The following is a 144,179-nucleotide window of genomic DNA, read 5'->3' on the forward strand; positions in this document are numbered from 1 at the left end:
TGGTTGTACCCCAAGAAGCCATCCAGGAAACTGTAGGCTTCCTTACCTGCTACTCTCTCAAGCATGTGCTCGGTGTATGGCAAGGGGTAGTTGTCTCTCTTTGTAGCAGCGTTCACCTTCTTGTAATTGACGCACACTCGAATCTTGCTATTCTTCTTCATCACAATGACTATGGGTGACACCTAGTCTATGTTCTCAATTTCGTAAATGAATCTAGCTCTCATCAGCTTGTCGATTTCCTCCTTGACAGCATGAGCGTGCTTTGGATTCATGGGGTATGGTCGCTGCTTGACCGGCGTTGCATCCGACGTCATGGGTATGTTGTGAGTCACAACACTCAAATCTACCCCTCGTAGCTCATCTAAGGACCAAGCAAATATGTCTATGTACTCCCGCAAAAGAGCGACAAGACTGAACTCTTCTTCAGTAGTCAAGTCCTCGGCAATGAACACCGACCGGGGTACTTCCCCTTCCAGGGCTGGGTTTACCTCCTTGACCTTGGCTAGCCCTTCGATTGGTTCGCTTGTTTGCCCTTGGCTCTTGGCACCTAGCAGAACCACTACCATATCCCCTTTTTTGAATTTAGTGAAGCATTTAGGGAGGTCTTGCGGCTTTCTCTGTTCCACTGATCGTGCATCCTTGGGACGCTTTGCCTCATCCTGCCATAACCATCTGCGCCTCAGGTGGACGGGTAAGTCCCCCTTGGTGCGTCTGGTCATGGGTGGCCTAGGGATTTCTGGGTCGCTATCAGAAGTAACTTCCGATTCAGAGTCAAACCCTCAATTTTCACTAGAAGAGGTAGTCTCCCCTGGTGGCCGCAATTCAGATGGCGATTCGGTTCTAAGAATTGATGTCATTCCTGGTTGGGCTAGGCCGGCTTGCTCAAGGTCTACGGCTCCTATGCATTCCAACCAAGCACGATCACATTTCATACACATGACTCCTTGGTCCATTCTAAGGGCCTATTTTTTCTGCAGCTTGGCATCTACCCGTATCTGCTCAATTTCTCGTCCTTCAGTGTCATACTCTATGGTATCCACTTCACCCTCGCTTTCATCACTGAAGGATTGGCAGTCTTCGTATTCATCACAGGAATCTCTATCACTCGACTGCTCATCATCTCCGAAGGCTTGCTCTACCTCATCTCGTTGGTCGGGGACCAAGGCCCAGTTTACATGAGGTTCAGCTCGTGCACCCTGGTCCACTTCCACTCGGACTCCTCCAAGAGGTCCTGGAGTGGCTTGAAGTTGGCAGCTGAGTTGCCCGCTAGCCTGTCCGTTAAGAGCTCCAGTATTCCCTGGAGTTCCCTTTTGTTGGAAGGCACTTAGAGGGTAACAGGCTCAGGCCCTCCATGGGGGCTTGCTGCCATCATGTAGAGTGGCGTAGGAAGTGTTTCGTTTGTCTTGCCGACCGTTTTGATGGCTTGCTTGTATGCCTCCTAGTCAGAGAACGGTAGGTCAATTGTAGCGAGGACGTGCATCCAATCCCGCTCATCTTCTGGGTATGGGATATACTTGATCAAGGACTCATAGGGCTTCGTGACCTGAGTGTTCCCTTTGAGCATAACAGAGATGGCATCCAGGTTGACTGGTGAGGTCTTCCAAGTGTCCATTTCTATTCGTATGGCGTTAGTTCTATTGCCAAGGAAGATCAAGCCGTTACCCCAATCTTTGATGACTCTAGCATTGCGCATCCAGGGTCGGCCTAATAGGGCATCGTAGTCCACTCCCTTCATGACTATAAAATCAACGGACAACTGGACTCCTGCGATCTTCACTGGCCAATTTTTCAGGACCCCAAATGGTTTCACTCTCATACCGTGTGCTAGTGTGACGTTAAACCTAGTAGCTTCAACAAGTGGGTTTCCCCAAGTCTACATCACCGTGTGGCTAAGCACACTAACCCCGACTCCCATGTCTACGATTCCCTTCCTTGTTGCGTCACCCAGGGCTAGGATCGGCAGGACTGCGTGCATCTCAAAGCCTTCCCAAAAGGCGTTGACGTGCAAAGATTTAGGTACAGAGTGCAGCGTGAGATTGGGCAGTTGTGTTTCTGCATCCTGGTCTTGAGGGTCTACCATGACCTGCTCTTGTGAGCCCTCGACCCACTGCCTAAGGTGTTGCCATAGGGCAGGGTGCTGCTTAAGCAAATCTCCCAGGCCAAATGTTATAGGGGTGGTCACTAGTGTGATCAGGAGATTGCTAAACACTAGTCCCTCCTTTAACCTAGACGGTCTGGGCCAATGGCCGCCGCTGATCTGCGGCTCTGTTGTGTCTAGGTTTGGTCTCAGTGGCACTGCTTGTGGCGTAGTAGCCTCGGCCGTTGACTTAGGTTGAGGCTGTGACATTGGCGTGCTTATGCTGGAGAGATCATCGATCTCGTTCTCCGTGATGGGTTCAGCATCTTTGAGGTGCTATTGAGCCTCCCTCACCCATTCCTTCACCTTTTCTATGGCCTCCAATTGTCGCTTGGGGTGCGGGTATTCCCCTATCTTAGTGCTTCCCTTTTTCGCTGTCTTAGGGGCTGAAGTCTCTGCCTCCACGTCTGAGACTTTCTTCCCAGCAGTTAAAGTCGTAGCACTCTCGGTCTTCAATGCGACCTTAGCGTCTGACCTCTTCTTTTTCCGCCTACGGCTTTTCTTCCCTATTGAGGCTACGTCCAGGTTGCTAGGTCCTGGCAGAGAGATGCCGGCCTGCTTGGTTTGGGCTCGGGTCATAACTCGTAAGGGAATAGGTGTGGCCTCCCCATCGGGGTTTTCGACACCAAACAGCCCTAATGGGACGGATTGCAAATTAGTTGCGCTAGAGGACGGCTTCCGCTTTGGGCAATCAATGAAAAGATGGGTGATTCTGCACTCTGCGCACCTTTGATCAACCTTGTCCCTGTTTTGCTGCTCTCTTTCAGGGCAACGTGATGAGACATGACCGGGGTGTCCGCAAGTCCAACAAGTGACTGGATCCTGTGGCTGCCCTCTTAGGCCTCTACCCCGTCCTCTTCCCAACGCCATCACTGGCACGGGTCGATAATCCATGAGGACCACGTTACCCTCATCGTCATGCGAGATGTAAGGGTATATGTATGTTTCTTCATCATTTGGCTCCTCCACGTAATGAACTGGAGCGTCGCTTGGTGGGTGGGTCACATAAGGACCAGGTGGTCTAGGAATGCCGATGGGATTTATGTCCATTCTAGGGACGGCGGGTTTCATATCATTAGGCGTGGGTAGAGCCAATGGGGCTCCCCTTCCGAAGAATGGCTGTGGCCTGTTAGCTAGATAAGGCTGGCCGTAGGGTTGCGAGTATGGAAACCTTCTTGGTAGTCTACATTATGCGGCATCATGGCGAACCTCCCGCAGTTGGCGCAAGGTCTTGACCTAGGGTCTTGACACTCGACCGGCAAGTGGTTTCCTCCACAGTACACGCACTGGATGTGCGGGCACGTTGGTCGTCTCAGCATGTCCTGTATTTTGGCTAATTCCATCTTGACCTCTGCCAGGTCTTGGTCTATCTTGGTGGCTTTCCCCTTATCTTGGGGTGATGGGTTCAACCGCTCACTAGAGGCTAGCATTCTCTCTAAAAGTGTGTGTTTATTTACCGCTTTTCTATATGGAAAAAATTGACATGAAACACCCTTTTAAACCGATGTACAATTGCAAAACCTAAATGGTAGGGGAAAAGGGATTTGTGAAAAGTTAAGTATCAATCAAATTCCGATTTCCATGCATATCATGACATATAGGACTCACTTCATTTAGGTTTGAAGAAATATTAGCACATATTAGTAGTCCGATGTTGTTTCTAAGAAGTGAAGCACTTTGTTAGAAAGGAAATCATTGAAAGAATGTTTTGTTAGAAAGAATGTTTTGTACACGATACGTTGGTTGATTTGTGGCTAATTTGTTTGAGCACTATGTGGCATTACACCTTACATTTGTTTTTTCATACATGGTATCAAGAAAGAGGAAGTCTCTTGGATGCATTACAATTGGTTGCTAAAATTATTGACCAATAATGAGAGTATGATGATCCCTGAGTATGTGTCCACTCTAATTGGAAGGCACACCTAGGTAAGCTTCGAGTAGTCTTTAAAAGATGTAGACTCTATCGTCTCTCATTGAACCCCTTGAAGTTCCAGTTTTGGGTAAAGCACAGATGCATCTTGGGGCACATGGTGTCAAAGAATGGCATGGCCCCACTGACTTCTCGAAAGTTAGGGTTATTTTCGATCTTCCACCACCAAACTAATTACAAGGAAGTTCAATGCTTCCTCGGCCATACAGGGTACTATTGACGATTTGTGTTAAACTATGCATTAATCGCTAGGCCTCTATACAGATTGTTGGTGATATTTGAATGGATCGAGGAATGCCAACAAGCATACAAAGAGTTGAAGAAGGATCTAACCACAACACCAATCCTTCAAGCCCCACACTAGACCATAACTTTCCACATTCACATGGGAGGAGTTAGCCATGGTGTTTTTTGTAAAGAAATTTTGGCATTACCTTTTGGCCACACCTTTTGTCTTCTTTGTTGACCAAGCCTTGCTTTATCTTGTTAACAAACCTTGTGCTATGAGACGCATAGTGCGATGGCTACTTCTGCTTTTAAAGTTTGACTTCTTTGTGATAGTATGCAAAGGGAAGCATCACTACATGGCCAACCACATGTCTTGCATATCCATAGGAGAAGCCCCTAGAAAAAGCATCATAAAAAATGACTTGCCTGATGCACATTTATTTAACCTATCCAGCAAAAGGAACTTGTTTGGACCTAACTTGGGCAGATGACATAGTCCAAGTGCTTGAACACAGACTACCTGAAAGATCCATCAAGAAGGCCCGACTTAGGCAACTCATCCTTAAAATACAACCCTACCAGGTTGATAGTAAGACAACTCTATATGTTAGGGCATGACGGCTTGCTGTGTAGATGCATATGTGAACATGAGATGCATGACACACTTGCAGAAGCACACGATGGAGTTGTAGGAGGGCACTTTAGCAGACACACAATGGCCCACAAGGGCTGCAAACTCAACTAAGGTGGCCTACTCTTTTTCGAGATGCAACACGATTTATAAAGCACTATGACAAGTGCCAATGGACCAAGGTACCCATTCGAAAGGAAAAAATGGAGCTAAGTCCAACCATTACAAGACAACCATTCAAGAAATGGGGAATTGACTTCATTGGACCAATTAGTCTTGCGACACAGTACTCGCAAGTCAAGTTCATCATCGTTGCTATAGACTATCTCACCAAGTGGATAGAAGCATGAGCCAGAAGGAAAAATTATGCGATAACCATTGCTAAGTTCCTTTGGGAGCATGTGATCCCACGTGTTGGTTGCCCCATTGAATTAGTTAGTGATCAAGCCAAACACTTCATTAATGAAGTGATCGCTCACCTCATGTCAACCTTTCTAATCATCCATAAAAATTCCTCACCCTACTACCGTCAAGAAAATGGCCAGGCTGAGTCTACTAATAAGATCTTAGTTAACGTCCTAAAACGACAAAGTGGTCTCTGCCTTCTTCAATGTTGTCTTCATCTTCTTTGACTATAGCAAGATATGCTCATTGAGACCTTTTCTTAGCATATTAAAATTTCTCAATATGCCCATTGGCCTCTTGTGCAGGGCCCGAAAGGCAAGGGATTTACGGCTAGAGCCCCCCTGGCACCCAAGCGTCCTCCTACTCCAAGTAGTGCCCAACGAAGAGACCTCACACGACGGGTTCGGTCCACATTCTCGGCGCGGCTGACAACCCCCTTGGTTAGGGTCAGGCAGACAGTAGATTAGTAGTATATGGGCATTCACCTAACCCAACCGTTCCATGCATGTGGGTAGGATCCTTTATGTTTGAGGGTCTCGACTTGGTGACCAAGTTCGATACTGGGCAGAATTTCTAACATGCTAAACCCTAGCTAGTACTTGAGGTGTTTATCGTATCGACTAAATTATGCCTATACGAATCCCTTGAGGGTTAGGTGATTTAGCTAAATTGGGCTACTTGTCTTGCGACAAGGAACGATTCTTTCCCAGATATGCTAAACTTATTCTAAAGGTGTAAATAGTTGCAAGACATCACAATACATGTAAACATGCGATTCATTACTTCTACGCACCAAAAGGTTTGCAATAACCCTATCTTTTCTTGCTAAAGTCCTTACGCATGTCTAAGCCATTGAATTTCATGCTTTGATATGATATGTGATCTTTTCTAATTGCAACTTCGATGAATGAAACTTACGCATGACGAATATGTAACATGCAACCCTTTTCTAGATACAACATCGTTAATGAAGTTCATGCAAGACGATTATGTACCATGCAACCTTAATCCATTCCACAAGTGTCCTTGCATGCAACATGCAAGTCTATGGTCCCATTTCCATGCTATGCAACAGACGTTAACAATTCTTTCCATGCGAGTCATAACAAGGAAGTTATTGACTAAAAGCAAGATACGCATTTTCTTTCACAGCCAAACAAGGATGCACTTAACAACTTCATCTTTTAACCCTAGGCAATATGCGTTTACGCTTGTCACTTTGAAATGCACGAAAAGGCAACATGCTACTAAGCTCGCAATATGGATAGGTAATTTACATTCATAACATTGGAAACGCAAATAACCCAATTGCATGTCATGCATTAATTCTAGTAAATCGTTCGGGTAGGCAATTTTTCCCAAATGCATTTTAACTAGGCCAGGTGAAAAATATGCATAAGTGCTTCCTTTCCATGAAAGTTATCGTGGTTAACGCATTTCTTTTATGTGGAATTAAAACTCGTGGAACCTGGGCTTAGGGGCTCGTGGGAATGTCCATGTGTATGTTTGGGGAAGAACCTCTCGCGGGTGCGCCTTGCATCTTCTTGGGAGCCATCGTAGACGTAGTGTATTTGGACTCCGGATTTGCCTTCGCCCTTACGTGATCTGCAAATTCCCTCTAAGCTTGGTAAACAGCCTCAAGATCTACCCTCTCCCCCATGTGCAGGAAGATCTTTGACCAAACCGCGGTTTAAAAAAAACCCGAGGAGGCTTGTAGGAATGGGGCTTATGGGAGCCCACCCTTAGAAGCTTCTAATGTTGAGATTCAACAATCACACTCACTAACAGCCTCTTTGTATGGAGCTTCAGGGCCAAGGACATGCAGGCTTACCTATCCCATATGCACAGTGGTACCTACTACAGTTTCCTACTTTCCTATAAAGCATTGTACTTGCTTCCTTTTCTTAATGCAATGATAGTACTCTTTTCTTTTCAGTGAAGTGTCAGTGTCATTTTCCACATACACAAGATTGTGTTTATGAGTCCAAGTCTCAATCTTGGAACCTAATTCACTTGTGTAACAAACAGTGTCTTTGTCTTCTCCATCATGAGTCCACACTTCTACTTCCATCCACCATAACTCACTGCCATGTCCTAGATCCCGCATCTTTCACATCTAAGAGGCTTTTGTCCTATCCAGAAAATGTGGAAGGGGAAGGCCAATGATTGGAGAGGAGAAGACGTCGAAGACAGGGGGAGGGACTTTGATGATGATGGTGGGGATGGGCGGCGGCTTGCGGATTGGTGCAATAGGGCGGTCCTCACGGCGGCGTTGATGGCGGACAGCATGGCATTGGCCGCAAGCAGCCTTTTCTCCCTCTCTCCCTTTGATCATCCCCAGCGTGGCAGCCTCCTCCCTTCCCCTCCCTTTGTCCACAAGGGGGGTTCATATAGCCTTGGGGGGGGGGGGGGGGGGAAGAGGTAGCCACCACGTGGCCTATGCATGCCTCTCCCTCGTCATGCTCCCCACCACCTCACTTACTCTTCTCATACTCCCTCTCCTCTAGCCATGCATCAGCTGGGGGAAGGGATAATTAGAAAAAAAATTTGCCTAAATTTCATCATTATCCAATTGCCCCTTCAAAAAGGGTGTTCTCCCACGGCTTTGCGGTCTCAAACCCCGGCCTCAATTGCACAATGTGGATAGGCTCATTGTTGCGCGTGAGAGGGTAAGGATTTAGCCACCAATATTTATGATGTGGGAGATAATCTTGCATAGTTTTTTGCGCGGGCGTGCGGTGATTAAAGCTCCTTAATATTTCCAACGGAAATATTACACTCTCCTGGCCGTTTCATCTCAAGGTTTCTTCTAGGCAAATACTCTTTGACTCAGGATACTCCTGCCCATCACATCAAACTCTGACATTGGTGGTTCTATTGTTGAGCATTGCGTGGAATCTCAGTCGCAGGCCAGTTTGCGCCATCTGCAATTCGTATCATGGATTCTACTTGCACGCGCAATGATGCTGCCCATGACCATAGGGAAATCGAGGCCACACAATCAAGCTATCTCCAGCTCAGAGGGTTTGTAACATTATTGAGTCTATGTGCTGTAATTAGCAAAAAACAGACAATTGTTGAAACCCCAACTGAGAAGCCATAGCTTCTTCAACATCAAACTTCTATTTCCCTTCATTTTCTCAAATTTTCAGTCAATTGGAGTTGTTTGCCACTTGGGTTAGAGTTATTACTCAGTTTCCAGTTACATTTGAAGCATCAAACCAACAAGAAGGAGACATTTTTTTGAAGATTCAAGTTCAATCCAAGAAAATACAAGAACGTTGTCCATTGACACTCATCTAGTGCTTTTAGCACTTATGTCATTCAACACAATCAACTTTGCCTATAATCAAATCTGTTTTTTTTGCAACTCTAGCATCAAATCAAGGAGGGGAAGACTTGAACTTGCAAGATCTTGAAGATTCCAAGTTTAAGGGCATAATAGTCACCAAATTACCTAGTATCTCTTGATACTAATCACCTAGTGCTTCTTGGCACTTATGCTCAGCTGAAATTTGTGGAGCTGATTTGTTGCTGATCTTGCAATCTCAAAATGGGCAAGGACTCACCGACATTTCGATTCAATGGTGTTGGATTCCATACATGGCAAACTAGGATCAAACTGATCCTAATGAAGAAAGGCTTGTGGTCAATCACAAGTGGTCAAGAGAAGAAAACAAGGGAAGTTGCACTTTCAATCATATGGGATAAAAATGATGATAAGGATCAAGCTATTATAAAGGTCGAATGTGATGATAGCTACATTCATCATGTTGATGATTGTGAAACCTCTTATGCAACATGGGATCAATTAGAAACCCTATTTGGAGCTCATTCCAAATCCTCAAAAAATGGTTTACTAATTGAAATTTTTAGGCTTGACATGCAAAGTAATACCTCACTTGAAACTCATTTGAATTATATGGAAAGATTGTTGACACAACTTGCAAGAATCAACTTGAAGATGGATGAAGACATTTGCATTGGAGCGCTTCTCACAAAAGTCTTCCACTTGAGTTTGATAATGTTTCTACCACATTAATCAACATGCCAAAGCCGAAACTTGTGGACATCAAAGCCTCCCTCCTCGAAGAGGAAAATAAGATCAAGAACAAGGGAGAAACAAGCATCCTAAGAGGAGACCAACAACTCCTCTATGTGAAAGGGAAGAAGAGCGTAGTCTATGATTTTTGTAAGAAAACTAGGCATATTGAGAAATTTTGCTATGCTAAGAAAAGGTCTCAATGAGCATATCTTGCTACAGTCAAAGAAGATGAAGACAACATTGAAGAAGAAGGAGAAGAAGAACCCCAATAACAAAAGGATAGGACTCACAAGTCTCTCTTTTGTAGCTCATTTTTTGATAAACTTTTTTAAAGTTTAACATGTGGACTTGCCTAATGTTCCCACCATAAGCTCCTATACTCCTCATGTAACCTCTGCACACTATAGCCTCTACACACTTAGTGAGGCCTTGTAACAGCCTCTAGCTTTGTATGGTTGTCATTTTTTCTTTCATGTCTACACTTAGCAAGGTTCTACTCATGACATCCTTTGTATACTTAGTGTCTTTTCTCATTGTGATTGAGGAGGGGTGTTGAGAAATGTGCAATCACATCCACCATAGCCTCTTTGTATGGAACAAACAAGGCAAAGAAACATACTGCAAATAAAGCCTTAGACTAGGTCATGTATCCATGGTTTATTAAAAACACGGTTGGTGATTACCATGGTCCTTTTCCACTTTTCTCCACCTACCAATACCACCTATTGTAAGCCTATAAAAGGCACTCATCCCCACACTCATTTAGTTAGTCATTCTCATCAGTTGTACTTGCATTATGCTTGGATAATATCACTATGATTGTCTATCTACTCTTCAATGATCCTCCATAGCATGCATTCTCAATATTTTAACACTATGTGACCTCGATCTTAAGGATAACCTAATGCAAGCAAAACCCCTTTTCCAAGGTATCTAGTCCAAACCTAGGATAAAAAGGTATTGGGGGGGTCTTCCAAGTAAGGGATCTTGTACTTTCATCAAGAGAACCCAAGTCCAACAAGCGGGTGCAATAAATAGGTACAAGGTTAATGTAACTAGAATTTTTTTTCCAACCCATTTAAGTAATGATGCCCAAAGATGCTACCATTGTAACAAACCATGACACTTCAAAAGGTAGTGCTCGAAGAATCAACCTCTTTGGCAAGGATAGTTCCATGGATAAAATAGAATTACATTAGGAAAAGGGAAAGGAAAAGCAACCACAATTACACAGAAGATAGAAGAGGAAGAGAAAGAGCCCACAATGGAAGCCAAAATGGAAAGAGGAATGCGTCCATGTCACCCTCAAGAAGAAATGACCAAGTCACTAGTTCTTAGTGATTCAAATATCTACAAGCAATAAATGCAAAGACTTCAAGATTTTGACTGATTGTGGAAAGACTCATTTCTTTATTTCTCCAAAGTATGCAAAGAAACTAGGCTTACATGTAGCACTGGCAACCAAGCTCTTAGTGGAACTAGTTAAGAAATAACCTCAAAATAACTTCTATTCTCACAATAAAATAGAAAGATGGATTTTAATCTAGCTGATGAATCCACTACCACAAGGTTAACTAAGGCACCTCTATGAGTGCATATTGGAAATGGACTAGTTAATTCCCAATTATGTCCACATCCTAAGGAAAACCCAAGTTTCATTGTGAAATTAGAAGAGAATTTGTGTAACAATGAGAGATGAAGCTAGAAAACCTAGAATATAACTAGCGAAAGCTTCACGCATTGCATAAGGATTGAGAAAACCATTACTTTTGTACTTGATTAAGCTCATCAACAAGGTTGATTGACAAGACAAAAGATAAAAAAGGAATCCTTTTGGATCAAGGACTTTGTGGACATCTTTACAAGAACTGACCAACTTCCAAGGAAGGAGTCGATCATGAAATCAAACTTGTGCCAAAAGCAAGTCCCATAACAAAAAACTTTTCTAAGATTGATCTTAAGGTTAGGGTACTATCAAATGAGGATTAAGAAAGAAAATATATGTCCCAAAGATTTCCTTGAATATAAGATATAATCACTATGAGTTTATTTTAATATCCTTTGGATTGACTCTTGCTCCTTTCAACAAACTAGCACATGATATCTCCAAGCCTTATTTTGACAAGTTTTTCCTTGTTTTTTGTGATGAGATTCTAGCATACTCCAAAGAAGAAGAAGAAGAAGAACATGAATGAAAATTATGGATCATGCTAGAAACACTAAGGACACATGCATGCTAAAAAGAGCAAGTGCACATTTTTCAAGAAGTAGATAGAGTACCTTGGATTCATAGTTTGTGAGAATGAAATTATAGTATATTCAATCAAGATCAAATATGTACAAGAATGGACACCTCAAAGTCTATCAATAAAGTGTGCAACTTTCTAAAATGGACTAGATGGTATATAGTCTTTATAAGGATTACACCTTGCTTGCTGCATCCCTCACTAACTTTCTCATGAAACAAACTTATATAATGTGGTCCTCAATTGAGCAATCTAGCTTTGAAAGTGTCAAGAAAAATCTAGTGAGAGCTCATATTCTAAAGCTTCCCAATCCGAGTCAAGAATTTAAGGTCATGACATATGCAACCTCTATTACACTAGACTATGTGCGTGTATAGGAGGCACATCTAGTGGCCTACTCCTCAAGGAAGCTCAAGACACATGAGAGAAATTATGTCCACACCCAATAACCCCATCATCCAATTGGCAAGAGAAGAAGCTACAAACGATATGGAAAAATATCAACAATTAAGAACAAATGTTCAAGTAAAGGAACAAAATCCCAAATTACGGCTTAAATACCAATATTTATTAAATAATAAAGATATTATGTATTTTAAAAGAAGGCTATGTATCCTAGTCAATCAAGAGTTAAAGAGAAAGATACTCTAGGAGGCATATGATTTCTCACTTTCAAGTTATCTTGCCTATGCCAAGAATCTCAATGCAGTTAAGAAGAGCTAGCATTGGGAGAAGCTAAGGGGTGATGTACTTAAGTAAGTCATTGAATACCGCAGTTTTACCAAATCCCAGGAAATCTTTAACCACTTCATGCTCCTCAAATGAAATTAGGATTCATTAGCATGGATTTTGTGTTAGAGTTTTTCTCAATCATCGAGGATAAAAGTCTATCATATTGATTGTGAATACGCTAACCAAGTTTTCCCATCTTCTTCTCGTTAAAAGAAACTATAAGTCTTCAAAAATTTCTAGATTGTTTGTCAAGGAGATCTTTGAGCTTCATGGGTTACCAAAAAGGATTGTTACTAATTAAGATTCCCTATTTGCTTTTGGATTTTGAAAGAGCTTATTCTAACCACTCACAAATTGATGGTCCAATGGAATGAGTCAATCAAGTCATAGAAGACACACTAACATCATATTGCTATAGAGAGCCTAGGCAGTGGATAAAATATCTACCCTTAGTAGAATTTACCTACAATGTCTCTTTCATCAAAACATCTAGAAAACTCCATTTTAGGCTTTATACAAGTAAGATTGTCTTACTCTGCTCAACTTCTCTGACCTAATCTAACGAAGGAAGCTTCCAAGAAGATGTTAGAAGTCATAGATGAAGCTAAACCGATAAGAAATAATATTCAAGCTACTAAGGATCGTAAATGCATATGCCAATCTTGGAAGGCAAGAATGAATCTTCTGGGAAGGAGACATGGTGTCTCTCTTTGTCCACTCCAAGAAGAGTTCACTATCCTTGGGTGAATTAAAGAAGCTAAGCCCAAGACATTGTTGACCTTACAAGAACATCAAGTTCCTGGGGACTAGTACATACAACCTATTGCTTCCCAAACACTTGAAAGTCCACAATGTCTTCCATGTCAGCTTGCTAGAGACTTATCTTTCCAATCTTGAACGTGTTCTTGATGGCTAAAAATTTGTAATGCAAGGTTGAGGAGTCCTTGAGCTTCAGCCTAAGAAAGTACTTATTGTAAAAGGGAGGATCATTAGGAATAGAATCCTTTGAGAATACATCATCGAACAGATAGACTATCTGGAAGAGGATGCCACATAGATTGATGAACAAAATTTATGTAAACAACACCCCAAGTTTTTCTTGAGATGAGGACCATCTTGACTCCTCTAAGGGTAATGTCTGGAGGCTCGATATTAAAAGAGCTTGTGAATAAGGGCCTCTACAAATGTTGAAATAACAAAAGGTTTATAAGGTTATAAGATTAAATAGTCTTCATAAGGTTGAAATAACAAAAGATTGATAATGTTATAAAATTAAATAGTCTTCATAGTCATTTTTTCCCTCATCATTTTTCCAAACATCTTCTTCAACTTGTTATAATCATGAAAGCAAATTCTATGTTGGAGAGAACAATGAGGTAGAGGAAAGAGACGGCTAGATCAAGCAAGAAGAAATCCCTCTCCATCATCATCAAGCTACCATGTATCTCAAGCATCAGAGTAAGACATCATCATAATCAAGAAAGAGAAGAAGTTGAAGGTGATGACTATGGCATCAAGTTGTGAAATGACTAATCATTCTACCATTTTGGATTGTTTTCCAACCATGAACATGAGTGAAAGAGGAGTTGGCATTGAATCATAAGAAAAAGGCAAGTTAGATAGGCTCATATCATTTGAGAGGCTATGTAAGCCCATTATAAGCTTAATGGGGGGAGCCTTACTAGAGATGCTAGTATCTTTTCTTTTTTCTCACTATGCTTGAAAGGGGGGGGGGGGGAGAGAGAGAGAGAGAAGGGCATGATCAGAGAATATCTAGAGGGCAAAGAGACAATGGGAGCACACAAAATTGAAGACCTACATAGATATATTCCTTTCTTGTCCCATCGGTTTTACTAATTCCCTTCCCTTTCTATCCATTAGTACTTTTTTTTCCTACCAGACTATGTTCCTTGCCCAATCCAATACTAACCATGTTTATTGTCTATCGTTTGTTGTCTATTGGATCATATCTCATATATTTCCCACTCCCATCATATTGCCAAACTTGTTAAAGAAATCCCTTCTTGAAAAGCCTAAAGATCCCATATTTTTTGATTAAGCCATCTCCACCAAAAGTTCCATATTCTTAGCCTAGTTTAAAGTTTCTTAAGCTCTACCCTCTCCAAACTTCTCATTTCCATCTATCATGAATTACTAATCACTCTTTTCCTAAAACCAAGAAATCCCCTTTATTCTTCACCCAAGGTTCATCTCAAGGATCATGATCGGGTTCTAAGCTAAGGAGCACTATAAGTATCAAGGAAGAAGTGCACGAGGGATAGTTCATGTTTGTGGAAGTGTTGGAATTGGATGGAGATCATACAAGCAAACCAGGTTCTACCCACATTGACTCAAACCTAGGTATTGCTCATAGTATAGGTGTACAATCTAATTGATTGGATTTTTAAATATATAAATGAAGGAACAATTATAGTTTCCTATAAGGAAACTCATTGTTTTAAGGTTACAAATCAAAAATAAAAAGAGCTAGTATAATAGATGGCACATTCCAAACCGATTTGCAATTATCCCATAATTTAGAAGGTTAATACTAACTAGATTAAGATGATCATGATTCTTCTACTTGGAAAAATACTTTCATTTAGAAAATTGGGTGAAAAGAATATTATCTTCTTCACTAGTAGAATATTATGTCCTTAACTAGTAGGATATTATCTTCTCCATGAGATCTAAGATAGACTTTCTTAAAGTGAATATCAAGTGTACACACTTGGAAGACCCTCTTCCAAATTCCATTAGAAGGGAAGGACTTCCCAAGTCTCTAGCATCAATCATTGAGTTGATCTAAGTTGGAAATTAGAGACTAAGGTTGACAAAGACCTAAGACCTCAACAAGGTTAGAACTTACAAAAAAATAAAGTTCTAAGGGACGGTGTAGACCAAACTAAGAATGACATAATGATTCCAAAAGGATTTGTTCCCTTCCAAGAAGAATAGGATAAGGCCTAGTTCAAGTCTATGATAACCTGAATACTTGGGTAGATCCCCCATACTAGAGAGCAAAGGCACTTAGATAGATTCTATGCACATATTTGTATTTGCAAATGAATACTTGATGCATTGCATGTAAATGTTTGATTGTGTGTGTATTCTAATTCATAGTATGGCAACATAGGTTGATTTTGAGCAACATACTTGATCTTCCCAATGTTAGTTTTCCATTGTGCTCTTTTATTAAGGAGCCAAAATTTGTCTACTTTGAATGCTAGGACAGACTCCGAATGTGAGGGGTCCCTTCATAGAGACTTGTAGTTAGCTAGGAGGCACCAAGTATCCAAGGGTGTTCTAGCCATAATTCCTAAGGTATACTAGATGTATTCTAGGACTAGTCTAATCCAACTACAAGCTTGGGATAAGTCACACAGAAGCCCTTGCCTCCAATGATAGCCGAGGGTAGGTTAGCGATTTGCCTATGGATGAAGTCCAATTTACAAACTCGGAATTGATGGAATAAAGCAAAAATTGTACACCATTTTTCTTGGAATAAGAATCCATGTTTTCTCAAAGTTTGTGTTAACTTATATTTATGTTTCTTCTAATATTACGTCAAAGAATGTGGTCTAATCGGTTAAATAAGGAACATTTTATAATGTGTCTAACTTAGTTATGGTAGGATTAATTAGATAACTAAAATAATGTCTTCGACGAAAGCACGTTGGTGAAATCTGGATGGGTTTATCCTATGATAAGATGGTCTCCATTTGTCGAGAGGTTTCCCAACGAAATGTTAGATTAGGAAAAATTTAAGAAGAGCTAGATATTTGACTATCTTAGAGCATTACCCAAGAGATTACTTAGTGTTGTTCCATGGGATTGGAGTGAGACTCTACACTATGAGAAGAGGGGTTAACACATCTACCTCCTTCTCATTTCTCACTCTCTTTGAACCAAGTGTGTCAGTAGTTTACTTTAGGTTGTGATGTCTTGCTACATAAGTGGTTACCTAAAATCGGTACTAGAACCTTTGTTAGGAGACCTTAGAAGTTAATTGGGACCCTTTTTCCAGGTCGACCTTCTAGGGTGAGGTGAAGCTTCCCCATTGAGAGTAGACTCAAGTGATTCTATATCAAAAAGTTTGGATATTCCTTGGGAATTTTCAATGGAGCTGCCTAGATGCATCCCTTGATGGACTATTGTGCTATTGAGGGTTCACTAGTTAGGCACATCACGTTGTTACTTAAGATACTCATCATGTTTACAGGGTAGAGGAGTCAGTAAAATGACATGTAACTTTGCATGAATTGATTGATGCATAGATACGTGCATCAAAAAGAAAAGGCCATCAAAAGGTTATGAGAAGGAGCCTAGATACGTGCCAATGTTAGGAGGCTGTGATACAGTGCCACATCAAGTAAAGCACGAAGGCAATGATTCATTCGTGTTATACCATTGCTCCCAGATTTTACACATCATTATCCCTCATCATTACCCACAAAATGTCACGTGATTGGCATCTGTTTTTTATAAATTGGTGCTTGCATCCTATATAAGTTTCATCCACCTTCACTAAGATAGTGAACCTACTCTATCGTCTTCATTAAGGGGGTCCTTGTGGTCTATTACCTTGTTCTTATTTTTTGAAAGGACGGCAATGTAAGTAACGTCCACAAATTTTTGAGCGTGTCCAGCGGAAAGAACGGCGGGGGACGTCCAGAAATGACGGGATCTGGAGGCTGTGGATAAATTTGAGCATGTCGGACGTAAAGAACAGGCGACGCCCACAAATGAGACGGGATCGGATCGGGCGGCAAACGAGGGCAAAAGCCAAGGAAAGGACGGCACCCTCGTGTTTCTTTCCTCGGAAGCATCGCCCCCGCCGAGAGAGCAAAGCTGAGCTTAAGAGACCAGGAGCGCGCAGTGGTGAGTGAGTCAGTCGCCAGAGAGAGAGAGAGAGAGAGAGCTCTAACCTCTTCTTCTTCTTCTTCTCTCTCTCGCTCTCGCTCTCGCTCTCTCCTCAGCACCATCAACTATGCCTCCTTGCCATGCAGCCTGTCTGTTGCCCTTGATGATGTCGCTGTTGTGGCTCTTGGCCACCCAGCTCCCCACCTCCCATGCCCTCATCCATCACCACGTCACAAGGCTCCACCTCGCCGAAAAGAGCCGGGACAGCTCGCTATTGCTAACAAACCAACCTCTATGGTTCAACCAAATTGTGGACCACTTCAATCCCCAGGTCCTCTCCCTTCTTTCCCTTCTCTAATTTAACTTAGAAGATTCTAAGTTTTACACATCTTCCCCATGCAAGGCTTGTTCAATGGAGAGGAGCACCAGCATCATGATCTTCCTTCTTTTGCACCATAGACTAGGTGCAAAACTATGGGCTTCTCTAGTCGCAAAGGTATATGGATATACCTAGTAGGTTTAGAAGTAGAGGTACCATATACCTATGTTTGGAAGTAGAGGTACCATATACCTTGCTCGTTATCCCACATGCCCCAAGCACATCAAGCTACCTAGACAGCATAAGCTCATGATGTTGGGCTAGGAAAACAAAGGCAAATGAGGTTATTTTAGACAAGGGAACATGTCAACACTTCTTTTGTGTTTGGGCTTTGAAAAAACCCTAAGAAAGATTACATTGCAAGTCAGTTGTGTATTGTGCTTACACAATAGAGGCTTTTTGTCGAAAACTTGGGTTGGGAAAATAAGGCAAAGGAGATCCTTTTTCCATGAGGGATTATGCCAACAGTTATTTGCATTTGTACATTGAATAACCCTCGACAAATATTATGTTGCAAGTCAATTGTACAAATGTGTTTAAAAACTAAAGGCTTTAATATGCAAAAAGTGCTTCTTTTTTCGATGTATAGTATATTAACAATAAAACTATGTGCTCTCTCCTTTTTGTATAGACTACAATAATTAAAAAATATGTGCTCTATTTTAGAAAACATGCTTAGAATGCATACATGGGTTAAGCACCTAGAACGTAAAGCATAAACTATGGCCCAATTGGGTATTTGAACTCCTCACTTAACTTGATACATTCAAGTCTCACAAAAGTGAGAGATGTGATCATGCCTAGAACACGAACCATCAACTGTCAGCTAATGGCTTGAGTGGATGAGGGAGTGGATACCATGAGCAATCCACCATGCACCATTCCATTCCATAGATTGTATCTATTTAAAAAAATTCATAATGCCATTTGTTGGCATGCATAAGCATGAATATATTTTCTTAGGAATACTTGAAGATAAACAAAAGGTTAAAGCTTCTGATTTATAATGAGCAAGCTGCTTAAAGCCTAGGAGGTATTACTTCCTCTTCTTGTGATTGAAAGAGACCTCTTTCATTATGATAGGGCTTCCTTCTTTACCCTTCCTAGAACCCATGTGAACTCTTTGCAAACTTCTTACTTTCAAAGGGACACTACCAAACCTAGGGGTTTCATGGTATCTAAGCATGCTCATTTACTTGTGAGTCTATACTTTAGGTGATTCAACTCCCATTGAAAATACTTTTGCTTTCTTAAGTTTTCTACGAAGACCCTAAGGCTTTGAAAGAAAAACAAAGGTTTCTAGGAACCTAGTCCCATGAAAATACCAAAAGGCATAGAGAAGAGTATTTGAGGGTGTCCACCTTGTAGCTTTACATGGATTGATTAAGTAATTACCTTGTAGGAAATTACTAAGCAAGTTAGATAGCTAACATGCAAGATGTAGCTAACTCTATCCCTCTCTCATTAAATTTCAAAAGACAATAAAATGAACCAAAGATTGAAAAGGCAAAGAGCACATTACAAAATTGAGCACAATTTTTCCCCATGCATAGAGAGGACCACTCCTCTATGGATGTATTTGGGTGTATTTCTATCTTTAAAAAATAACCATCCTAAACAAATAACACCATCAAACTCGGCATGTAGTGGCTCTTGTTTTTCTAGCAAAGAATAACTCTCATTTTTTAGGAGATGTATCTAATAGTTAAAATGTAAATGATCTAATGAATGTTTTCATGGCACCTTAATTAATTGATTTTTTTGCCTCATGGTTACATAAAAGAATAATAGCCAACTATGCTAGGGTTAGCACAAAATAAATACATGGGGATGCCTTGATAAATGTATGCTCCAAAGTAATGGATGCATCACATACAAATTAACATGCAGGGCAATTACACTCTAATCTCTTTTCTGATGTCATGAGATTATTAGTTGCACTCAAACAACTAAAACATCAAGATATTTAGGTGAATGAAAATGAATGAGCAATGGAATTGAAAGAGTAATGCTAACAATAACATGTAGAAAAGGCTATAATTTACTCTCTTACACTAGAGCAAGTAATTCTAAATGCAACATACTCTCGAGTCATGGATTAAAATACTTGCCTACTAATAAAATGAAAAATTAAAATAATTTGCAACACTCAATGCTGACCAAAAATTGCTCACACAATTTACTTGAAAAGTTAAAATGAAGAAGAACAAACCAAACTGATCAGAGTCCCTAAGAAGAGCCCAATATTGAGACATCTTTAAAAAAACCATCCAGTGATTAATTCTTCATAATAAAAAACATTGAGGATTGCTTGAGGCAAAGCAGGGGATTGAAACCTCATACCCCCTTTGTGAATAGTTAAACCATGCATTGATTGACCTTGTTGGTCAAACAACACTAGTTGCTATGCCACGCCTAGATTAACTCTATTTGGTTTTCTTTGGGCCATGCATTTCTTTCCCTACATAAATGTTCAAACAAAAGCTATGCTCTTGATCCTTGAAATACCTACAAAAAATATATGATTCCTCCTTTTATTATCATATGCAAATGCTACAATTGTCTTGCTAGAAACTCTTTACTAACAAAGGACAATCACATAGGTACTAAACAATGTGGTTCATAGATGCTGCTAATTCTTTTGTAAGAAAATAGAAGATAGTAGAGCACATGAATCTATAAGCAAGTGATGAACAAAGAATATGGAGAATTAAAAATTTTGATTGTTGTTGCAAATGATTACGGTAGATAACTTATGCTTCCTAGCTATGCGCTTCTATTAGGAAGCTTTGATAGCGCATATTGAAATAGGAGAGGACAAAGGATGTCTATGCAAAAAGTCATGGCTAAAGCTTATAAAGCAAGCCACAAATTGATATACTAAATAGAGCATTGCATGCATGCTTTTTTGGCATGCGACCAACATTGATTCCATTGAACATTTTTTTGTAGATCAATGAATCCACCCCCCTCCGCATCTCACCTCAAGTAGTTTGGTGGGAAAAGTTGTGCCATGACAAGGCCTCCAAACAAGAAGTTAGCATAGTAATGACTCTACACATGCACATAGCTAGGCTAACAATGTGCCAATTCCCTCTATGGTTTGTCTTTAGATATTTGGCCATTGTTGGACATCATTTGATGTTGAAATTGGGACCTATTAGGTCATCATCTAAGGTTACTAGCCACACTATAACAAGACCATGAGAAATGCATGTAGCTAGGTAACAAGCAATGTCCATTTTTATTATTTTATTTGGTTGAACAACCCCCCCCCTTACCTCGAGGGTTGACATTGGGACACTTCTAATGGGAGGTACTACAAATAAGTTAAGAGAGATGGTCATGATCTAAGTCAAAGAACTCATCCAAGTTTGTGGCTTAGTAAGATGCTTGGAAGAGGGGATCATCATGCTATCTCATGTAGAATTGGTCATATGTTAGATTGTGCTAGTCATTGTACATGCCAAGTGGGGCCTCTTCCATAGTGGGTAACTAAGCATGGGTAATAGGTGTTACTTGAGCTCATAAACATTAGAATGTCTATTTATGGACTAGATTTATGGAACTTTGGAAACTCAAAGAAAATCTATTTTGTCAAATTGAAGAGGTTCCTTTAAGTCATTGCCTTCATTCTTTTATCAAACCTCGATGCACAAGCACTTGTCCTAGTTAGCACATTCATTATCCATGCAACAATCCTTCTTCAATCCATCACATAAGTCTTTCTCAAAGAGAAAGAATCATACCTCCAACCTCACAATTCCCTTTAAGGGCTTGACATACTTCCTTTAATATGCCATGATTTTGTATAACACTCTTAGGCTATTAGGCATCAAATTTCACCTCAAATTTCCTCTATCAAGATTCTTGAATTTACAAATCCAAACAAGAGACATTTTACAGCCATCTTATCATACAAAATGCTACATTATGTGGTATATTTTGGCAAAAAAAAGTACACTTTTGATTATGCAAACCATTGATTCAAGAGAAATACATGGCTTAAACTTCTACCATTTTCAAAATGCTCCTTGCAAGGATTAATGTCTAAATTCTTAATTTGACACTAGCCATACTCTAGCGCCTATGGTGCCTACTCTAGGTTTACTTTGATCTCAATTCCTACCTTATTAAAATAGTCTATCATCATCTAATTTTCTTTTCTTTTCCACAAACACGAACACATTGAGGGTTTGAACTATGCTTTGTTCTTGCCTAAGATCACTATTAAATACATGGAGAGATCTTGTAGTCTCAAACACTTATAGAATTTATTGAAGTGCAACAATAAGACTATTTGTGTTGATGCATGCACATTATTCAATGTAGGTAAATTTTTTATCAAAGTTTTCTTTAAAGACCTCCTTACATCTCACAATATTTTGTGCTTCAAATATGTGTATGATCTTGTGTGCATAATTAATCAAATTGATGTTTTTTTTTGGAGATATCAGGCCATTAGCAAAGTGTTCCCACAACGCTATTATGAGTTCACTGACTATTTCAAGGACCCAAAAGGACCAATTTTTTTGGAAATTTGTGGTGAAGCCGAATGCAGTGGAATTTGGAATGATTACTATGCGGTATGAAACTCTATTTGGTTGCCACTTCCCTAATAAACAATGTGTGAATTAATGACATGTTACACAAATTTTTAATAACTACATAAATGGCCATGCTTACACATTCACTTGGAATCAACATTGGAGTTCACACTAAATCAACATGTGAAAGTTTGCAATACCCCTTAATTCATTATGCTAACGGCAACTTGTATACTAGAATGGTTTAATGTATAGTCTTCTTGCATGGGTGGCACACTCATGCATGCTTATTCTAGAGTCCACAATGTAGGCATGCATGATGGGGTGTTTGGGGTCTTATGTTACACTTTAGAGATCTTTTTAATGGGACAGTAATATGCTATCTAACCACATATTTAGGAATTCGGGAATTTTCATAAAGTTTGAGAATTCCTAATGTGATTAATATTTGGACACATGGTCAAATATTATCCCCTCACTTGAATGTGACATTTTCCATAGATACTATATAAACAATCCCCCCAAGTCCCACCCTCAAATATGGGGTTACGAGTTAGCCATTTGGTCAAATCTTTTCTCCTTATTTGAAAGTGAAACCTGGGAGATTCCCAGATTCTGTAATATGGTATTATTATAGGTAGCATGGTCTTGCATGGATATGTACTTTAAGGATCATTAATGTGAAATATATCATTGATAGAAAATGGTCACTATTTCAAGAAAAAAATTTAAGCAAGTGATATAACTAGACAAGGGATCATTCATTTAAAATATGTCATTAGTAAACAATGATCATGTTTTTAAGAAAAAAATTAAAGGAAGTGATATAATTGGACAAGGGATTTCATTGATAATCACACGTTTGTCTCCAGGTTCTAGCAAAAGATGTGGGAGCAGCAATTGTTACATTAGAACATCGATATTATGGAGAAAGTATACCAACTAACGATTTTGCAACAGAAAGCCTCAAATATCTTACCTCAAGACAAGCATTGTTTGACCTAGCAACTTTTCGTAAATATTATCAGGTACACTATGTTTTGGTCTCTTAGTATACTCTAATATAATATTATAACTCTTACAATTTACCCTTGGAAAATTTTCAATTACGAAAATTTTCCAACTAATCATGAGGATAATATATATTTGCCACACTAGAAACATATGTAACTAACTAGAATACGATAGAGAATATAGTCTAAATTTCACATTCACTACAATACACAATTATTGGTTCAATTTTCTTATATTTGGGAGTTCTAATAGATTATGAATCAACTTTCTCAAGCTTATACATACCAATTACTTTTTTGAACAATAGATTTTGTGCACTAATTATCAAATAGACACATAACACATAGTAAAAATGTCATATTAAAATTAATGACAATGAAATAGGTATTATTAAGGTTTATATATAGCATGCTAAGTCAACTTACATTTTTTTTGTAGGCATATGTTTCAAAAATACACATGCTAAGTTATCACACAAAGCCTTTAATTCTGGTCTAACATAATGCATTATTAATAAGAGAGCATTTCAACACATTTGAAACCAAGATTGTGCATGGAGAAAGAGGGGTAATTATTGTCAAAAGGAGAGAGGAGAGAAAAATGATGAGATTATGAGACCAAACAAACATACATACACACATATATCATGCATACATGCACAGACAATGTTTCACTAGCAGTGAAAAGGACAAACCTCACTCACAACCCCAAAAACACGAAAGAAAGGAGTGCTGAAAAATTGAATGACTTTGTCAAAGTTTGGAACTCACAATATTTTCCAAACTCGAGCAAAGTGAAAGACTTATCTTGTATCTACAGAACACATAAGATGTTGAGTAAGAAAACAACCAATAAACTTCTTTATCTCAATTTTCAAAGTTTGAGAAACCACAAGCAATCTACTCCTCAATCCTTGAAGCTCTTCCACAATAAAAGCTTTCAGTATCCAAATTATATTAAGTATGACTCTCCTCTCTTCTTACATAGGAGGCAAGTTTTCATACATCCGATGGGTCCCTACTTCTCAACGTTGAGGGTTTATATAGTTTCCTCCTTCCCTCAAACACAAGAAAATCTTAATGCTTTTGTGTTTCTAATGAAAAGCATTATTTCTTTTCTCTCTTTTTATTTTTTTTTTCTCTTTTTAAAATCTTAATAATGTAATTACATGATTAGATTATTTAGTTGTTGGTTGGTGGTCTACATATTGCAAGGAGAATGAGATATAGGAGATGGAGTCTTTCCAACACAAGTTGCACCCTATCACCAGCTCTATAGTCTTGAACTTTGCTAGTATACTTTCATATCAACATGAGCATTTCTTGTTTCTTACAACCAATTGATGCCATCATAGATTGTGTCTATTACAACTTGCTTGAAACATGTAAACAAGCAAAGATATCCAATGCTCCGTGCCACAGTTATTGCAAACTCGTCCGCATTATCATTCATAAGGTACTAGTCCAAAACTGACCAACATGTCTACTTGTGACCTTTTTCACCCCAATCACGTGCCCCTATATTAGTCTTATATTATGCTCCATGTCTCCAAAGCATGGCCACTAATTAGGCTAGCAGGCTTCCTTAAATGTGATCAACAATCTCCCTAATAATCAACACTCTAGCCTCTTCACAAGTCACATAGCCAACCCTAAAAAATAGCACCTTCCCCATACTTGCATTATCCCCTTTGAGATGGAGTGATCTCCACTGAATTGGCCTCCTAATCAACGTTGTGGCATGATATACAACCATCTTGCTATCATGTGGGCCAACTCCAGATACGCAACACTAACTCTTCTTCCTTCTCCAACACCGCAACCACCTCAGTTATCTCACTGCAATAAACATAGGGAGCCACAATGTTAGATGACTGCCACCTCCAGGATAGCCTATTGCTATAAATGAATATGGTATCCTTCTCTTCTATAGATAAGTTGGGCCTCCATAGCCACCTCGCTAAGCTAGTTCCTCATTTGGAGATTTCATAGTTATCTCATGAATAAAACACCTATGTAGAGAGGCTGTCAAAGTCTCTATGCTTTTAGTAATGGCAACTAGAAGAATGATTCTAGACTTATGTCCTTGAAAAATAACAATTCCTTCATCAATCAATGTGTTCAAATTAGCATATATAGAGTCAAGAAGATAAGTGCCCACTCTTGACATTATTCCACCATCACCAAAGATATCATCATTAAACAGAGAAAGCACTAATAGATGATTTCATAAACTTGACACGAGTGCTTGGAAAAGTTGATGCATGCAATATTTCTTGAGTTTTGTCTATCCATTTCTTCTTTGTTATACTTAGCACAAATGTAGTTTGATCTTATGTCATTGTACTTGCAATAATATGATACCCCATATCCTAGTGGTGATGTATACCCTCGCTTGAATATGAAAAATCAAGCTCCCCCATGATATTTTAGGTGAAGGTAAAAACCAAAAAGATACTTTGTCTCCTCCCAATAAAATTGTCAAGGTAGGACCTTGAAGTTGACCTAAGTCTGCTTGAAGAAGAGACATTTGAGAGTGTATTCACTTGTCATACACTAGATGAACCCTTTGTGCTTTGCCTTTGTTTGTAACTTCCAAAACATAAAATAGGAAGAGCTCGTTGTACCCTCAATTTTCAAAAATGTTGGAGATATCCTTAGCTTTGGCTATCCATGGAGCATCATTATAAATGTGACCCTTTGCAAGAGTCAAGATCCCATTGGCATCTAGAACCAGATTAACCAAAATAATAATTCCAAGTCTCTTTTTTCTGATAGGAAAATATTTTTCATATATACATGCCGTGATACCATGCAAAATGTCCTAGTGTGATTCAACTTATTGTTATATCTTAAAATCAAATCTCCTTTTTTAATGCTTTTATTTCTTATTTTTTAATGAAACATTTGAAGTTTTTTTCTTGACTTCTTTCATAATAATCACATGTCTCTTGCCTGTTTCATTATGCTTCTTGCAATTGCAACAATCTCTCTTTGAAATAATATTTATCCTCACTCTCACTCAATTTTTCAAGCATCCTTAGCTCATTACTTCTATAAGCAATAAATCTTCTCTTCCATAAACCATCTTATACGGAGAAAACCCAATACTCACGTTCTTAGATAAATGGTAAATCCATAGTGCACTCGCAAGCTCAATATCCCATGTTTGAGGACAACGGTCATTAGTCATCTTTGATGAAATTCAAAATAGCTCACCATTTCTCTCATTCATAATCATTGCATTGAGGATAATAAGGCAAAGCGAATCATTTTGTTATCTTCATTTTCTCACAAAGATAATCTATCAATTCTCCTTTGAACCAAGTCCCTTATCTAATAAAGTTTCTAAAGGTGTTCCAAACTTGCAACATATATCCTCATATATAAAACTTCCCACACTAGTGGCTCTTATATTCTTAAAAGCTTTGGCTTTTGCCCAACGGGAGAGATAATCAACTACAGTCAAAATATAAATATTTTCACTTGATGTATGAGATAAAGAACCAATTGCATGTATTCTCCATTTTTCAAAAATGTCATAAGCCAGAATTGTCTTTCTTGTTTTTGGTTTTAGAATTATTTTGCTCATTCTTTGACATTCATGACATGATCTGCACCGATGATTTACATCTTTAAGAAAACTTGGCCACATATATCCTTCAATAAAAGTTTTTTGAAGTGTAATTTTGTAGGCATAATTTCCTCCACAGGCTCCCTCATGGTTACATTCAAGAATATGATATATGTCATTCACTAATTTATACCTTCTAGCTCTTCTCAAGAACCCATAATTTTTTTCTTTAATAGGAATACTGGATGTTACTTTTCCAGTCAAAAGAAATTCTTCTTTCAACTCAAGTGTTTCCCTTCCTCTATACAAAGGAAAATCTACTCTAATAGCAAACACTTGATAGATTGTAACTTGGGAGCATTATGAGCTTCCTGATTTTCTTCTTTGGCCATGTGTTCCAAACTCTAGGCTTCAAAATGATTTAAATCTCTCAAGATTTTATTACACGTTCTCTTAAGTTTGGGATTCTTGATTTGTGATACTTTGAGAATTTGCTTTACTAACAATAGAGCATCACCTCTAATCCTCAATCTTCAAATTCCCATTCTTGACAGAGTGAATAGTTGCATGCAAAGTTGCCTATTTAGCTTCATGTTATTGGTTGCCTCAATTTTAATAGTTTCCTTTCTAATCAAATTTCCTTATGGATCATAAACCACAATTCCACTTGATGATGCTTGATGTGCTTTTCGATACAATCCATCAAAATACATAAAAATTTAATTTTCCATTTCTAGTTTAGCTTCTTCTTCGTCCCCAAATTTTCCTCTTAATAAGAATGAGCTCCCCCTATAGGTCAAAAGTGTAATGAAAGAAGCTCTGAGAGGACAAAGAAGAAGAGCTGAGGAGAGAGAAAGAGAGCAAGAAGAAGAATGAAGAAGGCTAGAAGAAGAGAGAGAAAGAGAAAAGATGAGAGAAGGAAGGAGGAAGCCATGGAAGTTGGAGATGAAGGTGAAGAGTACGATCTTGATACTAACTGGTTCCCCTAATCTGGGGCTCTTACACCTTATATACAGTGATCAGTGTGACTGGGTGTCTAAACCCTAGTCGGTGTGTATCTCGCTCGCTTGTTACAATCCATCCCCACTCGGAAGGTTTTTGCCCACAAAAACAAAGAGAAATAGAGGGGACTGATGGGTGGGCTAAGGGAGGGTTGTAGAGTACTACTCTGAGCCCTTTGACAATGAAAATTGGGTGGGTAGAGACTAGGGATAGCATGCAGTCCAGGACCAGTCTACTGAAGTAAACAGGTCATAACTTTTGATAGCTGCTCCAAATAGGGTATACCACATGTCGAAATGGAGCTTATGACGAGTAATTTCAGCATATGTAGAATGCACATGCCTAAGATTTGAGTAAGTACAAAACTATTCTAAAACAGTGTGCAGTCTGCAAGCAAAGGGTAGTCAATTGGGGCATGACCGGCTAGTCCTCCAATTGTTGGGCCTCACGGAGGTAGGGAAACTCATTGATGATGGTTGCTAGGTGCTAAGAGGCTTCTTCCAAGGGTAGGCCTTTCCATTTAATGAGGTATTCTTTAATGGATTGGGACCGTAAGTGCTTATCTTGCTGCCCAATGATTGCTTCAGGGATATACTGAGTGATGCCTTCTTCATCTATACGGGAAAAAGTTCTTCCACATAGTCCACTGAGGAGCCTACAAAGGGTTTCAGCTGGCTGACATGAAACACATTGTGGATTTTGGTGGTAGGGGGGGGTTCTAAGGGGTAGGCTAAGTCACCAACTCTCTTCAGGATTTAGTATGGGCCATAGAAGCGGTGGGCCAGCTTGTTACTACTGCCCTCTTTGAGAGTCGAGTAGCGGGACTTAGGTACTTTCAAAAGGACCAATTCCCCTTCTTGGAATTCCAAATGCCTTTGTTTCTCATCAACATAGAGTTTCATGTGTGTTTGGGCCTTTTGAAGGTTCAGTTTTCATTGCTGAAGTAAAGCTTGCACGTGATCCAACTCAGTCTGACTTTGAGGATTGATCTTATCATTAAATAAGATTGTGGGTAGGGGAACCTTATACCCATATAAAGCCTCAAAAGGGGAAACCCCAATGCTAAAGTGTGTGGAGTTATTATATGCAAACTCAGCCAAGTGAAGCCACGCATCCCAACTGTGCTCTACATCATGGCAAAAGTGCCTCAAATATGTCTCAAGCCATTTGTTCACTCTTTTAGTCTGGCCACTATTTTGAGGGTGGTATGCAGTGGATGGAGCAAGCTTGGTCCCCATGGAGGTGAAAATTGTCTGCCAGAAGTTTTTACTCATAAACTTTGCATCCTGATCATGTACTATGACCTGTGGCAAGCCATGCAACTTGAAGACATTTTCCATAAACCGAGTGGCCACCTAAGAGGAAGTGTATTGGATCTTAGTGGGGATAAAGTGGGCAGCTTTGGTGAGGCAATCAATGGCCACATAGATACTGTTCCACCCTTTCTTAGTCGCAAGAAGTCCAGTGATAAAGTCCATTGTGATGTGAGTCCATTTCCCTTCAGGGATAGGAAGAGGCTACAAGAGGCCAGCGGGCCTGAGTGTACTATCCTTGTTCTATTGGCATGGAACACATTTGGTCACAAAGTCCTTGACATCCCTCCATAAGCCTTTCCAGTGCTCTTGGCAATCCTATCATATGTTTTGAAAACACCCAAGTGACCGGTAGTGGGGCAAGAATGCATCTCTTCCATGATCTTCTATATGAAGGGGGAAGTGTGGGGGATGACAATCTCACCATGGGACCAAATAAGGCCATGCTTGAGCATATATGGAGAGTTTTTAGCCATGACCCCATGCTGTAATTTCTAAAATGTGTGGCTGAAGTAATCATCTAACAAGTAAGTCTCTTGAAGCTCTTCAACCCAATCATTGTGAAATTCTGAGATAGAGGACACTCTGCATGCCCACATTCGAGAGAGTGAATCAGTCACAATATTATCCTTACTCCGAGTGTGTAAAATATCAAACTCATAGTTCTGTAAGGTTGCCACCCATCGCCTTTGCTTAGGAGTCAAAGTAGACTGAGTCAAGAAGTACTGGAGGACTTGGTGGTTGCTTTTTACTTGGAAGCGGCTCCCATACAAATAGTGGTGCCATTTCTTGATGGCATGGAGAATGGTCAACATCTCGTGGTCATATACATTCATTTGTATCTCTTTCTCATCAAGCTTGCAGCTCTCAAATGCAATCACACTATGCTCTTGCAACAATACTGCACCAATATCCTGGCCATTGGCATCACAATGAATGGTAAATAGCTTAGAGAAGTCAGGGAAAACAAGGATGGGGGACTGAAGTAAGTGCATCCTTTAACTGTTTGAAGCTATGATCCGCAGTGACATCCCAAAAGAATGACTCCTTTTTCAAGCAATCAGTTAAAGGTGCTGCAATGGTGGCATAGTGCTTAATGAAGCATCTATAGAATGAAGAGAGACCAAGGAAGCGACGCAAAGAAGTGGTGGTGGAGGGAGTGGGCTAGTCTCTAACATATTGCACCTTCTTTGGGCCGCCCTATATACCATTTTTGCTCACAATGTGTCCCAAGTACTGTATAGATGTCTGCATGAATATACATTTGCTTTCCTTTGCAAAGAGTCAATGCTCTCTCAAAATGTCAAACACCCTCCGAACGTGTGTCAAGTGCTCCATGGATGACTTGCTGTAAATGAGGATGTCATCAAAGAAAACAAGCACAAACTTGAATAGAAAGGGCTGTAGGATTTTATTCATGAGGCTTTGAAAGGTGGCGGGGGAATTAGTCAAACCAAAAGGCATCACTAGAAAATGATAGAGTCCATGATCAGTCCTAAAGGCTGTTTTGACCTCATCTCCTACCCGCATACAAATTTGATGGTAGCCAGAGTACAAGTCAATCTTACTGAAAAAGCATGCCCCTTTCAACTCATGTTGCAAATCATCAATCCGTGGGATGGGGTAGTGGTTCTTCACTGTAATTTTGTTCAAGTCTCTGTAGTCAATGCACATGCAAAAGGAGCCATCTTTCTTTTTGACTAAGAGGATAGGGGATGCATAAGGGGAAGAACTCAGTTCAATGAAACCCATCTCTAACAACTCCTTGATTTGCTTTGCAACCTCTTCACGCTCACACTCTATAGGGGGGTTTATTTTCTGGCTTGGAATGGGGCACTAGGTCAAATGGGTGGTCCACTTGTCTCTTGGAGGGAAGGGATGTAGGCATCTGAAATAGGTCACTGTATTCCTCAACTAAGGCTTGCAAGGTTGAATCATTAGATACTGAAGACGGATGATCAGAATTGTCCTTATTTAATTGCAAAACACAAAGATTTGTGAGTATTTTTTAAACTCCCGTTTCAGTTGCTTTGCTATAATGAGGTAAAAATCAGCATGATCTTGAATCCCTCTAGGTGGATAGGCAGTCCATGCATCATAAACTCCATGTAAAGCTGAGAGAAGTCCATAGCAATCTTTCCCAAAATTTTCAGCCAATCATAGCCCAAGACAACGTCAATGGGGCCCATATCTAGGGCAATTAGATAAACCAGGGCCACATAATTTTCAGCCAAGCATAAGGGAATTGCAGGACATACATGTGTGCTAATTTCTTCTTCTCCATTTGCTACTTGGACCTTCAAGGGGTGGTGTAATTCCATAGGGGTGCATTTCAACCGATCAATAACCGATTTATTGACAAAACTGTGAGTGCTTCCACTATCCACGAGGATAAAAACATGCTTTCCATTGATACTGCCTTGAATACGAAGGGTGCTAGGGCTACGAGAACCCATCCAAGCAGCCAAGGAGATCAAGAAAAGGGAAGTGGGAGGTGGGTGGGATGCTAAATCAAGTATCTGTGATGGAGCACCACCTGGGTCAAAGGGAAACCCATTCTTGAGGTCATAGAATTGCTCATGATCAACATCTTCCATAGGCTCAGCCTGGTCAATGGGTAGGTCATCCTCCTTAGTGTGCCAATCTTCCATGACATACATGCTATGAACTTTAACCTTAGCTGTCTTGTACGGGCATTTGGAGGCATGATCAACCGTGTACTTATCTCCACACTTAAAGCATAGGCTCTTTTCCTTCCGTTCCTTTACAACATCTAGGGAGATGAACCGTTGGCTATTACTGGATCTATGGGAAGGTGATGTAGTGGACTGTTTATTTTTAGCATACCTATTATTAGCATTAGAGCCTGATGCTGTCCCAAAAGTGCCTCTTTTTCTTTCAGCGTGGAAGGCAGGGTAAGTGGGTACTTTGGGACTGTTATTAGGCATAGAAGTACCTCGAAAACCACCCCCATATGGGGCTGATTGTGAAGGAGTGCAAGACTGTCCAAAACCTTTCTAAAAATGTTCATTCTTACGATACTTTCTTGCATATCTCTTAGCTAGTTCAATTGCATCAAATAGTGTGGTAGGTTTTTGGGCCATGACATCTACTGATAGGCTTGGTTCCAATCCATAGATATACTTGTGCAATTTAGTATCATTGCTAATGCTCTCCACATACATAGTCAAGTTCATGGATTGATTTTTGTATTCACATACAGTGAGGTTACGTTGGTCAAGAGTATATCATCGTATTGCCAACCGCTCTTTTTCCACAGGGGACACAAAAAATTGGACCATATACATTTTAAAATCTTTCGAGTCAATGAAATGTTGATTCTCGCGATTGATATAGCGCCACTATGTGTGGCCAAATCCTTCCAAGTGGAGAGAAGCAAAAAGTATTATTTGATCGTCAGTGCGGGGGTAGATATTGAAGTAGGACTCCAACTTGGACGTCCATTCTTCCAAGTCAGATGGTGAGGGGGATTGCCCATCGTACTTTGTTAGGATGACCTTGTCATGCAGATCAGTGGGGCCATGCTGCCCATGAAATCCTTGCTGTCCATACATCCCGTGGTGGCCATACATGCCTTGCTATCCATACATCCCTTGTGGTGCATTAAGCCCATGTTGTCCATTATAACCAAGCTGTCCATGATTTCCAGGCTGGCCATTTGTACCATATTTTCCTTGATGGGGCTGATTCATATGGGGTGCATGGGGGCTCCTAGGGAGAGTGGGGGAAATCTAACCAAGGGTGGGAGAAGGCCTCAAATGGATGTTGGATGCATGGTGGATGAGGGAATTCAATAGGGGCTCATCATGCGCATGAGAGGGTTCAACGATCTCATAGGTAGAAGGGGAAATTCCCTTAGCACCAAGTATACCTTATGGACCATGCAACGGTTCCTGATGTGGAGGACGCCTAGACTCATGCATGGAGTCATTGGTCTTCTCTTGGGATGAAGCGGTCACTAATTGAGCAACGAGAGTAGTGAACTGCTCCAAGGTCTGGTGAGTCTTTGAGTTTGAGAGAGCCATGTGCTCGATTGCTTCATCAAAATTGGACATCATTTGGCGGTGGTTGGTGACCATATCATTATGTCATTCTATATGTCGAAGCTCATGCTGATAGAGGGTGTGATTGAGAAGGGTGTACGGGTCCATTTCAGGAATTTCCTCTTGTATGTCACCATGGTAATCATGTGCCGAGCTTGGTTCCTCATTCATGGAGGTTTAGGAGTCTCTAATCTCCCTCTGGAGGTCCTCTTGGCCCTTGCTTTTGCCTTGGATGCAGTCCGCAAGACCTGCTGTCAGTAGAATGGGTATAACTCTTTGCAGGAAACTCTGATTGATGAGTTTTTTGGCTCAAGTAGGAGGGGATAAGTTACTCTTTGAGATGAGCTATTAAGCTTTGTGAAAAAAATTGATCAAAATTTTCTGTAATGGGTTTACTGTGCCTGTCCTAGAGCGGTTTGCACCCTGTCCATAGTGACCCTAATGCACCAAAATGGGCATAACTTGGAAACCGTAGCTTTGATTAGGGAGGTTTTTGATTCAAACCGGAGGGGACAAAGACCTCTTTGAGGTGAGATATAGGGTTCACTCCTAGATTCAAAATAGAAAATTTTGCAATAGGATCTTTTTGACTGTCCTGTAGGACTGTAACCAGAAACATTGCCTGTCCCTTATTGCCAACGTCTTACATGGATAGAGCATGGTTCAAGGGGTTTGATCAGCCACATCAATAGAATACTGAGCATACTGATCATAATCCCAAGCCTTATTGCATACCCATCGACTCTTCCATTCATCTATAAGAACATTCACTGCCATACATCTCTATTGATTGCATGCACTTCAAGTGTCATACATGGGTGCCATTAGCATTGTGGGGTGTCCAAGAGGGATCATTGGTTAGGGGGGGAAGTGGAGCTCATGGAAAGTACCTGAACTTGCATACAAGTACCGGGCTCCGGATCACCGGGAGGTGGGCAAAGTTCCCCCCGGGCTCGAGTTGTGCACCCCTTTAGGGTCTTAAGTGGTAAGGGAGGGTCACCTCTCTTTTGTCTTACCACCTCGCCTGGCATCAACCTTTTTCCTCAGCCAGAGTATACATGGTAGACATTTTTATTAAGCAATCAACATGAGATGCATTTGAAAGGAGACATTGGGGCTTTTCATGAGATGCAAGGAATGACAAAGGTGGGGGGGGTGGGGGTTACCTTGGCAGTCCAGTGACTCATTGACTGCTACTTTACCCAATTTACAATGGCTATTATTCATTTTGGGCTCATCTAAGATCACATGACAAAATGAGGGTTAATGTTAGCCATTACAATAAATTTCAGGAAGGGTATGATGCATGCGCATGGAGAGGATTGAATTATTAAACCTATGCAATATTGAATCTCTCCAACAAGGAATTAAACTCATCAAGTGGCTAAATTGAGAGATTAAGATCAAATTGGCATACCTCTTTAATGCTTGGGAAGACCGTTGAAGCATACATCAGCATGGTGCTTGAGTGCTCCATCGATCAAGTTTGGTTGGTTGGGGCATCCATGAAAGAATAATTCAGCATTTGAATGCTCCTACTGATGAAGGAGGTTCCCTTGCATGTCTCGAGCTTGAGCTTCAAAGATGGGAAGCTTCAAGTGAAGCTTTCATGGCTGCCCATGAAATCTTTGCATGCTGAGCTCCATGTCTTCAATCCGGTTAAGGAAAAGCAAAAGGGGTTGAAGGGTTGCATGAAGGCTGAGCTTCTAGATGTTGTGGGCTGAACTGGGGCTGGGGTGGAGCTTCAATGGGTGTTCATGGCAGGGTACACAAGCAAACTAAGCCTTGCTGGAGGAGGGGGTTTCAAATCTTGGACAAGAAGGCCCAAGCTTGGTCAAGAGGGTAGGGAGGGAGCTGTCAATGCCCTATGGAAGGCCAAGATGGAGGAGATTTGAGCTGGGGGAGGGCAGGTAGAGCAGGGAACAGTAGTGCAAAATGTGCCGCAATTTGCGCGTTCTTCCTTGGGCTCTCTTCCTGGCTGTGCCCCTCCACAAGGGTGCTGTCCTTGGTCAAGGGCAAGTGGGCAAGGCTCCTGGAACTTCAGATGGGCACTCCCATGGATTCTTCAGCGGAAAAGAAGAGTTCTTCTTTGCTATGTGGATATGGTAGCTTGCCTGGGAGGAGAGAGAAAGGGGCTGGAGCAAAAGGTAACTGAGGTTTTGCCCTCTTCCAACTCCTGGGACTCTAAAGTTGGCCTGGAACCCTTAAAATTTGCATGAAAAGAAGTGACGGCCTGCTATTTTAATCTTTTTACCTCCATATATGTCCGAGTTTCTAGCAATAGCTCCTGCTTGCCCCAAAAAGCTGAAGTTAGCTGCAGTCCTTCTTGCTGTACCTGTACCTGTAAGCTGAGTAACTAGGGTTTTTGGGATTTGAAAATGAAGAAAGGGGAAAGGAGAAAAGGACCAAAGACTAAAGCTCTGATACCACTTGTAATGAAAGAAGTTGAGAGGAGAGAGAAGAAGAGCTGAGGAGAGAGAAAGAGAGCAAGAAAAAGAAGGAAGAAGACTAGAAGAAGAGAGAGAAAGAGAGAAAAGAGGTGAGAAGGAAGGAGGAAGCCATGGAAGCTGGAGATGAAGGTGAAGAGTATGATCTTGATAATAACTGGTTGCCCTAATCTGGGGCTCTTACACCTTATATACCCCGGTTAGTGTGACTGGGTGTCTAAACCCTAGTCGATGTGTATCCCGCTTGTTACAAAAAGGTCTGCCATTGTTGCTCAAGTTGAATCCTCAACTTGGAATTTATATTGAAATTCTTCAAGCTCAACAATCCATTTTATAACTCTCCTCCAAAGATTTGAGTTATTTACTAGGTATGGCAACAATGCATAGCTAGTCAAAATTGTAAAGGGTCTAAGCAAGAGATACCTCCTAAACTTTTTGCAAGAAAAGATCACATTGATCATTGCTAGTTCAATTTTGATATAAGTTCTTTCTACTTGCAACTTTACTCAACTTGCAAAATAGATGGGCCTCATATATTGAGAATTCCTTCATTGTTACATAAGAATTGCTACAATAACATCTTCTCCTAGTGAAGGATTCACAAAGAATTCCCTTTCCCAATCAGGTGCTTGGATAGATTAATCATGACCTACTATTTCCTTGACATGTTGAGACACTTCCTCAACTTCTATTGTCCATTATAAAGGATCCTGCTTAGCTACCATTTGCATTGGGTAGAGCAACTGAGAAGCCAAAGGTATGAATCTTGACATATATCTTACCTTATAAATGAAAGTCATAAGCTCCTTAGTATTTGTAGGTGACATTAAAGTGACCAAATGTTTAACCTTTTCAAGATCTGGCTCTGCTTTATTTTTAGAAGCCACATGACCAAGAAGTTTCACTTTTGGTTGAGTTATTTTACATTTTTTGGATTTAATTAGCATCCACAACTATCTATTCTTTCGAATATCCTCCTTCCCTCAAACACAACAAAAACTTAATGCTTTTGTATTTCTAATGAAAATAATTATTTCTTTTCTCTCTTTTTCCTTTCTCTTTAAAAAAAACAACCTTAATAATGTAATTTAATGATTAGATTAATTAGGTGTGGCAGTGCTAGCTATGTAGGATACTGTGAGAAGAAGGATGAGATGCATGAGATGGGATTTTTCTAGCACAAGTTGCAATTGCACCCTGTCACTCACTGGCTCTATAGTCTTCAACTTTTCTAGTATACTTCTGTATTAACATCAGCATTTCTTGTGGCTTACAGCCAACTGATGCCATCATAGGTTGTGTTAATTACACCCTAGTTGAAACATGTAAATAGACAAAGATATCCAAATTTGCTCCTTGCCATAGTTATTGCAAAGTTGTTTGTACTATTATTCACAAGGTAGTAGTCTAAAACTGACCAAACATTTCTACTTACTTGCGACCTTTTTCATCCTAATCATGTGCCCCTATAGTCTTATATCATGCTCCATGTCTCGAAAGCATGACCACTAATTAGGCTAGCTAGCTTCCTTAAATGTGATAAACAACCTCCCTAATAATCAACACTCCAGCCCCTTCACAAGTTACATAGCCAAACCCCAAAAAACAGCACCTTCCCCATACTTGCGTCATCCTCTTTGAGATGGCATCATCTCCACTCGATTGGCTTTCTAATCAGCAGTGTGGCATGCTACACCGCCATCCTGCTATCACGTGGGCTAACCCTAGATACACAGCACTAACTCTCTGTCCTTCTCCAGCATGGCATCCACCTCAGTTATCTCGCTCCAACAAACATATGTTAGATGACTACCACCTCAAGGATAGCGCTACTGCTTTAAATGCATATGGCATCCATCTCTTGTATAGATAGGTTGAGCCTACACAGCCACCTTTCTGAGCAGCTAACTGCTCATCTGGAGGCTGCATGGTTATCTCATGAGTAAATCATCTACGTAGAGAGGCCGTCAAAGTCTGCTGATGATCTGTGCTTTCAGCAATGGCAACCACAAGAACAAGTCCAGACTTATGCCCTTGAAAAGGAACAGTTCCTTCATCAATCCATGTGTTCAAATTAGCATATACAGAGTCACGAAGAGAAGTACCCACTCTCGACATCGTTCCACCATCACCAAAGATGTCATCGTGAAACACAGAAGCCACCACTGATAGAGGATTTCTTAACCTTAACACGAGTGCTTAGGAAAGCTGATGTACGCAATGTTTCTTGAGTTCCGCCTATCAGTTTCTTCTTTGTTATACTTAGCACAAGTGCAGTCTGATCTTATGCAGCTGCAATCGCAATAATATGATACCCCATATCCTAGCGGTGATGTATACCCTCGCTTGAATGTAGAATATCAAGCTCCCCCAATGCTACTTTAGGGTGAAGCTGGTAAAAACCAAAAAGACAACACACTTCATCTCCTCGCAATAGAAATGTCCAAGGCACGACCTTTGACATGACCTAAATTTGATTTTGAAGAAGAGATGTTTGAGAGTGTAGTCGCTTGTCATACACTAGATGAACCCTTTGTGCTTTGCATTTGCTTGTAACTTTAAGAATATCAAGTAGTAAGAGCTGGCTATCCCCTCAATTTGCAAAAATATTGGAGATATCCTCATCTTTGGCTATCCATGGAGCATTATTATATATGTGGCCCTTTTGCAAGAGTCACGATCCATTAGCATCGAGCATCGGCTTAACAAGAATAATAAGTTCCAAGTCTCGTTCTTCTGATAGGAAACTATTTTTCATATATACTTGCCTTGATACCATGCAATGTGTCCTAGCAAAAAAAAATGCATTTGAACATGAACTCCAAGCTTAATCACGCATGATTTGAAAAGAAGTGCAAATCCAAAATCCATGCCATGCAATCACACAATCAATGCAATACGTGAAAAGAAATGAATGCAGTGAAGGAATAATTGCTAGCGTACCTACAAATGCTTGTGCATCATGCAAGATACAAACACGGTTTCTTGGTTAAATTATGATTCTTAACCTCACCTCTCAACACTCAGCAAAAAGAATAATTGTTGTACTCCACTCATCCTCCCATGTCTCATAGTAACTTCAAAAAATAGTAGTCCTCATGATGTTGACTAAGTAAACAACCCATCTCACAACTTAAGGGGTCCTTTTCATGACCCCCAATCTCACCCAACCACCTTTCCCACTCGTCCCAAGGTTTCTAATTTAGTGATAAACATTGTAACTCTCGTGCATGCAAAGAGCAGTGCGTGCACAATGAAGGTGCTCTTTCAAATGCATGTGCATCTAAAATTTACTGCATATAGCTGTAGCTGGTATCATGCCATGCTAGTGGTCAACAATAATGCAAAGATCAGTGCACCAACCCAACACATGGCATGGAGGTAATTGAAAAACTTTAGGAAATGACACCCAAGTGCAGTGCACTCGACAAGTGTAATATGAAATGCTCATGAACCCATAATCCCTATGGTGTGCAAAGATATTGACAAGAAAAAAATAGTTGATTTAGGATGTTAAGCAAATACAATCAAATTCCAACTCAAATCTGTCCAGGAAAGTACCAATCTCGACCAAGACTATCAAGCTTTCAAGCACTATAAATCCAAAATAGATAAATGGTCATGCAAACAATTAAACACAAAAATTCCAACCTACTTGATGTTTTACTAGGGCTTTATAGATTACATGAAAATGTGTGACAATGGTTGGATTCTTTGTGACTCAACCACCCACGAACCTTATTACTACATGAAACATGCATTAGTACATGAAGTCCTCTAACTATTATTAACACTGGTCCTTTGAACTTGGATGCAAAGAACCAGGAAAGTAGGGACACAAAGCACTGTGAGAATCGAGATGCAACACACCTAGTAGTTGTAAAGAGACAATTACAAATGACCCTTTATGCACACTTCCTTTGTCTTACATCTCTACATTAGATCGTGCTCACCACTATCTATACACACACAAACATCATAATTATCTAAGGCTTAATAAAGCATTTAAAGAGAGAGAAGGACAAGAATACAAAAGAAACGACCGTGATGGCAGATGTGCATGTGTCCTCCATGGAGCCTCTTCACCCTTTGCTATTGTTGATGCAAAAAGCGCAAGCCGCATCACTTGTGTGATCCAATAGTTGGCAGCCTTCTCCCAACCATGATCCCATTATATTTTATTATTAAAATAACTAAGGTTTATGTGAAAGCCTTTAAGCTTTAGAATTTTCATTTTAAACATATCTTTATTCTTACCATAGCAAATATATTTATCTAGCTATGCATGTTTTGGATTAGCTATTCTTTCTTGAATTAGGCAAAAAAAAAAAACTCATTTCATGTAAACATAGCCTCCTACCCCTATAAAATCGTGACCATAAGCTCCCATGCAAGAAAAGAGTCCATCCTTGGTCCCAACAACAATGAGACTAGAAGTGTTGAGTTTTCATTGATTGTGGGCTTTGGATAGACTCTTATTCTTTGAAGATTTTCTCTCATGCTTGAGCTCAAGAAAAATCATACACAAGAATGAGATATTCTAGTCATTTTACATATTATGTACATAGGATTTCTAGGGTGGGTATGTTTATCCAATTTTAAGTCCAAATATCTCTCTTTTACATGCATGTAGCTCTTACATTAATGGCATGAACTTTTCTCATGATGGCTAGACCTACATATACATGACTCCAAGGGATATTATAGTTTTCATGGGGGTAAGATTGGCTCTCACATTTACAATAACTATTCCCCATACATTGCAAGTGTTTTAGAATTGAAGTGATATAGTGAACAAGTCTCACGAATAGAAAATGAATAAAGATAAAAATTTGTGGGACACTGAGGCCTTAAATGTCTCTAGAAATTTTTGTATTATTAATTTATACTCCACCTTAATCTCTTCTTGATATTTCTAGCTTTAGCTCTTACTATTTTAGCAATTACTACTTATGAGAGATACAATGTATAATCATTCCAACAACTCCTCATAGCCTTGGAAGCTTTATTCACACTTTTGACACTAGTAAAAATATTATTTTTAGTAACATATTTAATGGATTCCATTTTTAGAAATTCTTGAATGTGATCAACATTATGAAGCTCTCAAAATTGAGAAGATTCCACCCTACAATCCCATTAAACTCCATGCATGCCTCTTAACACTAGTCTTGTAATTTGCGACAAAAGTGGCTACGTGCCACTTAAGTGGTTCATGCCCTATTTGAGTATCTTCAAAATAATATTTCCATATAATACCAAAATTGGATCGGACTCTATCCATGTTCTTGGATAGTAGAATAGAGGGCTTGGAACAAGCTTCAAGTGGAAATCAATTTTTTACAAACATTGTATATTTAAACTTGCATGAAAATCGGTTAAAATAGCACTTGACAATGCTATTTGGAGCTCTTGAAAAAGTTGATGGTTTTTATTTAGTTGTAATTCTCTTAATGAGAATGCATTTCATACATATATCAAAGTATTTTTTATGAAATTCATAGCCTAATTTAAATTTTTTTTGAGATGGTTTTGAATTAGCAGCACTAAACATGTTTTATTTTTTGTAGACATGGTCTCAAAGGCGGATATGAAAATATACACTTTCTAGCTTTTTTTGACTCTTTCTATCTTTTTTCCAACTATTATATTGTGTTGATCACATATTACTAGAACCCTTTCTTCTTAATCTTTCTCATTTGAAGAAACTAAATGCTTTGTAGAGGGTCCAAATTGCCAGAAAAGTAGCTTTTCTACTAAAGAATATTGTTAACCCTACGATTACTAAACTTGGATGCTAGAGAAAGCACCTTTCTCACACTATATGCAATTTATGGACATCATATTTGAATAGTGTATGTAGATTTGGAAAAGATAGACACATAAACATGGCATGCAAAGAGAACCATCTTATTCAACAAGAAGCTAGTTGACCATGCTAAAAATAAAATAAAATTCTATTTGTAGACAACTAAGCAAGAGAGAATCTAGCTCTTTTAGCGTAGGGGCCCACTGAATATGATAACATTTTTTTTCTAACAAACTTCTAATAGTGTGGAATATATCAAGCCTATTATAGTTTTGATCATCTTGAGAGCTCATCATTAGAGGGGACCTTTCCCATGAATTATAGAATATAAAATTGGAGTCTATATAAAAGATTTTTTATCAAAATTTTCATGTGCTTTGTGTATTCCATCATTAGAAGATTTGAAATCTCAACTAAACTATTTCCTCTTACATCATAATTCACTTCTCATAATGCTTGAGAATATCATGAACAACGATGCTAGTAAGAAAATAAAGATTAAAGGGATCAATGAGATTTTTCTAAATATACTTTTGATTATGCTAAGCAATTATTTGCTAGTTTCCTTTTAAGAAGCAATGATGATATATGTGGAAGCCAAAAGCTCTAGCACTTATGCTATTGCTCATGAAAAATAAGGCTTTTGATGTCAAAGAAAACAATAAATTAATCACAATTAAACTTGAAATATTAGAAGAAAATTTTTAGTTTGAGTGAATACTGTGAGAAACACCTATAAAGTAGAAGCATAAGGATCTTATCATGTTTTCAAGTAAGAATTGTTGTTCCCTAAACACTAACATGTGCAAACATTATTTGACTCTAATAAATCATGTAATCTCCATAATTTAGATTTAATATTTCCAAGAGTGAAATATGGAGATTAAATCATATACTACGAGATGAATAAGGAAATAAAATAAAAAATAAATAATGAGATAAGGTAATAAATGAGATCTAATTATCTAGATGGAGTTGTTATTTCATCATGATAGAAAGTGGACCATCATTTTTGTGAAAGCAAGTAACTAATCACTTACATGAAGACAATATCATTTTTGCTTATATATCAAATCAATTTTTTTGTTAAACAAAAATCACACTACTAATAGGTAATCATTCTTTTTGTATGTCCATTATTAATTAAGGATACATAGAATTCTATAGTTTGTAAAAGGAATCCTACAAACTTTCCAAATTATGTTAAGTAGATTTGTCTATATCTCATCTCTCTCCAAAAAAAATTCATTTCATGCATTTGCATGTTAGATATATGTCTATTCTTCCTTTTTATATGACAGTGACATTAAGCTTAGCTAGTTGTCAAAAATTTACATTCACATTTCATCATACATTGTAGATACTTTTGGTACAAGAACTCAATGTTATTATCTTCTATCTCCATTATAAGTTCAAAACATAGGTGTAACTCTACCACTTCATGTGCAGGATCTCATTATTCAAAGGTACAATCTCACAAGTCAATATGACAACCCTTGGATAGTCCTAGGAGGATCATACTCTGGTGCACTAAGTGCTTGGTTTAGAGTTATGTTTCCACATCTTGTTCGAGGAAGCATTGCGAGCTCTGGAGTTGTCAATGCTATTGAAAATTATGAGGCATATGATATACAAGTAGGCAATTTGAGCCATTGATTCTATTGTTATTAGTAACTTTATGCTTAAATTTCATAGTGTTAATGGGCATTGTTCAAACATATGCATGCATGTAAAATTAAGTTTGTGTGTGTGGATTCCTTAAGTCCCTTCATGAGTTTTTTCCATATTGCACTAAGCCAAAACCTACCATATACTATAAGGCTTGATATATTTTCAACACTATATGCCTTAAAATCTTTCAAGCCTTGATCTAAACAATGTTCTTGCTAGTTGGATGACAAAACTGCAATGTGATATTCAATATGGCTATTTTTGGTGACCAAGGCAATCTCTCTCTCTCTCTCTCTCTCTCTCTCTCTCTCTCTCTCTCTCTCTCTCTCTCTCTCTCTCTCTCTCTCTCTCTCTCTCTCTCTCTCTCTCTCTCTCTCTCTCTCTCTCTCTCTCTCTCTCTCTCCTCCACACGCACACGCACGCGCACACGCACATGCATACACACGTCTGCGTGTGCATGCATGTGTGTGCATGTGTTGTTTATGTGTGTATGTAGTTAGGAAGAAGGAAAAGAAGATTTGATAAGAAGGGACCTCCCAAGTTTGCATATCTAAAAATGAGCTCTTTGTCATTTTTACACATTATATACATTTTCTTTCTATTATATGAGCATCCTCAACCTTTTAGTCCTTACCTCCCACATTTGCAATGCCCCATTTGTAGGATAGGCCTTTGCAGATACAAATTTTTCAAATGCAAGCATGAGATTTTCTTTTTACCATACATGGTATTTTAATATACTCAAGCTTGTTGGACATTCTAGTATTGCCTAAAAGTTTATACAATTTGTAAAAGGTTAGTTTGACACTGTATTTCATGCTAAACATACTTTCCATGTTGCAAGTGTAACAAAATTACCTCTAAAATGTTGTGGACTAGTGGTAGGACTAAAATATGAATAAAAATAGAATTTAAAGATATATCCAACCTTAAATGTTCCCAAAATTTAATCTTTTATATTTCATCTCTTGCCTTGGTCTCTTCTTGCTATTTCAAATTGATGGCCTTGACTTATGATTTTAGCAATAATTATTTCTAGCAGCTATACTATATTTTATAGTCATTGATGCTTTTTGTAACTTTTGGTGACTTTGGAAACATTTTAAACCTTTCTAAATTCAAAAACTATTTTTTTTCATAATTATTATTTCTAGCTGCTACTTTTCCCTAGTTAGTGAAATGCATTAATGTTTGCCCCCTCCTAGATGAGTGCTAGTCTCTTCTGGCACTCTTTGTGGATGGCAACACATAGAAGTGCCACTATAGACTACAAATGATGGGAAAAAGATGTAAGCCTATGGACCACCACCCACATACCTAGTAACTTGTTGAAAAGATTTACAATATCTGGAAGATCCAAGGAAATCAAGGATTTCATAATTAGATCATCCATTAGAATCCCAATGTACATGCCCATTTTAATAAGCTAGAGAATTCTCTCAAAAAATAAACTGAACATACCATTTTCTCAAGGGTAAAAAATATATATGACAGAATCCTTATCTATCATATCATTTCTAATTGATCCAATTGAGAAAGCTACAACTCAAGGTAAGGGCTTAAATTCTCATCCATAACACAGAACATAGTTTGAACCATGTAGATTGTGGTTGCAACCTAGACCCCTATAAGGTTTCTTACATGATATCCAAATGATTGGCCTAATAATGTGTACTTAAAAATAATACTGTAGTAGTCATTTATGTTTTCTACATATATATTCATGAATTGGTGTATATAGCTCAAAAGAGACAAGACCCCATGTGCATGTTTACAAACATCTTTGTGCATTAGACTCTATGGGCATGCCCATTTGAAGGGGTCCCTATGATGGCATGCATGCAAGAAATTTCACACACTTACCCAAGATGCATGCTTATATATGCACAAATAAAGATTTTTTTAGTACTTTTTCTTGACTTGGTACATAAATTAATGGTTTTTAAATATTGTCATTTCTTATTCCCATGGATACAATAGTAGGCTTACTCTTTATCAACTACTTCTATGGCAAAGCCTACTATATAATACACCAAAAGAACCATGGTCTTGCTACATGCATGATAATATATGCATTTTTGATAGGTTGAGCTCTATATTTTTCATTAGACAAGGGGAAATTGACACAAATTTCTTAAATTTTTCTAGCTTGGAGAATCAATGGGACCTATATGTGGCAGCACATACATGAATATAACAAAGACTTTACAAGAAGGACTCACCAAGAATGCAACCTACATCAAATCACTTTTCAATGCCACTGAGGTTAGTTTGTTTTTTCTTTTAGATTAATGATAATTTGGGAACTTATCAATCCAATACATTTCTCTTTATCTCATTGCAATACATCTCTCTCTCTCCCTCCCTCCCTCCCTCTCTCTCTCTCTCTCTCTCTCTCTCTCTCTCTCTCTCTCTCTCTCTCTCTCTCTCTCTCTCTCTCTCTCTCTCTCTCTCTCTCTCTCTCTCTCTCTCGCCTATGTGTCTCACAAATGAATGAAAAAGTGTATTGCCTTAACATAACTGTACATATGCCACAAATATGTGAGCCAAATTAGAGTGTCCACCCATAATTTGAATTTTCCATGTTTAATAGAAGTAGTTTCTAATGGTTAAAGATCAAAAGTAGGAGTTGATGGTTTTGCAACATAAATATTGGACCTCTATTTCATTCAGATAATCATTCCGATTCTTTTGTTCAATTTGATTGTTATTATTATTATTGGATATTTTGTGCTAGAATAATAAACTAGACTAAAGAATCCACGTTGGATATGGTTCATTCTCTTATTGAGTTGCATTGAAAATTTAGGATATTTTGGTAAATAATTTGGAATTTATTTACCGTTTCATTGCACAAAATTTGAAATGACATGAAAGATAGTTTACAAGGATGTCTTTGTGTCTTTTAGATTAATGATAATTTGGGAACTTATCAATCCAATACATTTCTCTTTATCTCATTGCAATACATCTCTCTCTCTCCCTCCCTCCCTCCCTCCCTCCCTCCCTCCCTCCCTCCCTCCCTCCCTCCCTCCCTCCCTCCCTCCCTCCCTCCCTCTCTCTCTCTCTCTCTCTCTCTCTCTCTCTCTCTCTCTCTCTCTCTCTCTCTCTCTCTCTCTCTCTCTCTCTCTCTCTCGCCTATGTGTCTCACAAATGAATGAAAAAGTGTATTGCCTTAACATAACTGTACATATGCCACAAATATGTGAGCCAAATTAGAGTGTCCACCCATAATTTGAATTTTCCATGTTTAATAGAAGTAGTTTCTAATGGTTAAAGATCAAAAGTAGGAGTTGATGGTTTTGCAACATAAATATTGGACCTCTATTTCATTCAGATAATCATTCCAATTCTTTTGTTCAATTTGATTGTTATTATTATTATTGGATATTTTGTGCTAGAATAATAAACTAGACTAAAGAATCCACGTTGGATATGGTTCATTCTCTTATTGAGTTGCATTGAAAATTTAGGATATTTTGGTAAATAATTTGGAATTTATTTACCGTTTCATTGCACAAAATTTGAAATGACATGAAAGATAGTTTACAAGGATGTCTTTGTGTTGGTAAAAAAGTTTATAATATTTAAAATTTAAGATCAAATGCAAGAAAAAAGGGAGATTTAATGTTGCATTATTTAAATCTAATAATCTACTTTTTGGCAGCTCAATGATGGTGAATTTGCTAGCTTTCTTGGCACTTTTCCAGCAAGTAAGGTAAGAAAATAGTTCTATGGTGGTTTTTACTATTTAAGAATGAACAAAACAAAAAATCATGTTCTACATACTCCACTCTTCCATAGAGATAATTTCAAATGCATAGTCATAATGTGATTAGCTCTAAATCTTCACCTTGGTTTAGGTTTTAAAACACAACCTTGTTTAGATATTTTGATTAGATATGATAGTCTAGACCACAAAGAACATGCTACAAGTTGTTTCAAAAAAGGGGAATTAATTGGTATAAAACTCAATTAATTCAACTAAAAAAGAGTTAAAATGATCAAGGCTTTCATGTGATTATGCATTTGACATTATTGTAAAGAGTGGAAAGACAAGATATTAGTTTTTTTTTCTTGAGGAAAAATAAGAAAGATATCAGTATATTGGCTTGGTATAAAATGTGTAAGAGACTTATTTTTCTTCATCATGGAGTAATAAACCAAGTCTCTTTCATCTTTTTCTCCTTGCATAGCTTCAATGGTTGCCTTCTTATCTCTCTCTTTTTCTTGTCTTTCTTTCATCTTCTAGTCTTTTACTCTCTCGTTTCTCTCTCTTCTACAATCTTATTTCTCCTCTTTTTTCTCTCTCAATTATCTTATTGATAAGTGGTATTAGAGCTTTAATCTTTGATCCATTTTTATCCATTCTCACATCCACTTTTCACATATTTTGTTTCAAATAATCTATTTTATTACAAGAGATACAAAATAGAAATACAAGCTTTGGGAATGACCAGTAGTCACTCTACAAATAGTAGACACCATATCTAGAGGTATTCACTCAAGATTTAGATACGTTTTATAGGATACAAGATCAAAATGGTAGGTTTTCCACCACGAGGTTTAGTCCTTTTGAAGGACACCTTGGAGAAAATGAAGGTTAAAATGTTTGGTTGCAGTTAGAACTTTCTCTACTTTTCAAACCAATACTTTTTTCTCTTCCTTTTGAAGCTTTCTTTCAAGTTTTCATGGTGGAATCATCTTAGATCTCTTCTCTTCCCTCATGGAGACATCATCTATTACCTTAACCTTGTGCCAAGGACTCCTTATGTGATCTACAACAATTTCATAACACTTGTTAAAGTGTTTGGAGTGGAGAAGCAAACAATTACATCAATGCATTTTGCAGTACCTTTGTGCTAATCTACACAGGCCTAATAGGGAATCTGAATAAGCAATCACTTATCTCCAGTCTTCTTCAAAATCAAGCACCAACTCCAAGCTATTTTCCATAAGTTTTGAACTCTATTTGGATTTATCCTATCATCTTTCTCCTTACAAATCCTAAAAGACAGCATGGTAGCCATAGCCTACGTCTTCAAACTCTCAAATCCTCAACCAAGGCTTCTTCGACAACTTCCTTGCTCTCTTTACTTCAAGATACTTGCATCAACCTTGAAGGTTATCAAGATTTAAAGCATTCTTGCAACTGGAATAGCTCTTCGAGTTAAGCTTTGGGACAATCATTGATTCCAGGCGTTTCCTTGATACTCATGTATCATTTCTTATGGAGGAGTATTGGAAGAGTGCTTTGGAGCTATTATTGAAGCTACAAAATCAAGAGATAAAAGCATTGGCTACATTTGGTACCTTCAAGCTTCCAAGTACTCATTGAAGAGATACTTCTTCAAATTTCCCTTTTAAATATCTATAATCCATTTTCTTAAGCCACATTATCTTTCATATTTGGAATGCTTCATTTTGAAAATCATGGAGTCCAATGTCAAACATAGTAGCACTTTTCCATATTCATGATTCCATGATATTCTAATTTGTGTGGTTTGCTTAATCCTAGATCTTTTGTACTTAGCCTATTGATTAATCCCAAGAATTTATAAAAGGGTAAGTTAGCAATTTATCAAGTCATTGATTACTAAGGTAATATCTCTTCCTAATCTATTGAATCCATCCATTTTCATGCACATCATCAAAGGCTAAAATGTTCTTTTAGATCAGTGCATTTTGTCTTTTACATAAGAATGCTACTACCATATTAAAATACCGATCAAGAAAAAAGATGGATGTTGGATAAGGTAGCAAAAAAAAAGGGAGCTCGCCCTCCCTTGCTACTTATAGATCCAAAGAAGTACACAACCAAACTTGAGGTGGAACTTTGCACACCTCTCTATGATCTAAAGCTTTAGAGCTCCCTATTCACCATTTTATTCCTCACATAGGTATCTACATGTGGAGGATTGAAGAAGAAGGCTTTGTTGAAGAAATATAGCATTTTCAAGCTCCTAAAGGGATTCAAAGGTCATTATAGGCACTAAACAAGAAGTCACAAGTGCTATAATGTATTTTCATGTCATATATAGGTACTTTAGGATATTTTTGAGCTCCTATAGATGGAATATAGGTCCCATATGTTATTACTGAGTAACTAGATGTCCAATAGGGATTCCTATAAGGTTTAGAGACTTTAAATAGGGTATGGATGGTGTTTTTACTCTAAAATAGGGTTCCCAGAGGCTTTAGGATTGTTCTAGATAGTCATAGAGATTTGTTTTTAGGTGTTTTTTCCTTTATTCCAATAGAGAAATTCAAATAGCTCATCTCAAAGAGGGAATTACACTCTTTGATTTAGATAAAAATTTGTAATGTTAGACATTGATCTTAGAATTTATAGGCATTTTAATGAGTAAAAGTCAATTGAACAACATCTAAACATGGTAGGCAACATGGATAAAAGTAAGGTAAATGAGGATCTACAACAACAAATCAAGGACTCAATAGCTGAGAATACTCAAGGGGATCATCAAGAAGATTCACAAGAGCATGGAGCCTATAGGAATCTCAATGAAAACCTTTGCAACTATGAAACTCGTCATGAAATTTGACATCATGAGTTGGTGAAAGTGCCCAAGTAACAGTATTCTATTGTCAAGGATGGATCTAGCAATAAGTTGACATACATGTTTTATAGACCATATAGGATCATTAATCATGTGATTGGGCTTATCACCTGGAATTCCCTTTCTCCACAGATATTCACAATCATGTCTGTGTGAGTTAGCTCAATCATTTTATTAGGGCTCAAGTAGAATATGTGGAAGAGATAACACCCATATACAAAGAGGGCATGATTTAGTACATTCCTAAAGAAGTTATAGGATATCATGAAAAGAAGCTTTAATAGATCTTGATAAATTTTGGGGTACATTATTAGATGGTGGAATCTAACCCTTGAAGAAGCTTCTTGAAGAACAACATAAATTTTTAAGAGTTTCCTTATCATCAATATGCTATTTTGGCTGAAGATTACCTAAATTTGGCCCCTATTTTGGTGTAAATAATCCTAGACAACATTCTATTTTAGAATAGTTTTTACCTTTCATTGATCGTCGCACCAAAGTGAAACTCGTATGGATTGAAAGCACATGGAATTACTTCGTTTTGATGTATAGAACACTTGATTTAAGAAGCCTACTAAAAGCTATTCCACATTTAGTACAATAGGGTCTATAATAGATAAAAAGCTACCTATTATTTGTAGGAGTACTTTCAAGAAGATTTGGTGGCCAATATATAAGAGGATTACTCTTAAAGATTTGATTCCAATCAAATTCTTTCAGATTTTTGAAGATTCTTTATATCCTTGTAATACTGAAATAGAGTAGTACTATGCCATCTCCACAATTTGACCCATTGTAATAGTCCCTTGTTTGCTTTTTAGGGCAAAAACCTTTGGATAAAAATGTAAAGAGTGGAAAGACAAGATACTAGTATGTTGTTTTTCCAAACAAAATAAGGAAAATACTAGCTACATTGGCTTGGTATAAGAGGCCTAAGAGACTTACTCTTTCAGCATGGATTAATAAACTTAGTCTCTTTCATCTTCAATTGATCCTCGCATAGCTTCCATGGCTATCTTATTTTTCTCTCTCTTCTTCATGTCTTTCTCTCTCATCTTCTAGTCTTTCTCTCTCTTATTTCTCTCTCTTCTATAGTCTTCTCTCTCCTCTTTCTTATCTCTTAACTCTCTTCTCCACATATTGATGAATTGAGACTATCATGCTCATGTCTACATGAACCTAAATTAGGCAACAATGGTGAAAATAAAATATTTTGCATATTAATAGATACATGTGAAATAATAATTTTCCAAAGTTTTAGCATGGGGATGGCTAGATTTAGAGTAGTAACATCAAGATTTCTCTTTAGGGTAACCATGTTGAAATCATATGCCTAATCATGCTATATTCTAAGTAACATACTAATGTACCCTATTTGTCCACATACAAAGATTGAAATCCTTGCTCTAACTAGATGCTAAACTTGGATGCAAGCTCTACAAGGTATTCTGCACATTGATTGTATAGTCAAGCAACCCATTAGAAGGTCTATGATGCCAATAATTAATTGTTGTCTCACAAAAACAATTAGTGTTTTCAATGACGATGACCCACAACTCTATCATGTTGTTTTAAGGTCTTCTAGTGGTTAATTGGATATATATCAAAGTTGATAAGTCATCACAAAAAGTGAATTTTAGTTTAGAGGAACCTATAATTCAAATATTTCAGGTGTATAGAAATCAAGGTCTCTTCACACATACTAGCTAAAATTATTATATGTTCACAATATGTAAATTTCAAATAATTTTCGAGCAAGATAATTTTGTTGTAGTCTTTTAAGGTTAGCCTCATCATACTAGCATTGTTTAAAATTTTCTCCTTTTGAGAAGTACCCATACTAATTGAAAAAAATAAAGAAGCAATGTGTGTGCTCAAAGGATCATAGTATCTACTCAACATAAAATGTTTAATGGATGTTTGTAGATTCAATACGGTAATCCAAAAGATGCTTGCGAACCTCTTATTGAAGCAATTAACTCTGGAGATGACATTATGGTAATTATTTTTCAAATTTTTTATTATACTAAAATTTATCATGTATTGGGTTTGATTTCTTACATTTAATCTTTTTAGGAAGCCTATATTGGAATGATTAACTCTTGGTCGACTGGTGATACCACTGGTTTCAGTCTAAATATATTACAATCAACAGACATTACAAATAGTGGTAAGTGATTGATTTTCATGGGTTTGGACAAGTGATAAATATTCTATAAAGTTCTACAAAGCTTGTACTCAAATCCTTTATCCTATTTTGCACTAGTCAAATGTTTTTTTTGTGCTCCAACTTATGCATCTTAGTAGTGCAAAATTGAAAGTATAAGACATATTTAACAAAAGGATATCTCGATATCTTATCTTGAGTCAAATCCCCAAAGCATTGCCATCGCTGTCAAATTGCCATCTTTGCTTGATTTCCATATGAAAGAATCTTATATACTAGCAAGTTTCATGCATATCTTAAATATGTTGATCTATTTATAGTAAATATTGGAAATTTAATATAAAACTTTTCCCTTCACACATTAAAATAGAGAGTATAAAGGTTCACATCTTTGAAAGAGTTAGTTGTGATTTGCAACTTGAATAGTTCCATTAGATTGAACATCTAAAATTGATTGCATTATTGTTATGAAAGTTGTCTTAGCCTTCATAGCCAATTGATCAAATGCTATTATGATATTATGTAGCTCGTCTTTGGGTTTACCAAACATGCACAGAGTTTGGATTTTTTGCGACAGCTGCTTCGAGAAACAATGTCTTCTTAAGACAACTAAACCTAAAGTAAGTTATTTAGAGTAAAAGTAGAATATAGCTACATTGATATCATATACTAAAATGACATGCTCATTCTAGTCTTTGAGTCTTCCACTTGTTTCAATTGATGTTAATTTAGGTCTTCTGAATATTTGTATAAAGAAATGAATCCAACATAAAACTTGAGAGTCTATATTATGTTAAGGTATCTAAAACATGGATGACAATTTTTTCATCCCCATTAGAAAATTGAGCCATGAAAATTTGTGTTTTAGGATAATTTTAAAAAGTCCTTCATTCATTGGCCTTTTATGCCATCATCATATAAGTGATTTGAAGCACCAATAATTTACAACTTAATAATTTGAGCTCAAACCCTCAAGCTTTGATCAAGCATCATGCATATTGCACTTGAGGGGATTCACTCTGTATAAAAGAGACATGACACATACAAGCAAAGAGTGCTAGAAAAACAGCTATTTATGACTCATGTAAGAGAAGTGTGTTCACATTTTTTATTTACAAAATTTAATGATAAAAACAAGAATACAAAAGTAGTAAGAGTTTGACAATGAGGGCCTATAACTACCATATACACTTATGTACCTTTAGAAAATATCCCCTTACTTGAACCTTCTTGATACTATAAATTGCAAATGGTCAAACCCCTTAGGTCACATGTGTTGAGCATGTGTGCATGCATTCACACATAGAGGAATGCACATGCTTGTTTGTGTGCACACATGTACACACACACACACACACACACACACACACACACTCTCTCTCTCTCTCTCTCTCTCTCTCTCTCTCTCTCTCTCTCTCTCTCTCTCTCTCTCTCTCTCTCTCTCTCTCTCTCTCTCTCTCTCTGTGTCTTTTCATATTTCAACTATGATTACTTTGTTGCTTTAAGTTGCTATATCTTGAAATATATTGACCCCTACTCACTCTACTAGGTTTCTTAGATCTTTGAATTGGTTGAATGCATTTTTAAAAACTTCCTACTAACACACACACATACACATGCACAAGTATATATATATATATATATATATATATATATATATATATATATATATATATATATATATATATATATAGGGGGAGAGAGAGAGAGAGAGAGAGAGAGAGAGAGAGAGAGAGAGAGAGAGAGAGAGAGAGAGAGAGGCTAATTGTACGTATATACTATGGAAATACTCAAGGTTTTATCTTGACATATGTGAGGAGTACTTTGGAGATAGCTCAACTAAGCCACAAATAGATGTGACAAACACCTTATATGGTGCAACAAAGATTGCAGGTATGAACATTAATTTGTCAATGTGAAACTAGGAAATATGACTAGAGATTATAGGTATGAACATCAATTTGTCAATATGAAATTAATCAATATGGCTTGTTGATCTATAAGAAATGACAAAATGAGGGGCTAAAAAATAGCATTCTTTTTTGTAATTATGAATTTTTATAATCTTTAATAATAGTTGGCATGCCCTTCTATGGTCACTCAAGTTGTGGGATTTCCTCTAAAGAGCTTGTGAGAGCATGTAAGAGAATACGTAATAGAACCATAAGCCAAACCATTTTATGTATATTGAATACAATCAAGAAATGATAGTTAGATTATCCTTGATGAGCCCCCAAATGTTACTTTGATGGGAAAAAATACTCTTGAAAGTATTGAGCTAGAATTTGGGGTATATCACCAAACGAAACATCCATAGGCAAATGCACATACTATTTATACATGCATCTATTTATTGTACTCATTTATGTAAACATCAAGTGATTGGCCTTAAAATTTCAACATTCTAAGCCCCTTCAAACTATCAGGGCGTTTGAGTATGTTGAATGTAGTCTCATTCCTTCTGTATGTAAACTTAACTTATAACACATAGCAAGAAACATTATTAGCTTCTATTGGGTAGGGAAGGTAAGGAATATGCTATGATGATATCCCTATATTATTCATAAACTCTCATATGGCCCAAGCAATCTAGATTCCTTAAGGGAATCAATTTCTCTTTCATTAATATTCCAAGTATTAGGTAGATATATTCTCATATTGGTAAAAATTATTACAAGTTGGAACCTTGAGTATCACGAACAAGTTGTCATCAAGAAAAGCTTATACATTAGGTTGCCCTAGTCCTTTGAATTTCTTTTGAAGCTTGAACATTTAATAAAAAAGTGAATCAAACGTTAGCCAAAGGGAAATTGGCTAAAATTGGCATCCTTCCCTTAAACTTCTAATCAAATGGGTGCCTTCCACAAGGCTTTAGTTGGGGGTGGGGGCACTAAATCTTTTTCCAGCACAAAGAAATCCTTTAATGTTTGATGACTTATCTTGCAAATACCAATTTGGTCAAAGTGAAAAGTGGATAAAATCTCTTTCTCAAAGACAAGAGATTGAATGAAGTTTCATAATTAAGTGCTTGATCCCATGAAAGGATGGTAAGACATTGAGAATAATTTGTAAGTTTTCATTTCCTTGTATGCATACATGTTTGACTAAATGTCGATTAATCTTGAGTATAGGTACAGGATGCTTTGCTAGCATTTAAATGATCCTTTATGTGAATCATATTAAATTTAGTCTACTCATCTTGAGAAATGAGGCCCTCCTCTTAATGTCTTGACATCTTCCCTCTTATCTATGTATTATTCCACAATTCTAGGTGTCCTTTTCATTTTCAACAATAATCTTCTTAAGGATTCCAATGAATCTTTGTGCTATACGCTTGCCCATGTGTTGAAAAAAAAACCGTTAGTATGGAAGTAAATTATAGACAATTAAAATGACGTGCATTGTTTAGAGAGAGCCATGTTTATTTAAAAACATGTCAACTCCTTTAGGATGTTCTTGATTTACTTGAAGACATTTGATGATGATGTCTTAGTCCTTAAAGGATTCAACAGAGGTTCTTGTGATGTAGAGCATGTCCACTACCAACAAGTATAGAGTTGAAAAATGTGGAGTAAATCTTCCATAAGATTTTGTCTTGGAAGTGTATTGTAGTATCTAAATACTCTTTCGATGAAATTATTATTTAAGAGATATAAACCATCCCCATTGTGTTAGAAGTATAGCATGAGAACCCTATGCCAAGAAAGGGTGCATGAGGGAAGGTGACCTATGAATAGACTAGAGGATAGGGAAACCCTAGCCCTAGATCACTTAGAGGCTATATAAACATTGTCAAAGGTCACTTCACTTTGATGAGAGAGTGTACAGATTGCACTTTCACGAGAAACTTAATAAGCAAGATCTTCTTCTTGTACTTTGTGACATCTCTTTTTCCTCTTGTGCACACTCTTCCATGTTGCAACTCTCATATTTCAACATAGTATCAAATCCATCTCTAATCCATTAAGCTTCCCCTAACTTCCTCTCAGCTAAAGTGCATATCAAAGTTCCATTTTTCATGTTATCCTCTCAACCTCCATAGCTAGTTTTAGACCTGCAAACATTGAAGGAGTTAGTATGGCAAAAGAAGGGCATTTAAGCTCATGGTCTCTTCTAAAGACTTCTTCCCCACCTCAAGTGTAGCATCCGATCACCTCAAACCTTGACATTGGTTACGTAGCAGGAGCTGGGCATTGTGAGATTCATAGATCTAGCACAATCTCGGACAGGATGATACTTCACAGCTCCTCATGCCCTAGTAGATAGGGTGCAATAGTGGTAGCTAACATAGGGATTTACTAGTCCCCAAAGAGGCCTAACTCTACTTAAGAGGGTTTTCCAAAATTCCTTCTCTGTTGCTCACACTAAGTGACCTAACTATCAGTCTTCATGGTTTTTAGAGCTTGAAAGCTTCAAGCTCACTTCTTTCAACCTTAATCATCCTAGTTGATACTAAGATTTATTCTAATAACTGAGTAACCATGTCTAGAGTGCATTGTAGATCTAGAAGCTCCATCTCAAAATTGGACACATTTGGTGGACATCATTAAGTCCATCAAAAGACCAACATTTCACACCTCAAGTGCGGCATAAACTATGAGATGAGTGTTTTTAAGCACTAATGCTAGTAGTCATTGCTTGTGATGTTAACCAAAAATCTGAATACTAAGTCTGAGACGTGAACTCTATTTAGCATTTTAGCACAAACTGCTTATCTCACTAAGCAACTCTAAGAGGCTATGTGTAAAACTGTAAACACATAGACCATGCCATTGTGTCTCTCCAAATGTTATCTTGTTGATTTTTTAATCAGATTTTAAATCACTTTCAACCTATTACTTATTTGATTTAAGCATCATCTCATTTTCTTCCACTTTTATTGCTTGTTTTGTAAAGGATTAGACACTACCATTGCCTCATGCAATCAATAAAACCTTCTTATCATGGCCTATGTTGATGTAAAACCTCAAATCTTCAAGTTTGATGGGAGAGATTTCCATCCATGGCAGATATTGGTGAAATATAAAATGATGGTAAGGGATTATTGGTCCTTCATCAAAGGGACCAAGGCCATTGACCAAGCCAACCCTATAGATATAGAAGTTGATGGAGGAGCCCAAGCCATAATAATGTTGCACCTGCATGAATCCTTTACTCTTAAAGGCTATAAGGAAATTCTTCCCAACTCTTGTAACTACTCTAACAAATGAAATGTGAGAAGGATCAAGCAAGAGAGCATGGAGGTGAGAGCTATGGCGGATGGAGCAAGAGCAAGAAAGAGAGAGACTCCAAATGTGGAAACTCCAACAGTCACAGTGTGTGACTGGCCTTCTCTTTATTCAAATTTCACTGAAAGAATAAAGAATGAAGTGACAATGATGGGTGTCTGCCACCTGCAGTGTGCAGGTGTGGGTACTGTTAGTGTAGCAATACATGGGCGACTAGGCAGATGTACCTTTACCCCCAAAAACCTCCCACTTAAAGGTGGATCTGCCTCAGTGAGGAGTGAGAAGAAAAAAAGAAAAAAAAGACAATACAACATGTACATAGATACAAGAGGATGAGGAAAGTCGTCATCTTATCCACGCCCATCAACTTCCTACGGAAGACAAAGCGCTCTGTAGAGAGGCTTTTCATGAGCAAGTTTGCAAGATTTTGGTCTTTTGAGATCTTGACAAGGTCAACAGTCTTGTCCTCAATGACCCCACAAATGAAGTGATACCTCACCTCAATGTTTTTTGTCTTCGCATGGAAGACTGGATTCTTGGCCTAACTAGATAGAACTCATAGATTCTGAATGCAGTGTAGGGATAGCATTTACCAAGGTAAAAAACAACCAAACAACCCAACCAAATGGCCTCCTTGCAAGCCTCATTGTGGCTGCAACATACTCAGCCTCTGTAGTAGAAAGGGTAGTGCATTTCTACACCCTGGATATTCATGAAACAACACCTCCAGCAAAAGTGAACACATAGCCAGAGGTGGGCTTCCTAGTATCTGCATGTCCTGCATAGGCAGAGTCAGTGTATCCCACGACTCCTGTATCTTGGCTGCCATAACTTATGCACATATTAGAAGTGCCCTTTAGGTACCTCATGATACCCTTCACAGCATCCCAATGCCTCTTTCCAGGTGTAGCCATATAACATGCCACAACATCAATTGCAAAATCAATATCTAGACAGGTGGCGATCATGGCATACATAAGACTGCCCACTCCAGATGCATAGGGAATCTTGGCCATCTTGGCCCTTTGCTCATCTATTTGTGGAAAATCTACATATGATACCTTCACATGAGAAGGCAATGGATAGCCAATAGACTTTAGGTCTTGCATACGAAAGTGCTCAATGACTTTATGAATGTACTCTCTCTGTGATAGATAGAGTAGTCCTTGATGTCTTTCACACATAATGCGCATACCAAGAATATGAGAGGCATGTTCCAGATCTTTCATCTCAAAGCTCTTCTTGAGCTGAGCCTTAAGAGCATCTAGCTCATCATGAGCTTTCTCTGCCAAAAGCATGATATCCACATAGAGTACCAAAATCAATAAAGATCCATCACGGTGTCGTGTTGCTACGCGCACACCGTGTAAAAAAATCTAGAATGTGGCTTCCTTTTAGATTTAGAGAGCCAATGCCACTTTAGGCATTAGTATTAGTGTCCATGGTTCAAAATATTTGATTTTTTTGGACAAGTTTTTAGTCAATTTTTGATATTCTAGATATTATCTCTTGTAAAAATCCATAAAACTATAGACAACTTCTAGATTAGGAGGACATGTAAAAGAAAGCATGTATCTTTCAGCCAATTTGAGAGGATTTTATGTAAAAAGAGAGATTAGCAAAATCACACGATGCGCAATCATTGTTTTCAGGCAGTGAACAACACTCTGAAAGTGGGAGAATAAAGGCAAGCAGCCAGGCTACAAATTGCAGTCTGACATAGAATCTGCAAAATCGATCTCAAATGAGTCCCAGAAGAACAAATTCTAGGAAGAGGCGAAATTCTTGGAACTGCTAAACGTGAATTCCATGATATAATTATTAATGTAATCAAAAGGAAAAGACAATATGTTGCTGATGAAGTTGAAAAAACAGTGCATGCTTTTTTGCAAGTTCTTCGAGTTTTTGTGTAGGATGAAGAGAAGCTGATTGCACAAGGAATTCAGCTTGAAGTAGTTAAAGAATTGATTGCAAAAATTGAAGCTGAAGATAAAGAAAGAATGGATGCAAAAATTAAAGAAGTGAAAGCTGAAAATGTAATGGTCGACTGGTCCAAACTAGTTGGGCAGCCCATCTCTAAAAAAGAAGGCCGCCTATAACACATGCATGAGGAAGAAGAGGCTCGGTTCATTCCAAGCAGTCACTACTCCCGTACACATTGGGCAAGAGCAACAATGGAGACAGTCGTCAAAATTGGAGAAAAAGAAACACCATGTATTGCACTCTTAGACCATGGCTCGGAGATAAATGTCATGGCAAGGAGTCTCTATGAAAGTGGTGGATGGCCCATAGATATTGATCCAGGTTGGCAAATGAAAGCTGCAAAAAACTCTTCTGGAGAGTTATATGCTGCATGTCCTAATGTGCAGGTAACTATTGGAGACATAAATGACAATTTTCACTTTTTTATTCAAGGCTCTTGTAGTTACCCTATCATTCTTGGGCAACCTTTCATTTCTGAAGCCCGCTTGGAAACAAAAGCTCTTGATGATGGTTCTTCCTGTGCTCGAATCCAAAGCAAGGATAATGAACGAGCTCTGTCCAATTTCTTACTGTGTGTGTTAACATCACCGAAACAGAGATCGTCTATGTGATTATCCTGTGCCTCCTAATGCCCAAGAATTAAAGGGTTTTCGTGCGTCATGTAAAAAGATTGAACCTCCTTATGCTACAAAAACTATGCCTCTAGCAAATTTTTATGTATGTATAGCCAATAGTATGGGCTGTTATAAGTCTCTTCCGACCATGGCTAAGGCTAGAAGAAAATATTTATGTCATGTAAAAAGAGAGCTGAAAACTTATGACATGATGGCTGAAAATGAAGATATTTTGGGCATTTTTTTTGGACTGATTACTATTGGCTGAAATATATGCAGCTGCTCATGTAGAAAATCTGGCTGAAAATCAGTCCATAGAAGTATGTACATTGGATTTTTATCAAATAATTCAAGAATTTGTTGAACATGAAGACAATGGTTTACTCAACAAGGTTGAAGCACAAGTGGAGACAAAATACAAGACAGTGGATAAGAAAGTCAAACCTGTGGCAGTCCCATTGCCTCCTGAAAGTGAAGGCTCATTGATAGGGCAGCAAATCAGCCAAGTCTTCATGATCCTTCCAACATTGGTCACAAGTTCACATCTGAAAGTATAAAAGAGCTCAAAATAGGTGAAAATTCTTTCCTTTCGCCTGCTGAAAAACACTCTCTTATGCAAATGCTAATGAAACACGAAAAAGCTTTTGCATTTCAACTAAGTGGAATAGGCTATGTGGATCCAAATATTGTGGCTCCTATGGTCATTTTTACGGTCCCACATGTGCCTTGGAACCTCAAGCCCATTTCTGTTCCAGGGGCACATCTGCCCAAATTATTGGAACTTCTAAATGAGAAGATCAAAATGAAGATTTTAGAACCTTCTTCAGCACCTTACTCAAACCGATAGTTTACTGTGCCTAAGAAAAATGGATCTTTATGATTCATTCAAGATCTACAGCCTGTCAATCGTGTCACAATCCGAAATGTTGGTTCGGGTCCAATTGTTGATGAGTTTGCTGAAGCTTTTGCAGGTAGAGCAATTTATTCTATGGGCAACCTATATTCAGGATATGACCAATTTCAGCTTTCATTAGAAATTCGAGACATTACCACAATGAAGACACCTCTTGGATTGGTCCGCATGTGCACTCTACCACAAGGTGCAACAAACTCCGTAGCCCATATGATGAATCCCATGCACAAAGTCTTAAGGGACTTTATTCCACAACTTACTCTTCCATTTCTTGATGATGTACCTATCAATGGATGTGAAGTCAATGAAAAGAATGAGGAGCTTGACGAAGATGGTTGCAGGACATTTGTAGTTAACCATATTCATGATTGTGACAGGATTTTGACAAGGCTAGAAGAGGTACATCTTACCCTTTCTGGAGCTAAGTCGATTTTTGGAATAGAAGAAGTCCTAGTGGTCGGTCATCTATGTGGCCCCTATGGATGCAAACCTTCTCCAATCAAGATAGATGCCATCAGCAGAATGCAAGAAAAATGCACAAATGTTTCAGAGGTGAGAAGATTTCTTGGCACATGTGTATTCTATCTCATATGGATACCACATGTTGCTCATGTAGCTGAAAATCTTTATCAATTATTAAGAAAAGACAAAAGATTCTCTTGGAATAAAGAGCATACTCTCACTATGCACAAATTAAAGAAGTTGTTAATTTCAGCACCCACACTCAAAAGGGCTGACTATTCAAATGGTCAACCCATCATCCTTACTGTGGATACAAGTCCCATTGGGATAGGATGGGCTATTGGCCAAGAGGATCTTGAAGGTAACAGATATGCAATTCATTTTGGAGAAAAGGTTCTCAATGAACGTCAAAGAAGGTATGCACAAGTAAAAAGGGAATTGTGGGGAGTTGTAACAGCATTAAAGTGTGATCGTGAATACTTTATAGGTACTTCCGTAGTGGTAGAAATTGATTGTCTTCCACTCTTGGGCATGATTACCAACTTCTCTACACCCAACATTGCTATGTTAAGATGGATTGCATATATTAAGTCTCTCAACCCCGGATTAAAGCATATTGCAAGAAAGGCGAATCCACTTGTTGACATGCTATCATGTGCAAGATATGACAATGAAGAAGAGTTGATGGAAGAAGATGAAGCTAAAGAATCTATACTTGCTGAATTTCATTCCATGGCTGCTGAAAATACCTTTTTAGTTACTACATATACTAGTCAAAAGCTGAAAAAAACAGGATGGCCAACTAGAAGCCAACATGCTCATTGCATTGCTCAAGTTCTAGTTCATTTCCTTGAAGAAGATTATGAAGAAGATTGGCTAAAGATCGGCCAATATTTGAGCACAATGAAGAAGAAGGAGACTTGGATTGATGAGGAGTCCAAGCATATCAAGAGGAAAGCTTATGGCTTTTTTTCTTAAAGAAGGACATCTATGGAAGCACGCAAAGAAGAAGAAAGGAGCACCTGTTGTCCGAGTTTTAGGTAACAAAAGATTGCAATAACAGGTAATGAAGGAATTTCATGAAAGCTTATGGACTCACCATAGAGGCATATGGCAAACCTTTAGTAAAGTCAAAGAAAAATATTGGTGGAAAAACATGTATCGGGACATAGCACATTTTGTTGAAACCTGTTATGTGTGTCAAATGTATTTTATGGTCAAGCATCGAGATGGGTTACAACCAACTTATCCTTTGTCTATATATTATAGATGGGTTATTGATCTTGTAACCATGCCTACAGGAATATGGAATATGCGGTATTTAGCACTTGCAAGAGAGGATCTAACCAATCAAGTTGAAGGCAAAGCCTTAACAACCAAATCCACTCAAGCTGTTTGTCGTTTTTTACTTGAAGAAGTGTTTTGTAGATATGGTTGTGTGGATAAAGTAACTACAGATAGAGGAGAGTTGGATGCCGATGAGGCATGCAACTTCTTTGCTAAATTGGGTATTAATTGGCTTTAACATCATCCTACAACCCTGAAGGCAATGGAAAGAGTAAGAGAGGTCATCAACCTATTCTCAAAGCTCTAGCAAAGTCTTGTAGAGGAAAGATCAAAGAATGGCCTAAAATGCTACCTTTTGCATTATGGGCTGACCAGACTACTCACAGTTCAGTGAGACTGACTATATGCCAGCTGAACTTATGCATGGACATCAACCAATTATACCAATTGAAGAATCTATTCTCACATGGAGTCTTTTACCTTCGGAGGAAGGCATCAGTAGAGAAGAGTTGCTGACTTTGTGCATGTGGCAGCTAGAAAGAAGGCCTGAACATATTCAAGCAGCTATTGAGAAGCTAAAGACAACAAGACTAAAGAAAAAAACAAGATTTGATAAGCAACATCGACTTTGGCCAAGAGCAATTCAAGAAAATGACTGGTGCTTGTCTATGACAGCAGCCTAGACAATCAATACAGTGCTTCTAGGAAGATGGTAAAGTGTTGGTTTGGCCCATATGTGGTAAATGTCATTCATGACAATGCCACATATTCATTTGCTGAATTGGATGGAACAAGCATGAAGATACCCATAGCTGGAAAAAGAATCAAACTCTTCAAACGAAGAGAAATTTCAACATATGAGCTAGAAGACTTGAATATAATTCAAGAGCATGAAGACATAGAGGAAGAAGAAGAGGCAAAAGATGAAGACATTGACATAGCAGAAGATACTTTTTTTGACACTGCAAATCCGTAAGACTTTGGCACATGCCAGAGGATGTGCAGGTTAGGAGGGGGTGGATGTCGTACCGCTACGTGCACACCGTGTAAAAAAATCTAGAGTGTGGCTTCCTTTTAGATTTAGAGAGCCAATGCCACTTTAGGCATTAGTATTAGTGTCCATGGTTCAAAATATTGGATTTTTTTGGACAAGTTTTTAGTTAATTTTTGATCTTCTAGATGTTATCTCTTGTAAAAATCCATAAAACTATAGATAATTTCTAGATTAGGAGGACATGTAAAAGAAAGCATGTAGCTTTCAAACAATTTGAGAGGATTTTATGTAAAAAAAAAAGAGATTAGCGAAATCGCGCGACGCGTGATCGCTGTTTTCAAGCAGTGAACAACACTTCGAAAGTGGGAGATGAAGAAGGAGTGATCTGGCAGGATTCTGGCCAGGTGTCTTGGTATTTAACCCCTCTTTTGGAGCCATTGGAAGCATCAGATTGGCGATTTGAGTAGCATAGAGGAAGGTATTATTTTGTACATGTTTTTGTCTATTAGAGTTATATTTTCTCATAATGCTGAAATAAGACAGGCTTCATCTCTGTTAGTATTCTTCTATATTTTCTAATTCTTTTTGGGAGTATTCTTCTACATCTTCAATCTCTTCCAACCCCTTCTCTTCCATCTACTCCTCTCCTTGAATCTATCTACACCCTGCTGTCTCTTATCTTCAAGAACTTGGCTTGAAACCTTCAACCTTTCTCTTATCTCTACCATCTCCAAAGTCTAAGCGCTTGAACCCCCATACATTATTCTCTTGCCAAACCCCTGTGGTGACCTTCAACCCTACGTGCTACGAAAACATGCTTTCTTCGTGTACAAGCACAGATCCATAGCACTACGGTTGTAGCCCTGTGACTGCATAAATGCATCAAAATTATGATATCATTCCCTAGTTGCCTGCTTCAATCCATAAAGACTTTTCCTCAATATGCACACTAGGTGTTCCCTACCAGGATATGCAAAGCCCTTAGGTTACTTTACATAAATCTCATCATGCAAGTCTCCATGTGTGGGAGCTTTCGCTCAACCGCCAAGACCCACGGACCGCTTATTGTTTCAAGCGTTCCAAGCGAGCTCTCATGGCTATCTCTCACCTAGCCGACGCGCCGTCGATCCTACAAATGCAATGAACTTACCTTGATGCTCGATCGAGTACCCTCCTCTCTCACACTCCGGTAGCTCCACGATTCTCGATGCTAGCTCAAGCATCCTCAAGCCTCCTCCATCTCCAAGCTCCATCCTCCATAGCCGCGCGCGCAAGAGAAGAGAAGAGAAGAGAAGAGAAGTAGGGGAGAGGAGATGGTGAAGAGCTTCACCCTCTTGATCCCTCACTCTCACACACACTCACTCCCTCACACTCTCACACTCCCTCTCTCAAGAGCATACACAAGCAAGAAGGAGAGAAGAAGAGAGGAAGAATAAGACTAGTTTTGCCACACCAAAGAATGAGCTCTTCATTCACTTTTCAACTTTATATACAAAACCCTACTTCCCTTTTGGGCGGTCATCCCCTTTTTCCCTTTTTTACATGGCCGGTCATAGCCTAGGCCCTGTTTTCCATTGTCCTTTTATCTTCCTTGTTTCCTTTTCACTACCCTTCTATATTTACAAATTGCACGGGTGAGAGCCCGGCACTCTTTTACAAGATTTTAGGGTGCGCTTTTTATGCGCCTTTCTCTTTTCGTGTTTGCCTTGGCCTTTTAAGGTCGTCCTTGCGCTTTTGGCCTTTTCTCCTCTTTTTTTTTCCTTCCATCGGACTACCTTTTTTTCGCCTTTGCCCTACGTCTTTTCCACTTTCTTTCGCTCTCTTCATGTTGGGGTTAACACCATGTAAGAATGCCATCTTGAAATCCATATGATACAAGTCCAAGTCAAGCTGTGCAACCAAAGCCAAAACCAAGTGGAGGGTGGTCATCTTAACCGCAAGAGAGAAGACCTCATCAAAGTTAACACCATGTTCCTACTTAAAACCCTTTGCTACCAATCTGGCCTTGTATGCTGGCTTGGGCTGTCCAAGGGTACTTTTCAACTTGTACACACTCTTGCATGGCAAAGCCTTCTTGCCACTAGGCAAGGAAACCAAATCCCAAGTATGATTCTTATGTAATGAGTAAAATAGCCCTCTCCCAGGAGTGGTTGTCATCCCTGTGTATAGCCTCATCATAGGTGAGAGGCTCTTCTACATCTATAACCAAGACATAGTTCATAGAGGGCTCAAAGCGGTTGAGAGGGCGTCTATCTCTAGTAGAATGCCTCACTGCATGTTGTGCTGCCTATCCAACATCATGTCTAGCATCCCGGCCATGAGTATCAACTGCTGATGTAGGCCATCTAGCTAGCTATATGGAAGCAGGCAGCTCCTCCCGAAAGATAACCTTGCATATCTCCACTACCTTCTCAGGCTACCTATGCATTTTGTTCTCATGGAACTCAACATCATGGCTGCGGATGACTTTTCACGTGTGCGGGTCCTAGAGATGATATCCCATCTCACATGCATCTCCATAGCTAAGGAATATGCATTTCACACTTTTAGGATCCAACTTATTGTGCTTGTCCTTGGGCACATGGCAAAATTCCTCACATCCAAAGATACACAGATGAGTATAAGAGGGAGGCTTTCCTATCCATACCTCCTTTGCAACCTGGAAATCAATGCCATTGCAAGGTGATCTATTAATTATATGCATTGCAGTCATAAGTGCCTTAGCCTAGAAATGTTGTGGTAAGCATGCATAGCTAAGCATATTGCATACCCTCTCTTGGATAGTCCTATTCATGCACTCAGCCATACCATTCTCGGGAGGGGTGTAAGGGGTGTTCAACTGATCCTTAATACCCCACTCATCACAAAAATGCTCAAAAGCATGTGCGCTGAAATACTACCAAGACATCAAACTTGTGCTTTAAGGGATAAGCCCAAACCTTACATAAAAAGTCATCAAAAGGTGGGATATACTATAAAGCATGAAGCATTTTCATTCCTTTAAGAGAGATATGCCCCAAACGAGCATGCCAAAGAGATACATATGGGATAGAACCCACTACCAAAACATGATCAAGTGTAGAACTAAATACAACCAAGGGGTATAGGCTATCAAACTTGGCACCTCTTACAAGTACAAGCCTACCAAGAGTAATTTTTCATGCAGAGTCCCCAAAAGACACATGATATCCTACATCATCAAGCTATCCAGCTGACATAAGACTGTGGGTCAATGAAGGTACATGGAATATATCATGCATAAGAAAAGTGCTCCCAAAGGGAAATTGCAGCATAACATCACCTATGCCCACAATATCAAGAGATGTGTCATCACCAAGATGTATAGAACCAGAAATAGTGTGGTATGTATGAAAATAGTCTCTATAGGGTGTCACATGAAAGGACACACCCGAATCCAAAAGCCAATACTGGGCATACATAGAGTGAGTGTTAGTCATGTGTGAGGCATCACATGAAGAAGCGGCAAGAATATAATCTCCATCAAAGTCTTCGGGCTGCATAACATTAATTTCCTCAATCTTAACACTAGACTTTGTAGGTATAATATTGGGATCAAAGGACTTCTCCTGCACTTTCTCTTTCCCCTTTTCCTTGTGCCTTTCATTGTGCAGTTCATGACATTGTGGCTTAATGTGGCCCTTTTTCCCACAATGATGGCATTTAACATTTGCAATCCTGCCAATGGGATTTGCTGTGTGATTTCCCATGAGACTTGGAGTGGGATCTCTAGGAATCCTGTCCACAGCCACTGGCACTGCCATTCTTTCCATTTCCATCATTCCTGCCTCTAAGTGTCAATGCATGAGAGACACGTGAGGCATCCAAATTCTTTCTTTTTATCTCTTCCTAAAGAAGAGCACTCTCAACATCAAATAGCTTAAGTGTAGTAGTAGAGGCACACAAAGCAAAACGAAAGATATCCCAAGAGCCATTAAGAGTGCTAAGTAAGAACAAGGGAGTCACATCCTCCTTAAAATCAATGCCCTACAAAACCAAATGTTTCACGATAGCATGGAACTGGCTCAAATGAGCAGACATAGTCACATTCTCCTTCATACGCAGATCCATAAGCTGTTTTAACTAGTACATCTAGGAAGCATGACTTTTCTTGTCATAAAAGTTCTTAGTTTTCTCCCAAAGATCCCATGCACAATGTGATTCCTCAACTAGATTGTAGTGTACTTGTTCTATGAGAGACAATATGATGAAGGACTTACACAATTCATCAAGCTCAAGCCATTGATCATTACACATGTTGCGAGTTGCTGCCCACTCAATCTCAGTGGTTTAACTTGCGATTTCTACACCAACACTTGCCACATTTAGATTTTTCAATAGCTATAGATCGTACCATACAACTTAGTGATGTTGAATATAGCATTATCAGTGGAAAAACTAGCCATAATGCAAGCTGGAAATAGTGTAAAGAGTCCCCGAGGGGTCCACCTATAAGAAATCATCTATGTAACGTGTATTGAAAGGATATTAAGAAATACCCTTTCTTTACATTCTATAAGGCCTTAAAATGATCCCTTTTACTTTACTAAACTTATATTTTTTTAACTTTTAATTAAAATTTTCTTTTGTAAATATAATCCTGTAAATTTTATTAAATATAATACCCTTTCTTTTGAACTTGCGTGGTATCTTACATTTCTATAAGGTGGACTCCCCAGGAGCTAGTCAAAACAACTTGTTGTATACTACTGTAAACAGCCCAGAACCACAAGCAAACCAAGATAAAATAGAAAAGGACAAGTGTTCAATGTTGCTGCCCACCAAGTACTATCAATAGAACATTAAAATGACATGATTCAGCCTAATAAATACATAAGAGTCTGGATAAAATAGCTTGATGCCTATAATAAATGACAAGAGTGAGTAAATGAGAGGAAACATTGAGCTAATAGAGGGATCCAATGACAACAGTGACTGCCAAGTCCAATCTTGCACCAAGCGGGCATAATAGAGGCACTATGACAACTAATGAACATGAGCCAAACACCCAAATGTGTCAAGAGAGTCCGTCAGTACAACCAAGACATCCCTTGAGTAATAAGCAAGATGTACACACCACTAGCAAGACCTGATAAAGGTCAGTGTATGCTCAATGAAGATGGATCCAATTAGCTCATAAGCATCCAAGAGCAGACATGGAAGCGCCTACCAAGCAAATATCATAGTTAAGGATGCGTAAGAGATCTCAGTCTCAAATCTCAAGTAATAGCTCAAATGCATAACCCGCAAGCTCTGGGTAAATCTAAGACCATAAGCATAAAGCTTCCACTAGCACCAAAATTCAATGGCAAATGAGCAATCAAGCTCAGAGATAGCATGTAAATGCATAAGACGTCTCATAGCCAAGACCGTACATCATGAGAGCACCAAGAGCATGTAAGCAGTCAAGCATCTGATACCATCCAAGTACATCATGTATGAATCCAAGTCAATCTCTCACAAGCCAAGAGACATCCAAATGAGGTTCCAAATTATCCAAGTACAAGCCCAACTGAAGCTCCAAGTGGCAAAGAATCTCAAACAATGTAGGTAGCATGCATCACTGACATATGCTTCAAAGCATGTACCAACGGATCATGCATAGACCATATGTATAACCTCTATCACAAAGCATGCCAGTGTAGACCAAAGTTAAGTAAGTGCCAACCAATACAGAACTCAAACGAGGCTCAAAATACATTCCGAAACCATCCAAGACATTTTACAACCTCTATTTGCATCCAAATAGTCATAACAAGCATCCGGGAAGCAGCAAGACCACTAGGCATAACATAACCCGAGTTAAATAGATTCATCCCTGCTCTATTACAGCAATAAGTTCACTGTTAAATTGAGCATTAACAATGAAAAAGTCAGCACAAATCAATGGCATATCATATGCATAACTTCCCATAACATCCGGGCATGATTTGGGTACCAAATGGCATCAATAGCTAGTATCAAGCAAGCCTAAATATCAAATGCTAATGTAGCACTATTTGGGGCTGCCTGTGGATTGTTATGACAGTATTGGATTGAATTATATCAGACCCAAATGGCAATGCCAAGCTCAAGCCTTCAATGCCATGGTTGAAGCATACTCATATATCTCAAATGAGACCTTTCAGTAGTGCCAATGGCCTGAAGAGGTGTTGGAGATGAAGACCACATTTTTGACAGGCTCAGGAAATGGCACAACCTATTGAAATAAGTTTTTTGATGTTGCTAAGGGATCTAGGCACTACTTGATGGTTAGGGAGCTTCTATGGCTCCCAAAGAAGCTTTCCAAGAGGCCTCAATAGGCATAGAAGAGAGAGAGCTCAATTCCAAACCTTCATGGGCTGAGAAAGGAAGAGGTGGCACAATGAATGTGCCATAACCATGGATGGAATACATGGGTATAGTCCAGCTATAGAATCACTGGCATATCCTCATGTTAGTCACCTAAAACACCAATGAATAATATCCTAACACATCACCAAGGTACTAGTGGATGCCCACTCATGTAGAGCTAGACAACTTAATAATCCCCCTTGAGCTCAACATGAGCTCATGAACTCCAAGCATAAACTTGAAGCATTGAATATTCTTAGCTCCCAAGGCCTTGGTAAAAATATTAGTAGCTTGATCCTCTATGTTTCCATAAAGCAAGGCAATATCACCTGCTAGAACATGCTCCCAAATGAAATGGTAATGGACCTCTATGTGTTTGGTCCATGCATGATACAATGGATTCCTAGCTAATTGAATGCTACTAAGGTTATCACAATAGATGATAACCTTCTTATCCACCTGCATCCCCAAATCACCAAGTAGCTTGTGTAATTAAGCTACCTCACATGCTACAATTGCAACACCTCTATACTCTATCTTTGTACTAGACAAGGCAATTGTCGACTATTTCTTGCTACTCCAAGTAACAACACTACTATAAAGGACAACATAAAACCACTAGTAGATCTCCTATTTGAAGTATTACTAGCCCAATCTATATCTGTGTAACCATGCAAGTCCAATGGTACACCTGTACCATACAATAAGGTGAGTTCAATGTGGACTTGACATTGTTCAATATGCGTCACATTGCATCCAAATGTGGCTTCCATGGAAGCTGCATAAACTAACTTTTCAAAAAAATTGTGTAGTTTAGGTCTAGCCTAGTGATCATCAAATAGATAGGCTATCCACAGCCTTCCAATACATAGTGACATCCTCAATCAATTCATCCTCATATGCACTAAGCTTAGCGTTAACATCCAAAGGTATAGAAATAGGCTTGCACATCCATACCATACTTTTTCAACATATCCAATGCATATTGTCTTTGTGACAACCGTATACCCTCTAGAGTCTAGATGATCTCTATGCCAAGAAAATAGTACAGCTGTCCTAAATATCTCAAATTCAACATTGAGAAGACTCTTCACATTGTCAATCTCTATCTTAGTATCACCCACAATAATCAAATCATCCACGTGTATAGTAACGACCACAATACATGTATCACTCTCACATACCTAGAGTGAGTGATCATAGCATGTACTCTATGAAATCCAATGTTAACAAGGTATTATGCAATCCTATCATGCCATGTCCTAGGTGCTTACTTCAGCACATAAATACAAGCCCTTAGAAGCTTGCATACACAATCTAGATGATTCTAATTTGCATAACCAAGTGGCTACTCCACATAAACTTCATCTTGTAACTCCCCTTATAAGAAGGCATTCTTAACATCCATCTGATGCATAATCCAACCTTTTGATGCAACCACTACTATGATAGCCCTTATAGTGGCCATTTTAGGCATTGAAGTAGCATTCTTCTCATAAACAATACCATGAGTCTATGCATACCCTTTAGCAACTAGTCATGTCTTATTTTTCTCAATAGATTTATCTAATTTATGCTTAACATAGTAAATCCATTTACAGCCAATGGCTTTCTTGCCTTCAGCTAGGGGCATCAACTCCCATGTGTCATTTGACCTATTTTTTGCACACCCACTCTTATGCTCATCAACCCCAACCACATTCTACACACATTACTATACCACTACTCATTTCATAAAAAATAACATCTGTGCTAACTTTCAGCTCACATGTAATAGGATTATAACATCTATATCCATTTTTCTCAGGAGAATATCCAAAAAATACACATTTTTCTACTTTGGGATCCAATTTGCTGCACAACACATCAGGATATGTATATAAGCAATACATCCAAATATTTTGAGATGGGACAGATTTGGCTTTCTTCCTATAAACTTCTCTTCAAGTGTCATACCATGTATAGTAGCAGTGGGTTTCCTATTCATAATGCATAGAATAGTAGAAACTACTTTAGTCCAATAATAATGAGGCAATTTTTTTTCTAACATCAATGCAAGAGCCACCTCTGCAATATGTTTATTTTTTCTGCTCAGTAACTCCATTTTGTTGTAGAGGGTATCTATATGTATACAACCTCTATATACCATTTTCAGCAAAAATTCAAAAATTTCTTTGGAGAGAGATTCTTCTCCTCCATCCAATCTTAGGCATTTAATAATATGCAACCTTGTATCCTTCTCAACCAAAACCTTAAATATTTTAAAGTGAGTGAACACCTCACTTTTCTCATGCATAAAGTAAACCCATACTTTGTAAGTATGATCATCAATGAAGGAAGAATAATACCTATAACCACTCAAAGTTGTAATCTTTGTAGGACCCCACACATCAGAATGTATCAATTCAAGTATGGTCAAATGAAGGAGACATAATACCTATAATCACTCAAAGTTGTTGTCTTTGTAGGACCCCACACATTAGAATGTATCAATTCAAGTGGCTTCTTGCATACATGATTTTCATGCAGAAATGCATACCTTGCTTACTTTCTGAATTGATATGCTTCACATACTTTATGCATTCCATCAATCCTAAACTTAAGCAAGCCATCTACAATCTATTTTGATTGCATGCCTTTCAGCCATTGCACATTCACATAGCCAATTCTCTTATGCCAAATTTCAATATCAACCACAACATCTGAACATTGTGCAATCATGGCAACACCTATTCCACGCAGACTTACATCAATAGTAAATAAACTACAAGCACATTTCCCTTTTGTAATCAACCTACAATCAATTTTTAGATCTTCTATATAACAATTATCAAATGTGAACCAAACTTGCAACCCTTGTTCAATCATTTGACCAACAAAAATCAAAATTTTTATAATATTTGAAAAATGCAGCACATCAGCCAAGTACTTAGTTTTGCCATCTTGTATACTCAATGGAACATTTCCAACATGAGCAATGGGGTAAATCGTATCATCTTCTGACCCCACATAGACTGTAGACTCTAGATTATGCATCTCTCTAAATCACTCTCCATGAGAAGTGATGTGGTTATAAGCACATGAGTCTACATACCATTTATCATTCTTTAACAAACCATCAACAGTCATAGTATTTATAAAGTGCTGCATAACAAACAACTGTTCACTTCTGTCATCATTATTTATGCTAATCAATGTATAATGATCTTGTTGATTTTTTTTCATTTCTAATTTCAGCCTTCTTTTTGAAGTAATTTTTAGAAATGTGAAATTTCTAATTACAATGACAACACTCTGTGCCATCACTAGAATTTTGCTGCGTATTAGATTTGCAACTTGCCCTCTCTTTGACTCCCCCTTTTTTGGGACTGTTCTCCTCTATTTTGTAGTGCATCATAGCCTTAACCACAACCACCACCTTGGTCTTTGCCATGACCTATACCTTTGCCACTAGAATAAAACACCTATTTAGACTTGTTTTTATTTAAGACGAAGAGGAATCCAAGCCAACGTTCTTCTTGTCAAGTATCAACATAGTAATCAAGTTTGCAAAATCAATGATATTATTCTTTGTATTCATAGATAACTTGAAGCTCTTGTATTCATCTCCAAGTCCATCTAAACATGCATGCAGTGTGAGGGCATGTACATGCATTATGGTAATTTCCATATTAGTCTTTTATCATGTTGTAGACTTAGTTCTTTTGTGTGGAAGAAGGAAGTAACTACTCTCTTGTTGCCTCAAAAGAAAGTATCAATGGTGTTGTTGTAACCACCAAGAGGTTGCGATTTGTACATATGATTTGAAATCAATTTTGAAGTAATACATGTTGGAATTACCCATAATAATGTTAATTAAGTTAGATTGACCTAAATTACCCTCTGTTGACCACAAATGGCGAATGAGAAACAAGATAGGTGGAAGTGCCCCATGTTGGATATAAGTTAAAAAGGATCATAATTTTCAAATTGCATTATGTTATTCTAGGCATTGCCATTTTTAATGTACTTTGATTTTTTTTAAGTGCACTCTACTTTTGTAATAATCCAAGATCCAAGATTGCTCTTGTACAAATTGTAAAGTATCATTAGAATAGTTGGGAAGACCCTTAGCCATGACTCATCACTCTTAACATGATTGATCTAACTATCATAAGATGTAGGCATGTATTAGAAAGAGAGCAATAAAGATCCTAAACATAAAAGGGAACCTAATATATGGGTGGAATCTTGAAACCCAAGGCCATGTTTAAAGGCTTGTTCTTATTCTTGTCTATTTCTTCCCTTTGCTCCATTTTTCTTGTGCATTCTCATCACCTTAGTATTCATGAGGGAGATAAGATTTTTTAAATCTAGAAGTGTTTCATATAAACAAGTATAAGTGGCAAAAATCTACCAATTCTCATCATTCAACCCATTCAAAACTATAGGAAACAAATCATCATGTCCGTTAGATGCACCGGTAGAGCCCAATATGTTTCTAATATGCTTTATTGTTAGCATATAGTCATTTACTAATGATGTTTTCAAATTTAAGTTATTCAAATTATTCTTGAGTGAAATTTTTTTCACCTTTATATTGTTAATTCGCATTTTCTATAATGTGTTTCACACTTTCTTTGTAGTACTTAGGTTATGTATGTGTCAAATGATCCCATTTGACATATCTGAATAATATGACTTTTTTGCCTTTCTCATGTCAGTCATTTTCCATGCCTTTTCATGTGTTGGATGTTTGGGAATCATTGACCTTTCTCCTGTCCACTCACATATCCTCACAAGCCTTTACTTGTCAAAATATCCTCACCTTGAACTTCCACAACTAGCTGCTTTTATCTAGCTTGTCTATGTTGACATTATGGCCATTTTCAGCCATTTGTATGACACGTGTTTTATTTTTTCATGTGAGCTCCTATAGATGCAAAAAAGAATCCAAAAACTCTTGAAATCGTTAATCTATGTAGATGTACAATGCATACTATGATTACATAGTCTACAACACTAAATAATGCACAACTTGCATGATTTATAGAGCTAATTGATACTTATAACTCTATAGAACTTGAAAAAATACATTGAAAAGTCTTTTTAGGGACAAAAGTGAGGATGAAATGGCCTCAAACATCCAAAATAATAGCTTACTCAACTCCAGGGTGCTACAAGACATCATCCATATCCTATGTGATAAAAGGGTATTGAAAAATACCCTTTTCTTACATGTTATAAGGCAATAAAATGACCCCTTTTACTTGCAAATTTAAAAAAAAAATTGTAATCAAAAACCCCCTTTTGTAAAGGTAATCATATCATGTAAATTTTACTAAATAAAATAACCCTTTCGTGTTCATTGCATGTGTTAGATTTACAATTGGTGCACCCCTTGAGCAACCCAATTTCATCTAAGTTTGAGACAATGGACCAAACTTACACATGCAACCCTACTCAAGCAAGAAATCACAAGAGAAATGAAACAACATATCTTACTTGTACTTCCTTATCTAGAATTTGTGAGGCTTTCTCTTTCTTGCCAGGATTTTATACCATGACAAAAGATAAGGGATATATGCTCCTTTGGGTTATGGTTTTCCCTATCACTATACACACATGCACAATAAGCTCTTCTCACTCTATCTCAAATACATACATAGAGATAGATTTGCTACTTTTTTTATTGATATATAAGTGATAGGGTGTAATATAAGTGTGGATATAATTTATCAATTCAACATTAAGAGATGGTGGGCTAGATACATAGCTGCAGCAACTATAGTAGACATATTTGCCTACAACATCCATAATGCAGATTGCAAGTGCATCCCGTGAAACACAAGATGCATGTTAGTGGAGTAGAAAAAACATCCTAGATGGTCATATATTGAGCTTGCAAAAGAGTTCATGCCTCTTCAGTGCAAAGAATTTCACCAATGTCATATGTGAGAGATGTTATACTCACACATAAAGCATCAGGCACTTCTATGGAGTTACAATCAAATTCAATGCATATTAGGAAGAAATTTCATTTTGTGTTCAGGAAAAGTACATATTACTATCACTCACTTATATAATATTTCTTGAAAAGTTGTGGTTGCTACCTACCCTTCCTACCTAATCAATTTAACGTGGTCCTTCATAAAAAGTAAGACTATAGAGAACTTTTTCACACTTGGAGCATGTAAAATCTATTTGAAGATAATAATTAATTTCTAAAATTTTCAACATCATAAAGTTTGTTGTGAACAAGGAGGAAGACTCATTGGGTCAAATTGAGATCATTTTCTTAGTGAACATGAATGTGATTTTTCATAGTTTTTTTCCTTTAAATCATTTTGAGTTTAAAAAATTAATAAGCACAATAAATTTTGAGAATGCATTCCTTTTATTTTAAAACTTCAAGAGATTATGGTTACACTAATCTATACAATAACAAAATGTAGAAATATAATTCTCAAAGTCAAGTAAAGAGGAAAAGTTTCATAAGTCTATGTTGTTTAGATGGCCTAAATGGCACAAGCAAGCAAAGTCACCCTCTATATGTTGTTCTTATGAGTATAGTCACAATGTCCAAAACATTCTATCTCCTTGGTTCTTTATAGTTTTTTCATATTTATGTTAATCATGATTTGGAGTTTGTATTACAATGTCACCTCCATTAAAAGTTCAAGCCTTGTATCACCATAATGTCCCTAATATGTTCAATGGTAGAAAAAGAATGCATAAAATTGTGGTGAAATTTTGTACTTATGTGCTCTGATGCTATAGGATCAAGAATTCTTTTCCTAAATGGATCCCAAGATCCCTATCGACATGCTTCCAAGGGAACTTCCACACCAAGTGGTAAGGAAAAAGAATAAGAATAAGTATATTGGTGATGCATACAATAGGTTGTGTTGTATTCTCATATATGATTCATGAAAACTTCAACAGAGGAAAGCATTCTGATCACATGTGACAATTGTGCCCATTGTGTGGATATTGATGGGTGTCCACCATACCATGTTGGAGGTACTCTCTTTACCTCTCAGTCCTCTCTGTTTCTATGTGTATGTGTGTCTATCTATGTGTTGGGGTTGGGGGGGGGATCACTTTAGTATGTAAGAATATGCATATTGATGTGTGCATATGAGAACAATTATAGCATGAATTTATGGATAATTCCCTCATTCGATGTGTGTATCCAACACATTAGTGAATTTTCTATGCTATACTATGTATGAAATAACAAAATCATATCCACCTATATAAATGCATATATACACATATATGCATGCATGCACATGCACGCGCGCGCGCACGCACGCACGCACGCACGCACGCACGCACGCACGCACACACACACACACACACACACACACACACACACACACACGCACACTGGGGAATTCACTATATGTATACCCTCTATATCACGTGCGTTCAAGGCCTGTTTATAACTATCCTTATCTATGAATTTTTCCTTAATAAAACATAACCCTTTTCTAATCAATTTGTAAGTAATCTATTTTGATGGGACCCTTCTGTATGCAAAAAATGTGTAAAAATGGTATTAAAAAAATCCCTTATGTTGAACCCACATGATACATACATATATTTATGACTGATCTCCCCATCACACACACACACTTGCGTGCACACACACACACACATAGAATGAAGCACGAGGTAGAAAAAGACTCTCTCTTCTTTTCATCCACTTCCTCTTTCTCTATCCCTCTCAACACGTATTCAAAAGTGTGTGTTTTGATAGCAAATGTGTATGTATACAATTAAAAAACATACAATAGTGTGTGAGTATGTGCCTCGGGGAGGTCACTTATGAATATATGTATATATAATGTGAGTTCAAAATAAGGGGTTTTTAAAATACCATTTTTATACATTTTTACATACAGAAGGGTGTCATATAAAGGGGTTACTTATTACAGATTGAATAGAAAAGGGTTGGGTTTTATTCAAGAAAAATTCACAGATTAGGATATTTATAAATAGGCAATGAACGCACGTTATATAGAGGATATATATATAGTGAACCCCCCGAGGTATGTGCACATACACATAGATACTTTCATTTATTGTATATTAATTACCAAGCTCAATGTTTTTCTCTTTCAAACTTGAGGTAAATTGGACATAGAAGAATAGCTTTCTTTTTGCAAATCTTGAATAATAAGAAAACCTATCCATACTCATGTGGGTTCTAAATTTATAACTTAAAAAATATCAATTTCCAATTTTTATTTCTTATTTAATATTTTAAGCTATTTAAATTCAAAATATGAGATCATATCATCTCTATTTATTTGGTAGCTCATCCTAAGCATAATAATTATTTCTAAGTATAATAATTGTATCTTTGACTTATTTGTGAATTTGTACAAGCTATTTTTCACTTTTATGTAGGCTATGCTTAATCTAAATTGCAAAGGTTTAGCAGTTTGCTAACTACAATGAGAGCACTCAAACATGGCACCTTCATAATTTATCAAGATTTTTGTTTGACTATGAAATATAAAATATGAATCAATTCTAAAGGCTAAACTTTATTGTTTAGGTGATCCAAGCTCTTGCTCATCACCAGGAAGTGTATATCAAGCACGGAAGGTCATGAGAGAATCCATAGAGTATTGGATTTCTCATAAATAAGATGAAATTTTTGATATTCACCAACTAAAAAATAAAAAGTCAAGGTTGTGAATTTATTTGCACTCAATGTCATAAAACTATTGTATTTGCACATATATATTTTCTCTTATTAAAGGGGAGTGACACATGGCAAACGTGCTAAACATTGAAATTGTGCTACATGTCAATTATAAACCAAAAAAGAAAATGTTTAGTAAGAAAAAAAGTGCAACTACCTAAAATATCTTGTAATTTTTCAAATAACATATTTTATATGTCATAGCAATATCACTCAAGAAAAAAAAAATCGTAAGAAATTGCTCAACTTTTTTACAATTATAGCTTTACACAAATCCATAATCTAAAAATATCTAATACAACTTGGTTTCTAACTTCCTTTTATTATCTTAAGAACCAATGAAGGATGCAAAGTTAAAGTCAAAGCATCAAAATTATGCAAAGTCAAGGGCCACATTTGATTTCAAAAAATAATTATATTTTTAGATCTCATTGTATCAACTTAGACATTGCTCATTTGTGAGGTATAGTAATTAAATCTCGTCCATCACTTGAAGATGAGGAAACATTATATTTTTGTAACATTTAGTAAGAACCAAGCTTGCTCTCATGCCCATGGTAGTATCACCTTGAGTAACATCCACAAGACCCACAATGGATGGGAAGGTTGCAGGATATCCCTATTTATTTGTTCCTAAACCATGTCCTCAAAAGGTCAAAGTGTATGCAAAAGAGAGAACATGTCACATCTTAAGTGGAAATGGGTAGAGGGTTTCCAACTTAAGTGGGAAGTTCGAAGTCAACCCCATGTACAAAAAGTGGAGCATTTGATACAATACGCATTCTTCTATTTGCAATTTTGAGAGCAGCCCTTCTTCGTGCTTCCATCTTATCCTCTTATACAACATTTCTTTAGAGTGAGGACGAGAAAGAGTGGAACTAAAAGCCTAAGTGAGGGACTTGCAATGGAGTGAGATAGAGAGAGAGTCAAAGCGTGCATGAAGGAGAGTAAAGGAACAATTAGAGAAGCTCCTCTTCAAACCTTTCATTTTCTGCATCTCTACATTTCCTCACATTGGTGGGGACCTATTGAGGATTGCATTTGACATGAAGGAGAACCTAGAAGTAAATAGAGGAGCACCACACTAATTGTGAGGCCACCAACTAACCTTCAACAACACATGGACTAAAAATGTAGTGGAGCCCCAAGAGGAACACCAAGGAAAAGGGAATTCTCTTGCAAGAAAATCTATCTTGTAACATCAACAAGCTTTTATTTCATTCTTTTGATTAGCAAAACAAAGAAAACAGCAATTCTTCACGCAGCATCATAGTAGATATCTCCCACGGATTTGATAGAATCAAGCATATTCTCCAACATCTTCACAAAATCCATCAATAAAACAAAGAACACAGGAAAATACACCATCTTTGAATGGAAATACATCACATATTATTCATCTTCAATGTCTTCATAGTTCTCTTTCTCAATCTCTCATATACAATTACATTGTTTTGATAGATTTGACTATCTCTGACTCTCTCTCTCTCTCTCCATCAATAATACATCGTATCCTCTCTACAATCACTCAATAATAACCCTCAATAATCCTTCTTAGGTCGTGAATGCACCTCCCAAGAGGTATGTCTGATATGAAGAGGTACCAGAGCCACTACAGTGTCTTTTCATAGCTCACCACTGTCACTTCACTCCAGTCTTTACTTGAGTCTTCAACAGCTACTTCTTTGACTTCTTTTAGCTCTTTTGCACTTGTATTCACCTCTTTCCAAGACTAGAAACTTTCCCAAGCTACACTCTCATCCAACAGAACACATACAGAGGCATACAGAAGCATACAGAAGGTCTACAGAGGCTCACAGAAGCTCAACAGAGAGTTACAGAAGATCAACAAAAAGCATCAGAACCACATAACTCATACCAAAACCATTCCAAACCATCAAAAATCACTCAATAAGCTTTCAAAAAATCTCAAACCCTATCAATCAATACTCCATCCTTCCTTACAGAGAGAAAATAGAACAAAACAGAAGCTCAACAGAAGCTATCAGGACCAAACAGAACATATCAAAAGATCAATAGAACTTCACATCTCTACTAATAAACATCATGAGCTTAATAAAACCATTCCAACCTATCCAAAACACTCTCAAACCACTTCCAAACCAATCAATCATCTCATAAAATCAACCATTCAGCTCTCAAAAACAACAAAAATCAGCCAAAAAAAAGGTCATTTCAACACTCGACATATCCCCACACTTAATAAGGAAGCGTCCTCGTGACCCACGAAAAAGGGAATACAAGTTCATTCAAGAGCTCAACTTTAATCTTCAATAAATTTTCAAAAACAGTCCATCCAACCATGACCCTAACTTATAACCCGTATCTGATATAAAGAATACAACGAAAGAAAAACCCTTTATACATTAACACTTCTTATCAAACTGGAAATCACAACAAACTTGTAAAGGATATAAGAGGTTTCTTCTTCTTTTGCATCAGCATCTTCAACTATCCAACCAGCAACACCATCATCGCAATTCTCCAAAAATGTAGCTCGCATGAAAGCAAATCGAATAGGCAACCACCACGATCTTATCACATAAACTAACCCACAACAGAAACACTACACACAACACAACTATCTGAATGACTCCTCCAAAAAGAGAGATTTATCATTAAAAATCATCCACAATACATTGCAAAGGTATCAATGAAGATGATCCCTTTTTAAGGCTTGGTGATTTCGAAAACGATCCATGGACAAGGATTCATCTACAAATGTCTTGGGAGGATTCTGAAAGAATTGAAGGCAGCACATCCTTTCCAACAAGACAAGGTATCTGCTAGGCAAACAGAGGGCATGAAAGTACAAGACATCGAGTTGTTGCTGGGAATCAATACTCACATTGACATTCATGCACAACTTTGGAATAGGTTTTGAATCATTATGGGAATGCCTATGCATATACGCCAGGTACCAAGTAAAATGAGCAGTTAAGCACACAGAAAGATCTGCAGACTGAGAATATTGCTGAGCAAAATGCAGATAATTCTGATAAGCCTGACTAGCACTTATCCATTCTCCTAGGATCAATGGCCAATTGATTTGAGGTCCAGTAAGGGAATCATTTGAACTCCAGCCTCTTCTTCGAAGAATCTTCTGATCAAAACCTTGATACCCACTAACCAACTGAGGAGGATTAGGAATAGAAGTGTTAGGAGACGGAAGAGGGACTAATGAAAGAGGATGAAGCAATGGATAGGCAAAATCATAAAATGAAGAATGGATTAAAGATGGATTTGCTGAAAATTGAGGAGATTCTGTTAAGAAATGCGTTAAAAGATAAGCAAGAAAAGTTGATAGAATGTCAGGGGATGGGGAAGGACAAGGATTAGGAGGTAGAAAAACTCGATCTTCAATAAAAGAACAATGGGTAAATATAGGAATTTGAGGAGATCCTTGAGGTTGGAAAAGAAGGGGTAAAATGACCTTTGGGTTAGATTGAAAAAGGGAAATATAAGCATCATACCTATGGGCCATTTGTTGATAATGAGTTAGGCATGGTAAGGACAGACCTAAAGCTGATCTACGATGATAGGCTTCAAAGAAAGAAGTATCAAATGGGGGTTGGTTGGAGAGATAGGCTAAAAGATCCACCCTCAGTTGGTTAATGTTCTGGGCATAACCTGAAGCTTTGACCTGACGGTGATTTAAAATGATAGCATCTACCATAGTGTGCCATGAAAACTCAGGACACTCAGCCACCTTTGAAGAATATCCCTAGAACATCTCATCAATCCTCAACTCCAAATGTCGGACATACAAAGAAGCTGGCAATACCACATCTCTGACATACCAAGCCAGATCTTCATCATCTGGAATCAGTAAATCACCCCTCAAATACATATAGGACAGAAGCATCGTATCTGGAGTGACAGAGTCTTCAAAAACCATCCTTACTACTTCTATCAGCAAATCACATGACCAGGCCCCACTCCATCCATCCTCTGGAATAGGTAAATCCATCGTGGAAAGTTTTACATAGAAGGCTAACTTCTGTTGTTGATAATGGACAAAAAAGGAATGATCTGGTGGATCATAGTCTTGATACTGCTCAAAAGAAGACCATAATAAATCCATGCGAGATTGCAATCTTTCCACCTTGGCCTGAAATAAGGGACATAATGTAGCCTATCTCTGAAGAGCTGCCAAGTCTGTAGGGGATAAAAGAGAAACTGGTTGCACAGGACTCTGTGTATTAGACCGAGACTGAGCCAACTGATCTTTGAGTTGCTGGATTTGAGCATTGCTCTGGTCTAAGATAGCTGTGGTGGATTTAAACTTCTCTGCTTGGGCAGCACCTCCTTCATCTCTTGACTCTCCTTCTGTAACTTAGCCCTCTCCTCTGTTACAGCAACCACTTGAGACCTAGCTTCTGCCAAGTCAGCTTTCAACTTAGAGATTTCAGCTTTCTGAGTATCTACTCTGTTGCTCCATTTGCGTACAAAGGTTAGAGAATTTCTCCTGAACAGAGGCTAACTCAGTATTGGTCTTATTCAGTTCCTCCTTAGACTGCTGAACTTCATCATAAAATGAAGAATATAATTGCTGGATACAGGCGGTCATTGAAAGTTCAATAGAACTCTGGATATCCTTGCACAGGAACGGAATAGCATCTCCTGTTACCAGGCGGTGAACAGAAGGAATAGTAAGTTCTAGCATCCCGTCCCTATGGGCTCTGAAAAGATTTGGTGCCTGAAGGAATGCATGCAAGGTGCTGCAAGACTGGGCAAGAACTGTCACTGGAGCTGGAGGAGGAATAGGCACTGACTCAGCCACCCTCTTGAGGCATTTTCTCTAAATGACAAGGGGAGGAGGAGAATCATCATCCTCAATTATCACATCATCATCTTCATTATGAGGCGGAGGAGGAACTTCTGGAGGATCAATTGGAGGTAAAGGAACTTCCTTTGCAGGGGCAGCATGTAGCAAGAAGACATAAAGGAAGGACCCAAATGTAACATTAGTCACATTTCCTCGAGTAGCTCGGATAAAGTGGTGATCCATCTTGGAGAGGAGGTAGGTACTCCAATCAATAGTTATGCCTTTCAAAATCATTCGTGAAGCTGTAAACAACTCCTTGGAAAGATAATGAGACGGGGATTTTGCAAGCATGAACCTGTCCTGAAGGAATTGGCATAGCTGTTTCCATAGGGGATTGGAAATCATGGAGACACCGACTCCTGACGTGGTAATGACCTTCTTCGGATCAAGAACATCTTGAGTCTGCTTCTACAACAGCTTCAAAATATCGTCATTGGCGAACAACTGTCTGGCAGCAGGGACAGACTCCCCACGATATGGCAAGCTAAGAGCCTTGCCTAGACTCTTCGGTGTCAGAAGAACAGTAGTGCCACGGACGGGACCAGACCTCTTACTGTAAGAGGTTAAAAACTCATCACAAATGGTAGGATCATCTGGAACCAGTGGGAAAGAAAGGCTCACGAACTTGGACAAGCCCGCTTTAGCGACAACGTCCGAATCCAGTAACAAAGAATAATCATGTAAAGCCAAAGGAACATACTGGATTGGGGGAGGAGTACGAGAGGGTGCCATTCAGATGGTTACACACACACACACACCAGAAACACAGACAAACAAAGAGAATGCCTGCAAAGCAACAGACGAAAACCAAGGATAAGATATCAACCAAGGTGGTAAAACGTGACTCGACCAACTATCCCCAAGCAAACCACAACCTAGAAAAAAAAACTCGACATGACCTCTACATATATGCGATCGAAAGCTTCATGCGATGCAACATGCAAACACCCAAATCCCCATATCAGGCAATAAATAAAAAAACTACACATCGGACCCGTAATCATAACACATAGACAAATCAGACTAAAAAAAACGGACATCAAGACTGGACCATAACTTGACCATCAGTGTCAACTAATAGATTTGTACGCGCCCATCCCACGAAGCGAGTTCATTAAAAAGGGGAAATAAGTGCAGTGAGGGGGAATTAAGTTAATGAAGGGTTCATTGGAATAAATTATTAACAATGGGTGACATTTTATTAAGTGATAAACCTTAATAAGAAAACAGTGGTTCCTTCTTAAAATTTTAATTACAAATTATTAGGTTGGAGCGGTGCATTAACGCAACCCGGACTTCGATACCAGACTGAGGTCTCTAAATGAAAATTCATTTATTAAAAATTAAGGTGATGTGGAGCGCTTTTTTGCCAGCGCGTACTTTTGTGACGGCTGGTTCATTGTTATTAAAAATATTAAGGTGCCTCTGAAGCAGATGTAGCGCGTGCAAAGTGAACGACTGGTTGATTGTTATTATGATGAAATTGTGTGTTTAGCACGAACGCGCGTGGAAACTGTGGGTGAATAAATATTTCATTTTAACAATTAATTTGTGATTAAGGGAAAAATGAAAATAAATAAAGCACATAAAATAAATACCTAGAAGGGGTGTGTATGCAAGGCCTGAACGCGCACTGAGTAGTCCCCAAATGCAAGGAATCCAATCAAAAAAACAAAAACCACTGACTGAAAAAAAAGGAAGGACCTTAGTATTTTTTTTAAATAAACAAAAGAAATATCAAAGCAATATTAGGGGAATCACATTGGGTACAATTACTATTGAGTAATGTGTGGGTGAAATTGTTATTATTATTATTGTATTTTTAAGTGTAATTTAGGGGTGTTTTTATTTTGTAGGTTATGTTTTGGTTGTTTTTTTATCTCTCGTTTTTTTTTTGTGTTTTTGTGTTTGTGTTGTTGTTTTTGTGTTAATTCCAAGAGGATGGTCATTATGGCATGTTATATATATATATATATATATATATATGTGTGTGTGTGTGTGTGTGTGTGTGTGTGTGTGTGTGTGTGTGTGTATATATAGATATATAATTGAATGTGTGCTTTCACTTGGATTAACATGGAGGAGTAAGAACTTAGAAGTGATTGCATGGCGTACAAAGGTCATGTTGAGATACTGGAAGAGTAGTGATATATCAAGGCGCGTTGCAACCTGAGTTTGCTTTTGCAGAAATGCTAGGGCATCATTCAAATATTGGAAGGTTATCACTATATCAAGGTTTGTTACAACTTGGATTTGGTTTTCTAGATAATCTAGGGTGATACCATGTTGAGCTCTTCCTAGACTTTGTGAAAGCTTTGAAAACAAAATGAACGTGCCACACTTTTAGCTCCTTACCTACTAACTAGAAATGTGGCTACCTTTCCTTAACTCTTGAAAGTCTAGTTAATCTTTATGATAAGGCTTGAAATTAGAAAGGTGCCGCAAGGGATGTATCCAAGGTTTGGACTCACATAGCCATGTACATGGTGGACATCAAACCATTGGGGCTACAACCCCATTGATGATATAGGAGACTCGTCAAGATGTAATAATAGTATGTCTTCAAGGTCTATTAAGGAGCGTTGAGTTAGGCAGTAGGCACCACCCTAGGTAGGAATGTTGAAACACATACGTCACTATGGAACAAGAACGATTATTATCCGAACATAGGGACTCTACCAGCGGGCTAGCAACGCGTAAGGAGAGCGCCTTCGATGGTGACGCCGGGGCCAAAGGCGACGGCGATGCCCCAGTCACAGCCGGGATAGACGTCGGAGGGGGAGTTGCTGCGACAGAGCTCGTCGAGGACGAAGAACACGATCGAGGCTGAGAGGTGGCTGTAGTGCTTGAGGATGTGGCGAACGACTGGCGGCCAGCTTTGCCGGGGAGAGCTATAGGGCTGGCTCGATGGCGTTGAGGATGGCGGGCCCGCTGGAGTGGTTGAGAGCCGTCCGGAGAATGGCATGGTCGAGCGTGGAGGATGGCGGGGAAGGAGATCCTTGAGGATGGCGGGGAAGGAGATCCTTGAGGATAGCATGGAAGGAGCGCCGACCGGAGAGGCTGCCGACGTTCTCAAAGACCAGGGACGGTAGGGTGCGGTCGAGGTAGAAGTGCAGACTATCAAGCCGCAGGATCCCTGCGATGAGCTGTGCCGAGTTGGGGGTGAGGACCACCCCAGCCGAGCGGTTTGGAGACAACGGCTGCTCGACCGGAGGCTGTGGGCGCTGCAGTGGCGGAAGGAGGAGAGGAGGAGGGAGGGCTAGGCAGGGCAGGGGGCGCGGAACGCGCTGCTGTGGAGGCCGACAGGGAAGCGACGGCGACGGAGGTTCGGCGGGGCATCGTGGGGCAGGAGCAGGAGGACGTGAAGTGGGGGCGTGAAAGGAGAACATAGAAGGTGAGGGGAGGGAGGAAGAACGCAGGCGAGGCGTGAGGAGAACGTTCGACAGGTAAACGGTTAGTGGTTTTTTGTTTTTAATTTTTGTGTTTTTCTCTCTCGTTTTCAGTTTTGTTTTGTTTCGTTTTTTTTTTTGGGTTGCTTGCGTTTTTTGTTCTTTGTGTTAATTTTAATTTTTAAAATAAGGTTGTGTTTGTTTTTGTGTGTGTGGTGTTATGGGTGTTTTTTTTAAATGAATTAATTAAGTATGTATTTATTTTGTGTTGGTGGGTGTTGTTTTTATTTTCGGATTTTTTTGCTTAGTGTTAGTGGTATTATGCTTGGTTGTTTTTTTTTGTTTTTTTAAGTATTATCTATATTTTTTATGTTTTAGTAGTTGTATTTTTTATTGTTAGTTTGCTTTTTGTTTTGAATTTAGGGAGGCGTGGTTATTTGTTATTGGGTTGTTGTGTGTTTTTTGTTTTTTTAAAAAAGTTTTAAGTTATTGATTTTGGTTGGTTTGTAATATTAGTTTTTTTTTGTTAAATCAGAATGTGTGTATTGTATTTTATTCTGGTTTAGTTGTTAGGTTTGGTTTGTGTGTAATGTTAGTTTTTTTGTTTTGTGTTTTTTTTTTGGTTGTTTGTTTGTTTGTTTGTTTTTCTTTTTGGTTTTCTTTTTGTAAGGGTTTTTTTTTTTGTTTTTGTTTTTTGTTTTTTTCTTTGTTGTGGTTAATTTAAGTTGTGTGTTGTGTGTGGTTTTGCATGAAAAAGGGAGCGCACCCCCGGCCCGGACCCATGCGCGGGGTGGGAGTAAAACAATTTGCATTGGTAGGATCAAATGGGATGGGGACGGCGACCCACGAGGCAGCGAGGTCACGGGGCGTCCCGAGGTGCATAAAACCAAAGACAGGCACATTCACACACAACACGAGAAACGCAGTCACACGACAAAAAAGGAAGAAAATTTAATAAAACTCAAACCGCACGGTGGATCGAAAAACCGTGAAAAGGAACAATGTGTCGGAAGACAAGGGGAAGATGATAGAAAAATGCGACATGAGTTCCAGGGCAAAATCAAGGTGCTCACATGGAAAAAACACAAGAAACAAGCTCGAAAACACATACATGTATTAATATCGGAAAATCTGCACATCAAAACGAAGTGTGGAAAGAAGGAAAATTATACAGAACAATGTGTCCCACAACGCTATCATGGCAAAACACAATTCTGATAGAGATAGGATGTGTTGTCATAGGAAAAACACCACAAACAGACCCGAAAATGAACTCGAAAATGAATATGAAAATAACCGTACATCGAAAAAGAGAAAAATAAAAGAAAAAATGTCTGGAAGAAAGGGATGCACAAGGAGGATGCATCAAAAGGTTAGGGGAAATTGGGAGGGGTTCATATGGAGAAAATTGCATAAAACACACCCGAAAACACGCAGAAAAATGAATAACTAAAAATCCGAGAGTCAGAAGAGGGGAGGAAAAAGCAAAAAAGCGGGGGAAAGTCTGGCAGGACACGATTGTCAAGTTAAACTGGAATTTCGATGAAAATAGGGCAGGGTCACATGGAAAAATGTCAAAAAATAGGCACGAAAAGGTCCCGAAAAATCGCAAAAATTAATATTGGACAAACCGTGCATCGGAAGGACACGGAGTAAAAAGAAAAAAATGTCAGGGGGAAAGGGTAGGACAGGGCTATCATGTCAGAGCACTGTTCCGAAACAATAAAGACGCGTTCACATGGAAAACCATCCAAAGGACGCAAAATACTTCACAAATTAATAACTTTAGAACTGGATGTCGGAACAGGGGTTGATAAAAAGGAAAAATGGTCAGTTCAAAGGGATGAATAGGGCTATAAGGTTGGATGTGGATTTCGGTGAACGGAGGGTGCGTGCACCTGGCAGGACAGCAAAATCAGGGAATGAAAGAAAACTGCAAGGGAACAGCCCCGAGGGTGGGTGAAAAATGAACGGGTGGGTGGGAAAGGGACCCCATCAGGGTAAAAGCAAGTCATGGCATAGAGGCATTAGGAGGTTGAGGCATATGCAGAGGGGTATGCAATGTAGACGCGCAGGGACGCGTCCCCACACTTAAGACCTTAACGGACAAGGTTAACCGAGCAACAGGGACCTAGGACCACTCAACAGACCAACTGCTAATGTCCCCACACTTAAAACATGACCGTCACTGAGAAACATAAGGTCTAGGGTTAGAAAAACTTGGCCCATATTGTAGAGAATCAAGGTTGATTGTCGATGGCACGTCCTGTGTTGTTGTCGGCTGCTGCAGGAGGTACCAAGGTTCGCTCCAGCACACGTCCTCCGTGGCAGGGACCATGCGGCAGCACCCAGGGAGGTAGCTGGTTGAAGGAATCACAAGAAATTTGTCGATGATGAGGAATGTCGCACTCAATGCACAATCACTGATATGGAATGAAAGAGCAGTCGCTCACCCCATGACTAATATCACTCGAGGAAATCAGAATGAAAACCCATAGCTCACACCCGATTTAGGAATTGACAAGGGGGATGGTACAGAGGGAGTATGCCAGGGTGCACAGTTGATGGTGCATCAGTGCGTCCAACCCGTCTGGCATAGGTGCAAGAAAAAGGCAAGGGAGCCTTGCAGGGCAGTGTACAGAATAGGGTGACGTGTCCTGTGATGATGGCAGAGACCCACCCTGTGGGTGCATAAGGAAATGAGAACGTACCTGACTCTAAGTGTCGTAACGTCCCTCAAATCTCGCCTCGCAATGAGTGATTGAGGAAACACCAGTCACACTCAGCCCCCCCTCTGTCTCACGCTTTGTTGATAGATACAGAGGGCAGCCCGTTCCTGAAACCCATTGATGTAATCCTCACGGTCACTTGTGCACAGGTTGTATGCCTTGTGCGCATTTGATGGTGCAACTGTGTATCCCATCCTGTGCCGGCATACGGTGCAAGAAGGAAGGCCAAGGAGCCTTATGGTGTAGTGCACAAAAACAGATCATGCTTTGTGCATTGAGAGGCGTATCCCGTACGTGCAACACTCCATTCACACTTCTCACCTCTCATTTGATTTGAAAGGAAAGACTGGTCACTCACCCCATCCTCTGTCTCACTCTCTGTTGATAGTGACAAAGGGCAACCCATACTCACTTCCCCATCCGGTTAGGATGAAAGCTCGCATCACTCAAGGGGTTGTCGATGAAGATTGTTGTGTCTGTTGTTGTCATCAGGGTGTTGAAGATGAGGCATACCCAGGGAGGCAGTCAACAAATCTGGTACTTCAATTGGTTGTAGCAAAGATCGTCTGCGAAAGGGGGCAGACAGACTGATGAAGTTGCAGAGATAGCGCACCAAGGGAGGTGGATTCAAATTTCATCTGGACAATTTTTTGCTGGTGAGTCAGTTATCCTGAACTGCGGGGTGTTACCACCTTTTCCATAGCCAGCTTCCCGCCCAAGGGTGTTTGCCACCTTTTCTTGGAGCGAGGCCTGCTATGACAGGGAATTGCTTCCTTTTCTCCCATAACAGATTTTTTTTTCTTTTTTTTTCTCTTTTTTTTTTCTCCTACTCCCGAGGGTGTCTCCACCTTTTCTCGAAGAATAGGTCGGCATGACAGGGACCGAAGTCCTTTTCTCCCATGACCGATATATCTTTTTTTTTTTCAAGTAACAAGGAGAATGGTAGAAATACCATGTGTCAGAACCATCCTCGCCACTGTCGCTGGTGGAAAATAGAGGAGAAGAGATCAGGGCTGGAAGGTGGGGTTGAGGGGACAGAGGGTTGCGTCCACCTCATCAGGAGTGGCTGAAGAACGACTATCAGAAGTAGCATCATAAGAGTTACACTGCCACGCCAACGGGGGAAAGCATCAGGTGACCGTGATTGTCAAGATCCCCAAGGAGGGAAGTACTTCTTCAGGCGATATCCATTGATCAGGAAGGGATCATCAGAGGCATCAACGGTCTGCACTTGGACAGAGCCATTAGGATTGACAGCAAGTACCTTATATGGGCCCATCCACCACTGTTGAAGCTTGCCAGGAAACTTGCCAAATCGTGAATCATAGGCTAGGACCAAATCACCTTCTTTGAACTCCTTGTGCTTGATGAAGCTGTCATGGTAAGCCTTACGTCAAGCTTGCGTGGCTTACATGCACTATAGAGCCATCTTGCGAGTTTCGTCCAAACATTCCAAGTGCAGGAGACGGCGTTGTAGTGAATCATCCTCCCCCAAACACTCTTTAATAGCCACTCGCAAAGAGGGCAATTCCAATTCAACAGGGAAAACAGCTTCTGTACCATACACTAGCTGGAAGGGTGTCTGTCCTGTTGCTGCTTTATGGGAGGTTCTGTACGCCCAGAGGGCCTCTCATCACGACGATGAGCGGCAATTGTTCTTGTCAGAATCGAGCAGAGGATGCGATTCATGACTTCGACTTGGCCGTTGGCTCTAGGGTAATAAGGAGTGGACTTGCGATGGCGGATCTTATACAGCTCTGTCAACTCTTCCATGACTTTATTAATGAAATGAGTGCCTCTATCACTTACCAGCTCTAGGGGACTGCCAAAACGGGTGATGATATTCTCGTACATGAACAGGGCCATGCTGTTACCATCGTCCCGCTTTAGGGCTTTAGCTTCACACCACTTTGTGACATAATCCGTACATACGAGGATGTATCTATTCTATTTCCTTTTAGTGGGAGGATCGATTGGGCCAACAAAGTCAATCCCCCACTTCTCAAATGGCTTCAAAGGAAGGATAGGTTGCAGTGACATAGCGCTTGTTTTGGTGGGTTTCCCCATTCTCTAACAAGCATCACATCGCTCGCAATAATCATAGACATCCTTATGGAGGGTCGGCCACACCAGTAACCTGCTAACAGAGCTTTCCTGGCTGTAGCTTCTCCTGCAAAGTGGCCTCCACACGACTCATCATGGCAAGCCTTTAGAACAATCCCAATCTCATCTCCTGTAACACATCTTCTGAGCACTTCATCTTTGCCTTTCTTGTATAGTGCACCACCTAATAGGGTGTAGGGGGTTGATTCTAACATAAGCTTCTTCCTTTCCCGACTAGAAATGCCAAGAGGGTACTGTTGGGTTGCCAACAGATTGGCAATGTCTGCATACCAGGGAGTTACAGTTTCGACCAGGAATAGGGAAGCATCAGGGAGGTCTGGATCATCCTGCTCCTCATTTGCAGTCTGTGGGATACGCGACAGATGATCAGCCAGAACGTGGGAATGACCAGGTTTGGTAATCACCTCAAAGTTGAACTCCTGGAATAGAAGGAGCCATCTCATCATTCGTCCTTTCACGTCTACTTTGTTCATCAGGAAGGACATGGCCTCATGATCCACATAAAATTTAAAGTGGGTAGATAGTAGGTAGTCGCGAAACTTCTCTAGGGCAAACACCATTGCCAAGCACTCCAACTCTGTCACTTTATAGTTTCGTTCCCTATCAGTGACTTTTCGGCTTGCGTAATAGATCAGTTGATCTAATTTCAAGGGGCCCTTTTGACATAGGACATCACCTAGCCCTTCAACTGATGCATTAGTGTGTACGTGAAACTCCTTCGTCCAATCAGGAGGCTGCAGAATGGGTGTCTCTATCAGACATTGCTTCAGAGTGTTGAAGGCGTTGTCACATTCTTCCATCCAAATAAACTCTGCATCTTTCCTCAGAAGCTTGTGCAAGGAGGTTTCCTTTGTTGTAAAATGGGCTATGAACCTTCTGTAGTAACCCACATGGCCTAGGAATCCCCTCAACTATTTGAGGTTGGTGGGTGCTATCAGAGCTGCAATCTTTTCGATCTTTGCAGGGTCTGTTGATATCCCTTGTGCAGAGACAATGTGGCCCAACAGAACTCCAGAAGAGACCCCAAAGATGCATTTGTTAGGGTTGAGGGAAATCCATACTCTCGGCATTGGTCAAAGCATTGTTCCAAATGTCCCTAGTGTTCACGGATCAAACTATAGACACAAAAGTCATCCAAATATACCTCAATAAAGTCGTGCAGATGATTTTGGAATGCGGCCATCATGACTCGTTGGAAGGTAGCAGGGCCATTGGAGAGCCCAAACGGCATCACTTGGTAAGTGTAGGTTCCCCATTCTGTGGTGAAGGTTGTTTTGGATTGGTCTTCTTCTACTATATGCACTTGGTTATATCCGCTGAATCCATCCAGAAGGGAGTAAAGCTCATGTCTTGCCACTGTGTCCAACAGTTGGTCTGTGAAAGGGATAGGAAAGTGATCCTTCTTCGTCTTGGAATTCAACTTGCGGAAATCCACACATATACGAAGCTTGCTATTCTTCTTGGGTACAACCACGATGGGTGAGACCCATTCACTGTTTGCTACTGGATAGATGAACTCGGCTTCCAGAATCTTCAACAGCTCTACTTTCACCAAGGTCGAATAATTTGGATTCATTCACCTCTGTCGTTGCCGTACTGGCTTGGCATCAGGCTCCAAATCAATATGATGTTGACATATTATGGGATCAATCCCCTTTAGGTCTTTGTATGACCATGCAAACACGTCCAAATTTTCTTTCAACAAGTTATACAAAGTTGACAACTCCTCTTCTGGTAGGCTGCTACCCACCTTCAAATGGCATTCAGTGCCATCTGCATCCACAAAAGTTAACTGACTTTCACCTTCTACTTCACGGATGAAGGTCCCACAGACTGCTTCTGGGTACAGATCCGATTCCTTCAAGGGGGTGGTGTCCTCTTCTGATGTCCCACTAGAACCAACTTCTTCTTTTGATGGAGACTTAGGTTGCTCCTTGAGATGTTGAAATGGGATTAGAGCCATTTCGGGTTTGGTTTCACGATTAGTTACCTCTTGGCTTGAAGACTCATCTTCTGATGACGCGTCCAGGAATGTCACATAACAGGGATCCTCTGATGCCTATTGGAATCGTGAGACTAGCACTTGTTGGCACGATGCATCATCATCATCTTTTCTTGGCAAAGGTGGGTGAGGATGGCAAGAGCCACTGCTGAAAGACGGCTTGTTCTTCTTCAACCATTTCGTATAAAGATTTTGTATATGAGAAAATCTATTTACCAGACCAAATGGTACCATCTCCATTCTGTCCCACATCATGAGCTCGTCTGCTTCTGATGCTTCTGGAACTTCTTCTTCATATATATCCTCTTCGGGTGGGATAGATTCTTCCATCCCGCTTTCATAACCTTCTTCTTCAATATCATCTCCATCGTCTTCTGTCTCTGTCTCTGTCACTGTCTCTGTCTCTGTCTCTGTCTCTGTCTCTGTCTTTGTCTCTGTCTCTGTAGGAGCTCTGTAAGAGAAGAACAGGTTCTCTGTTTCATCTTCTGCTTCTGTCTCTGGCTCTGCTGTGGCCATGTAGCAGGGAGAGCAGTACATCCATGCTTCTATCTCACTGTCAGAAGTGATTTCGAAAATCATTCCCGGTTCAGGTAGGAAGTATTCACCCATTGACAGGGACTTTACATCTTTTGGGAGTTGGCTTACAGTATCCACTGTTAAGGAACGCGCCACTGTTTTCTTGGGAAGGATCTATTTGACAGCATCTTCATCTGCTGATGTTCCATCTGTAGCCTCATTAGGGGAGTCAGAAGATAATTCCAAGGAGGTGGATCCATGTCCTTTTTGAGCACCATATAGCTTCAGCACCACTTTATTAGGTCCTCTACCCAAGGTCAAGGTTCCTTTGAACCAATCCGTCCTTGCTCTGGCTTCAAAAAGCCATGGTCTGCCCAGTAATAGGGGGTAGGATGTACCATAAGAGTTTGGCTTCACCATCAGATAGGTTAGCCAATAATCTTTTCCAGCCACTGTAGTCTTCACATATGGGAGAATGCCCAAAGGCTTGATTCTGCTCTGATCCGCCAGTCTGATGAGCCATTGGGTTGGTTGCACACTTGTAGGCCTAGATCCTTCATTGTCACATCCATCATAATGTTCACTGATGAACCACCATCAATCAGTGCATTTGCAATAAAGCAGTCTTCTATCCACACGCCAGTCTCTAGGGTACCCGGGTACCCAGATGTAGGAAGGTGTTAGCCACATCCACTTCTTTTACAGGCTCTGGAGCTTTGTTGGACTTTGTTGCTGTTGAGGGAGCAATCCTTAAGCCACGTCTTCTTGTCAGTATACTTTTGAACCTTTTTCGGCAACTGGGAGACAACATCAATAATTGTCGGAATGTGAGGTTTGGTTTAAAGGTATCTAGATCTCTAACCAGATCGTATTCCTTAATAGGATCCACTGGCTTCTCTACTTGCCCACATTCACCGAATGTAGAGAAGTGATCTAGGGTTGTCCCTAAGAATCTTTCGCTAAAAAGATGGAACTTGGGACCCTAGAACTGACAACGTCAGCCTAATGTAATCGCGAACGGATTGTTTCGTGACTCCATTTGATGGGTAGAATAGTCCCATATTTCGATGCGACACGTGCAACAAGTGCAGAGTCGTATGATCTTGTGATTGGATCACAAGGGAATGGCCAATTCTCAGAATGAGGTTGGCAGATTCTTATGCAAGTTATCTTGCAAGAGGATGAATAATCGTCCTAATATAGTATCTTTCTGGGTAAAGATAATTTCTTGGAGCAAAGAACAAACCAATAAATTGGAATAACATATGAACTTAAGGTATTGACCAAGTCGGGTTAATAGGGTACGGCCCTAACCCAGAATATAGGGGATCTTGCCAAGTCGCAAGTCATGCCGGATCGAGTGCAGGATGCATTCGAAAAGAAGGATTGACTCCTTAGCAGTTGGCCAACAATAACGACCAATGGGAATGATTGTGCTTGTTACAGATTTAAGAGCACTGTTTTTGCTTTTTTTGATCAATTAATTAAAGGATAAATGGATATCTGATTCTTTAGGTTGAAGGCTTGAAGAAAGAGGCAGCTTCAGTTACCCCCGACTGCCTGCCTGACCCTAACTAAGGGGGGTTATTAACCGCACCGGGAAAGTGGACCAAACCCGCTGCGAGAGGTCTCTCCGTTGAGCGCTACTTGGAGCACAAGGACACTTGGGTGCCAAGAGGGCTCTGGTCGTAAATCCCTTACCTTCTGGGCCCTGCACAAGAGGCTAATGTGACTCAGGATTGGATCTTGAGGCCCGCATACTAGTCTATGGGGGGAATCTTGGATTAGTGATCCCTGTGGATTGCTGGATAGCCTTCGAGCGAATTGTGGATAAGCCTACGGGCTGGACTTTATGTATTTCAAAGATAAATATGATAACTTGTTAAAGAGGAACTTGTTTGATGTTGCTTTTCTATGTCAAGTGCTATGGTTATGTGAAAGAACAGTGCCTAATGAGCTAATTAAGGAAGCTGATTGATACATGTCCAATTAAATGTGTTAGGTAATTAAATAACTAAAACAACCCGAGGAAAGTGTAGTGGATGGGCCATAGGTCCGTCCTACGGATGGGTGGTCCCGGGTGGTCTGGAACTTTTCTCAAATCACGATGGACAGCCAGAAGAATGTCAAAGAACACGAACAACAAAAGTTTTGACCTAGAGTTATAATTAATCCCGATTTACGTTGTTTTAGGGGAACGGAATGGGACTATGCCTTATGGCAGAGAGATCGAGCTTTGCATCCCTCTCGTTTCCCATTCTCCTTGAACCAAGTGCAGCGTGAATCCGCTTCGGACCTGGCGTTTCTGTGTAAAGTAGTTTGCTTGGGTTCGATGCTAGTCTCGGTTTCCTTTCTCCCCTTTTTCTCCCTCTTTCTCTCTTCCTCTCCCTTCCTTCTTCTTCCTCCCTCCCTCTCTTTCCATGTATCTCTTTGCAAAGAAAAACAAAAAAAGAAAATATGAGAACACAAAAATAAAGCAAGAAGAGGCAATATACCTACCTCAAAGGCTTGAAGATGAAACCCTTTGTACCTTTTCTTCGCCCCTTCCCTCCCTTCTCCCTTACACACTTCTCTTTCTTCTTCGTGTATAGCGGCGGCGGCAGTGATGATGGTGATGAGCTCCCCCCCCCTCTCTCTCTCTCTCCCTCTCTCTCTCCCTCTCAAAGCTTTAAGCTCTCTCGCTCTCTCTTTCATTCTTTCTCGCAAATGTTTTCTTGACAAATGTCATCCTTAGGTTTTTGAAACTTTTTTCTCAGACTGACATTGCTATATGCATCGCTATTTGCATCGTTATTAGCATCTCTAATAGAATTAGTGATGCTAATTGTGGCACTTTTAGCAACACTGCTTTTTTGTGTCTCAAAGAGCCGTCGCTATTGCCCCATTCCCTTGTAGTGTGAGAATTGAGTAGGGAATAGAAAACTTGAAAAGCCCAAAATGATCTTCAGTGATTCGTCCTATGGAGTTTAGGAAGTTATCGAAGTAGCAGATCTTTTTTTCTTTCTTTTACAAATCACTTATAAGAATCAAAACACATTTCAATAAAAGAAACTACAAATGAATGTTGATAAGAAACACTTACAAAGCTCAAGCATCAATGATTCAAAGTATCCTTTTCATAAAATCATCTATTCCATGTCAAAGCATCTAAAACATAGCAAAAGATGTTTCAATATGATCAGAAGATTGCATTCTAAGAGACACCTTAAATGAGACTATGTGATATACTTGGATGGTATTAGTGCACGAACCAAAGTGAATGTGAATAGAACACCCAATGCTAGGCCCATTATCTTTGAATTGTTGTACACTACCTTTTTTAAAAAGATTACTAACTCGATGCATATAAGCTTACTCCTAGAAACAATGACAAGAGAAATAGCTTGAGTAGGTTTATTCATAAGAACATGCTTTATGTGAAACATTATCATTTTTTAAAAAATGACTTGACTTGTCCTAGTTTTCAAGTGGCTCTTGGAACTATCTAAAGAGTAAAAAAATCAATCATATTTACCAAACTTGAAGTGGTTCTTAGAAGCTACAAGTTCTCCACGACTTCAAGCTAGTGGGTATACCTCCTATACACATATCAATGTTGTGTTTCTCTCCATATCAAAAACATGATCATGTCAAGACCTAAAACAAGTCCCACACTAGCTCTAAGGCTCTAATTGGGGCTTCTATGCTCTCCAAAACATCTTCATGGCCTCACGGCTAAGAGTGTCTAGAGGCTACACACTACTTGTGTCCCATACATACAGGTGATCAATACCTCATTGCATCCATATATAGAGCACCCCCTAGTCGATCACTCTAGCTCCTATGGCTCTCCTACACCCTTAGGATTGGCTACAAGATGTGCCGTCTCAAACATAAAACACAACTATAACATTTCCACTCTTTTCCAAATTGCACGTTTCAGGATATATTTTTATTTTCACTTAATCAATCCCGGAAGAAAATCATACTATCCTACAATAAAGGGATCCTCACACTCTCATCATTGACTAGTAGTTTTAGCAACCAATTGCCATGCATCCACGAGACTTCCTCTTTCCTGATACCATGTATAAAAATGCAAATGCAAGGTGTAATGCCATATAGTGCTCAAAAAATTAAGCACAAATCAGCGAATGTATCGTGTGAAAAAAACATTCTTTCAATGATTTTCCTTTCTAACGAATTAATGTGTTGCTTAGAAACAACACCAAACAAATCCGTACTATTGTTCCTTTAAACTTAAAGTAAGCAAGTCCTATATGTCATGATATGTATGGAAATCAAAATTTAATTGATACTTAAATTTTTACAACCTCCTTTTCCCTATCATTTAGGTTTTGCAATCGTACACTAGTTTAAAAGTTCGTGTCAAATTTTCCATGTAGAAAGGTGGTAAATATACATTTTCATATAAACATGGAGGTTAGCTGAGGCTTCATTGAGACAAATTTCCATATCCTACCTTCATTGCACATCCATATATATATACCTAATTTATGGTAATTTTTCACGCATAAAAACTAAATTTTTCTATCAAAAACTCATTATAAATAGTTTTAAATCGTTTATTTTAATATTAATTACTAGTTTTTTTTATATTTAGTTATGTGAAGCTTATGTAGATTGTGGTTTAGCATTAGATCAATACAACTCCATAGGAACGCCATTTGAATCATAAAAATCCATGAAATTATCATATTTCTACTAAATCTTGTATTATCAATTTTATGATTTTGATTTTCATTACATAAATTACTTGAAATTATTTATTATTTTATAATTTCAAACATATTTAAGCATATTTGATCATTTTTAATCATTTTTAATCATAAGAACGAAAGATTCATCATAAAATTCAATAAAAGATTGTTTATGCTTTAATCCACATATGCACACGTCCTATTTTGGAAACAAGAATTTGTTGATGCTCTTTTACAGTATTGATGCCTCCTTTGTGTTTTTTAATTCCATCCCTCACATCTTGTCATGAATCAGTATCCATTCCCCGCATCCTCTCAGCCCATATGAACAACGTTTATGGCAAGATAGAAAGAGGAGAGAGAAAGACTGAAATCTAAATTTTCCATAGAGTGTGTCAAATCAGGCATAGTTTGGAGTGATTAGGAGCATAGAATTATAAAAACTTAGCCCTAGAAGGAGGAAGGATGATTCCAACAATTGTAAATCTTCAAAAATCCCCAAAAAAATGGGGTGCAAAAAAATTAGCACCCCCACCATCTTGATAGGTTTTTTGATTAATTTCTTCTTTGAATCAACATTAGCCACTTTAAACTTAAGAAAATTGGTTCACTCCTTTGTGTTTACTATCCTGCAAGTGGTTTTGGTCCAAAAACAGAGAGGCAAATGACCTGCGACAATTGGATAGACAACTTTCTGGCATTGAAAATTATTATCTTGGCCCCCATCACTTGCTTTCCAACTTTCGGATCAAGTAGCTGCTACATAATGCTAAACCTTGCAACCATTAAATTGAAGGTCAAACGGACTCCGATCGATGAACACCAAAAATGCCTCTTTGATAGCTCTTGGGCCACTTTTATAGCTCTTGGGCCACTTTTGCACTTAAAATTTGGCTCTAAAATTGAGCTCTCATCATTCGCAACCATGGGATAGGCCGACTCAACTCATCAAATCCATGACATGATCTCCACAACCATAAACCATAAAGAGCATCAATATGCTTATAAAAAAATGCACAATAGAGTACAAACATAGCCCTCATCGTACTCCATAAAGAGCATCGATTTTCTTCAAACAAAAATACACAATAGAGCAGAAACACAGCCCTCACCCTACCCCATGAAAAAATCAAAGCATGAAGTCCAAAAGGGATAGGTGAAACATAGTATAGTCACTAACCAATTGTTCCAACATAGACTGGCTAAAAATAACTATCGAAGGAGGCATTTTAAGTGGTGGTTTGATCCGCCTACCTAACCCAAGACAACTAGACCAGGAGCTTCAACTAGTCGAGGACTTCTATAGCCCGAGCTATTGAAATTCATAGTTTTTCCATTTTATCACATTTTTTTCTTTAGTATTTTATACTCAAGAGTGTAAAAAGGCAAGAGTTAAGTGTATTCTGATCCAAGGAGAACATGGCATCGGCAGTCTTAGTACCCAAGAACCTACCACGCTCTCACAAGGTGACACTAAATCCTTTTCCCTTCACTCACTTTTATTTGCACTCCAACTATCCTTAATTATTTGTTTCTAGCTAAATGTCATCCCTAGGAAGAGAAGGTATCGGAGACTCATCCCTAAGAACCTACCAAGCCGTTGCAAGGCAATGAACATCTAGTCATGTAAAATTTTTTTCTTTGGATTTTCGTAGTTTAGGGGTTAGAACACCTTTTTACACACCTCCGTATCTTACATATTTCAAATATATTCATTGTTTTTTTTTCTCTCTTTTATTTAGTAGGCTTTTGGTAGGCCAAACTAATAGGGATTTTTATAGATAGATGTCTAGCAGGCTAGCAGAATACGATCACTAGGACTATCCTCAAAAACACCTCTTAGAGTGCCCAATAATATCTTTACAACAGGAGGTCGACTCCCCAAACATGCCTAACCTAACCTTGTGACTTCCTACCTTGAATGCCAATCCCCAACAAAAGAAAAATACCCCACATACATATATGCATACAATATAAAGGGAAAGAACTCGAAAAGGAAGGATATCACCTGGACTTGGTACAAGAAGCTTTTGCATAGCAAGAGGCTCCCTATGGGTTCTCCCTCTTGAATCTGTTTAGTGCATCACTAAACAAAACCAATTAACCTTCACTAAACTAACAAATGGCCCTCTTGGCCTAACGAAATCAAACATTAAATTCAACAAGAATGGCCATAAGCAACTGGAGAATGCTCGATACTAGCTCTAAGCAATGCAGTAAAGTGGATTAGAAGAAAGGCATGAAAATAACAGTTTTTGCACTTTTAGAATGTTGATTGTTAATTAATAAACTTTTTTGATCACGATAGTCATACACAATTGCATTGAACACACCATCATATGGTACACAATTGCATGATGACCTACATTGAGAGTGTGAGGTACCCTAAACTGTATGATTAGAGGTTCAGTTTCTTGGGGAATATTCAGTGAGGACTATCCATTATCTCCTGGATCGATTCATCAAAAGAGTGGAGCTTGTTTTGAATGTGTTCTATGTATTCACAATACATCTTGGGCCCAATCCTTGAGGTGTAGAAGAGCCATAAGGGGGCCACAAAAATCAGTCAAGGGGCACTCCCTTTGTATATGCCTATGTTGTGAAAACTTGGATCTAGAACGTGGCTATGACAAAGCTATGGAGGTTGAAATAGGAAGATGAACTCATGAAGACATTGATACTGACAAGTCAAATTGTCACACCAGTGAATTAGGTTCCAAGATTGAGACTTGGACTCATAAACACAATCTTGTGTGTGGATAGTGACAAGGACACCTTACTGGAAAGAAAAGAGTACTTTCATTACATAGAAAAAGAGTGCAAGTACAATGCTTTATAGGAAACTGAATGGTAGCACTTTTCCTATTGTGCATATGGGATTCTAGTCATGAGCCCTCACTGCTCCTTACAAAGGGGCTGAAGTAGGTGTGATTGCAAATATCTCAACACCCCTCCTCAATCACAACCAGAAGTACAAAGTGTGTAGAGGCTTTAGTGAGAGCAACCCCTGTAAAGTGTGGGCACACCATAAACATGGCAAAAACTCCAAAGACTATTGCAAAAAAGCTAAGTGTAGGTACCACAAACATAATGGACATCTAGAGGCTGTAGGAGGGGCCTCACAAAGTGTACCGAGGCTGTAGTACAAGGCTACATGAGGAGTTTATAAGTTTATGTCCGAAGCATTAGGGCTAGGCAATACAAGGCTAAACAATTCTATCTGAATAGAAGGACTAATGAGGTTTATCCTTCTCCTAGTGGTCTTTTCCTTCTTCTTCTTCTTTTGCTCCATTTTCTTCTTCTTCTTTAACTAAAACTAGATAGGCCTTTTGGGCCCTCTTTTTTGGAATGGTAGAACTTCTCGGTGTGTCCAGTCCTTTTGCAAAAGTCACAGAAAAGCTGATACTTCTTGCCTTTGTACCTGTTGCCAACATTAATGCATGTTCATCTCTAGAGGTGCTTGGTTCTTCCTTAGTTTTTAGCTTCTTTTCCTCCTCTAATAGTGATGCTTGGATATCAGCAAGGCTAGGGTTTGGCATATTGATTAGAGTTGTTGATACATTATTATATTCAGAAGGAAAACTTTTAATTAGAACACAAATGCAAACATCTTCCTCCATTTTAATGTTGATTCTTGCAAGTTGGATTAGAAGTCCTTCCATGTAATTTAGATGTGTGGCAAGTGATGTGTTGGACTTCATTTCAAGCCTAAAAAATTCAATCAAGAGACCATACTTTGATGACTTAGACTGTGCACCAAACAAGGTGCCAAGTCTCTTCCATGTATCCTGTGAAGTATCACAGTTATCCACATAGTGGATATAGCTATTGTCTAGCTCCAATTTGATAATGGCATGAGCCTTATCATCATTCTTTTGTCGAAGGACTGCAAGATCTACATCATGGGGCTTCTTTTCTTTTCCAGTAGTAATGGCCCACACGCCCTTCTTCATTAAGATGAGTTTGATGCGAGTCTGCCAGGTATGAAATTTGACTCCTTTGAAGCAAGCAGTTGGAGAGTCTTTTCCCATGTTGGAGTTGCAAAGGCACTAACAAATCAGCTCCAAGAATTCTCGGTTTTTAGCTCAAAGGTTGATCTTGAGTATGCATGTGTCAAGAGACACTAGATGAGTACAAACTAAGTGTTTCTTGCCTTGTTGGACTTGAGGTCTTCAAGAATTGATCTTCAAGGTTGTATTCCCCTCCTTGATTTGATGCTCGAGTAGCCCAAAAATCTGAGACCTGATGTGAGGCAAAGCTAATATAAGTGATAAGAGTCACTAAATAAGTGTCAAGAGACACTATGATACTATGCTTCAATCTTGCAAGAAGTCACCATGATCTCCCCTCAATGATTTGAAAGAGGCACTAAGTAGATTTGATAATCAATGACTTGGTTAACTTGAGAAACTTGGAACTTGAAGTGAAGTTGAAGCTTTGGAGCTCAAGGCTATGGAGTAGGTTTAGGGTTAAAAAGATCCTTCTGATTTTCATGTCACAACATGTCATGAGATTATTTTCCCATGGACTAAACATAAATTTTTTAACCTTTACATATATTACTTAGTCACTTGTAATCTAGACATACTACAAGAGATTTGCCTAGTGCAATAAAACATAAAACCTAAGCCCACCAGCATATGGCATGGTGAAACAAAGATGGGGGGACTCTCTACCTTAAAATGCAATAAATTTACCATGGTCCCTTGACAAGATAATTGAATTTGGTCACTTGCTCTTAACTATCCTTGCATTGTTTACATGAAGTTGCTAAAAGTTTTGTAAGTCATAGTACATTAAGCAAGAAGAAATATGGTCATGAGAAAATGGCTTGGTAGACTTCCTTGAGTTTCATTTTTCAAAAGCCAATGATGAGGTTTTGTACTTTTGATATTCAAAAATGTTAAGTATATTTACAAGCCAAGTCACGAGGAAACTGGAGTTAACTAAGTTAACTATGCATATGACATTGTATATGTCTTGTAGCATTGCGTATGTGACTAATGAAATAGTCAAGAGAGAGATCAAAGGGCAGCGTGAACTGCACTGCATTTTGCGAATAGAACTCAGGGTTGAGTAGGCGCCATGGATGGATAAGGGAAAGAGATGTACAAAGCTACAACATAAAGGGGCAGTTCAAGACATGCAACCACAGCTAACTGTTGTCCACTTGACATGTAAGTGCTACTCCTTCTGTGCTTTGACGAAAACAAAAGGCCACTCTTGGCTGAGTTAACAGGGTAGAAGTGTGTATTTAAAGGGTAGCAACCCATACATGATGGAGAGCTCAATTATGAGTCTTGAGGAAGGACTAGAAGTGACATGTGTATGATAAGTTTGATCTCCCATGTCAAGAGAGACATTAAACCCACTCTCTTGAGTACTTTAAGAGCTGAATAGGGGTTTGGTATTGGCATTCTAAACCTATAATTTGAAGAGCTGAAGTTCATCTTCATACATTCCTGTTTAATCTTATCACAAGGGGCTCATTCTTGCTCTTGGAAGCTTACTACAAGCTCCCATTGTATAAGCTTGTAGAGAGGTGTGTCAAGAAGTCTTCTTGACTTGTTTATGAGAAGGAAGGGGGCTGAATATTTCAGCCCAAACAAAGATTTGTGGTAGCAGCACTTATCTTTCTCCCCTTGAAGATTCATGGCATTTCTATGCTTGATGCAAGTGGATATTGCATAAGCATTGTGGAAGGGGTAACAAGAGAGCATCTTGATTGCTCTATGTACATGATCAAGGCTGAAATAGGTGGCCCATTTTAAAGCAAACAAGGGCAACATGAATTCCTTCTTCTCCTCTACTTCTACATGCCTACTATTACAAGCTACCTATTACTTGCTACATGCTCTTGAATGTAGGGCTGTTTTTGCACTTCATCAAAGTGACTTCTTGGGAGGTAGATACTATGTTTATGGGCTGAAGTAGGCTGTCCACATAGTGATTTGTGGACATAGACTCTTTTACTACTCTATTGCTTCGTATGGATTGATTTACACTTGTATTTGGTTGATCTATGCACTCGATGTTAGAGAAAATTTATACTATCTCGAGAGTTTATGGGCTGATTTGGGCCTGCTATCTTCAGCCATATTCAGAGAGTTAGCTTCAGCAGTGATATTTTAATTCATTTCTTACTTTAGAGTTGACATTCTGTCAAAATATGCATGTATTATGAGATCCTATGGCATGGCAATGTTTGAAGACCATTCATTTATGCTTTGAGTTGAATTAAGGGGAGCTTTTCCTCTTAACTTCTTGGCTGTGGAAACTTAACAGGATCTTTATTTGAATCTCTCTTGAAGAAAATTTCATCATCCATCAAGCCTTGTAATTGACTCATAAGCTTCAGTTTACATTGAATGTAATCATATAAAGTTGAATGATGGGATGCAGAGTTGTTGATGATATGTGTACTTAATTTCATAATCCGTGACTGCTCTTACAAGAAAACAAGCTTGACTTGAAATGGAACTTATGAGGTTATACTCTTATGTCAACCCTTCTCTTATCTCAACCAACTTTGGAGTCTAAGCTCTTGAACCTCAAACCAAGCTTCTCTCCCAGACCCCAGTGATTAACCAAGAAGTACCTCTTGAACCTTTTAACATTCACTGTAATCTACTTAACTCTTGAAGACACTTCTCCATTTATCTTGTCTAGCTTTCTTGCCAAAACCCTATAGTGACCTTCAACCCTACACGCTACAAGATTGGTGAACCCGACATGAAGGTTGGTGTAATAAAACTCCAAGATGGGGGATTCTTTAGGAGATACTCTACAACAATTGGTGCACATACTACAGCAAACCTAGCGACAACAAATCCAAATGTTACAACAACAACAACAAAGGTAAGATGAAGAGAAGATTGATTACATAGCTATTAAGTCCCTAGAAGAAGTTGGGAATGAATTGAAACAATTTAATGGTCAAAATGTCTTTGTATTCATTCATTTATATGTTGAGAAAATGCTCTTCTTTGGTGTACCACAACATGCATGGAGTCGTTGTTTTGCCAAGGTAGCTAAGTATGGTCTTCAAGAAAGAATCCATGGTCTTTTCCGGCAAGATGCAAATTGGTGGGCTGCATTTTAAAAATCCCTACGCGAAGATTTCTTCTTAGAAGACTCTGGCGGTCTAATTACAAAGAAAAGTTTCACAGATTGTGTTGAGAAACCCAACAAAGGTTTAGCTGTAACAGCTCTATACCATGAGTTTGAAAGTAAATTTGGGCAACTTGATGCTGAAGACTGACAAAGTATGGAAGGTTAGAAGATTGAATTATTTCTTAAGGCTGCAGATCCCATTCTGCAAGAGAAGCTTACTGATTGCCTAGAGGATGCTACCTTCGAATCGGGAGTCAAGATTGCATGGATAGATGTTACTGATGCAATTAACATGATTGCTCGAAGGGAGCGGATACGACTAAGATTGGTCTCTCCTTCAACTTCAACAAATCCATTGATGGAGCCTATTCCACCTTCAAAAGTCCCTATTCCTTTGATTAACCAACCAACTCTTTCTTCTTCTGTTCCTTCTAAAAATGATGTCATGGATAAACTCATTAAAAGCATGCGTGACCTTCATTTGAATCTTACATAAATTAGCTCTAAGGTGGAGAAGCTGGATGTCAAAGTTGAGGAAGGAGGACAATCATCAACTCAAAGACCCATGAGAGAAGGCTTTAAATGGCGTTGTATTTGGTGTGACAGCCAACAACATGACAAGAGGGAGTGTTTTGCCTTCTGTGAGGCTGAAGCACAGAAACTCGTCTTTTGGAAAGAAGGAAAAATTCATGCAGCTGAAACTGGTCTTCCACTAGAGCCAAATTTTGGCAATGGTGGAATGAAGAAAAGATTAGAGGATTTAGCTGTAAAGAATGCCTACGCAGCAATTGATACAGCTACCTGTGGACTACAAACTGAGCCAACTAAATCTGACTTGAAAGCATGTAAAGATGATGTGCAATCTAAAATATGGATGTAGGCATTAGATCAAATGGAACGCGGCAAAGCAGTCAAAGATGATTTGACTAATGCCAGTCAGTGTATTCGAGAAACAATTGGTTGGAAAGAACCGGTAGATTCTTTTTTCACTTTTGCACATTTGGCTGATGTCAATCGTAAAGAGGTCTTGATTGAAGAAAAGAGAAGAAGAGAAGATGAGCATGGCCCTTCCACTTCTAGCCCTCCAAAACGGGTAACTAGAAGAACACCTGAGCAACCAAAGCTTGCTGAAAATATAACCCCAAATCAAAAGATAGAAGATGTGCCACAAACAAAGAAGGCCAAAAGAAAGAAGAAAGGCAAGCAGCCAGGCTACAATTTGCAGTCTAACATAGAATTTACAATCGATCCCAAACGAGTCCTAGAAGAACAAATTCTGGGAAGCAAAATTGAATTCACCTTAGGAAAAATTCTTAGAATTTTCAAACAAGAATTCCATGATGTAATTATTAATGTAATCAAAAGAAAAAGACAGTATATTGGTGATGATGCTGAAGAAATAGTGCATGCTTTTTTGTAAGCTCTTAGAGTCTATGTGCAGCATGAAGAGAAGCTGATTGCACAAGGAATTCAGCTTGAAGTAGTTAAAGAATTGATTGCAACAATTGAAGCTGAAGATAAAGAAAGAATGGATGCAAAAATTAAAGAAGTGAAAGTTGAAAATGTAATGGTCGATTGGTCCAAATCAGTTGGGCAGCCCACCTCTCAAAAGAAGGTTGTCTACATCACATGCATGAAGAGGAAGAAGCTTGGTTCATTCCAAGCAATCACTACTCTTATATGCATTGGGCAAGAGTAACAACAGAGACAATTGTCAAAATTGGAGAAAAAGAAATACCATGTATTGCACTCTTAGACCATGGTTCTGAGATAAACATTATGGCAAGGAGTGTCTATGAAAGTGGCGGATGGCCCATAGATGTTGATCCAGGCTGGTGAATGAGAGCTGCAAACAACTCTTCAGGAGAATTATATGCTGCATGTCCTAATGTGCAGGTAACTATTGGAGATATAAAAGACAATTTTCATTTCTTTGTCCAAGACTCTTGTAGTTACCCTATCATTCTTGGAGAACCCTATATTTCTGAAGCTCATTTGGAAACAAAAGCTCTTGATGATGGTTCTTCCTATGCTCGCGAATCCAAAGCAAGGATAATGAACAAGCTATCCAATTTCTTACTGTGTGTTATAATCATCATTGGAACAGAGATCGATTGCGTGATTATCATGTGCCTCTCCTAATGCCCAAGAATCACTAAAACAGAAACGAGGCATAGACGTGCATGTTAGACGCGCAAAGTCAGGCGCGTCTATCAGAGCGTCTATAAGTGCGTGTAAAAGTGCATGTAAATAGATGCGAATTTTGCGTCTATATATCCGTGCAAATAGATGCCAATATAGACGCGCCATTAGATGCACAATTATTTAACCACCTAAAATTAGCAATTCACATAATTAAAAAACCAAAGTTAATAATTATTTAACCACCTGAAATTGATTCTTGAGCATGCACATGTGCGCATGATAAAAACCATAGAATTAAGAATACACATTGAATCATTGAATTAAAAAAATAGAGTTAATAATTACTTTTTCATTGCTCTCTAATGAATGGCAGTTCCTCTAGTTGACAAGCTTGATATAAGTAATTAGCGACAAGCGACAGAAACCTTGCAATTAGTAGCAAGCATTGCAATATGTATCTCGTAATTTCTCTACGTACTTGAAGATGATAAAAGATACTTCCTTTTTATTATGGAAAATTCAATTTAGCTTTAAAATTGACTATTGATTCTTGAGTATGCACGTGTGCGCATGATAAAAACCATAGAATTAGGAATACATATTGAATCAATAAGCAAATTAAGTATGTTACAGTGAATGATCCATCTCATCTTCAATGAGATCCGCCCTTGCTAAACTATCTACTTCTAGGTCTATGTTACCAAGAGGTAACGAAACAAATAAGTCTATCCCACTATCAAATGTGTTGCTATATTGCTCAATAACTTCATCAATATCATCGACAATCACATTATTGTCTTCTTCTGCATTTCCTTGAACATCCTCGTGAGGTTCATCTTGTACTATATCACGTATATAATCCATTATGGTGTCATCATGCACATCATCATTAATTGTTGGATTGTCATCTGCTATCTCCATGTCGGTAATATTACCACATATTGGTTTTGAACGATTAGATATATGGATGACATACCACCATCGGTTATTGTTTACCATTGGATGATACACAACCTGTATTTGAAAAACAAAAGCAAAAAACTTAAGTACTTATTATATTGTGTATATGTATCACATGTATACATATAAAAAAATTAGCCTTTGCATATATACCTGCTCGCATTGTTGAGGTAGTACTAATGTGTCATTCTTGTTTTGGTGAAATTTTGTAGAGTCAATGATTACAAAACCACTTGGATGACGTCTGATTGTGCAATGCTCACCATTTGTTACCATTTCTTTAAACCACTTCACATCCAATACATATATAAAGAATCGTCTAAAGTCAAGCTTCAAAATATCTTGGATCAAGCCACAATAACCTTCCATGGTACCATTGGCATCCTCGAAGTGAGCAAGGACACCACAATCTTGGGTATTTCTCTTTTCATCTATATGTTGAGTTCGAATATGTTTACCCTCACACCAAAGTGCATTAATAATGTGCACTAGTAGTAAAAGATAAAAGATCAAACATGTCAATTATTTATATAAAATAAAACTTATAGAAACAAATTAATTGATAGTATGTCTCACCTTTGATAAGCAACCTCGTGCGTATTCCCACTCTTCTTGAGATATATTAATTTCCTCCTCTTTTTCCATTCTCTCCATTTCCTCATGTAACCAATCTATATCAATATGTCGTGGGAGCACATTTAGATGATCTGGAAATGAGACATTATGTCCATATCTAGTGCGAAATTCTTGTCTTTCGCTTTTTCTTCTTACCCTTGCTTCATTATATAGTGTCACCCATTTGCTCATTACATCACTATTGAGCACACAAAAACTATTTAACTTACGAAGTTCTTCTTTTGTTAGCACTTTACTCATTCCTTTTCCTTGAGGTACTATAGAGGTTCATCCTCAAGTCTTCATCATCTTTCCATAGTCGTGGTTGAGAGGGATCCACTTCAGCAAGATATTCAAAGATATAAACAAGGGATGATTGCACTAACCAACCCTCAGCCATGCTTCCCTCAGGCCGTGCTTTTTTCCTCACAAAATCTTTCAAGGTTTTCATGAAGCGCTCAAGAAAAAACATCCACCTTACATGAACTACCCCACAAAGTGCGATCTCATCAATCAAATGTACGAGTAAATGTAATTGAGTAGTCAAAATGGATCGAGGAAAAATTTCCTCCACCAAACAAACCACCTCAACAAATAATACTCGAGCATCTTGCAATGTGTTTGGATCAATTTCCTTCGAGCTCACGTATCTGTCAAGATATATTTGAGAATTGTTTATTTTTGTGTAGAAATTCAAAGACATATAATGAAAAAATACAATGTATACACACCTCACAAGCTCTCCCATCAGGTAAATGATATCACGTACATATTTGGATATACAATGGGATATGCTAGTAGGAAGTACGAACTGAATGTAAACAATATTCATAGATCAAATGATTAGTTGAGGAAAAAGTCATCATACCCCAAAGTTTACACTTGAACATAAGTTTTATATGTTTTATACTTGAACATAAGTTTACACTTGAACATAAGTGTGTCTGCAGGGATCCTCCATTTTCCATCACTTGGACGATGACTAACATGCCATGACATGAGCTTTCCAATAGACTTACACTTGAACATAAGTTTTATACGTGGAACAATCGAAAAATGTCGCAAAACCTTACGAGGCACATCCATTGACTTCATCTCCACTTCGTATCTTGATTCACCACAGACAGGACACTCTCGTGCGAACTCATGAATCCCACGAAATAAGACACAATCATTGACACATGCATGGATCTTGACATAATCGAGGCCTCCGAGAGATGTCAAGTAATGTCTTGCTTGCTCTCTCTTAGTTGGCAATTTGTTTCCTTTTGGAAGCATTTGTGATAATAACCTACATATATTTTTAAAAGTGAGTTAAAAAACCACCAACATATATTTCTGTCTGATTTCAAAATAGAACAATTAATATTATGATTCATAAGCCAAACTGAATTGATACCTACTTCAATAATGCATCCAAACTGACATTACTCCATCCATAAATTGTTTGCAAGTTAAGTTTCTCGAGGGACGCACGAAGAATGGAGTACGTACAACCTTCATACAACGGAGTAGATGATGCTACATATAGTGGATCATCTGGCTTCGTAGAGTGACCTTCTCCCTGAAATGGTTGCGAAAATAGATGGTGTACCATGTTGTCCAAAATCTCATTCTCTATGGCTTGATGGGGCATTTCATGAGGGCTACTATCATGGTCGTCAGTCTCTACTCTTCTTGAACTTTGCCTCCTCGCGTCGATGTTTTGCAGCCTCTCGACGCCGCGGAGGGAGCATCTGAGGATGTGGCACCGCATCCTGCTCAACCACAAAAGGGAGTTTCATGTACGTTGATATATAATTCCCGTAACATAGACATGCAATCTTAGTGGTAAAAAAAAACAATGAATACCAGTGATTTTTCTCGGTCCCATTCTCCATACAAGTTGAGGTGTGACATTGCAATTCGACGTGCTCGAAAAATACACCCTCGACAACGATCACACATGCATTTAATTTTTCGTCGTAGCCATGCATCTCGATTATGAAGACGCAATGTTTCATCCTCACTTGAGGATGTGCTCATTGACTCACCAGCTTGCACCGCACTAGGTGATGACGACGTCGACATGATTAAACCTAATTCATGACAACATCAAAATATTTGTCATTCATATGTTTACATAAGATCTCAATTTTAAATATACAAAAATCATCATAAATACATTAAAACTTATGATAAGAATTCACTATCAAAACTTATCTTAAAAACAAAAAATTATGATAAAGCCCAAATGCGCGTCTATATCCGCGTTTAACTACGCGTCTATATTGGCGTCTATTTTCGCGTCTATATTCGCGTCTAGACTCATGTCTATCTGAATAATAGATGCACATATACACGCGAAAATAGACGTACACGTCAAAATTCAAACCATACTTAAATCATTTCTTTTCAAACTGCGCCTTTTCTTTCATGCGTTTTTTGCGGTTTTGAAGCTTGAATTTAGCCGACATGCAGTCTCTTCATGCCTCACCTCCTCATAACTCACCTCTTCTTTCATTTCAAACACACAAGAAGGGAAAAAGGAAAGCCAAGGAAAGGAAGAAAGAGAGAACAAGAAAGAGGAGAACAAGAAGAAGCAGCAAGCAAGCAAGCAAGCATCAAGGGGGGGTAACTTACCAAGGAGAGGAAGAAGGAGAAGGAAGAAGCGCCACCACCTGCCACACCAAACACCCAAGGTGACTCTCTCTCTCTCTCTCTCTCTCTCTCTCTCTTTGTCTCTCTCTTCCTCTCTCTGCTCTGTCTGTGTATTTAGGATTTGTGATTCCATTATGTATTGCATTTTGTAAATCATCAATGGCGGTCGTCGGCCTAAAGACCGAGCGCGTCTGATAGCGCGTCTACATCTCAGTGTAGACGCAGACATAGATGCGAAAAATGTTTCCTCTCAGAGCGTCTGAGGGCGCGTCTTACAGCTTGTGTGCTGGCGCGTGTGCTCTGTAGTGTACATGCGATGATACACGCACTGCACAGATTAGTTGACCTGCAGACTACACACGATTATACACATGCATTGACTTGGGATGCGCATCTGACAGCGCGTTTGTGCTGCATATTAGATGCGCAGATAAATGCGCTTCATAGAAGGTTCACTCTGGAATGCGTCTAAGGGTGCGTCTAACCTGCAATGTAGACGCGGGGATACACGCGCCAGGTCTCCCAGTTCTGATAGTAAACAATATATTTTTGCAATGATGAATGTGACCAATCCCATGTTTGTGTTTATCAGTTTTCTTTTTTAAGAGAAGTATTAACACTTAAGTGTTATGCTCAATGTCTAAAGAAAGCTCTTTGAAAATGTAGGTAATATATGATTTTTTGTATGCAAATAAATTTGTCTTTTTCTGTGTTTTTTTTGCAGATGTCGTATTCTGGTTCATCTAGCAATGACCCAGATGTGGATCGCATGAATGATACATTGGTCTCCTTTGGCAGGGGGTCAATACATTTTTTGGAGGTTTTCCTAGTAGGGAAGACTTCATGGGAGAGATGACCAGACACCTTGGCCGCTCTCCCACAGCAGATGAGGTGTTCAGTGTCATGTCTGGGACGCCTCTGGCGTCTTTGCCTGGCACTACTTCCCAGACTCCACATGCAGGTACTCCACATACAAGTACTCCATATGTAGGTACTCCATATGCAGGTACTCCATATGTAGGTACTCCACGTGCTCCACATGTATCGGCTGAAGCATAAGCATCTGCAGAAGCACGTGCATCTGTAGAAGCTCGTGCATCCAGCGAGGCAGAGGGTAGTCGACAGAGAGGGAGGAGGGAGAGTCAAGGGGAGGACGAGGCTTGTGTGGGGGTTGCCTAGGAGGTGGCGAGTGATCACCCTCACCAGTAGATCACGTAGAGGAGGTTGTACGCCAGTACTATAGAGTTACAAATGCTGGTGGCATCTTTCATGATGATGAGGGAAGGGATGTAATGGCGTACATGAGGAGCGTCGTGCATGCGACGTATAAAGATTGTTTCATTGCCTTCAATAATTAGAAAAGCGGCTTGTGGTAGGAGGTGTTGAGGGCAGTCCATAGGAGGTACCCAAATCCTGAGGGTCAGCGATTCTCGGATGATTGGGAACGTACAAAAGTGAGGGACATGCTTCACAACAAAAGATCCCACCTCATGACACGGGCCAGGGACTCACTGCAGAGGATGGAGGAGGGGCGTGGAGCCTATAGCCAACCACCTATGTGCCACCGCATAGAGTGGAAGAAAGCCAAGAAGAAAGCAGCTGAGAAAGTGAAGAGTTGCTAGCATGCAGAGGCGCGACGGATCCAAATGGGAACAATGGGATTGTCGCATTACAGATCGGGCGGCAGAGAGTCGTGGGAGGCAGAGTTTGTAAGTATATTTTGATTTTTAGTTTTTTTAAATTTATATTTCTTTCAATTCTTTATATATTTTAGTCTAATATATTGTGACTCATAATTGTTTGTATATCTCTAAATGTTTTGCAGACTACCATCGTTGGTAGGACACCTACTCCTAGAGAGGTAGATTACCATCGAGGCCATAACCGCGCAGCGACATGGCTTCACTTTTATGAGGAGGGTCTCATCACTGAGGACCAATACAACTGGGCCATGAGGATTCGACAGCTAGAGGAGGTATGTTTTTCTTACTTTCCTATTAAAAGTATAGCTAATTATAACTTTTTCTCCACCTTGTCTATGTAAGCAACCCTGATCTTTTATGTGTGTAGGCGAACCCGGATGTGAAGCATAGCGAGGAGGGGGATAGAGACGCTAGTAGCCATGGTGGTACTAGCGAAGATGTTTCCTCTTCAGATTCATAGAGGAGCACCATACCTCCTCATGAGGCCTTCTTTTCTTGTATATGTGTGATATCTCTGTGAGCCTACTACTTGCGGCCATGCTTTAGGTCGCAAGCACTTAAACTTCCCTTGTAAATGCTTTTGATATATAATGAATACATGGACTTTTATTTTCAATTCTCATGCCCATATGATACATTGTCTTTTTCCCAAATACACAATCTGATGTATGGGAGGGGAAAAAAAAAACAAGAGAGCATGTGGTTGCAAAGACCAGAGAGCATGTGGTTGCTTTGTGCTCTCTTGTTTTTTTTTTCCAGTTCTGTTTTGCGCGTCTATCAGCGCGTCTAAATTGCAGATAATTCGCGTTTATACGCGCATCTATGATGCAGACTACACGTGCTTATACACGCGCTTCATAATTCAAATTTAAAAAAGAAATTAAATATCTTTTTTTTAAAATGACATTTTTTGTTTTCCATTCACGTCTATCAGTGCTTGTAAAAGCGCGTCTACCAGCGTCTCTATATGCGCGTGTATATGTGCATCTATTTTGCATCTATTTGTGCGTGTAAATTCGTTGATACATGCGATTATAGACGTGGAATGGTAGACGCACAAATAGACGGGCCTCATAGACGCGGCCGTAAGAATTTCTCTATATTCAAAAATCGCGTCTAAATGTGCGTTTATGAGGCCTTTTTGTTGTAGTGAATTCAAGGGTTTTCAGGATGCACTACTGTAAAAGGAGGCTATGGCAGTGCTTCATGTAAAAAGATTGTACCTCCTCATACTTCAGAAATTGAGTCTCTAACAAATCCACATGTATGTACAGTCAACAATATGGGCTGTTATAAGCCTCTTTCAGCATGACTAAAGCTGAAAGAAAATATTTATGTCATATTAAAAGGGAGTTGAAAACTTATGACATGATGGTAGGAAATGAAGATATTTATGGTTTTTTTTGGGCTGGTTACCGTTGACACATTGGCTGAAATATATGTAGCTGCTCATGTTGAAAATCAAGCTGAAAATCAGTCCATAGAATTATATACATTGGATTTTTATCAAACAATTCAAGAATTTTTTGAACAGGAAGATATTGGTTTACTCAACAAAGCTAAAATGCAAGTAGAGACAAAATACAAGACGATGGATAAGAAAGTCAAGCCTGTGTGGCAGTTCCACTGCCTCCTGAAAGTGAAGGGCTAGCTGATAGGGTAGCAAATCAGCCAAGTCTTCAAGATCCTTCCAACATTGAACACAAGTTTACATTTGAAAGTATAAAAGAGCTCAAAATAGGAGAATTCTTTCCTTTCACGGTTGAAAAAGCCTCTTTTATGCAAATGCTAATGAAACATGGAAAAGCTTTACATTTCAACCAAGTGAAATAATGTGTGGATCCAAATATTGTGACTCCTATGGTCATTTTCATGGTCCCACATGTGCCTTGGAAACTAAAGCCCATTCCCATTCTAAGGGTGCATTTGCCCAAATTACTGGAACTTCTAAATGAAAAGATCATAATGAAGATTTTAGAACCTTCTTCAGCACCTTACTCAAATTGATGGTTTGTTATGCCCAAGAAAAATGGATCTTTACGATTCATTCAATGTCACAATCCGAAATGTTGATTCAAGTCTAATTGTTAATGAGTTTGCTGAAGCTTTTGAAGGGAGAGCAATTTATGGGCGACATATATTCTGGATATGACCAATTTCAGCTTTCATTAGAAAGTCGAGACATTACCACAATGAAGATACCTCTTGGATTGGTCCGCATGTGCACTCTATCACAAGGTGCAACAAACTCTGTAGCCCATATGATGAATGACATGCATAAAGTCTTAAAGGACTTTATTCCGCAGCTTACTCTTCCATTTCTTGATGATGTACCTATCAAGGGGTGTGAAGGCTATGAAAAGAATGAGGAGCTTGACGAAGATGGTTATAGGACATTTATAGTTAGCCATATTCATGAATGTGACAGGATTTTGACAAAGCTAGAAGAGGTTCATCTTACCCTTTCTGGAGCTAAATCAATTTTTGGAGTTGAAGAAGTCCTAGTGGTCAAACATCTGTGTGGCCCCTATGGACGCAAACCTTCGCCAATCAAGATAGATGCCATCAGCAAAATGCAAGAAAAATGCACAAATGTTTCAGAAGTAATAAGATTTCTTGGTGCATGTGTATTATATCTCATATGGATACCACATTTTGCTCATCTAGCCAAAATATTTATCAATTATTAAGAAAAGGTCAAAGATTCTCTTGGGATAAAGAGCATACTCTCACTATGCGTAAATTAAAAAAGCTATTAATTTCAGCCCCTACTCTCAAAAGGGCTGATTATTCAAATGGTCAACCCATCATCCTTACTATGGATACAAGTCTCATGGGGATAGGATGGGCTGTTGGCCAAGAAGATCTTGAAGGTAGCAGGTAAGCAATTCATTTTGGAGTAAAGGTTCTCAATGAACGTCAAAGAAAATATTCACAAGTAAAAAGAGAATTGTGGGGAGTTGTAATAGCATTAAAGTGTGATCGTGAATACTTTATAGGTGCTTTCATAGTGGTAGAAACTGATTGTCTTCCACTCTTGGGCATGATTGCCAATTGTTCTACACCCAACATTGCTATGCTAAGATGGATTGCATATATTAAATCTCTCAACCCTGAATTAAAGCATATTGTAGGAAAGGAGAATCCAATTGCTGACATGTTGTCATGAGCAAGATATGGCAATGAAGAAGAGCTGATGGAAGAATATGAATTTGAAGAATCTATACTTGCCGAATTCCATTCTGCGGCTACTGAAAGTGCCTTTTCAATTTTTGCTGCATATAAAAACCCAACGCTGAATATTGCAGGTGTAGCTGATCTTTTTAATGGTACAGATTTAAGTACAACAAGAACAAGAAAAGGTACTGCTATAATTCACCAAACAGCAACCAAGATCAAAGATTTGTCTATAGAAGAAGGGTGGTCAACTAGAAGCCAGCATGCTCATTGCATTACTCAAGTTCTAGTCCATTTCCTTGAATAAGATTATGAAGAAGATGGGCTGAAGATTGGCCAATATTTGAGCACAATGAAGAAGAAAGAGAGCTGGACTGATGAAGAGTTCAAGCATATTAAGAGGAAAGCTTATGGCTTCTTTCTTAAAAATGGGCATCTATGGAAGTACGCAAAGAAGAAGAAAGGAGTGCCTGTCCGAGTTTTATGTAACAAAAGGTTGCAACAACAGGTAATGAAGGAATTTCATGAAAGCTTATGGGCTGGCCATAGAGGCATATGGGGAACCTTTATTAAAGTCAAAGAAAAATATTGGTGGCAGAACATGTATCAGGACATAGAGCATTTTGTTAAAACCTGTTATATGTGTAAGATGTACTCTATGGCTTAGCATCAAGATGGGTTACAACTGACTGATCCCTTGTCTATACATTATAGATGGGTTGTTGACCTTGTAACCATGCCTACAAGGATATGGAATATGTGGTATTTAGTGCTTGCAAGAGAAGATCTAACCAATCAAGTTGAAGGTAAAGCTTTAACAACCAAGACCACTCATGTTGTTTGTCACTTTTTGCTTGAAGAAGTATTTTGTAGATATGGCTGTGTTGGCAAGGTAACTACAGATAGAGGAGAGTTGGATGCCAATGAGGCATGCAACTTCTTTTCTCAATCAGGTTTAAGTTGGCTTTAACGTCATCCTACAACCTTGAAGGCAATGGGAAAAGTGAGAGAGAGCATTAACCTATTCTCAAAGCTCTAGCAAAGTCTTGTAGAGGAAAGATCAAAGAATGGCCTAAAATGCTTCCTTTCGCATTATGGACTGACCAGACTACTCACAGTGCTGTAGCTGGCTATATGCCAACTAAACTTATGCATGGGAAATAACCAATTATGCCAATTGAAGAATCTATTCTCACATGGAGTCTTCTACAGTGGGAGGTAGGCGCATCAGCAGAGAAGAGTTGCTAACTTTGCACATATGGCAGCTAAAAAGAAGGCCTGAAGATGTTCATGTAGCTATTGAGAAGCTAAAAACAACAAGACTAAAGAACAAAATAAGATTTGATAGGCAACATCAACTTTGGCCAAGAGCTATTCAAGAAAATGACTGGGTGCTTATCTATGACAACAGCCTAGACAATCAATACAATGCTTCTAGGAAGATGGTAAAGAGTTGGTTTGGCATGTATGTGGTAAAGGACATTCATTTCAATGCCACATATTCATTGGTTGAATTAGATGGAACAAGCATGAAGATACCCATAGCTGGAAAAAGAATCAAGCTCTTCAAAAGAAGAGAAAGTTCAACATAAAAACTAGAAGACTTGGATATAATCCAAGTGCATGAAGAAACGGAGGAAGAAGATGACTTCAAAGATGGAGAAGAGGACATGATGGAAGATGTGAACAACATAAAGTGGCACATGCCAAGGGATGTGTAGGTTAGGAGGGGGTGAATGTCATGAGATTCTTTGCCCATGGACTAAACATAAAATTTTTAACCTTTACATATATTAATTAGTAGCCTGTAATCTAGACATACTACAAGAGATTTGCCTAGTGTAATAAAACATAAAACCTAAGTCCACCAGCATCATATGGCATAGTGAAACAAAGATGGGGGGATCTCTGCCTTAAAATGCAATAAATTATTGAGATATTGAGCTTCACTCATGATATGCCAGGGTGACCGTTGTGCATTTATGTCACCAACTTGTCAGCAGATGCGGTTGGTACACCACCCATGAATAATAGCTAGATGACAGCTATCCTTATCTACTCTAGTTCGTGGCTCAGTTAGTATGCCACCTTAGTTAGTTGAGTTTGGTTTGAGACCCATATATAGGGTTCTTCTATTTCTATGTACTTGAGTTCTTTTGGCTTACACAACTAAGAAGAGGAAAACTGTTTTCAGCCTCCATCTTTGTGTGTATTCCCCCATTGTGTAAGCAGGAAAGCTACAAGTGAGACTCCTTCCTTCTCTCCCACAATCTTGACATGGTATCAGAGCCTTGTTCATGGTAAGGAGCTCAAGAAAGAAAACCAAGTTCGTGGTGTTCTGGTAAGAGGACCAGTGTTGCTTTCATTTTTCTGTTTTGGGAGCAAGTCTTTGCAGGTAGCATAGCCGGAAAGTGCAAGAATGCATTGTCTCAGATTGAGACGCGTGAGTGGGCTTTAGCCCTTGGTTGCTATGTTTTTTTGATTTGAGGCCATTTCGGGGCCTGTTTTGGAGGCGGAAGTTTTCTGCACGCACTTAGGAAAATGCCCTATTTTATGCTGTGCGACCACCATTCTACAGGTCGGTGAAAAGTTACCATAGAAATTGCATCGTATGCTTGTGTGCAGAGACATTGGGAGTTACAGAATCATCCCTGTTGCCTATTGATGAAAAATCGTCACTAGGAAGTGACTGTGTGGTCAAATACCACCTTCATCAGTTTTGCAAATTTGCCCTTGTGAGGCTGAAGCTGTGTTTTTTGCAGTGACAGAATTTTTTGCAGTGTTCTATAATGGCGTCTGATTCTCTTTCACAGATTGTCACTGAAAAGCTTGACAAGAACAACTTCCAAGCATGGAAGTTTAGAATGACGAATTTCCTTATGGGAAAAGGATATTGGGAATTCGTTGCAAGAAATGAAGAAGAACCAGTTCTTCCTGATGTTCCCAATCAACAGCAAATGCTGGCATTTAAAGCATGGCATGAGAGAGCCAAGAAAGTTATGTACTAGCGGTCTATCAGCATTTCAAACTCTATGATTGTGCATATTCAAGATGCAAGTACGCCAAAGGAGGCATGGGATACTTTGTCAAAAATGTATAGCACAAATACGCAAGCCAGGAAAATGCAGCTCAAGCAAGAGTTGCACAATGTGCAAAGAGAAAGTATAAGCATCAATGACTACCATATGAAGGTGAAGAAGATTGCAGATGCACTTGCTTCCATTGGGTCGCCAATGGAAGATGATGATTTAGTTTCTGTGACCTTGAATGGTCTAGGAAAGGATTATGCACAGTTTTGAACATCCATTTCCATCCGTGAAAGATTTCCTGATTTTGAGGAGTTGATTGCTCTTCTAATTTCTGAGGAGCAGAGAAATGGTGGTGCGTCTTCTTCAGGAGGAACTTCAAAAGAAGTTGTCTTCTACTCAAATGCTGGAAGAGGTAGAGGTAGAGGTAGAGGAGGCCGATCTGGAGGCCGTGGTAGAAATCAGAATATGCAGCAAACTCAAGAAAACCAGTCCTTTGGAGGAGGACGTGGTAACTCTAGAGGCAGGGGGAGCCAAAGAGGTCGTGGTGGATGGCAAAGAGGCCAAAATGCAAATAGCAATGTTGAATGCTACTACTGTGGTAAAATGGGTCATATGGCTAAAGACTGCTATAAAAAGCAGAATGGCATCATGAATGGAAAATTGCAACAAGGGAATTATGCATTTTTTAGTAGACAGGGTGATGACAGAAATGAGCATTTGTTTATGGTGCAGCACATGACCAATTCTGTGACAAGTGCAGAAGAAAGCAACGATGTGTGGTATGTTGACTCAGCTGCATCAAACCACATGACAGGTCATGCAGAATGGATGCAGGATGCAAGGAAAATGGAAAAACCAGGATTTGTGGAGACTGGTGATGATACTGCACATCCTATTGTGCAGATTGGAAAAATTCCTTTGTCTATGCAGGATGGGAAAAAGAAATACCTGTCAGATGTATTTCATGTCCCGAATATCACCAAGAACCTGGTTTCTGTTGGTCAAATGATTGAGCAGGGCTTGCAGGTCATATTTAATTCTCATGGATGCTTTGTTGAGGATATGAAAAATAAAGGTCGCTTGATAGCAAAAGGAAAGAAGAAGGGTAGAATGTTTATGTTGGATGCAGACATGCCTGAATTGAGTGCAGCAATGTTTGCACATGGGACCGGTGTAGTTGCAGATATTGATATCTGGCATAAACACATTGGTCATGTTAATGTACAATGACTAAAATCAATGCAAGCCCAAAATATTGTTGCAGGATTGCCTAAATTCAAGGTTGCAGAAATGCATAAGGTATGTGAAGCTTGTCAATTCGGAAAACAGGCAAGAAAACCATTTCCTAGACATGTTCAAGAGAGTAAGAAGCCATTGGAATTAATCCACTCTGATGTATGGACTACTAAAGATGCATCTCTTGGAGGCTGTCATTATTTTGTCACTTTTATTGATGACTATAGCAGAAAAGTTTGGGTGTATTTTATGAAAAAGAAAAGTGAAGTTTTTGGGCATTTCAAAACTCTTAAAGCTATGGTTGAAAAAGAAACAGGCCTGCAACTAAAATGCCTAAGGTCAGATGGAGGGGGAGAGTACCTCTCAAATGAGTTTGCAAGGTTCTTGCAGGAGCATGGCATAAAGCAGCAATATTCATGTAGTCATACCCCACAACAAAATGGAATTGCAGAAAGAAAAAACATGCATATTGGAGAGGTATCTCGTGCCATGCTCAATGAAAAAGACCTGCCAGATTTTTACGGGCTGAGGCAGTTGCTACAGCAGTCTACATAATGAACAGGACTCCCACTGCAGCAATACATGGCATGACTCTAGAAGAGAGGTATACTGGTAGGAAACCAGATATTTCTCATTTGAAAATTTTTGGTTGCATTGCCTATGTTCATGTGCCAGATGAGTTGAGATCCAAGTTGGATCCAAAAGCTGAGAAGTGCATCTTTATTGGTTACTCTCTGCAGCAAAAAGGATATAGATGCTATAACCCTTCTACTCGTAAGTTTACAGTGAGCAGAGATGTTGTTTTTGATGAGATGAGTAGCTGGTATAAACCAGTAAATGTGATTGATAATGTAGATGCACAAAATGGTAATGCTACACAGAATTCACAGCAATAGTCACAAGATATTAGTGGACCAGGAGCGTCCTCTAGCACTGGTTCACATTCTTCGCCATGGACAGGCAGATTGAGATCAGGAGAACCTTCTCAAAGCAATGCAGATAGTGGTATGCAGGTATCACGAAAAGGAAAAGAGAAGGTAGATAAGCCCATGTTTGATGTGAATGCAGGTCACTCTTATATGGATGGTGAATCCAGTGGCTCAGAAGAGAGCATTGATGATGAGTTGGGTATTCCTTCTATTGTTACACCTGGAGTAAGGAAGACCAGGGATGTTTTGAGAGCACCTAGGAGTGAACCTACTTTGCACAGGTCTACCAGAGCTAGGTATCTTGTGGATAGGCTGAAATATGATGGATTTACAGCCATTCACTATGCCTATATGGTCAACGTGATACAGGAACCAGAACCCACTTCTTTTGAGCAAGCTATGGGAAAAGAAAAATGGGAGAAAGCCATGGATGAAGAAATGGATGCCTTGGAAGCAAATGCTACATGGGAATCGGTACCTTTGCCTAAAGATAAGAATGCAATTGGTTGTAAGTGGGTTTATAAGGTGAAGCACAATGCAGATGGTTCTGTGAACAGATACAAGGCAAGATTAGTAGTCAAGGGGTATGCACAAACATATGGCATTGATTATGAAGAAACATTCAGTCCGATTGCAAGGATGGCAACCGTAAGAGCAGTCATTGCTATGGCTGCATCAAAGGGATGGTCTTTACATCAGATGGATGTAAAGAATGCATTCTTGCATGGTGATTTGCAAGAAGAGGTCTATATGGAGCAGCCACCAGGTTATGTGCATGCTGTTCATCTTGAGTTGTTTGCAGGTTGAAGAAAGCCTTGTATGGCTTGAAGCAAGCACCTACAGCATGGTCTGACAAGATAGGACAGTAACTTGTCACTATTGGCTTTCAGATTTCCAAGGCAGATTTCCCTCTTTATGTGAGAAAAAGAGAGAAAGGTATTATGCTGCTTGTCATTTATGTTGATGATTTGATTATCACAGGTAATAGTGATGAAGATATCCTTCATGTGAAAATGCTATTGAAGCAGAAGTTTGAGATGAAGGATTTGGGAGAGCTACGTTATTTCTTGGGCATTGAGGTGATTAGATCACCATGGGGATATGGCTCTTGCAGAGGCAGTATGGATTGGACATGCTATCCAAATATGGGATGACAAGCTGTAAGCCTATTTCAGTTCCTTTGGAGCAGAATGTGAAGTTGAGCGCAGATGCAGGTGAGCTTCTCGAAGACCCTACTATGTATAGGCGCATAGTAGGAAGTTTGATTTATATGACTATTACCAGGCCAGATTTGAGCTATGTTGTTGGATTGGTAAGTCAGTTTATGCAGGCTCCAAGGAAACTACATTTGGATGCGGCTAGACGCATACTCAGGTATGTGAAGTCCACATTGCAGTATGGACTATTTTATGAGACTGGGGTTCAGATACAGTTGCATGGATACACTGATGCTGATTGGGCTGGTAATACTTCTGATAGACGATCTACCAGTGGATATGTGTTCTCTTTTGGGAGTGCTGCAGTCACTTGGAGCAGCAAGAAACAACCTACAGTTGCCTTGTCGAGCACAAAGGCTGAGTACAGGGGTGTAGCAATGGCTGCATGTGAGGTAGCTTGGTTGCATAAGCTACTTTATGATATGCATCAATCTACAGATGGGCCAGTTGTCATTTATTGTGACAACATGAGTAGTATACACTTGGCAAATAACCACGTCTATCATGCTAGAACAAAGCACATTGAGGTGCATTATCACTATGTGCGGGAGAGGGTTTTACTAGGTCTTATTGATCTAGTTTATGTCATCACAGAGGATCAGGTAGCTGACATATTCACGAAGGCATTGGGCACAGAGAAGCTGCGCAAGTTTAGAGACCTGCTTGGTGTGCAGGAATTGGGATTGAGCTCGAGGGGGAGTGTTGAGATATCGAGCTCCACTCGTGATATGGCAGGGTGACCGTTGTGCATTTATGTCACCGACTTGTCAGTTGTTGTTGCAGATGCGGTTGGTACACTGCCCATGAATAATAGCTAGATGATAGCTATCCTTATCTACTCTAGTTCGTGGCTTAGTTAGTATGCCACCTTAGTTAGTTGAGTTTGGTTTGAGACCCATATATAGGGTTCTTCTATTTCTATGTACTTGAGTTCTTTTGGCTTACACAACTAAGAAGAGGAAAACAGTTTTCAGCCTCCACCTTTGTGCGTATTCCCCCATTGTGCAAGCAGGAAAGCTACAAGTGAGACTCCTTCCTTCTCTCCCACGATCTTGACATAAATTTACCATGGTCCCTTGATAAGATAAATGAATTTGGTCACTTGATCTTAACTATCCTTGCATTGTTTACATGAAGTTGCTACAAGTTTGGTTAGTCGTAATACATTAAGCAAGAAGAAATATGGTCATGAGTAGATGGCTTGGTAGACTTCCTTGAGTTTCATTTTTCAAAAGCCAATGATGAGGTTGTGTACTTCTGATATTCAAAAATTTTAAGTATATTTACAAGCCAAGTCATAAGGAAACTAGAGTTAACTAAGTTAACTATGCATATGACATTGTATATGTCTTGTAGCATTGCCTATGTGACTAATGAAATAGTCAAGAGAGAGATCAAAGGGTACCGTGAACTACACCGCATTTTGCGGGCACAACTCAGGGTTGAGCAGGCACCATGGATGGAGAAGGGGAAGAGGTGTCCAAAGCTACCACATAAAGGGGCAGTTCAAGACATGCAACCATAGCTAACTACTATCCACTTGACATGTAAGTGCTACTCCTTCTGTACTTTGACGAAAGATTTGTGGCAGCAGCACTTATCTTTCTCCCCTTGAAGATTCATGGCATTGCTATGCTTGATGCAAGTGGATATTGCATAGGCATTGTGGAAGGGGTAACAAGAAAGCATCTTGATTGCTCTATGTACATGCTCGAGGCTAAAATAGGTGGCCAATTTTAAAGCAAACAAGGGCAACAAGAATTCCTTCTTCTCCCCTACTTCTACATGCCTACTATTACAAGCTACCTATTGCTTACTACATGCTCTTGAATGTAGGGCTGTTTTTGTACCTCATCAAAGTGACTTCTTGGGAGGTAGATGCCATCTTTATGGGCTGAAGTAGGCAATCCACATAGTGATTTTTGGAAAGTAGAATCTTTTACTACTTTATTGCTTTGTATGGATTGATTTACACTTGTATTTGGTTGATCTATGCACTCTATGTTAAAGAAACAATGGTAAATGGGCCCAGCTACTCTTTTCATTACCCATACTAACCATCACCTACCATATAAAGCATATTCCGATAAAAGTCCCCATAATCGACCAGGTCCTATCTCATCATCATGAATGGAGATATCTAAACTAGGACCACTGTCAGGACCTAAAAAGGCCTGACATAGGATCTAAGGCACTAGCCGGGCCTCAATCACTCACCTAAAACCACCCCACATGGCCTTGCGGATAGGAACATCTAAGACTTTGCATTTGTATGTTTTGTAGTCCAACGAATAATTCTTTCCCACTCCTCAAAGGGAGTCCCTAAACATGCTAGTGTTATACACCATGTAGCACACACACATGGAGCATGCTATCTCGGGAGTTTATGGGCTGATTTGGGCCTGCTATCTTCAGCCATATTCAAAGAGTTAGCTTTAGCAATGATCTTTTAATTCATTTCTTACTTTATAGTTGACATTCTGTCAAAATATGATGTATTATGAGCTCCTATGGCAAGGCAATGTTTGAAGACCATCCATTTATGCTTTGAGTTTGTAATATCTCCCCTTGTGCCTCCCCCATGAGAACCCCCCTTTAAATTTTTTTAAATTTAATTCAATTTTTTTTTACTCTTCCTCTCTTTCCTCGTTGACAGCATGTCGGGGGGAGAGAGAGAGAGGGGGAGTAAAGAGAGAGAGGGGAGCATGCAACCCCCCAGATGGAGGGGTGGCAGTCGTTCAACGGCCGTCTGCCCCCCTCATGAAGCCCTCCCTCCCCACTATAAAAGGGAGCCCCCCTCCCTCATGGCTCAGGCAGTGGCCCCCCCTCGTCGTTAGGAAATTCCGCCCCCCCTCGTGATCTGCAATGCCACCCCCCCTCCGCCTGACAATAGCGCCACCTCCCCCCCACCTGACAGCAACCCCCCCTACTCATCATCATTGCAAGGAGACGCCCCGACACGCTGCTCTGATGGAGAATGTGAGAATTATATCTCTCGTATGCGCATCTTCGAGTGTGGCCCCGAAGCGTAGATCTACAAGGATAGCCGAAAACCCCGCAAGAGTGGATTGCAGCTTGAATCAAGACGGTACCGCAACCACGAATGGTCTATCATCAGGCGTACATATCACTGGAATCAAGACATCACTCCAAACCGAGGTTGCTCTATTATTAAATCATAGATTATAATTATCATGGTGAAAATCACATTCACGTGCATCACATTAATTGTGTGATTGATGGGTAATTGCCTTGGTATGAATCTAGTTGTGATGTTTGTAACAAACAAGATAAATTTCATTGTAAGATGACATCATAATAGGTGAAATTGATTAGGTAATTGCATCGTAAATTACCCAAAAAAATTCTTGCATGAATTCTTGCATAAAGTGCATTGCTCCTTGCACAAGTTCTTGCAAAATACATTTCAGAGGACATCAAAAGAAGCAAAGTGCATCTCCATATCGCAAGATGGATTCTAAGGTACATGTAATAAACTGCAGAAAAGATTAAAGTGCAGCTAGACTCATACAATAATCACATAAAGTTATAAAGATCAGATCATTCAAGAAGGTTATAGATCGTGCAAATAATTACATAGAGGATAATGTTAAGATTGCATGCATAGAAAATACCTTCGCATGCGTGGCATAAAATATCATATGGATTATATCAAAATTGTAAGCATTGAAATGAAGGCATGGCGTTACGTTGCATGCATTAAAGTTGTTGGGAAAATTCATCGTTGTTTGTAATTTACCAAATGGGACTGAGATCCATGAGTCCCATGTCAGAGTCCTTGGTGATTTCAAGAGGGATAGCTAAAAGCGTAGTGCATGTGAGCATTATTAAGAGGGCTTAAGAAGATTATACTTAAGATGGAGTAGGAACTGTTCTAAAAAAAACCATCTTGACCAACCATGGTCAAGGGGATAGAAAATCTTGATCAATGAAGATCAAAGATAAAGGTACATAGGTACTTCAAGGGATCTAGGAGATAACCAACAAGTTGACCAACCGAGGACGACGGGGTTGTCCATGATCTATTTTACAAGGAGACCTAAGGTAAGGATAATTAGGGTTGGTAGGGTACAAACCCTAACCCAAAGAAAAAGGGAAAACAAGAAACCTAGCTTGCCAATCCCCTGGATCGAATGCTGGGAGCATTCAAGAAGAAGGAATCACACCTTAGCAGTCGGTCGTATGAACGACCACTAAAATGATCGTGATTGTACACTTAGGTACATTGTTTGAACTTCTTTGCTCAAGGAACTAATTCAAGGCAAAACACTTAATGCTTTAGGTTAAAATCCTGGAGGGAGAGGTAGGTTCAGTGACTTCCGACTGCCTGCCTAGCCCTATCCAAGGGGGTTGTTAGCCGCGCCAGTTATATGGACCCAACCCGCTGTGAGAGGTCTCTTCGTGGGTGCTGCTGGGAGAGGGAGGATGCTTGGGTGCCAGGGGAGGCTCTGGCTGTAAATTCCTTGCCTCTGAATCCCGCACAAGAGGCTGACATGCCTCGAGATGGGATCTCAAGGCCCATGTACTATTCTATGAGCGAAACTTGGAGCAGCGATCCTGTTGATTGCTGGGATAGCCTTCGGGCATGATGCTTGATGTATTTTGGGTCTATGATAAATAAGGATCAGATATTTGAAAAAGGAACTTACTTGACATTGTTTTTGTGTTAGTGCCTAAGTTACGTGAAGGAACATGTGTTTAAATTGATTAATTAAGGAAGCTGCTTCTGCATGTCAAACATAATGTGGTAGGTAATTAGATAACTAAGCAACCCGAGAAAAGTGCAGTGGACGTGACTTGGATCCGTCCTATAGAAGGATGGTCCTGGTTAGCTGGGAATTTTTCTCAAAAGACGTGACAACAAAACTATGAAGACCTAGCATCAGTAGAGTTAGAATCCCGATTTATCCTGTTTTAGGGGAGCGGTATGGGACTATGCCTTATGGGCAGAGAGGTTGAGCTTTGCATCCCTCTTGTTTCCCATTCTCCATGAACCAATTGTAGCATAAATCTGCTTCAAATCTGTTGTTCCTATGCAAAGAGGTTCATCTGGCACTCAATGCTAACTACTTCCTAGAGACTTGGCTGATAGGAAAGAAACCCTGACTTCAGGTCGGTCCTAAGTGGGAACGGACAGATACTTCCGCTTCGGGGCAGACTCGGGAAGACCTTGATCACAAACTCTGTGACATTCCTTGCGAGTGCCAGGTGGCACTTTCTAGACTCCCCTCTCGAACGTGTCCCACAAGTGGTCAAGCAGACACGTTACAATTGGTATCGGAGCAAACCAATGAGATCTAAAGATTATAAGGGAACTTAATGGAGGAAAATAAAGGGAATAAGGGGATAAACAGGGGAGGGTGAGTAGAATAGAGCACTGTTTTCTGTTGAAAACATTTCTTTACTCACTTAGATGCTGGGTTATAGAGTCACAAAGCATGGAGCAAGTTCTTGGTATTCCAGGTCATGTTCATGACTGTAATGCATGCTTCGAATTATCGTCAAAGGCTTGGCATAATGAATATTCTGGACCGTATCTATAATCCTTCATCTCTGTATGCGAAGCGGACATGGATGGGAGATTCAGGAATATACTACATAGCAGTCCACTGACTCGCGTACCTTCAGACCAACTTGAAGAGAATCAAGTGGATGGAGGATTTAAAGATTGTGAAGCTGTTCATCTTTGTCGAAGCTCGCGTAAATGCAACTTTGCATGTTAGCGATCAGCAAGTCAAGCAGAACAAGTATGTCTATGAAGAAGTGACCCGGGTGATCTCTGCTGACAGAATCAAAGTGTTAGGGTGCTATGAGAAGAACGGGTATCAAAGGAAGGGATGACCCAAGCTTCCTATGACTTACCGTTTCCTGAAAATCCAAGACCCTACTCCATATTATTATTCCGTCCTTGTAGCCAATTGTAATACAATCCTATTTTCCCCAAACTGATGTATCAATCAGCTTGTCCTACTTATCCAAAATAAATGTACTCAAGGGGTTATGCCTTCATGAATAAATAAGACTTTTTACAATTATCTATCTTGATCATAAATGTTAACTAAGGTGTTAAGTGATTAAATCACTTAGCTAAAAATCTGTGCTAGTCATATTAACGTAATATGAGAACGTATGATAAGATGTTAACGTAAAGAATCTTATTGTTCGGACGCAACCCCAAGCGCAGGTTCCAAATCTGGACTCCTGCACTAAGTCTAGCTGTGGTTCAAGAGAAGAAACTCCTTCTCAAACAAATTAAGCCACCCAAGTTTGATGGCAAGGGAAGGACTGTTCAAGCCGACACTGAGATCTGGATTGAGTTCATGGAGGACTATTTTGAGGCAGCAGGAACTGCGCCTTCTAACCAAGCCATGCTTGCCAAACTTAAGCTACAGGTGAAGCGAGACTTTGGTGGAAACAATGGTACAGAGACCAAGCGATCTCGGAGGGGACAGTCACTTGGGATAAGCTTAAGGAAGCTATGCAAGGAAGATATTTGCCACCTGCCTACCACACACAAAAGATGAATGAATTCTATGACTTGAAGTAGCTAGGATTATCCCTTGAAGCATATTCTTCGAAGTTCGTTTCACTCCTAAAGTATGCACCCCTAATGGATATAACACAATAGGTGTCAAAAGTCTGTGTTAGGTTGAATCCACCCATAAACACTCGATTGGAATCAATGCACCCAACGGACCTACAAGATGCACTCATTCGAGCTGCTCCAATAATACAGGAGGTGCAGACCAAAGCAAGGAACAACGGGATTTGGCCTTACAAAGATCAGAATAAGGGCATGTCTAAGGCTCAGACTAAGAGAGCGCAGGGTCAGAATCAGGGCCAAGGAAAGAAAGCTAGGGTCAATGCTGTCAACAACTTTGTTCCAACACAAAGCAATGATCACAACCCACGTTGCTTCCATTGCAACGAGCCCATGGACCTCAAGAGGGAGTGTCCCAAGCTTGGCAGAGGGCATCACCAAGGGCAATTCCAAGGTCACAACAAAGCCACTCATGGCCAAGGAACCATCGCTGTTGCCAGAGGGAGAACCTCCAGTGTTTCCAACAAGGAGCTGGACAATGAAAAAGATCCATCCATGGATGCTGACATTGAGAGGGCAATGATTCACTCCACTCTTCACAAGAAGGGTCCGAATTGCCAATTCTCGGTGATTCAAACTCCATCAAAATATCAAGGTAAAAGCTTCAAAACCTTGATTGACTGTGGCAGTACACATTCCTTCATCTCACCAATCTGTGCAAAGAGATTAGGGATAGCCACAATAGATGCACCTACTTTACTTGTGGAATTAGCAAATGGTCGTGAGGTCACTTGTACTAGGCAAGCTACTAAGGTGAAATTCTTACTGGGTGGGAAGCCAACTTCTGTGAGATTCAAGGTAATGAACCTAGGTGTCCCCGAATGTTTACTCAGAATGGATTGGCTAATACCCAATGATGCCCACATCCACTATGGAAAGGGCCAAGTCTCCTTCCGAAACTCTGAAGGGGAACTAGTCACGACTCAAGGTGAGGCTGGTAAGCCAAAAATACAGTTGGAAAAAGCAACACGGATAATAAAAGGTGTTCAAAAGGGTCTACCTATCTATCTGATTAAACTAAATAAGCTAGATCAGAATCAGGAATCTGGAGAAGAACCTTCATGGTTAAAGGAATACACAGACATATTCCTTGAAGATCTGACGGAACTTCCTCCCCAAAGGGAAGTTGACCCCAAAATCAAACTTGTGCCAAGAGTTGCACCGATGTCCATCCCGAAAGCTATTGAACTGAAAGAGTGACTCAAGCAACCATCAAAAATAAATACCCCATTCCAAGAATAGATGAATTACTTGACCGTCTTCAAGGAGCGAAGGTCTTCTCAAAGATAGATCTCAGATCTGGATATTATCAGATAAGGATCAAAGAAGAAGATATTTCGAAGACTGCATTCAGTACAAGGTATGGACACTTCGAATTCCTAGTGATGTCATTCAAGCTGACGAATGCTCCTGCTACCTTCAACAGGTTAATGCAGGATATCTTTAGGCCCTATCTTGATGACTTTGTACTCATTTTTTTGACGATACCCTAGTCTACTCAAAACAGGGAAAGGATCATGAACCCCAGCTTCACATTGTTCTTGAAACAATGAGAGCACACAAGCTTTATGCCAAGAAGAAGAAGAAGAAGTGCGCATTTTTCAAGCGACAGATTGAATATCTGGGATTTATTTTATCAGAGAAGGAATTTCAGTAGATCCAGCTAAGGTCAGAGACAATCTAGAATGGCCAATACCAACTTCTGTCAAAGAAATATGAAGTTTTCTTGGGTTGACAGGGTGGTACAGAATTTTCATCAAAGATTATGCTTTGATTGCAGCACCTCTGACTAATCTACTAAAGAAGAAAGTAGCAATTGTATGGTCACCTACTGAACAGACCAGCTTTGACAAACTAAAGCAAAGCTTAGTATCAGCACCCATCCTGAAACTTCCTGATCTTAGTAAGGAGTTTGAAGTAGTAATTGATGCTAGCTCACTTGCTTTAGGATGTGTACTTATGCAAGAAGGTCATCCCGTAGCATATTCTTCAAGAAAATTGAAGAGCCATGAAAGGAATTATGCTATCCATGACTTGGAGCTGTTGGCTATCCACAAGAGTCTTAAATGGATTTTCACTCAGAATGAGCTCAATATGAGGCAACGTCGATGGATCGAAGTGCTAGAAGAATATGATTTTGAAATCAAATATAGGCCTGGAAAAGAGAATGTGGTTGTCGATGCACTCAGTCGGCAAGGCATTTCTAAATTCTCTCATTTTGCAAGATCCATCAACAGGAAAGTTTCTAGCCACAAAGGTATCAATGCCAAACAACCCGATTCTTGAGCTAGCAAAAGAAAGGGCATATCATGACTCAGTCTATCAAAAAATGATAAGGGAGATCCCCATCAAGGGTCAAGACCCGAAGCTAAAGAGGAAGTATGAAGATGTCTCCATCAGTAGTGGACTTGTCTACTTTAGGACAAGATTATGTATCCCTACAATCCAAACTCTCAAGCAAAAGATACTTTGGGAAGCCCATGACTCCTGTAACGTGCCCACTCCTCAAATCGCGGGACACATCTTAGCAGTCCATCGAGAGATATATCTAGAAGACGCCGCCCAGCACTCCCAAGGAATAACACGGGGTTTGCAAACTAGGGTCTCTCGAGTCTGGCCCGCAGCGGAACTAATACGGCCGTTCCCACTAGGATCGACCTGAAGTACGGGTTCCTAATCAACATTGTCTAAGGTCAAAGACCGACTTTTTCCTAACATTTCATGTTAACATCTCCTTTGACGAAAGCTCTCAACTAACCCAGACCACCCTTCCGTAGGATAGACCCATTGGTCACATCCACCACGCTTCCCTCGAGGGTTGTTTTAGTTATCTAATTACCTACCACGTTATGCTTGACATATAAAAGCAGCTTCCTTAATTAACCTGTTAGTTACACGTTCATTTACGTAATTTAGGCTACAGACACGAAGACAAGTTAAAACAAGATCAAATACTTCCTTAACTTATCTTCGGATTAATGTGTGTCTCCTGCCCATACAGGAGAATTAAGTGCTCCTTTTTGCCTTTGCAGAAAAATCCTTCCGTCTTTTGGCAATAAAACCCGAAGGTTTATCCTTCCAAGATTCCACCTTGTAACTAGTATCAAGGCCTTGAGATCCCATCCTGAGTCACGTAGAACACTTGTGTAGGGACCGGAGGCATTGGGATTTACAGCCAGAGCCCCCCACTAGCACCCAAGCATCCTCCTACGCCAAGTGATTTTCAAGGAGAGACCTCTCGCGACGGGTTCGGTCCACATTCCTGGTGGGGATTCATAACCCCCTTGGTTAGGGTTTGACGGCTCGCCGGGGGTAGCTAGCGCCATCCTTCCTTAATTATCCCTTTAGGAAATCAACCATAGCTGAAGCAACCAGCATAGTAGCAATTGCTAGGGAAAACATCCCTTTCGTTTCCATGGCAATCAGTCATCTCAGACCCGGCCATGAAATCATCAAACACTCCCAACTTGGGTTAACATCCAAAACCACATTAACAAACAATTGAATGCACAACCTCTTGCTTCAAGGCATCACAATCCCATTGCGTGCACAATCAGAATTTTAATTGGATGTATCAAAAAACTAGCTTAAGGGATTTACAACCTTTTCAAACCACCAAGCATAACTTGGGTCAACAATCCAATTAGGGTTAGGTCACCAGCTTCGACTAAGCTAGGAGCATATCCATCTACGATAGTCCATAGCAAGATCGATAAAACAATCTGCAGGCAATTATACTTATTCCTAATGCACTGGATCTCATGAAGGTCTAGGTTTCTATCCATCGGACTATCATTTCATGTGTTTCTTTTAGTCATGATCACAAAGCATGAATTCTAAATGACTATTCATGCACTGAAATGGTCTAAAAGCTATTATTTTATGTGAAATAATGTGAAAACCTTATCACTTCACGTATGTAAAAGCTATCATTTCATGCATATAAACTCTTGTGCGAATTCCAAACTCTGCCGTTCCATGCATGCAACTTAGTTCCTAGAGTAAACAAAACCCTATGCACGACATCAATCCTTTCATCCCTCCCCCAAGACATATGTCCTAAATTAATTTTTTAATGCTTAGTACCTGGGCTGATTCATGTGTGCTGCGTTGGTCGCTCCGCTCGCCCCTCCAGCATTACCGGTGGCTTGGATGCCTATGCTTCCCGTGACTTTCTTCTTAGGAGCCATTCGTCTCGCGGAGATTGGGCAGTCCGGACCTTAATGGTTTTCGTTTGACACGTTCGGTTGGGGAAGACCGCTGGATGGGTTTCGTTGCCGAGAGAGTGGTTTGGGTGACTTGTGGCGGTTACTCTCTTCTTGCTCTCTCTCTCTTCTTCTTCTTCTCCTACTCTTCTCTCCCTCTCCTTCTCTTCTTCTCCTTTTCTCTTATTCCTCTACTCCCTCTCTCTCCTTCTCTTCTTTTCCTTCTCTCTCGTTTCTCTACTCCCACTCTCTCTCTTCCTATTCTTCTTCTTCTTCTCTTTCCCTCTCTCTTCCTCTTCTTTTCTACTATCTCCCTACTCTCTCTCTCTCATCCACTTCTTCTTTCCTCTTATTCTCCTACTCTGTCTCTCTCTCTCTTCTTTTTCTCCCTTACCCTTCTTCTTCTTCTTATCCTTCCCACTCTCTCTCCTTCTCTTCTCTCGGTGTCAGCTTGAACAGTCCTTCCCTTGCCATCAAGCTCGGGTGGCTTAATTTGCTTGAGAAGAAACTTCTTCTCTTGCATGTCAGCATTCGTAGGTGCAAAAGGTGCCTGACAATCAAGCCACACCACTTAGTTTATTTAGGTTATGTCTATGATCCGAACATTAATCAATCATGCATTATTAAGAAGTTTTACTCTGATACCAACTGTAACGTGCCCGGTCCTCAAATCGCGAGACACGTCTTAGCAGTCCATTGAGAGATATATCTAGAAGACGCTGCCCGGCACTCCCAACAAATGACACAGGGTTTGCCAACTACGGTCTCTCGAGTCTGGCCCACAATGGAACTAATCCGATCGTTTCCACTAGGATCGACCTGAAGTCTGGGTTCCTAGTCAACATTGTCTAAGGTCATAGACTGACTTTTTCCTAACATTTCTTGTTAACATCTCCTTTGAGGAAAGCTCTCGGCTAACCAAGACCACCCTTCCCTAGGATAGACGCATTGGTCACATCCACCATGCTTCCCTCGAGGGTTGTTTTAGTTATCTAATTACCTACCACATTATGCTTGACATATAAAAGCAGCTTCCTTAATTAACCCGTTAGTCATAGGTTCCTTCACGTAATTTAGGCTACAGACATGAAGACAGGTTAAAACAAGATCAAACACTTCCGTAACTTATCTTCGGATTAATGTGTGTCTCCTGCCCATACAGGAGAATTAAGTGCTCCTGTTTGCCTCTGTAGAAAAATCCTTCCGTCTTCCGGCAATAAAACCCAAAGGTTTATCCTTCCAAGATTCTGCCTTGTAACTAGTATCAAGGCCTCGAGATCCCATCCCGAGTCACGTAGAACACTTGTGTAGGGCCCGGAGGCATTGGGATTTATGGCCAGAGCCCCCCACTGGCACCCAAGCGTCCTCCTATGCCAAGTGATTTCCACGGAGAGACTTCTCGCGGCGGGTTTGGTCCACATTCCCGGTGCAGATTCATAACCCCCTTGGTTAGGGTTTGGCAGCTCGCAGGGGGTATCTAGCACCATCCTTCCTTAATTATCCCTTTAGGAAATAAACCATAGCTGAAGCAACCAGCATAGTAACAAGTGCTAGGGAAAACATCCCTTTTGTTTCCATGGCAATCAGCAATCTCAAACCCGACCATGAAATCATCAAACACTTCCCACTTGGGTTAACATCCAAAACCACATTAACAAACAGTTGAATGCACAACCTCTTGCTTCAAGGCATCGCAATCCCATTGCGTGCACAATCAGAATTTTAATTGGATGTATCAAAACAATTGCTTAAGGGATTTACAACCTTTTCAAACCTCCAAGCATAACTTGGATCAACAATCCAATTAGGGTTAGCTCACCAGCTTCAACTAAGCTAGGAGCGTATCCATCTGCGATAGTCCACAGCAAGATCGATAAAACAATTCGTAGGCAATTATACTTATTCCTAATGCATCGGATCTCATGAAGGTCTAGGTTTCTATCCATCGGACTATCATTTCATGTGTTTCTTTTAGTCATGATCGCGAAGCATGAATTGTAAATGACTATTCATGCACTGAACTGGTTTAAAAGCTAATATTTTATGTGAAATAATGCGAAAACCTTATCACTTCATGTATGTAAAAGCTATCATTTCATGCATATAAACTCTTATGCGAATTCCAAACTCTGCCGTTCCGCGCATGCAACTTAGTTCCTAGAGTTAAAAAAACCCTATGCACGATATCAATCCTTTCATCCCTCCCCCGAGAAATAATTCGTAAATTAATTTTTTAAACCTTAGAACTTGGGCTTGATTCATGTGTGCTGCATTGGTCACTTCGCTCACCCCTCCAGCATTACCGGTGGCTTGGATGCCTACGCTTCCTATGACTTTCTTCTTAGGAGCCATTCGCCTCACGGAGATTGGGCAATCTGGACCTTAACGGTTTCGGTTTGACATGTTCGGTTGGGGAAGACCGCTGGATGGGTTTCGTTGCCAAGAGAGTGGTTTGGGTGACTTGTGGCGATTACTCTCTTCTCGCTCTCTCTCTCTTCTTCTTCTTCTTCTCCTGCTCTTCTCTCCCTCTCCTTCTCTTCTTCTCCTTTTCTCTTATTCCTCTACTCCCTCTCTCTCCTTCTCTTCTTTTCCTTCTCTCTTGTTTCTCTACTCCCACTCTCTCTCTTCCTATTCTTCTTCTTCTTCTCTTTCCCTCTCTCTTCCTCTTCTTTTCTACTATCTCCCTACTCTTTCTCCCTCTCCTCCACTTCTTCTTCTTTTCTCTTATTCTCCTACTCTCTCTCTCTCTTCTTTTTCTCCCTTACTCTTCTTCTTCTTCTCCTTCCCACTCTCTCTCTTTGTCTTCTTCTTCCCCTCTTCTCTCTCTTCCCTCTTCTCATGCTCTCTCTCTTCCTATTCTTCTTCTTCTTTACTCCTTCTCCTTCTCTCCCTCTTCTCTCTCTTCTCTCTCTTCTCTTTCCCTCTCCTTCTTCTTTCCCTCTCCTTCTCTCCTCCTCTTCTCTCTCTCCCTTCCTCCTCTTCTCTCTCTTCCTTCTCTTCTCTCCTTCTCCTTCTCTCCCTCTCTTCCTCCTCTTCTCTCTCTCTTCCTCCTCTTCTCTCTCTCCCTCCTTCTTTCTTTTTCCCCACTACTTCCTGTTTTTTTCTACCACTCCTTCTCCTCTCCTTCTTCTCCTCTTCTCCTACTTCTCTCCCTCTACTTCTCTCACCCACATCTTCTTCCTCTCTCCTTCTTCTTCACTTCACTTCTCCTTCTCTTCTCCCTCTTCTCTTCTCCTTCCCTTCCTTCTCTTCTCCTCCTCTTCTCCTACTTCTCTCACCCACTCCTTCTTCCTCTCTCCTTCTTCTTCACTTCTTCTCTTCTCCTTCTCTTCTCCCTCTTCTCTTCTCCTTCCCTTCCTTCTCTCCTCCTCCTCTTCTCCCTCTTCTCCTTCTCTCTCTCCCTCTTCTCCTCCTCTTCTTCTTCTCCTTCTCTCCCTCTACCTCTTCTCCTCTCCCTCTTCTTCTCTTCACCTCCTTTTCTGTTCACAAGGGGGGATTTGCTGACATCACACCCAAGTGGGGGCGGCACCTTCACAGGCGATGGAGGGGGGCAGACTTATGCAGCAACGGGGGGGGGGGGGGAGGGGAACTCTCCGACGACAAGGAAGACGATGGGCTTTTAAAGGGGGGGCGCATCTGAACGCCGCCACCTGGGTGGCATGCCCCTCCCCTTCTTCCACATCACTCCCTCTCCCTTTCTCCTCGACGTATTGTCGAGGGGGGAGGGAAAGGGAAAAAATTTTGAAAAAATTTAGAAAAAAGAGGGGGGGAATGTTACAACTCCCCTTTCTCAGGACATCCTGGTTATGCCAAGACCCTTAATACAGTCAGAAAGAGCTATTATTGGCAAAGGCTCAAGGGAGATGTACTCAAATATGTCACGGAATGTTTGTCTTGTCAATGCATTAAGGCAGAACCTGTTAAAATGCCTGGGAAATTGCAACCACTTGACATTCCACAAATGAAATGGGAGTTCATTAGTATGGACTTTATTGTTGGCCTACCCCAAGTTCAGGGAGGATATAACTCTATTTTTGTTGTAGTAGATATGCTCACCAAGGTCGCACATCTCATCCCATTCCACAAATGAAATGGGAGTTCATTAGTATGGACTTTATTGTTGGCCTATCCCAAGTTCAGGGAGGATATAACTCTATTTTTGTTGTAGTAGATATGCTCACCAAGGTCGCACATCTCATCCCTATCAAGACGAACTATAAAGCTTCAGACATCACAAGATTATTCATCAAGGAAATATCCAAAATTCATGGGTTACCTAGAAGAATCATTAGTGATCGTGACTCTCTTTTCACATCACACTTCTGGAGGGCTATCTTTGAAGCTATTGGAACTCAACTCTATTTCAGTAGAGCTTACCATCCCCAAACTGATGGTCAAACAAAACGAGTCAATCAAGTCATTGAAGATATGCTTAGGGAATACTTCTATCGCAAACCCAAAAAGTGGATTCAGTACTGACCCCTTTTTCAAGCATTGTATGGGCATGATTGTCATACCCCTTTGAACTTCTCGGATCCAATTTTGAGGGTAGAAGCTTCAAGACAGATGCTAGAAGACATGGATGATCAAATCAAATCAATAAGACAAGACATTCAAGCTGCCAAGGACAGAAGGCCTGAAACAATAAGACAGATCCTTCGACGAAGGTGATATGGTCTTCATCTGTCTACACCCTAAAAAGAGTTCACTGTCCTTGAGAGAGTACAAGAAGCTAAGTCCGAGGTATTATGGACCTTATAAGATCACCAAGTGCGTAGGGCCTAATACTTACAGACTACAGCTGCCTGCAACTCTAAAGATTCATAATGTATTCCACGTTAGCCTATTAAAAAAGTATCTACCTAATCTGAATCATGTACTTGATGGTCAGCAAATTGTAATGCATAGCCAAGGAGTCCTTGCGCTAGGGCGTGATAGAATACTAGATGTTAGGGAGAGGAAATTGAGATCAAGGACCTTGAGAGAATACCTCATCCAGTGGAAGGATTATCTCAAAGAGGATGCCATTTGGATGGATGAAAATACTCTCAACCAACAATACCCCTAGGTCTTCTCGAGATGAGGACATCTCGATTCCTCTAAGGGGTAGAGGATGTAATATCTCCCCCCGTGCCTCCCCCATGAGAACCCCCCCTTTAATTTTTTTTAAATTTAATTCAATTTTTTTACTCTCCCTCTCTCTCCCCACCGATAGCATGTCGGGGAGAGAGAGAGAGAGAGGGAGTAACGAGAGAGAGGGGGGCATGCAACCCCCAAGGTGGAGGGGTGGCGGCCGTTCAATGGCTGTCTCCCCCCCTCGTGAAGCCCTCCCTCCACACTATCAAAGGGAGCCCCCCTCCCTTGTGGCTCAGGCAGTGGCTCCCTCTCGTCGTCAGGAAATGCTGCCCCCTCGTGATCTGCAACGCCACCCCCCCTCTGCCTGATAGCAGCGCCACCCCCCCTCCGCCTGACATCAACCCCCCTCCTCATCATCATTGCAAGGAGACGCCTCGACACGCTGCTCTGATGGAGAGTGCGAGAATTCTATCTCTCGTATGCGCATCTTTGAGTGTGGCCCCGAAGCGTAGATCTACAAGGATAGCCGAAAACCCTGCAAGAGTGGATGGCAGCTTGAATCAAGACGGTACCGCAACCACGAATGGTCTATCATCAAGCGTACATATCACTGGAATCAAGACATCACTCCAAACCCAGGTTGCTCTATTATTAAATCATAGATTATAATTATCATGGTGAAAATCACATTCACGTGCATCACATTAATTGCACGATTGATGGGTAATTGCCTTGGTATGAATTTAGTTGTGATGTTTGTAACAAACAAGATAAATTTCATTGTAAGATGACATCATAATAGGTGAAATTGATTAGGTAATTGCATCGTAAATTACCCAAAAAAGTTCATGCATGAATTCTTGCATAAAGTGTATTGCTCCTTACACAAGTTCTTGCAAAATACATTTCAGAGGACATCAAAAGAAGCAAAGTGCATCTCCATATCGCAATATGGATTCTAAGGTACATGTAATAAGCTACAGAAAAGATTAAAGTGCAGCTAGACTCATACAATAATCACATAAAGTTATAAAGATCAAATCATTCAAGAAGGTTATAGATCATGTAAATAATTACATAGAGGATAATGTTAAGATTGCATGCATAGAAAATACCCTCGCATGCATGGCATAAAATATCGTATGGATTATATCAAAATTGTAAGCATTGAAATGAAGGCATGGCATTACATTGCGTGCATTAAAGTTGTTGGGAAAATTCAACGTTGTTTGTAATTTACCAAATGGGACTGAGATCCATGAGTCCCATGTCAGATCCCTTGGTGACTTCAAGAGGGATAGGTAAAATCTTAGTGCGTGTGAGCATTATTAAGAGGGCTTAAGAAGATTATACTTAAGATGGAGTAGGAATTGTTCTAAACAGAACCATGTAGACCAACCATGGTCAAGGGGATAGACAATCAATGAAGATCAAAGATAAAGGTACGTAGGTACTTCAAGGGATCTAGGAGATAACCAGCAAGTTGACCAACCGAGGACGACGGGGTTGTCCATGATCTATTTTACAAGGAGACCTAAGGTAAGGATAATTAGGGTACAAACCCTAACCCAAAGAAAAAGGGGAAACAAGAAACCTAGCTTGCCAAGCCCCTAGAATCTCGCCAAGTTGCAAACGATCCAGGACCGAATGCTAGGAGCATTCGGGAAGAAGGAATCACACCTTAGCAGTCGGTCGTACGAACGACCACTGAAATGATCGTGATTGTACACTTAGGTACATTGTTTGAACTTATTTTCTCAAAAAAACAAATTCAAGGAAAAACACTTAATGCTTCAGGTTAAAATCCTGGAGGGACAGGCAGGTTCATTGACCTTTGACTGCCTGCCTGGCCCTATCCAAGGGGGTTGTTAGCCGGGCTAGGTATATGGACCGAACCCATCGCGAGAGGTCTCTCCGTGGATGCTACTTGGAGTGGGAGGATGCTTGGGTGCTAGGGGAGAATCTAGCTATAAATTTCTTGCCTTTGGATCCTGCACAAGAGGCCGACGTGACTCGAGATGGGATCTCGAGGCCCGTGTACTAGTCTACGGGCAAAACTTGGAGCAGCAATCCTGTAGATTGCTGGGCTAGCCTTCGGGCATGATACTTGATGTATTCCGGGACTATGATAAATAAGGATCAGATATTTGAAAAAGAAACTTGCTTGACAATCTTTTTGTATCAGTGCCTAAGTTACGTGAAGGAACCTATGTTTAAATTGATTAATTAAGGAAGCTGTGTTTGCATGTCAAACATAATGTTGTAGGTAATTAGATAACTAAGCAACCCGAGGAAAGTGTGATGGACGTGACTTGGATCCGTCCTACGGAAGGGTGGTCCCACTTAGTTAGGAACTTTTCTCAAAAGATGTGATAATGAAACTGTGAAGACCTAGCGTCAGTAGAGTTAGAATCCCGATTTATATTGTTTTAGGGGAGCGGAATGGGACTATGCCTTATGGGCAGAGAGGTTAAGCTTTGCATCCCTCTTGTTTTCCATTCTCCATGAACCAAGTGGAGCATAAATCCACTTCGACTCTATTGTTCCTACACAAAGAGGTTCATCTGGAGCTCGACGCTAGCTACTTCCTAGAGACTTGGCTGATAGGAAAGAAACCCTGACTTCAAGTCGATCCTAAGTGGCAACGGCCGGATACTTCTGCTTTGGGGCAGACTCGGGAAGACCTAGATCACAAACCCTGTGACATTCCTTGCGAGTGCTAGGTGGCACTTTCTAGACTCCCCTCCCGATGGGCTGCTAAGACATGTCCCACAAGTGGTCAAGCGGACACGTTACAGAGTTGAATGAAGGGGAGCTTTTTCTCTTAACTTCTTGGCTGTGGAAACTTAACATGATCTTTATTTGAAGCTCTCTTGAAGAAAATTTCATCATCCATCAAGCCTTGTAATTAACTCATAAGCTTCAGTTTACATTGAATGTAATCATACAAAGTTGAATGATGGGATATAGAGTTGTTGATGATACATGCACTTAATTTCATAATCCATGACTGCTCTTACAAGAAAACAAGCTTGACTTGAAATTGAACTTATGAGGTTATACTCTTATGTCAACCCTTCTCTTATCTCAACCAACTCTGGAGTCTAAGCTCTTGAACCCCAAACCAATCTTCTCTCCCAAACCCTAATTATTAACCAAGAAGTACCTCTTGAACCTTTTAACATTCACTATAATCTACTTATCTCTTGAAGGCACTTCTCCATTTATCGTGTTTAGCTTTCTTGCCAAACCCTTGTGGCGACCTTCAACCCTACACGCTGTGACAACAACATTGAAAGGTGAGAAGGATCGAAGCTTGCACGCGAGCTATGGCGGGAGAGCAAGAGCAAGAAAGAGAGAGACAAGAAATGGGAACTCCAACAGTCACAATGTGTGACCGGGCCTTTCTTTATTCAAACTGTCACTAAAAGAATAAAGAATAAAGTGACGTGACGGGTGCCCGCCACCTGCAGTGTGCAGTGGCGGGTACTGTCAGTGTAGTAATACACGGGGCGGCACGGCGGAGGCGCCTTTACCCCCAACAACCTCCCACTTAAAGGCGAATCTACCCTAGTGAGAGAGAAAAGAAAAAGAAAAGACAGTACAAATGTACATAGGTACAAGGGATGAGGAAAGGTGACATCTCATCCAACGCCCATCAACCTCCTGAGGAAGGCAAAGCGCTCAGTAGTGAGGCTCTTCGTGAGCAAATCTGCAGGATTCTCGTCAGTGGAGATCTTGACAAGGTCAACAGACCTGTCCTCCACGACACCACGTATGAAGTGATACCTCACCTCAATGTGTTTCGTCTTCGCATGGAAGACCGGATTCTTAGCCAACTGAATGGCACTCATAGAATCCGAATGCAGTGTAGGTGTAGCATCAATCCCAAGGTCAGCAACTAGACGGCCTAACCATATGGCCTCCTTGCAAGCCTCAGTGGCTGCAACATACTCGGCCTCAGTGGTAGACAAAGCCGTACACTTCTGAACCCTGGACATCCAAGAGATAGCCCCTCCAGCATAGGTGAATACATAGCCAGAAGTGGACTTCCTACTATCGGCATGTCCTGCATAATCGGAGTCAGTGTACCCCACGACCCCTGTATCCTGGCTGCCATAGCAAATACACATATCTGCTGTGCCCTTCAGGTACCTCATGATACCCTTCACAGCATCCCAATGTCTGCTGCCAGGTGTAGCCATATAGCGTGCCACAACACCAACTGCATGTGCAATATCTGGACGAGTGGCTATCATGGCATACATCAAACTGCCCACGGCTGATGCATAAGGGATCTTGGCCATCTCGGCCCTCTGCTCACCTGTCTGCGGACAATCGGCCTGTGATACCTTCACATAAGAAGGTAATGGACAGCCAATAGGCTTTACGTCCTGCATGCGGAAGCGCTCAAGGACTTTATGAATGTACTCCCGCTGTGAGAGATACAAAAGTCCCTGATGCCTATCGCGCTTAATGCGCATCCCAAGTATATGTGAGGCCTGTCCCAAATCCTTCATCTCAAAGCTCTTCTTCAGCTGAGATTTAAGAGCATCTAGCTCATCATGAGCTTTCCCTACTATCAGCATATCATCAACATAGAGTACCAAGATAAGGAAACTGCCATCACGGGCTTTCTTCGTGTAAAGACACGGATCCATAGCGCTCCTGCTGTAGCCCTGTGACTGCATAAAGGCATCAAACTTATGATACCATTCCCTAGGTGCCTGCTTCAAGCCATACAAGCTCTTCTTCAACTTGCACACTAGGTGCTCCCTGCCAGGTTCTGCAAAGCCCTTAGGCTGATCCATATAGATCTCATCATGCAAGTCCCCATGTAGAAAAGCCGTCTTGACATCCATCTGATATAGATCTAAGTCAAGCTGTGC

At 39.6% G+C, this 144,179-nt stretch overlaps 1 protein-coding gene across 4 annotated transcripts; it reads left to right on the forward strand.

Annotated features, from left to right (window-relative positions):
* The first annotated feature begins 17,267 nt into the window (after positions 1 to 17,267).
* On the forward strand, positions 17,268 to 78,412 carry LOC148026165 (putative serine protease EDA2). 4 transcript variants are annotated; one of them, XM_087692201.1, is made up of 13 exons: positions 17,268 to 17,551; positions 22,057 to 22,185; positions 23,019 to 23,174; positions 42,818 to 43,003; positions 45,188 to 45,304; positions 46,707 to 46,757; positions 51,544 to 51,615; positions 51,694 to 51,787; positions 52,311 to 52,404; positions 53,580 to 53,677; positions 76,376 to 76,450; positions 76,541 to 76,618; positions 78,165 to 78,412. In XM_087692201.1, exons 1-13 carry the CDS (start codon positions 17,348 to 17,350, stop codon positions 78,254 to 78,256), a joined length of 1,446 nt encoding a protein of 481 aa, XP_087548327.1. In that variant the 5' UTR covers positions 17,268 to 17,347; the 3' UTR covers positions 78,257 to 78,412. The 4 variants fall into 4 exon arrangements, with proteins under 4 accessions (XP_087548327.1, XP_087548329.1, XP_087548328.1 ...); XM_087692203.1 differs by lacking the exon at positions 42,818 to 43,003; XM_087692202.1 differs by lacking the exon at positions 23,019 to 23,174.
* The last annotated feature ends 65,767 nt before the right edge of the window (positions 78,413 to 144,179 follow it).

The sequence above is a fragment of the Lygodium microphyllum genome, chromosome 14 (assembly GCF_053477565.2).
Source record: "Lygodium microphyllum isolate KBCC chromosome 14, Lygodium_microphyllum_v1.1.10, whole genome shotgun sequence".
Taxonomy (NCBI): domain Eukaryota; kingdom Viridiplantae; phylum Streptophyta; class Polypodiopsida; order Schizaeales; family Lygodiaceae; genus Lygodium; species Lygodium microphyllum.

Coding starts and splice junctions, on each gene's coding strand:
- LOC148026165 (XM_087692201.1), top strand. CDS start 17,348: ATGCCTCCTTGCCATGCAGCCTGTCTGTTGCCCTTGATGATGTCGCTG. Junction 43,004..45,187: donor ATGAGGCATATGATATACAA/GTAGGCAATTTG, acceptor AAATTTTTCTAG/CTTGGAGAATCAATGGGACC. Junction 51,788..52,310: donor AACAGACATTACAAATAGTG/GTAAGTGATTGA, acceptor GATATTATGTAG/CTCGTCTTTGGGTTTACCAA.